This window comes from Natator depressus, chromosome 9 (assembly GCF_965152275.1).
Source record: "Natator depressus isolate rNatDep1 chromosome 9, rNatDep2.hap1, whole genome shotgun sequence".
Taxonomy (NCBI): domain Eukaryota; kingdom Metazoa; phylum Chordata; order Testudines; family Cheloniidae; genus Natator; species Natator depressus.
Window position 1 is genome coordinate 41175402 of NC_134242.1, and position 144179 is coordinate 41319580.

General features: G+C 40.2%; 1 protein-coding gene across 1 annotated transcript; it reads left to right on the plus strand.

Annotated features, from left to right (window-relative positions):
- The first annotated feature begins 134655 nt into the window (after positions 1 to 134655).
- On the plus strand, positions 134656 to 136140 carry FOXL2 (forkhead box L2). Its single transcript, XM_074962981.1, has one exon. It carries the CDS (start codon positions 134887 to 134889, stop codon positions 135790 to 135792), a length of 906 nt encoding a protein of 301 aa, XP_074819082.1. The 5' UTR covers positions 134656 to 134886; the 3' UTR covers positions 135793 to 136140.
- The last annotated feature ends 8039 nt before the right edge of the window (positions 136141 to 144179 follow it).

The following is a 144179-nucleotide window of genomic DNA, read 5'->3' on the forward strand; positions in this document are numbered from 1 at the left end:
ATGAGATGATAAAATAGAAAGCTAAACTTTAAAGAAATACACACTTTTTTTTCCGTTGCATGCTTACTGTCAATTTAAAGTCATAGAGATTTGCTTTAATTTAAGCCAACAGACCAGAAAAAAAGCAGTTAGTTAAGTGTCCAAATGAAATCTACCTTATATTTCTGCATTCAGTCACTGGGCTTACTTTCCCCTCACACCAATAAAAATCAAGAATTTTCTATAAAATTAATGGAGTTATACCTTTGTGAACACAATATAAGTGAGAGTAGAATCAGGCTCATTATATCTTTTTCACTAAGTGCTAAATGCTTTTTGTTTCTAACAACATGTGCAGAAATATCACTAAATGCATGATCAACTAGTATAGTATTAATGTATAGCATTAATTTTTCATCTGCGTGTTTGCTTACATGCCTAGTGTTGTATGTGCACATAGTTTATCCAGAAATAAAATTCTGATATCTTCACATAGATAAGTGGTGTAGCTATGTACATATCCAAAAGTCAATGGCCTGATCCCCGGAAGTGTTGAGTGCCCTGCAGGACAGGCGCGTAGCAGGATCAACTCCATATTTCAAAGGAAAAGTTAAACCCACTGAATAACACTGCAAAACAACAAGGGGAGAAAAGTGAGATGACTTGGAAAACATGATACTTAAAAAAAACGTTATCTAGATCTTTCAAACAAATATTTCTAGCTGAAAAAGTGTTAGTCTGTTTTGACACTGAAATAATCCTACGTTTCAATGACAGAGGGAAATTGATTTTAAATTCATGATGGATGGTATGTCTGCTTATGAGTATCATATGAACTGCTTTTCAACTTGTTCAAAGCTTAAAAACAAGCTATTACTGTTTAATTTATCAGTGGTGAAACAATTTCTGCTATGTTTATAAATAGCACTATGCAATTTATCACAACTACATAATCTACGTTTTCCTCTCATACTTAGCAACATATTTAAAAAGGTTTAGCTTCAGCTATAACCTGCCGGCTCTGGGTCTGTAATTTATTATTTGCAGTAAGAGATCACGTCCAGAGTTTAAATGTCCCTAGCTGAAAGTTTATACCAGTCAGGATAGAAAATTATTCTTTATGCCTAGGTTGAAGTACATTACTTCTTTATTGAATTAATTATGATAAGGATCATAACTTTAAACTAGGGGTGAGGTGCTGGCTTTCTACTAGGATTGCTTGAAGCAATTTTCATCTGAACATTTTTGTAGAGTTATTGAGTCTGGCAGGTCTGAACTTTACGAGAGAGTGACTTTCTCAATAACTTAAAAGAGGTTGGACATTGATCCAGGCAAAGGTTTACCATATCCCATGTCTCTAGCCAGGAAAATTTGCACTGCATACTGAACAAATAACTACAGAACCAAATTAAACACATCTTATGACCCTTTTAAAATAAAAGCAATGCTTGTCCTTTCCCAGTTGGATCGATCAGGGAACTGTGTGAACATGACAGTTCCATCTCTCCTTTTTTTTAATTAGGATCATGCGTCACCAAAAAATAAGATTTTTGGTCAAGTAGGGATTTGTCTATAAACACCCCACCATTATCACACTGACACACAAAATGTCAGACTAGTGAAAATTGGGCTCTCAGTGCAGGTAGGTAGAAACTTTAATGCGACCAAGTGATTCTGCCCTCCTATTGAAATAGACATGAAAGGGGCTGTAAGCAATGCAGAGGACTCATTAACCTTTTGAAAATTAAAAGAGGTGCTAAGAAAGAAACAGGAGGAGGAAAAAAAAGGTGTGTTCCAGAAGATTATATGTCCCTGAGAAATCAGCTTTCTTATCCATCCAGCCCCCAATTTTCTTTTGAAATGGTAATTCAGTGGCCCCATGTAAGAGTCTGTGGACTAAAAGCTGGGTCCAGCAGAGTCTAGATTGGCTGATGTTCCTACAGTGCCAACAGGATGCTATGCAGAGCTACACCCAGAAAGCACTGTGGAGAGTAGGTGCCGCATGTAGTACTTCCCAAGAGATTGAGAGTAAATGTACCCTGTGGCCCTCTGATTGTCTAGGTGCCCTATTTAACGCTAGGGGTTGCACCCGGAAGATGTCTGGGCAACCACACAGACTTTGGCCTGCTGTGACTCCAGACTTTGCCTTGTCTCCTGATCTCTGATCTAAGCCTGACTCTGGCCTGGTGCTATCTCTAGTCTCTGACCCTGGCTTGACTCTGACCCTGACTCTTGCTTACTGAACCTGGCTCTTGAAATCCCTCTGACTCCTGCTCAGTGACTACTGTCCCTGACATGCAGATCCCAGCCAAGCTGTCACTGCTAGGCCAGCCCACCTATGCCCCAGTCTCTTACATCCAGGTGAAAACCATGGTTTGAGACTTGCCCAGAATCTCAAAGGAGCAGAGGCAAGGTAGAAGCCAGTTCTGGGTGGCATTTAGCTGCCTTAATAACAAGACCATACTTTCTCTTCCTGTAGGCCCCTGCTTCATTCACTATCCTCTTTCCAGCTTTTAGAGCAAATTAAGCAGTAGTCCTATATCCAGCAGCCTCAGTAATAGAACTGTTTAAAAAAAAGGAAAAAAAATTATGGAAAATTTTGAAAATGTCAAAGTTTGTTTCAGAGTATTTGAAATTGAACCATCTGTTTGGGGGTTTTTCAAATTTTTTGTGATTTTTTTTGTTTTTGTTTTTGTTGAATCTTCAGAATTTTGAACTTTCAAATGTTGTTCTCCCAAGCCTTTCCACCACTGAGTACAATAAAATAAATTATGTCTACGGGTGGGTTTTTTTTTAAAAAAAATTTCCCCATTTTTCTTTTGCTACTCTAACTTTTTGAAACTTCTCCAATTTAGGAGAATTTGAGTGATGAAAGGGAAAATTAAAATCAGTAGCTCTGCCACTGTGAATTTGCAAAACTAACTGTTGACAGTTTGATTTTGCAACCACAATAGCATTCTTTTAACATAGATTTGCTTTGGTTCTGTTTTATAATTGTCTAGTTTTATTAAAAAAGGAAAAAGCATTGTATTTATGTGCAACTGTAAGAAATCTATGTCAATTTATTGGGGGAATGCATCGTACAAGGGAGAACTTTGCTAGTTGGGACATTTAAGTAGCAAGGAAAATGACCTTTTTTGGGATTTACAAAAAATATTTACAGGTTTTGATTTACAATTGTCATATAGAGTATGTGACAGGATATGAGGATTAACTGTGGAGAGTGATAAGACATTAATTATTAGTTAATGGAGCTGGTATTCATGTATGCACACCACCATTTGTAAAATGTTTCCTCTTTTCTTTGGAACAGTGAAGACAATGGGAAAACTCCCATCGTCATATGTGGGATCATAGATGCACTGAGCCTCTCTGCTGAGCATAAGTTAAGTCTCCTTGGGGTGTTAGCCTTCTCCAAGGAAAGAGACTGACACTAACTTAGTACCTTATTAGATGCTTCCTTTTCCTCCATTACAGGCTTCCTGTAAATGCTATCATAGACTTGCAGGTCATACAGGGTACAGAGGTCCCTGACAAATGGTCTGCTCTCCTTCAATAGGCAAACTGAGAATAGCATGTGCTTGCTAAGCATAAAAGACAAATGAGAGTTGAGAGAAAGCATAGAGGTGGGCCTCTAATTCATATTTATCTGGGACTCTTTGGCCAATAGCTGGTGAGAAATGTGGTCATTTTTTAGGCTACTTGAGTGAAGAAATATTCAGGGCAGTGGTTTCAAATGGTTTTGTTCATTCATTGAAAAATGATTTTGCTTTATTAAGCTGAAATGTAGAAATCATTAGCCTATAATGAAACTCCTTGGTTACTGAACCATGGCTGTTGCTATCAGAACTGCCTCCCTGAATTCATGCTGTGGAGTGTCTACCTCCCTACCCAACATGCATTGTTTACCTGTCGCTGTCTTCAAAAAAATAAAAGTCCTGTGCTCTTGGACCACTGGGTGAAGCTTTATTTTAACTTTCTGAAAACTATTGCGGCTTCTCAGGTGCCTTTTGATGATGAAACCACTCAATCAATAAAAACAGTATGTTAAATAAAAAATATCAGTAAAAATAATAGTTCCTGTGAAGCATTTCTACAGTATCAAGTAGATACTATATTAACATGTGGGGCCAGCTTTTCTAAAGTGTTCCATACCCAGCTGCCCGCTTTGTGACACTTATGGCCAGATTTTCAATGCTGAGCACCCAATATGCTGCTGAGCCATTTAAAATCTCTTAACCATTTATTCCGGAGCCTAAATAGGAGCTGTGCTCTGCCAAAAATCTTGCTCCATTTGTAGGTGCTGAGCATGTCTGAAAATGGGGCCTGTAGTTATTTTAATTCCCCCTACTATAGAAAGCCTTCGTAAAGTTCCCCACAGTGAGTTTTCTCCAAAACCATTCTTTTGTAGAATTGAGGGGTAAGGGGGTTATCCCTCCACCAGCAAAATAAGCAAGGGATTCCAAACCCAGAAGATCCACCACAGGGCCCGGCTCAGATTCCTTGTACCTCCGCTTTGGCTCTGGGATTCCCTGACCATACGCCAGCTCCCCAGGGACTCTTGTGCTTGCTCCTTTCTTCACAAGGCAGAGAGGGCTCTACATTCAGAATAATTTAATGTAGCTTTAAACTGCATTTAACATTTTGCCAAATTTTCTTTGAGATTGGTAAAATGATGACTCATGTCCCAACTCACCCAGTGTACAGAGCCTGGAGGCTGTTGAGACAAGTGTCCAAGGCCAGTGGGATAGTACTGCATGTGGCTCACTCCAGCCCTCCCCTTCTCCCTCTTACAACCATAGCCCCACACACACACACACTGTAGGATCCGGAGGAGAGCCATGCATTGAGCATCCGCTTTCTTGCACACACACAGGTTGAGAGAAGTTCACCGTGGCCCATGATATGCAGAAACCTCATGGTTCCCATGTTAAAAATGTAATTCATTTACATCCTTTCCTTCCTTGTAACATAAAACTCCAATCAATAGACACTAATTCTAATGGAAATTACAGTGGCTGTGTGCTTCAAGAGGAGAATTGGTTGTGTCAACAAGATGGAATTTGACTCATTATAGGCTCTAGCACCCATTTGAAGGCAGTGTGTAATTATTATAGAGAACATGTGGATGGTGAGGGAATATTACTACCGTCTCAACAGTGGATGATGGAAAACATCTGCCTCTTTCAGCATCCCTTTAGAGACAACCTCTGAGATGTGTCCTCTGAGACAGATTACTCTCATTTCTCTCATCAGGCAATTTAAGGACAACCTAAACTGGCAGAGAAATAATGCTGGAGCTTGTGGGCACAAGAGTAATTATGCAGCACCTTTTAAAACCTAAAGTTAGAGACTGGATACTTTAATATTTTCCTGTTTGTACACTCATGCTGTGGCCTCTCAAAATTCCTGATCTACCTGTGAATACTTCAGATGGTTAGTGGCTGCCATGTTTTTACATTACTACTGGAAATGCACATTCCATTGGACTCATAACGGTAGGGGTAGTCAGTTATTGTTTGTTAGGGTCCAAATTTCTTGTCCAAGGTATAGTCAAGGTCCAGACTCCAGAGAAAATAATAAAAAATAACACTACTGATAATAAGTAAATAAAAGATTTTGGAATCTGTTCAAAAATGTCTGGCGGTCTGGATTTGGGTCATGGTCCGCCTATTGACTATCCTGGCATTATGGGATAGTCACTGGAACTATTCATACTAGTAAGCACAAGGCCTGGTAGTGAGTGTTTGTAAGATGTGACCCTAAATTCCTGCAAATGTGTGATTAAAAAAAACACTTTTAGAAAAACCATCCAAGAAGGAAAGCTGTGGCGTCTTCAGTAACGCAAGATCTATGAAATTCCTTTCAGTGGATATTTAGTTCTTAGTAGAATGCTGACTTTGGTGCTGACATTTACCAAGCCACAGGATCTGTAACTTTTCTCAAGTATGCTGTGGAAGCTGCCTCCATGTACTGTCACCTTCCAGCATCTTCACTAGTCACCCTTATGGTGTGACCTGACTTCTTGCTTTGACAGACTACATCTTCCTGTATCCCTCAGTGCTTTGTGGTTCTTAATCCCAAAGCGGGCAGCAATATTGATGCCATATATTAGGAGATTATCCATTATTTCAACTGCCTAGTTGCAGTTTGTTTCGGTCCTAATCAATTAAAATCTTAAAAGTACTGTTGGGGAAGAGGGAGTTTGCAAGAGCAAAGTGCTGGTTGTAGACACGTTTGATTTTCACTGGTCACTCAGGACCCAGTCCTGCAAATTTACTACCCTGCATAGTCCCACAGAGATCAACAGGGCACCTCTTAGCAGTAAGTACTATGGCCCTGATTCAGGAAAGAACTTAAGCATGTACCTAACTTTAAGAACATAAGTAGTCATTGACTTAATTGTAGTCCCGTTGGGCTAGGTGCTGTACATTATTATAGTAACAGATATTTTTGCCCTTAAGTGCTTAGAAACTACATACAAAAGACAAAGTAATAAGATCCCCATTTTGCAGAAGGGAATTGAGGCACAGACAGATCAAGGGTACAATTTTCAAACAAATCTAGGTCCCACTTTCAAAAATGATTAGGTACTTTGGAACCTAAATCCAACTGACTCTCAATGAGGCTCCTAACTGCCTCTCACTTCTGAAAATAGGACATTGGCTCCTAAGTTATTGAGAAGCAGATTTTTTAAGCTATTTAGTTGCCTAAAGATGCAGATAGGCTCTTAGTAGAATTTTCAAAGGCACCTAGGTAACCATGGGAGTTAGGTGCCATGGTGCTTTTAAAAATCCCATTAGGTGCCCTATCTGTATCTTTAGGTACCTCAATACCTTTAAAATTCTAGCTATTAGGTACTTTTGAAAAAAGCACTCTAAATGCCTTGGCCCAGGCTACAAAGAAAGTCTGTGGCAATGTCAACATTTGATCCCAAATCTCCTGAGCCCCAATCTACAGCCTTACTCATAAACAATCCTTCAGTTATAGGTTCTCTGTACTAATTTCAGTACTAATATCTTGGTAAGTTTACTTTTAATTTAAAGTGATGGACAGTCAGCTTTTTTCAAGTTTGTACTATAAAAGTTATCATTCAAATATTGTTATTGCCTGATTTTCTATAATGGGATAAGAGTGAGATTAAATGGCGGTGACCTTAAAGCCCAATTTAAATCAGTCTTTCATAATCCATGATAGTCCTCGTTCAAAATGAGACGTGGTGGTGTGAGAAAATACTTTTGATCTACCAACTATGTAAATCCCTGACTGCTGTATCATTATTAATGGAAGGCCCTGTTCCAGGACACTGCAAAACGATCCAGCTCGTTTACATTTCTTATTAAAAACAATTGATATAAAGAATTTGAAATTTATCTTGCATTCTAAGGCCAAACCTCAACAATGTCAGCTTGTTCTCACCATTAAATTCTTCTTCTTGTGGAAGAATATACAGAAAATATGATGGACTTTTTAATAAATAAAGCATTCTCATGTGCACAGAAAGGTCAAAATTCATTTTGATCCTCGTGAATTTCCAAGGCGTATTCTACACTGGTTACTTATTCACAATTTACACTGGATGTCAGTGGAACAAGGCTCCAATCCAGGAAAGTGTTGAAGCATGCATTTAACTTCAAGCATGTACACAGTCCTATTGAATTTCATGAAGAGTACGCACATGCTTAAAGGTGTACATGTGCTTAAATGCTTTGCTGGATCAGGATCTATGTACAGAACAAGTGCAGTAGCAAACTGGACTGTAATAAGACATAGTAAGGAATAGAGAGTTGTCTTTTAAGTTACTAAGGAAACAATCTATTGCTACATGATCACAGCTAGTGCAATTTTTGCAAATGCCTTTGCAATTAACTATAATATTACCAAGTATAGGGAATCCTGTAAAAGTTTTGTTAGCATTAGCTGTTCCCAAAGACAGAATCTTAATATTTTAATGGTGAATACTGTCAAGAAACAGAAGCATATGCTGGAAGGAGAGAGAGATAGATGGTGGATGAGTAGTGAGAAAAGTTGACCTCATGAGATTTTTACCATTCTCCTCCAGAATCTCATGAAAACAGTGTAAGAATAAGTTTTATCAAGTTTCTAGTATGGGAATGCTTAGGCAAGGGATTTTAATATGGGAGTATCTATACTAATGTATAAACAATGCCAATTCTGCGCTAGCTCCATCCAGAAGATTGAGTGGAGTCAAACTGAACAAGGTGCTCATTCAGTTAATAAAGTTGTGATGCCTTTTCTCTTGACTCCTGAGTGTTTAAGGCCTGATCCAGTCTTACTAAAATCCATGGAAAGATTCCCATAGACTTCAATGGAACTTGGAACATTAGAAACAGGTCATGAATTTCAGTGCCATTAAATCCTTTGCTTGCTTCCATTCCAAATCCTAATCTCAGTCTAATCTAGATTCAAACACCTTGGGCCAAATTCTCTGCTGGTGTAAATTGGCGAAGACCAGCCCATCTCTAGCTGAAAATTTGCTTTAGCATGATTGTTACCCTTGCCTGTCTTGCCAGAGTTAAAGGGGACCCAAGGAAAGGATTTGCAAATCTGTGGAAAATCAAATCTAGTCAGGCTTTCACTTCCTTTCCATATAAAAAGCCCTTTGGGAGCAATGAGGATGTAAGGGTAGAATAATAGAACAGTCGGCTGAATAAAACTAAAACTCCCCTTCCTGCTTGTATGGAACCATTTGAACTGCTCCAGTGGCTGTTGCAAAGCACCTATAAGGTACTGTCCCATTGTGTGAGGATACCTGAGACAGCAATAGTCATAGGTTTTTCCACAGAAGTGTTACAAGTGAATGACAGGTTCGCGTGGCAGTAACACTAAACATTATTGTGAAGGCCTTTATCCAGAAGCCAAGTTTACAGATTTTGCAAAGACATTAAACAAACACTGTAACTTTTTAACATAAACACAATTAACTAACATAAATATTTACCCAATTTCCTTTTCATTTCACTCAGTGTATATACCTCAGTGTATGACTCAGAGTTTGTTGTTACAAACCTGCTTCAGAAGATTACTATCAATGTGTGAGTTTATCAATAATTACATTTTTCTGGAGCCAACAACTACCTTACTTAGATAGCAGAGGTGTTCCTGGCATGATCCCAAGCCCATGGAAAGCAGTGGAGGGTTCCACTGATTTCAATGGGCTTTCAATCAGGTCTTTAGGATCTTTGCTGATATGGTGGGTGCTGACAGCTATCTTCAGCGTTCAAGAGCACAGGATCTTTCTTCTGACCATACTGAAGAATGAAGCAGTCCATTAGAACAACTGAAACCTTTGCAACATGAAGGAAAAATGTGGAGCGAGTTGTGTATACAACACTTTCTCTGGAGGCTTCAAAGCACTTTACAATTACTCCTGTTATTTGTGCTAGAGTGGTCCACAGAGACCTCATCTGAGATTGGGGCCTCAGTGTGCTAAACATTGTATATGCACATAGTGAGAGGCAGCTCCTGCCCCAAAGAGCTTACAATCCAAATAGACAAAACAGACAAGAGAAGTACTGTTGTCCCTATATTAGAGATAAGGAACTGAGGCACAAAGAGATGAAGTGAAATTCTTGTCCCATTAAAGTCAGTGGCAAAATTCCCATTGACTTTAGTGGGGCCAGGATTTTACCTTAAGTCACTTGCCCAACATCCCACAGAAAGTAGCAGGGTGAACTGCAAAGTCCTGAGTCCCAGTTGAGTATCTTGACCACAAGAACATCTTTCTTCTTGTGCAAGCACTATTGAATGTAGCCTTACAACACCCCAGTGAGGCAGATCCCCATTTTGAAGATGTGGAAACTGAGGCATAGAATTCAAATGACTCATTCTGTGTCACAATAACAAGACAGTTCTCCCTGCTCTCTTTCCATTGATGTATGTCTTCTCTGCTTTCTATCTCATCTTTAAAGGTGCTTTATTCATGGAGGCAAGTTCTGGGTAAGTAGAAGTTAAATTCTTTCCATCAACAGATTATCAACCCTTTCTTCACATTTCTTAGCACTTTGTGGCATCTGTAACAATCATAACATTACTTAAGCGTGGCTTTTGTTGTTGTTTTTTATTCAGATCAGTGCTCTAAAACAACAGTAATTGTGTGATAGCCCCAGTGGTTCTTGATGATGCCAGCATGATGTGGAAACATCTAAAATTCAAGCTTAGTTAGATATCCTCTCTTCTTCCCACGCTTATCAGTAACTTCATCTCCTTGTCGTTCCTGTTTTCCTTATCCTGTCAGGCAAGTAGTGAAACATAATGAAAGAGACATCTTACAGTTAATGATCATGGTATGTATAATAGTCCATTGATAACACATTTGGTGTATTATTGTTTCACATTCACAAGAAGGAGCCTCCGTGCTGAGGAATGATTGACTGAGAGAACTTCAGTCATGGATGAAACTTGAAAGATAAACTAGCATCTAAATCTCTGTATTTTCAAATGGTGCCAATAAATAATCATGCTTTGTGCTTAACGAGCCCCATTGATAAAAGGAGCTTCAAAATTTTGCAACCATTAATTTATTAACCCTTGCCATACAGCATGCAGGATCACTATGCAAGAGCTGAATATAACTATTTCAGACATGAGTGAAGCTGGTTAACTTGATTTACAGGTTACATGATTTAACCAAGGTCATTCAGGAAGACTGTGCCAACCTGGCAATAGAAATAGCGAATACTGGTTCCCTGCTCTAACCAATAGAAGCAGTTGTCTCTTTTGATATCTCCATTGGCAGTGTCAAAGAATAATAAACTATTAATAATAAAGAAATTGTTTAGCTGGATGACAGTTTGTGTGAGGTGATTATTTGCCTATTAGCAACTGGACTGAAATGATCAACACATTTAATATTGGCAACCAAACACTCATCAGGTATGAACAACATTCAGCCACTTCCCAGCTGAGCTGGAGCTGAGCCAGTGACCCAGAAGTGAAAGATTCCAAATTTAATTACTGAATAGGAACCTGTTTTTGCTGCTTATGCAACTAATTCTCTGTACAACCTGCTCATCAGAGAGATCAGAGCAGTAGATCATTTGCTGCCAGCATCTCTCCCATCTTTGGCTGACAAGAAGGGGCAACAAACCTCTTTTGCAGCAGTTTCACACATGCACACTCAGCGCTTGAGAGGGGGAAGTATTATCTAGTAAGGGGTACCCAGAGAAAGCATCTAGTGATCCCAGAAATTCTAGATGGAGGCTGTTGCCAGTGATCGCACTGTGTTAGTTTTAAGAGGGACCCCTAGCTAATTGAACTTAGCCCTCGTTGCTGCCAATAACACCTGGCAGAAGAATTACACTTATTTACCTACCTCACATGAGTGCTGTGGGGCCTAATTAGAAAATAGGCTTGCCTCACATTGCTGGCGGAGGAGAGTGCATCCCTCTGTGCCCACAAGGGAAGCAGTGCCAGAGGAGGAATTTAACTCCTAGCTAGAGGGAAGGTGGTAGCACCCTTTCCCACCTTGGAAGACCTTCAGGCAGTGGCTACCTCTGAGAAATACTGTCAGCCCATTTCCTGGCTGCCCCAGTCATTCCTCCTTCTTGCCTGACCCCAGCAACTCTGAGCTGAGCTGAGCTGGTTCTAGAACCCTCAGTTCAAACCTAGTACTGCAAGTAGTAATGGACCACAGGACACTGCTGCACAGAAACATTAGTCTAATTTGCACAATTTGTCTGGGAAAGAAATTTTTGTAAGAGATTGACCTGAAATAGTGGGAAACTTGCAAGACCACTTGAACTTGTGAGAATTTAAGCATCTTACTTAGCTGCACTTTTGAGAGATCAGCTGTATTTACTAGATTTTGGCCACACCCAAATCTGAATCAGGAAATAAACCTTTCTGGTGTGCATGTGCTTGGGAACCAAAGCAGTAGGCATAGGTCTCGATCTGGTGATTTGACTCCAAACTACCTTCTCCACACCTCTCCATATTTGAAGGAGTTTGGTTTTGAGCTCCTGATATTGACTTATTCAGATAGTTAATTCAATCGTAAAGTAGCTATAGCGCTTTTGTACCTCACAAGCCTGCTCTGGGAATTGTATTTACAGTAATTAATCCTGGAAAAGTGCTTTGAAATCACTGAAAGAAAACTGCTTAATAAGTCAGAGAATTATTAAGCTAATGCCCATTTTATGTAGATCAAACATACTGTGAATATGTTTCTGGATCCACTACTATGATTACTTTTTGCTTTCACATGCCATCTGATTTTGCAGGAAGAAAATTAGTGTGTGTGGTTGTAGAATCTCCAATATCAGTGTGATGCTGGGAAGTTGCAAACTCATCTAAGCCAAAAATGTAAATCTGCCAGACCTCCCAAGAATACCAGAAAGCTTCTCTTGCTCTCCTATAAAGGGTGGAAGAGATAAGATCACCTCTTCTCTTATATGGGAGATCAATCCTCCTGCTTTTGTCCTAAAGAAATATCCCTAATTCAGTTGTATCTTCAAAGGGAGAATTGGCTCTCTGGATTCTGTTGGCTCCTTTTGTGTTTTATTCTCTTGTATCTAAATAAAAATAAGTGTATAAACTGAGCCTTGAAACTGTGGATGGCCCCATGCATTTTTTCTGTACTCCTTGAAAAAATGTTTTAGCTTTGTGACATTTTAAATTAGTTTCACTAGTGAGGAAATCAAAATGTGTCATCTCTGTAAGAGCCAAGAGAGAGCTTTCTTAGAAAAAGGATCATCCCAAACAATTACACAATTTATAGGAATCCTCAGTCATTCCTTACAGTTCTTTATGTGGAAATGCTCTTTCGGAAATAGAAGCTTACATATGGACAAACACATGTTTAAGGTATCTGCTTCAGCTTTTCAGGAAGATTTCCCATACGATACTGCTAAGAATAAAGGACTAAACTGCACCACTATTCCCAAGAGCCAGAACCAATGTAGGAAGTAGCATTTGCCAAATATGCTATGATGCAAGAGAAGAAAGGTCACTCCAACTCTGTGCATTCTGTGACTCTTTAGTGTTTCCATCTGCAAGAGCAGGCTGCTCACTATTGTTGCCTATCTGGGTTTATTATGGTTGGTCATATTTAGTGTCAGTAATTCCTCTTTGAACCAAACCTAGTGGCCAAATTAGTCTATTACATGATAATATAATTAAAGACTCTATTGTAATTCTGATAATACTGCCCTCTGTCATTTAAGAGTTGGGAACCTTGACTCTGAACTCATTGACTTCTGGCTTTTGTTCAGCCCTAATATTACGTTAATGTGGACATTTACATTTACTTTCCATTGGTTTTTTTTTTAATGACAATAGGTTTATATTTTTAAAACGTTAAGGAGTTTGGACCCAGGAGTGATCAATGAAGGACTCATCTTTGGGGATTTACATCCCCATCATCTCCATGTATTTTGAGAGGAAATGTGAAGACATCATGCTATCTGGAGGAGAAGTAGGAAGACTTTCCAGGATTTCTTTCCATGCATCCTGTCTTGTACAACTATTTAACATGATACCAGTACTTGGAGCTGAAAGATCAACTGAGTGAATACCAAACATAAAACTTCAGTGGTCATGCCAAACCAAATAACAACCCGAGAAACATACAACAGTCTTAAGTTAGAAGAACATCTCCTACAATTTGGCATTTGAATAGGATAGTTCATTATCTGCAGAATGTGGAAAATTTACTTGATTCCGTTAATATTATAGTTGTTTTATGTGCAATGCTCTTCCAGCCTCCAGGCATGCATACATGAACTATTCTTTGCTGCATCTGGCTCTGATTAAAAAGATGGTCCCAATGAGTTTCTCACGTTACCTCTATCCCTATTTCTTTCTTCTGGGCCACCAGTACTTTTCTGGTATTGACCTTGTCCCACAACACATAGGCAGCTACAAATGTAACTCCCCAATTCTGACTGCAGGGAGTAAGGTGAATGATAACCATGAGCCGTCTCCACATACCATATCTTGCAGTACAGTTTGGTGAATCATCTGGCAGGGAGGTTACACAGGGAGGTGCAACATACTCATCCTCTACTGTGAGGTGTTATGCACCTTTAACTCCCTCCTTAGGACAGAATCCAAAGGCCATGCTTCAGAGTAGAGTCCTTACTGCAGCACCTCAGTGCCCTGTCACCAACCCACTAGCCCAGAAACGTTTTTAGTTTTTTGTCCATATTAAATTAGGTTAACTTCATATTAATTTAATCAGAATCCCTTGTGTACAATCTAATCATAGAAATGTCGGGCTGGAAGGGACGTTTGAAAGGTCCTGCTCCCTGTGCTGAGGCAGGACCGAGTAAACCTAGACCATCCCTGACAGGTGATTATCCAACTTGTTCTTAAAAACCTACAGGGATGGAGATTCCAGTGTCCCTTGGAATCCCATGGCACAGCTTAATTACCCTTCTGGTTGAAAATAATATCTAACTTTAATCTGCCTTGCTGCAGATTGTACCCAATACTTCTTGACCTACCTTCTGTGGACATGGAGAACAAATGATCTCTGACATCTTTATAACAACCCTTAACATATTTAAAGACTATAAAGATCCACTATAGCCCCCAGAGCCTTTTCAGCAGTATGACCACCTAGCCAGTTATTCCCCATTTTATAGTTGTGCATTTGATTTTTCCTTCCTAAGTGAAGTACCCTGTAGTTGTCTTCACTGAATTTCATCTTGTTGATTTCAGACCAATACTCTCATATATATTAAGGTCCTTTTGAATTCTAATTCTGTCCTCCAAGGTGCTTGCAACCCCTCCCAGCGTGGTGTCATCTGCAAATTTTATAAGCATACTCTGCACTCATCTGAGTCATTCATGAAAATATTGAATCATACTGGACCCAAGACTGACCCTTGAAAGACCCCACTAGATACACCTTCCCAGTTTGACAGCAAAACATTGGTAACTGCTCTTTGAGTAGTTCCTGCCTTAGCTAATACTTGAGAGGAAGATTAACTCCTCCTCCTTCCCGCAAAAAAACCAAAACCAAAACAAAAAAAAAACCCCCCACACACACACATACACACCTTGCAAAGTATACATATCTACTGGCAAATATCCTTCCCAAGTTATGCCCTGAACTATCACAGTTGGTAGCCCTTGTACTTTCTATAATCACTAGAGTATTTACTGATGTTATTCTTAGTCATATACTCAGAGGGATACATACTTACCTGACAAACTTTGTGCAGTCCCACTGCCTTTATTTGAGTTGCACCAGATACAAATTGGGCCTTGAGTTTCCAAAGCTTCTGTTGGCTTAGAAGAATCATCATGAGGGCATGTGTAAGCAAACTCATATTTATACACAAAAACTAGCACCACTTCATGAAATGACTACTTATACTAGAATGTAACAATATTTCAGTTCTGATGTTATCTTGGCCATTCAATTATTTCAAATGAGATGGTGTTTCAAGGTTCATCTTACATTACTCAGGACCAAATTATGCACAGATGTTTTGGGTTTGTTATTTCTGACAGGGCTAACCCACTGCCTTTACAAAGTATAAGTGAGTGCAGAATTTGTCCTACTAAAGGCCCAGTCCACAGCCACTGAAATCAATGGAAAAAGCACTTATTGACTTTGGGGCACATTAGATCAGTTCCTAAATGAGCACATGCCTTGTTTTAACGCTACCTAAATTAGGATATGTCTAATAACAGCATCATCTCTTAAAATGTATTGTATTACTAATGTATTTTGAAAGGTGCTTTCTTCTATATTAAAGAATGTGGATAGATATAGTAACCCTTTCAATAATAATAATAATAATAATAATAATTAATAATTAATAGTAAATATTCATTGCCTGGGCACTAGGATGATAGGTATTGTCTAAATAAAAAGATAAAGAGAGAACAACATTTTAAATAGAACTTTAATTAAAATGTTACTCCAACATCAAACTATTGAATAACATGTAATCCACCAGATTATTGGATATAAAACACTTATTTTCTCTCACCTGGATTATTTTTAATTATTTATTTTGTTTTATTTTAAAGACGTAAAGGAAAAACTTACCTGTTTGTTATTTAGTCTGAAGCAGAACCATTACTGGAACATTATTTGTAACTCTAAAATTAAGTCAGTATTATATTTTTTGTATTATATCCCCTCCTCTCACAACTAAAAGTTTGCAAAAATTCATGGAAGACACTGTGATGTATATTCCGCTGTCTCTTCTGCCCTCTTATGGAACTGCTCATATACATTGAGGACCTGATTTCAATGGGAGCTGGGTCAGCCACTGTATTTTCAGGCAATGGGTGACAACTGTGTCTTGTAAAAAATAAAATTAAAAAAAATCTCACCTGTTTTGAGCATCGTGTAGAAGATAATGTAAGTACTATAGGAAGTAATAGTTGTTCTTATGCATGCTGGCTAGGGCTAAATAACCAATGCCAAATACATTTGCATCATCATTAGTATTTGTGTTATGCTGCTTGAGGGCTGTGGTTATTTCCACATCTTTTTCTGACGAATGCTGTATGTGTTTGGTACTGTCTAGAACTGCTACCATCTTCCTAGCCAAATGCTGTCTAGATTTATAAAAGTAGACCACAGTTTGTCAGGTTTGTAAATTGACAGGTCCTACATAACTTTCAAGTTCCTAAGTTCCAAGTGTATCATCATCAGAATCACACTCCTTTGCTTATTGTTGTATGAAACTTATTTCACAGCCTACCCCTCCCCAAATTTATCCCACAGCACAAATAGAAAAACACTATGAGCACCCTCTTTAGTTATGATGAATCTGCAGATTAGAATATATAGCTTCCTAAATGTCATCACTTTTTTTAAATGCATGTTACATGAATCTTGCACTATCTTTAATCACTTGGCATATGCATTGACTGCTCCTTTTTCCAGCTGACTTCTAACCCCTGCTGGAGCTGCATATCTGTGGTAAATTCAGATGGGAGAACATTAAGCAGGTGGATCAAGAGGGGTTGAGCAACTTTAGACAAGTGCAGTATTGTTGGAAAGCAGCAGAATTTATGGGGGATTCAGTGAAGAAACCCCCCCCCCCGAGGCTTTTTCCTCCAATAATCATACACAAATCATGTAAAAACTGTTCTTGCAAATGGGGCATTAAATCTCTCTTGTGCAAATGTTCTGTTTTTTTCCTTAAAGGGACGGCATCAAATTAATTTGGTTTTAACTTTGAAAAGTTTTTATAAAATGTTAACCCAAAAGGCTTCTATCCTCATATTCTTTTGTTTATTTGCAGGCTCACTGAATCTTTGCATGTCTGTCTTAAACAAAAAATGCTTTAGTAGTTTGTTAAAAACAACAGAGTAAATTGCAACTTCCCAGCATGCAAGAACAACCTGACAAAAATAAAATCTAGCAGAGCTTGATTTCAGTGTCAGACTTCCAACAGGAGAAGAGTTCCAAACAACCGTTTGGGGGGAAATGGGTTAAAAACGTAAGAAAAATGTAGTACCTTGATTTTCACCCAATCCTGAAAGGGGTTCCATCTGGGTGGAGCACTGTACCTATTCAGAACCACACTGAAGTCAAAGGGGCTCTGTATGAGGGCAGGGACCTGCTTGTGTGGACTTTGTTAGAGGATCAGGGCTTTAATCAGCAATTGTAAACAATAGCATATCATTTGGCTGATGCTTTCAGCAGATTCCCTAAAATCTCTTAAGTGGAATTAGGGGCCTCTTGTATGAAGGGGTAAAGCCCATGCCCCATAACAGAAGGAGAAGGAGAAAGCAAAGAATTGGTCCAGTGTATTCCTATGAGGCAAATCCTGTAGAACTTGATAGGGAACTAAACTATAAAATGTGATAGGAATCTATAGAAACTATATTAAAAAGCAATAAAATGTAATAGAGATTGATTCCTTTCTAAAGGTTTATGAACTATCCTATGTAATTCTATTGCAGGGATGCTATTTCCATTGAATTCTATAGGATGGCTCAAAGATGATCATTTTCCATTATATTCTACATGATCCTTCCATAACAGTAAACATGCTGGTTAGTATTAGTAAAGAAATTACCTTGGGTAGAAGTTAACATTATACTGAGGGACGGTGCAGAGTATAGTCTTTTTTGGATGGAAATTATGGCCTGGATGCTAAAGATAATGATGTAAGTCCTTAATAATATGCATGTGAGTGGTCTCATTGAGTTCAGCAGAGCTACTCATAATAAACATAAAGTTAAGCACATGCCTATGTGTTTTCAGGATCGGGGCCTACACTTTTAATAATGCCATATGGAGCCAAATAATCTTGTAACAATGTGGTTGTGAATTAATGGTCTATGTTCAGCCATAAATCTATTGTAGTTTTATGTATATTGTATCATTTTGCTCATTGTATTGTATATGATTTACCAGAAACCCTTGCAATGGGATCATTCTCCCCCCATGTGTGCACACATGGAAACAGTGTATTGTACTGTGAAAATTCCTGAATTAACTCAGTTTCTCTCTCCCTCTAACCCCTTTCATTTCCCTGCTCTGGTGCAGGTTAGGGTCCAAAGCTCATTGGAGTGGCGATTTCTGCTGCTGTTTGTTTCTACTGCATTCAGGGAGACAGGACTTTGTGTACATTTCTGTAAATAATCAAGATGACACCAAGAATATTCCTGACTCCTAGAACCAATTTCTCATCCTAATTGAAACACTCCTGCAAGGCCCTGAACTTGGGCCAAATAGTGGTAACAGTTTAAAAACAAACAAAATAACCGCAGCAACAAAAGGCACTTGTTTCTCTAGCATGGTAAATGGTTGACGTTTTTAGTACATTTTCAATTGTTCTCTATGCAAATGCGTACATATAAAAAGAAAGTAATGGAAATCTTCGGTTTGGAAATGTTGAGGGTTCTGTTTGATAAACAGGAATAAAACACAAGAGCTGAAAATTTCCTTTTTGGGTCAACTCCTTGCATTTTTTCCTCCAGGCTACTGTCTCTTGTGTTCTGTTGTGTCCAAGCTACGGACTGAGATCAAGTCAGTGAAATGAGAGGATAAGTTTGATACAGTCATCCCATCCATCCCCACCCCATCTACCTGCTTCATTATGAAATAATTCTTTGTCCTTTGATCCCATAGGGAGGTTGTTCCAGCTTAGAGAAGTTGAAACTCCATATGTTTCAACTCTTAGTCTTCTTCCTTCCTTCTCATATGGGGGCTGGGGCTCAGTCCCTAACTCTACTCTAGGGATTTTAGGCAATCTGCTGAAAGCAAAATGCATCTGCACAGAGGCTGCTTGCCTCCACACTTCCACCCTATATTCTTCTTTAGTTCCCTGAGCCTCTCCACTATACTACTCCCTCAAGGGCTTTTGGCACTGCCCCCCAACAAGCGTGGGAGGTCCACAAAATGGAGATGGTAAGTAACGCTAGCTATTGCAGGCATTGCTTTCTCCCATGAAATTGCAGCTAGCCTCCAAGCCCTCCCAAATCTTGGATCAGGATTCCTTCTGTACAGCTAAGGGGAAATGGAGAGCATACCACAGAGCCACCTCTCTTTAGTCTGTGCTTCCGCTGGCACAAATCTGTGGGCCCTAGCTCCCTTCTGCTTGGGGAAATAGAGTCCCAATTTGGTTGTGTCTGCTCAAGAGAGATTCAGGAGTGCAGTAGAAGGGTTGTTTCAGATCAGGGCAGAGCTGGCAGTGCTGTTCATTATTCCCTTATTTTCATGAGACCCACATTCACACAAAGGAAGTTTAAAGTCTCTTCTTCCGTAAAACTAACTGGCTCTAGTAGATATTACTTTGTGTACACAAGATATCTAACAGACCAATCTAGGACCCATGGAAGTAACAGAAAGAATGGATCAGGCTCTAACTTAGGTCCAAATTCTGATACCCTGGTTCCACAGTGAATACTAGCTTACCCAGGGAAGAGTCCCATTGTCTTCCATGGGGCCACTAGTGGAGTAAAGTCTAGGTCAACATGAGGAAAGGCATCAGCATTTAGCTCTTTGGTGCAGGGTGGGGGAGTTCAGAACTTTCTGAGATCATCCAATGTAACTATTCAGCGCAACATTCCTCTCTCTGAAATCAGTCTGCAGCATAAAAACGAGTTGCCATCTCTTCAGCAGGTAAACATCAGTGTAGTTCCATTTCAATCTCTTTGCAGAGCTCTGCTGATTTACACCAGCTCAATGTAAAGCAGTGATGTGATGCTGGAGCTTGTGAGGTGAATACTAAGCAGGATTCATTAGAACAATTTGATTACATTAATTTTATCTAAATGAAATTATATTGGTATTTACTGAATTTAAAACAAATGCATAATTTGAACAGGATATAATTTGTATGATCATCTTAAAGACTTAACTATGCTATTTTTAGTGGATGTTTGGTGGTATTCAATTATATTTTACTTTAAATTAAACAGTGAATTGACACAGTCAAACAAAAGGATTTGGAGCAAAAATGCTATTATCATTTATAAATATTAAATTGTGCAAATGGAATTATCATCTAAATAGATTTCCCTTAAAGCAGTGGAAACACAGCTTTCTTTTCTTTGTCCACAGACCAAGGTCAGAAACTATTTTTTAAAATTATATCATGCAGCAGGTTAAGCGTTCATCAGTGCTGCATGCTTTTAAAGCAGTCTGTCAATTGTGATCAGACATGCTGTACGCTGCAAAGCACAAAACTCGACCTGATGCCTTCTAACTAGGAAAGCAGTCGGCAGGAAGTTCCAGCTGAGGTTCACAGTTCCAAAGTCTGCAACCTTCTAATATTTTCAAGGTTTCATGTGTTTAACACAGGTCAACACATGGTCTGCTTCTTCTAAAAGTTCACCAGCAGTTTAGTAACATCATGTGCTCTAGATGGGGTGGGGGGAGGAAGACATTTCTATAGGATACCTATTGCTATAGAACTTGCAATTTTTATAAAATACACATTTAATACTATCCCACGAAGGGTCAGATGCTCAGCTGTTATAAATAGACAAAGTTCCATTCAAGTCAATGAAACTATGTTAATTTACACAAGCTGAGATCTGGCCTAAATTTGTAAAACTCTACTCTTTTATTGTGCATAAACTGCATTACTCTCACACATGGAGCTATATCAGTCTGCATAAAAGATGTAATTAAAAACCTGCCATAACAAATGTGCACTGTGCCCTACCAAGTTCTGGGTCTGACAAACTGCCAGAAGGAATGAATTTGATCTTTTACTCAAAATAATCTGCCTCCACTCCTAAAGGTTTTATCAAAGGAAGTTATGGCAGAAGCAACCTGTGATGGGGTATGGGGGAGAGGCATCTTCAAGTAATCAGCTGCCAGGCTATTCAGCCTTTATAGAGTGCAACCTGCACACTGATTGGCATCAAACAAAAGGCTAGGCAGAGCAGAACATTGAGCACAGTTGTTATATGGTGATAGTGGCTTCTCTCCACTTAAAATGTTGGCAGCAGAATTTTGCACCGGCTGATGCTTCTGGGTGGTCTTCAAGGATAACCTCAAATAGAGTACATTGTAATCAGACAGCATGGAGGTGACAAAGACATAAGTATCTGGGTCATGGTCCATATCATCCTCAGCCTTTTGAGCAACCAAACATTGGGGAAGAGCACAACAAGCCCTTATTGCTCCCTGAGAATCCTGGGGCAAGGGTAGATCTAGTAAGGACATAAGAACAGAACATAAGAATGGCCATACTGGGTCAGACCAAAGTTCCATCCAGCCCAGCATCCTGTCTGCCAACAGTGGCCAATGCCTGGTGCCCCAGAGGGAGTGAACCTAACAGGTAATGATCAAGTGATCTCTCTTCTGCCATCCATATCCACCCTCTGACAAACAGAGGTTAGGGACACAATTCCTTACCCAACCTGGCTAATAGCCATTAATGGACTTAACCTCCATGAATTTATCCAGTTCTCTTTTAAACCCTGTTATAGTCCTAGCCTTCACAACCTCCTCAGGCAAGGAGTTCCAAAGGTTGACTGTGCGCTGTGTGAAGAAGAACTTCCTTTTATTTGTTTTAAACCTGCTGTCCATTAAATGCTCCCATATTCCCATACCTACTGCACTCAACACCCATCCCTCTGCAGTTTGGCCCTGCTGAAGTACAGTACTCCCTGCACTGTACTCCAAAGGAGAAGGTTGGATATGATCCCTGGACATACACAAATCTTTAGCTGTCCAGGGTCCCCACCTCCTCCTGGGACCTGCGACCTTTCCTTCCTCCGTCCCCCTCAGAGCTGATGTGTTTTTGTGCTTGACTCTCTCCTCACGGCTACCACTCTGAAACCTCTCCTCTGGTAGTTGTGTTTTAATAAAAGAATTGTGTGGGTTTGAAAGCAATCTTTATTCTATTAATTGAAAGCAAACAGAGTCCTGCAAAGCAACAGACAATTATCTTAAACCTTCATATTGCATCATCCGCACCAATCACAATCACCTCCTAGCATTACAAGCACTACACTCCGAAGCATAGCAATGAGTATTAGTGGCTTTAAACCTGCTGCCCATTAATTTCATTTGGTGGCCCCTAGTTCTTATATTATGGGAACAAGTAAATAACTTTTCCTTATTCACTTTCTCCACACCACTCATGATTTTGTATACCTCTATCATATCCCCCCTTAGTCTCCTCTTTTTCGAGACGAAAATCTCTCCTCATATGGGACCCGTTCCAAACCCCTAATCATTTAGTTACCCTTTTTTGAACCTTTTCTAATGCCAGTATATCTTTTTTGAGATAAGGAGACCACATCTCTATGCAGTATTTAAGATGTGGGCGTACCATGGATTTATATAAGGGCAATAAGATATTCTCCGTCTTATTTGCTATCCCTTTTTTAATGATTCCTAACATCCCATTTGCTTTTTTGACTGCTGCTGCACACTGTGTGGACGTCTTCAGAGAACTATCCACAATGACTCCAAAATCTCTTTCCTGATTAGTTGTAGCTAAATTAGCCCCCATCATATTGTATGTATAGTTGGGGTTATTTTTTCCAATGTGCATTACTTTACATTTATCCACATTACATTTCATTTGCCATTTTGTTGCCCAAACACTTAGTTTTGTGAGATCTTTTTAAAGTTCTTCACAGTCTGCTTTGGTCTTAACTATCTTGAGCAGTTTAGTATCATCTGCAAACTTTGCCACTTCACTGTTTACCCCTTTCTCCAGATCATTTATGAATAAGTTGAATAGGATTGGTCCTAGGACTGACCCTTGAGGAACACCACTAGTTACCCCTCTCCAAGTTCTCAAGCAGTATTTTTCTTACTTTGCCTAGCTGTAAATTTTGATTATTATTGATGAAAATATTTTGTCCTTGTGTGTGTATGGTATAATTGATGTTTTCCAACATTTAGTGATAAAAATCTAAAATTTCCATTCGTAAATATATTTAACATGATGAGGAAGTAGAAAGAAAATAGACATAGGACCTGTGAAGTCAATATGTTGGGCTATATTATGGCTTTTAAGAATGAAGGAAGCATAAGGAGAGGGCAGTATGACCTCCAGTGCCCAAGTGCTAGGGAGGGAGATGTTATGCTTGTTTAAGTATGCTGTGGAAAGGCACACTGAGCTGGGATTTTCAAAGGAGGCAAAGGAGCTAGTGCCCAGAACCTTTAAGAAGTTGTAACTAGCACACACCCACTACACCATCCAAAGCAAAGGCCCTATAAGATTGCTTATTGGTACACAGGGATGAAATGCTACAACAGCGAAAGCAAGCCTCTTACCTTGTGCTCCCTTATAGCCAGTGTACGATTACTTCCTAAGTGGGCAAACTGTGGGGATCCCTAGTGCCTCAGAGCCAGTTACTGATCTGCTAGATTTCCTTGAGATAGCTGTAAGTGTCCCTAGTAGTATTGCAGATAGGAAATACTGGTTTTATTTGGTTTGAGCATTAATTGTGCAAACCACTTCTCTGAGGGCTTGTCTTCACTACCGGGGTTCACGACGTAAGTTATGCTACTTCAGCTACATGAATAATGTAGCTGGAGTCGATGTAGCTTAGGCTGACTTACCCCCAGTGTCTTCATTGCACTGCATCAATGGGAGATGTTCTCTGGTTGACTTACCTTAGTCTTCTCGCGGAGCTGGAGTACTGGAGTTGACTGGAGAGCGCTCTGTCGTCAATATAGCAGGTCTTCACTAGACCTGCTAAATCGACACCCACTGCATCAATTGTAGTAGCGTTGATCTCCTCAGTAGTGAAGACAAGCCCTGAATAGATATGTTAATTCTGCAATTTTCTATAGAGTACAAAAATACATGTATTTTACCTGAGAAATGACCATGGGGTCAAGTCCCCAAATCTGTCTGCAGACACAGCTACAACACCATATCAGTTTAGATGGTCATCGTTCAGATTCTCTTGAATTCAGTAAAAATGCATGAGAAGAACCTAACTCCTTGCACGTGATCATCTTCAGCCACCAAAATCTAGTACGTTGAAAAACCCTAGATGATAAGATACTCATACATAAGTACTGAAGTGTTTTTTCCCCACAGAGAGGGTGGGATTTATTTTCCCCAGGAATAAAAAGGTGTTTTGTTGTTCATCTATACATAGGGAAAATCCCCAAAAAATTATGGGGTGAAAAATTCCCACTGACTTCAATGGGACCAGGATTTCACCTATGATCTTTGAAAGAGAGCATACCTAGGAGAACATAAAGTGAGACACCCAAGAGTAAGAAAGTGATTGTGACTCATGAGAAATCTTTAAATTAAAACCATAGATATAAAATTTTATTTTAAAATCATTCAGAGTGATAACATGAGAACCTTCTCTGGCAGTGGTCAGAGACTGGAATGAATTCCCCCAGGAAATAAGGACTTGCATAACCTCTTCACTTTCTGCTCCAAGTTCAAGGCAAATTTTTAACCTTGCCTTCTGTACTGTAAACACATAGCAACAGGTTTATTGAAAAAAAAAAAGAGAGAGACACCGTAGTCCATATCCTTCTCCTGCTGAAAAGAGGATGAGAGAACAACACGCGATAAATGTGTAGTCACGTTGCTTAATGCACTATTGGAAGGTACTCAGATCATACAGTTAGCGCGGTATAGAAACCTATATAAAATAGCATAGCTCAGCAATGAGATTTCTCAATGGTGGCCTCAAGGAATTAGGTAGTACTTTGTAAAAGCCCCCTCAATTTACCTGCTTTTTGAGTGTGGGGTATGTGGGGGAATATACACTTTCCCAGCTCTTACTCTTTTAATCTTCCAGAGGCATTAGTGCGACCTTGTATAATAAGGAGGAATGCTGGACAGATGTAGGGCTTTTCTGCACTTACCGGGGGATTGATAAGCAGCGATCGATGCATCAGTGGTCAATTTAGTGGGTCTACTGAAGACCCACTAAATCAACTGCAGATTGCTCTCCTGTCAACTCGTGTACTCCACCTGAATGATGCTGTAAAAATTTAATATATGCTTACTTTTAAACACTTGTGTACTATTTATGTGCTTACAGTTAAGCATGCACTTAAAATCTCTGCAGAATTCGGGGCTTACCCTCAGATTCTGATGTCCTTATGGATGTTGAGTAGTTATCTATTTGATAGGTAGTCCCATTGTCTTCAATTGGTCTTTCAGAGACTTGGGGTGTTACTGAATATCAGTAAGGATATAAGAAGCTTTTAGACACTTAAATTTGTGTTGGAGATCAAATTTCAGCAAAAGTAAATATTAACGCAATACCTTATGTTTGCAATCAACTTTTAAACATGCTTTATAATGTAACTGATAGCATATTAATAGTATTTTGAGTAATAAGGAAATCTTTGAAACTCATCGAACAGCAAATAAAAGATTAATCAATGCTTAAACTGCCAAGAGATTTTTAATGCGTTAACATTTCTGAATCAACATTGGAGATTTATCAGTATTCATGGATTATGTGTACAATAAATCTATACCTTCAAGTTTTGATTACCATAAGAATGCAGCACTGGTCTACTTAGCTCTGACTTGATCTCAGCTTTTGGGGGAACTGGCATTGTTTGTGGTAGATTATTGTACATAGGCTGTTTCATCCATTAATGAGACATTGACTGAGGAAATTGCATTTTACCTCAGGTACTTTGTTCGCTGTGTGTAAGAGATTGTTGTATGAAACTGAAGTAATTTACAAATTGTATTTTGCCAAGATGATATTTGTAAGTGACATGAGTATAGAATAACAATTAGCACTGAATGGAGAAGTGTTGACACACATTCCTGCACTTTGTGATTTATCCTTAGTGCTGACCTGTCAGTAAACAATACCAAATTTTGCCAAGAAGTTACAACAACTTTGTAATGTTCAAGTGCCTTTGTTGATGATTGTTGCTGAATTTTACTTTCCATCTGGCCCAGGTCCTGGGGGCTTTATGGTTTTGCCTATTGATAAAGGCCAGGTGGTCAAGTTTTGGGAGCTGTCTGTCATTTGTTCAGAAATGGGACATGGCTGTAGTTGAGAGAAAATAGGATACAGGGGAACAAAAGGCAGTGGCAGCTGGGGTGGGTAGTGGAGTAGAATTCCACTCATTCCAGGACTGTTCTTCTGTTAAAGCTCAGCAACACCTGGATGTTCCTTTGGTAATGGCTACTCTAGGGATACAGACAAAACCATTCTGAAAAGCAGCAGTCTCTTTTATTAAGCAAAAACATGGGAGTGTTTGGTGAATGTATTATACACTTTCCATTGCTGATCTTGTGTAATGAGATGTTTCTGATAACTATTAAGGCACTCTGACAACAAGAGTGTTAGATGTTTTCCTGTGTTCATTGAGTACAGTATTGATAAAGTAAATCCATTCAATAGGAAGACTATTTCAACCTACATATTAGTATATTAGAATTAGTATATACTGTGTCACAAAAGGATACACATTATGAGCCAATTCAGAGCCATTGACGTCTATAGCAATCTTTCCATTGGTTTCAATGGGTGTTGAATCTTCAGGCCCTGTATCTCAGGAATGTCAAGTGAAAGTAACTCTTCAAAGGTCCTCTTGGTTACAAGTTGCATATCCCAGTGTACGCGAAGATGATGTCAGCTGATCCCTGCTCTGTTGTGGTAAGTATAGACACACTCTTGTTCACAAAGAAAAGTTAATATTAGTCTGCTATGTATCATACCAAATTAAACACTGTCCATGAACCCAGATTGCTTCTTGAGTGAAACACAGATACTGTTTCATGGGCAATGGATTTTTTCCATTGATAAAGAATAAATATTTGCTTCAAATTAAAGTGCAATAGTGCTATGAACATCTATTGGCCAAGATTTTTGAAAAACAGGGAGCCTAAGTCCTGATTTAGGATTCTGAATAAGTGGGCTGATTTTCAAAAGTACTGAGCTCATCCAGCTGACTTAAATGGGAGCTACTGGATGTGCTCTGCACTTTTGAGAACCAGCCAACATATTTAGGAACCTAAATCACAACTTCGGCTCCTATATTTTGAAAACATGTGTTTTCCTAAAATTGTTTACCTTCTTCTTGATGAAAGGATGTGTGTGTTGTATATATAAATACTGGGTATTTATAGTCTAGTCTTGCACATCTGTCAAAGTTCAAGATATGCGCATGACATAGCTAAGCTAGTATAGTACTTAATTTTTGTACCTTTTGTATTCCAATCCTCCATTCATTCCCCACTGCTTGTTGCTCTCACTCAGTTCTTGTCCAAATCTGAGAGATTGTTTAAGGCAGGGGCACCTCTTTCTAGGCAGTTCACAACACAGAGAACACTTGTGGATGCTGTAATGAACAATAATAGAAGCAGCGCATGGGCCTTTAAGCTTCTAATAACTCTTTTATTGTCACCATTGTCAGTGGACTTTTATAGGATGTGAAATTTGATTATCAAAAAAGTCATAAAATTACACAGACAATTTAGCAAAAATGTATGGAACCAACTTCAACCTCTTCAGAGAGATTCACGTAAATTTGTCAAACTATTTGCAGTCACTGTCGGGTGTTGCTAACAAACTTTTTGAGAAGAACAAGAGCAACATAGCATTAACCTCTGTTACTAGCATCAACAAAAATGTGATGCAATTGAACTAAGTCAATGGCTACTTAACTTTTTCAGTGTCACTCCAGCAGTAGGAAGTTCAAAGAGGTACTTAGGGTAGTATTTACTAACTAAGAGACTAGAAGAAAGGGAAAGCAATGAACAATGTTTTGGCCACCTCCAGAATTCATCACCTTGTCACAAAGTGAGAGTAATGATCTTGGATGAAGCACTGAGACTACCTGTTGTTTTTGTTATTAGTAACAGCCTTCTCCCTTTATCTTCTCCCACACAGTGGAACTACTCAGGTGAATACGGTGAGCAGGATTTGGCCTGTAAGAAGCATTCTCTTCTTGCTACTGTCCCAGTCTTCTCTTCATCTCCATATCTCTTTCATTAGCTGACTCATGATAGTGCTGCATAGTAATAGATGTTGATCAGAATAACTTCAACCCAGTACAATCCCATGCCGCCACTGAGGACTACACACACATCCTCACAACCCAATAGCGTTTGGAAAAAGTTTGGGGTGGGTATTTTTTACTCCAATTCTAATGGCCAGATTATCTTTATCTTTAGATGAAAATAAAGTGCCTGATGGTAATGCACATTAAAGTGACTGGCAAGACTCCTATTGGGTTCACAGGGCTTCGGCTCAGACCCAAACATAGTAAATATATATTGGTTATTACAGTGACTGTTTGTAAACTAATAGCAATATTTTTTTCATTTATGTAACAATATTCATCCAAAGAAGCTAAAGTGATGGTCATGTATTACAAAGTAAGGCTGTGATTCTGCAATGAGCTCTGTACAAATATCTACCAACAAAGGGTTTGTTGCAGATCGGATGCCTAATTTATAAACTCTACGTAGAGATCACTTTTGCCACTACTGATGTGCGGTCATAGATTATAAAGCAGAGGGACCACTGTGATCTTTTAGTCTGACCTCATGCATAACACGGGCCACAGGACTTCCTTGAATTAACTCCTGTAGTTCCATGCCTGCTAACATCATGCTGAGGCATTGTTTCATGCTAATTCACAGGGAAGAGTGGCAACTACTGATTTACATAACTTTCGGTAGTACCTGAATCTCTCAACCAGGTACTGACCTTAGACCCAGACCTGCTTGGTTTTTTAATATCCAATGAGATCACAATCTTACATGGCTTATGTGCTTTAATATTTTCATTATTTTTCTGTCTTCATGTTTAGCATTGCCCTTGTTTAAATATTGAATATTTTAAAGATATTCACTTCTATCAAGACATTTTATTAGCTCTTCATTATTTCATAATTATTAGAAACTCAAAAAGATAACCCCAGATTGTTTGCCAAACATTGATTATTTTGCCCTGCATTTCATGTGTTGCAGAGAAATGATCACAACTTTCCTGTTTATTTATTTCCCTTTTAAAAATAGAAATCATACACAATATTCTATGGTAATAATCCAATACATCACAACTTTCATCATTGTTTCTGTAGTATTTTGGATCATTACCTTAGCACCCTTATTGAAATAGGATTTATTAGTTAACTTGGACTACTCTGAATCAACTGATCAAACACATAGTATGGTACATTAGAACCTACATGCCTTGTGGATGTGTTTTTTCCCCCTTTCATTTTTCATCAGAGTGGTGATTTATTTTCCCTATCACATATTGGATTTGAAACATACTGCTAGCACTGAGGGAGCAACACTAGTGGTACCAATGGTGGGAGCAAAAAAATTATAGTGTAGACAAGACTGTTGTAAAATCACTTACTTTGAACAGAGAAAGTTGGGAGCCTTTCCAATGCCTTCAGCGGGCATTGAATTAGGTCTTTAGGGCAGATTTTAGCTTCCTGTGAAATCAAGGGCCAGATTTGAAATCTGGCCCAAATTGCAGGTGCTGAACTCTCTTACAAAAGACTTGAGCTTCTCTTTGAGCACCAACATTATTGGCCAGAATTTCAAAACTTCTCAGTGCAATGTGTCACAATGGGACCTGCTGGATGGTGAGCACTTTTGAAAAATCTCCCATTTATAGGTGCTGAGCACTTGAAAATCTGGCCCTTAGAGTGTTAAAGAGATGAGAATCCTGATGTAGTGATTCTGTTAACAACCAGCTTTGCTACATTGAATCTATGATAACCGTGAAAGTTTGCATTCACAGAAAGTTTTAATATTATTTGTTGAATAAATTATTCAACAAACTTCATAATATTTTAGAAATTTCATTAACTATTGTTTTCATTAATTGCCCACTTTATAAAGATGGATGAATAATTTTGTGATTAAAAGACCTTTGCAAAATTCAAGAAGAATTTTTCCCTTTACTTGCTCAGCCGTAGATACACTCTATAGTGTACTAAGAATGGTAAGGACAAAAATAGCGCAATAATTCTAGATGGGCTTGTTGTTCTGTAGGATTATGAATTATCTTTTAAATACTTGCAGTGCATGCAATTGGCTTTATTTCCCTGATGAAAAACTATGCAAACCAGTTAAATTTTTATATATAATCAGGATCTACAGTATGCAATATATAACTGTGACCAATTAAAAAGGGAGATGTTTTGATTAAAGCCCATGGTTTGGGGTATTTTATACACATTCCTAGAATGGAACTCTGGAATCAATTGAAATGTTGGATAGCACAGGAGCAGTTTAGAAATAGTTTAATCTCAATTAGTTCATATAACTGGCAATTGATAGAATGATTGCAAAATAGATTTGTAACATACTACCTATGAAGCTGGAGAACTAACTTCAATCTTAGGTATTGATTAATGGTGAATAATGCAACTGAAAGGCTCATTTCTGAGCCAATAAGAGATGTAAATAACATCTTATAGTTAATATTTTGCCATTGTAGTATTATTGTAATACAAGAATAACTAGTCATTGGCTAGATTTCAATTTCAGTTGAGAAGTAGGACAAATTATAGCTGGGGGAGGAGGGCTGGAGCGGGCGAAGGCAAATTATTGTGTATGTTTGGTAAATAATGTCAAAATGCAATTTAGGTTTGTTTTACAAAAATTGGCCTGGATATTGTTAGTTCCACAATCACTTTTGGCATGAGCCCGAGTTTGGTTTGAATTTATCAAAAACAAGAAGGAATGCACAACATAGTATGGTATGAAGATGTCTGGAGCAGGTATGAGATGACTTGGGCTGGTCAGAAAACAGTAATTTGGTTTCATGAGAACTTTTGAGGTTCAAAATTTATTTTCATTCCAATACAGAAAAAAAAATGAGACCCTTTTCTCACTTTTTTTTGGCAAAAAAAAAAAAAGAGAGAGCAAGAAAGATTTCACCACCACCACCCCCTATCCCCCACCCCCTCCCCGCCCAGCCTCTGAATAATCAATAGCCTGGTGGTTGGGGTTCTGAGCTGGGATGTAAAACACCCCTGCTCAAGTCCCTGTTCTGCCTGATGCAGAGCTGGGGCTTGAACTGGGTCTTCCTCATCCTAGGTGAGTGCCCTAAACACAGACTAGTGACTATTCTGCGGTGTGTTTCTTTCTTTCTCTTTCCCGCCCCAGATTGGAAATTTAGGAAAAAATATTTCTGTGCACAATTTCAGTTCTGATTAGGAAATTTAGGATAAGTGAAACCAAAAGTAAACCAAAAATGATTTACTATAATGGTGTAGTGTACAGCAGCAAGGCCTTTGATTATTCATGTTAGCTTCTATAGTACTATAAATCCCCACAATGCTTTACAAGGGATTTGGGACTCAATTCGGCTCATGTTGGAGTCTATGGCAAAAGTACCATTGACTTCAGTGGGGCAGGATTAGGCCCTTGGTTTGGAAGCAGAATCTTTGCAAGACTCTAGCATGAAAATCCCATGCGAGCATATTGGCACATAGGAAAACCCTATTAGATTTTGGACCTTGCAAAGAGTCCCTTTAGATAAATGTCAGATTAAAGCTTGTGTTTGATCTTTGAAGGATATGAAGTGACGTACACTGGAGCAATGCTTTACTGATAATGGCAGAAGGAAAAAGAATTGCATTGTTTATAATGGGTATATAACTATAGGCTCAACTAAAGGTCAAAACCAATGTAAGGAAAACAAATCTCATTATTCAGTTTACCTATTGATATCTGGCCTTGAGAGTAAATTTTAACTCATCAGTTTTGGAAGCGGTAGTGTGAACAAATGAATGGTAGGCTCAGGCTTCAGTGGATGAACATATCACTATAGGAAAATCCTTTGGAGCCAGTCTAAAGTCCATTGTAGTCATTGTAAGAACTCCCATTGACTTCATTGGGCTCTGAATCAGGTCCTTATAGTCTTGAAAGGTAAATGAAAATGTGATTTTTTTTTGGATGAGCAATATTCCGATTAATCATCCAACATAAATTGTTGGATTATATGGAGCAGCAAATTGCTATTTTCTGTCTGACAGGATACAATGTGAGTTTAAGCGTATCAGATATGTTTGGATTTAGTGAATGGGGAATATCAAGATGTTTGGGTTTAATCTGGGTATACATCCAAAACTTGCTTGCCTATCTGAAGCTCTTGAGTCTGCAGGAAACAGGCTTTCTGGCTATATTTTTCAGTTCCTCGTAGCTAGAAATGCTATAATAACCAGCTTCATGGAGCTTGGCAGGAGGAATGAGAAGTTGGTGGGTGAGGAAGGCAGTGTCTTTGAACACATGAGAGTCTTAGAAAGCACTGCTGCTTCAAAAATTGACGGGAAAGCTGGCACTTTGACATGTAGCTCCCCACCTCTTCATGGAGGAGAGGTGTCCCCAGTGCCCACAAGAGTGCTTGCCTCCAATAGGTGTCCTGAGATCAACATAGATCTTGGGAACTCTCAAGTTTTGAAGGCAACCCCATTGCTAGTTTATTAGGGGCAGAGAGGAGTACTTGCCCCTTAGAGAATGATCGAAGAAAACTTTCACAAATTTCCTCCCCACAACCTCTCTCCCTCCCTCATTTGTCTCTCTTGGAGGGAGCAATCTGGCTTCCTCTTAGCCTAAACCTGACTCTCATGGGGCTAGATTAAGGGATGAAGTCTAGCTAGTTTGTCCCAGGAGCAGCCCAGATAATGAGTTGCAACTCCTCCTATGCTCCCCCCTTCTTATGAGTAGGGAGGAAGTCACTGCACACCATTTCATGGAGTAGCTTACTTCCCTCATGTGGCTGGCTGATGAGTGGCCAGGCAGGGTGTCAGAACTGCCCTTCTCTGCCCTCTTGCTCACAGAGGAGTCTATGGCAAGTAGCCCTTTCTCTCCCCAAATGGAGTTTCCATCTGAATGTGCCTGGGTTGCGGGGGCTCTGACAATCTTGCCCATTTCATGTAACTTTCCATATTACATCTGCACTTTGTTCCTTTAGAAAGAAAATCACTGCACTCTTGTTTGTATTTGTGCTGCTACTCCTGTTTTCAGTGTCAAAAGCAGGTTATGGAATAAGGAAAGTGTTCATTTCTTTCTAGGCATTTTCCCTCCAGATCTCACAATGGAACAATGCCCATTATCCTTCATTTACACACCATGTAGCTAAAATGTTTACAGAATATTACATACTTTGTGTGTACAAAATACTGGTGTGGTTTCTGTCCAGGAGATGGTGTGTGTCTCAGGAGATCTCAACTGATAAACAAGCTGTGGTGGGGAAATGCCTGAAAGATTTTCTTAGGGGTGAAGCTGCCCAAATGGAGCAATTTACACACATTCACTTCTAAAAAGTAGGCACACTGAAAGGATTCTACTGCGTAAAGGCCAGATTGTGTGCCATATGCCCATTGGTGAGCAGTCACTTGTACAAGTATAGTCTCAGTCACATTCTGCCCCTAAATTACTGTGAAATCTGGGAACTTTGCAACAAAAGGGAATGACAGTCCATAAGAGCCAATTCTTACCGAACTTGTGCTGAGCATTAGGGTTAGACCTCACTCAGACATTGTGCATTTGAATAATCAGAGTTGAACGGGAATGATCAGGTTTAGAACAGTCATGTTTTAACAGGCTGTGATGCAATGTGCCTGGCTCCCTAATGTCCTAATAATGGAAAATCACAAAACTTCCACTAAGGACCCTCAACAATGGGCATCAGGTTATAGTAGAATTTCACTTTTGAGTTTGTTGATTGTAGTGTATCTGTAAATGAAAGGCCCGGGTGATGATAATACCTATGCCTGATATTGTACCGTTCATCAATAGATCTCAAAGTGCTTTACAAAAGAGGTCACTATCATAGCCCCATTTTACTGATGGGGAAACTGAGACCGATGAAATGATTTACTCAAGGTCACACAGCAGGCCATTGGCTGAGCTGGGACTATAACCCAGGTCTTCTGAGTCCCAGTTGTGTACACTATCCATTAGGCAGCTATCAGCACAGAGTTCAGCCAATACACCTCACTCCTGACTCTCAATTATTTTGCTGTTCCAGATTGTACTCCTCTTAAATAGAGGCCACCAAATTCACTTCACTTTTTAGCTAATCAAGATTTAATAGCTCTTTGGGTAAGGTAGTGCATTGGCTCACTATGCCCTATGTATGCTTTAATTGTTCACTATGTCAAGTCAAGAGTTAAAATACAAGTTGAAATCCTTCCTTTTTAATTTTTGAAAAGTAACATAAAAATTACCAGTTCAAAGACAAACTGTCATCCTCTCTTGGCCTGTGACTTAAAAAAAAGTCATCTTTGGCAATGTTTCCATTTTTAGGAATCTCTGGTTATGCATGTTGTGTTTGAGCTATTCTGTGTTGCTGGCTCTGTGCCGTCATTTATTGGGATGGAAGATGTTCTCAGTGGTGGTGCATTTTTTGTCACTAGCAATGGTTTTCCCTAATAGGGCAAATTTAAAAGACTCATTACCAAGAAGGGATGTAAAATAATGGGAAAGGGAAGTTCCATAGCACTCTTTTTAAAAAAAAATAAAGACAGGCAAAGGATGGAGTTAATATAAAATCCTGCTTTCTAGTTAGTTAAAAGATGACCTGCAGTTTTTGGAATTACGGTATGTTCAAAGATATGTCACTGAAATAATGTAATGCCACAGACATTAGGCCATAATGACCTAAAAAAGTATGTGTTTAGCAGTTTGCAGCTGGAGTCAAGGAAGGAGCAAAACCGCTTGAAGTGAGCCAGACCCACACATTCTAAAAACCATTATTACATCTAGAGCACTGGCTAGGAAAATATATTCATAGCTAAACAGTTTGCCTTTGGTTTAGATTAAGTATCATGTGATTAGTGGTTGGGGGGGAGGATTTCAGAATTTTTATGTAACTATCAGCTGTGATCTGAAAGATGCGCCTGTCTGAAATTTTCGGGTATAAATACCGATAGGTGCTATTTAAAACTGTTAGTGATAAGAATGGTGAGAAAAATACAACTTAGCATGGACCACACAGGGCAGATCTCTTTAGATCTGTCCTTACATTTTTGCAATAAGACTCCAATTCAACAAGGTATCTGGCAAATGCTCAGGTGCTTTGCTGAACAGAGATGGCTTGCTGAATCAGGGCCTAGTAATAAGATAACTTGCAGGAGGCTCTGAGTGCTTTAGTGGATGTTGTTTAAATCCCTGTGCACACACAAGGTACAGTAGGTAAATGTTACCATAGAATCTCCATTTTTCAGATGGCAATGCAAAGGGTCAAGTGACTTACTCAGACTCATGTGCTGATTCAATGGTAAAGATGGGAGTAGAATGTAAATCTGGTGACTGGTAATCCTGTGCTTTAACCACTAACTTACTCTCCTGACAGAGAAGAAACATTGTCTTTGTCATCTAAATCCCCAAAGCATAATGGGACATAGCCATGATTTAAAAATAAAACAACAACTAGTATCTATCCAACTTATCTACTTTTTAGCTAAGCTTTCTCCAATAACCTTATGTTTTAATCATGAACACAGTTATTTAGTAATGGCTATTTTGAACTGAGTCCTTAATTCCCAAAGTCACCGCCTAGGAAATCAAACAAGCATGTTTAGGTTAATTAGTGCCTAAATGCCTGTGCGCTAGCAATGTCACATCTGAAAATCACTTTTTAACTAATTTCTCTCGCATCTCCTAAAAAACCAAGAAGACACAGTCATCAATAACTTATCGTTACATTGTGTCCTTCACAACAGTACCACAGGGCACTGTACAAACTAAGCAATAACATTATCAGCCTGGGGAAGGAGTTAAAATCCACAGCCTTGCCTTAAATAAAGTGTTTGACTGGGCATCACAAACTTTATTTGGCAGAGAATTCCATAGACAGGTTTCACAGATACAAAATGGCCTGGCTCCCATTTACACAAGATGAAATGATACAGGAAGTGAAATATCACATTTTCCAGTAGTTATTCATTGGAATGTAAAAATTAATTTGCAAGTCATGCCAGTTCCTCTTCTGCACTGGCTTTCCATAAACATTCAGACACTCAAGCTTTACTAGCGCTACAGCACATATAAAGCTAAGTATGAGTATTCATAGTGAAACTGAAACTGATGTCCAAGTAGTTGCACTAGACCTGGTATGTTTTATATGGGTTGGGATACTGCTTAATACTGCAAGGGGACAGGGTTATCCAACCACCTTCCCAGAATCCATACAACAGGGTAACTACAGAGAGTGGACAAGGATCTGACAGGAATACACACACTGTCACTAGAAAAGTTTAACCCTTCTCCTTTCTGGGTCTTAACATTCTCTTAAATTTCTCTAATGCTGCTCACTTGTCATCTTTCCCTGAGAGAATAAGAGCCTGATCCCAAACCCATTGATGTCAATGGAACGGTTCTGAATGAGAGCAGAATTTATCCTAAAACTAGCCTGGCTCACAGTCATTCAGCTGCTGAAATGTAGCTCTTCAGGTACCCCTTGGTTGTTAAAATCTTTAATCCTCCAAGTGCAATGGAGGAACTGACGTGAAATGAATTCCCATAATACTACTTTGTGGTAATAATTGTACTTAGCTCTTATGGAGTGCTTGTCTTCTATAGATCTTAGTGTTTACAAAGGATGGTAAGTAACAATCTTCATATCTTATAAAAAGGGAAACTGAGTCATAGATATGTTATTTTACAACATGAAGCCTTGTAGCATCCTGAAGAGTTGAATACAGTAATAATTACTGTCCCCCTTTAACCCCTCCAGTTTGTTCGATCTGTGTATTTTGTTGTCTAAATGTTCTGAAATATTTATAATACATGGATCAAGAGCAAATAACTTCCACTTAGAAACAGTCCCATTATGTCTTATATTGCATCAGGCATAGGACAATTAAGTACAGCTGAACCATGATAATTGATATGTTAGTTTACATACCCACCAAAAAGTGATGGCTCCCCCTCCTTCTGAGCAAAGATTTGATACCAAAGTACAATTTAATACAATTACTGAGACTTTGCTACACAAACTATTCTACTGAAAATGTACTAGTATACAATGGAGTATTACAAAATCTGAAACCTTAAAGCACCCTTGTCTAATAAATGAACAAAGCACATTGTGATGCCTCAGCCTTTATTTTATTGTGTGTTCCCCTAATATATCAAGGCAACATTAAACTTTGATGGTGGGATTTTCAAAAGCATTCCATGTTGGCCTAACTCTGCCCCCACGGAAGTCAATTTCTGTTGACTGTGACCGACTTCAGTGGGAGCAGAGTTAGGCCAACACTGAGTGCTCATGTAAATCTTAAAAACCTGCAGTATAGGCCCAATCCTGGAGACCTCGTTCAGGCAAATTTTTCATTGACTTTAAAGAAAGAGATGAACTGAGAGCAGGCTGCAAGATCTGGTCCTAGTGAGCACTTAACCCTCTTCATTGCAATGGGAAGCACTATAATAATCCAACACAGGGAATTTCAGACAAAATTGAGTATATTTTCAGTTTCTTCAGCTATGAATGGCAATCTCAGGAAAGAAAAGACTGAAATATTCTAAGTGTCCAGCCTTTAGAGTGGCTTGTGTCTGAAAATGTTCCACATTCACATGCCAGATCTGTAAACTATAAATATTTCTTAACGACCTTAGTACAGTATTTCTTTAATCTCTATCAATGATTTACTGTGTGAAGTCCGGTTCAATTACCAGTGCTCTGAGAAGTAGAAGGAACTGATTAAAGAGCTAATTAACTATAGGGAAATAAGCAGTGTTGGAGGGTGGGATTTGGCCTGAAAATACATTTTAATATTCCAGACAAAAGGGGATAAAACTATGGTACGTGGTCTGTTAACAAGAAAGAACTTGTTTTTCCCCAGTAGTAGTCTGGTCTCCTTATGTTAAACCAGTAATGATATTTCACTCCAGACCACCTTTGATTAATAAGAAATGTAAAAATAAGCCATGTGATAATTAATAAATCACTAGCAGTACTACAATTCATCGGATAAGAGAATTAATATATTATTGGGCTGCATCACTGTGAAACATTCCATGAGAAATTCTACTCTGACATGGAAGGAGCTCAAACACAGCATGGTTTAACATCCACATATATGATTTTGTTTCATGAAACATACTTTACAATAGAACAATTTTGATTCACTTTGTATTTCCCTCATTGGCATCAAGTTGTTTTTGAAAAATTATTGAGAGAGCCTGGAAATAAGAAGACTGATTACAATATATTTTTCATGAAGATGAAACTTATTATATAAAAGAGCTAGCTTCTTTTCTAATCCCAGTATATATTCCCCATTTTCTCTTCTTTATGCATGCTAATTCAATTTTCTCTTCTTTATGCATTCTAATTGTCAATGAGCAGATATTGCACCTTTTAACAATTAGGTCTATGACTCGGCCTCCTATGTGTTAAGATAACAGAAACAATAAATAATAATGTGTTAATGGTTTGATGTTACTGACTAGTGAGTGCATCTACCCAATACAAATGCTCTAGGTTAGTGAATATATTTTAGATAATGGACTCAATTCTCCTCTTCATTACTTGAGTGCGGCACCCTGGATGTCAATTGGGATTAAAGCTGTACCCACTGAGGGCAGAATTGGGCCCATTATACTGATGATAAACCTTGATATGTACCGATAAATTTCTGCTACTGCAGAATGAAGCACTCCACTTCCTGGTTAGGAATAGGTAATATAACCACTTAACAACTATGTGATCTATGTTGCATTAGATACATATTCCCTTCCTAGTGCAATTAAATCCATTAGCTATGATTTTATAAAGCACTAAGTGGGCTACTCCCCAATTCTCCAAGAGATTGCTTCTCTTCTGTCCTGTTTCAGGAGTTACAATCTATTGGGTCACTACCTGTGAGTACCTGAGGTTAAACTCTACAGAGCCAGTGACCTTTTTTTAACTTTCTCCCTTTTTTTCAAAATTCTAATATTTGACATTTTAAAGTTAGAAAAATTTAATGACCCTCTATAGCTGGATAAAAAACTGAGGGGACATTTTCACATAGCTTACACCGAAAATGTTCATGTTTTTTCAATTGTTGAAAGTCAAAAATGTCAACCAGTTGTAAACATAAACATAATCATGCTTGTCATTTGTAATCTCATACAGGGTAATAATGTTCAAGACCTAGTGAATCAGGTAACATTACTTATGTATTTCAAATCATATGGCTGCTCGTGTCAATAAAACATAACTTCTATCCTGTTTCAAACAACAGTAGGCTGAAGAACAAATTGCTAAATCTTGGAGTGAAACTTTGATAAAGAAATTGGGCCTTAGGCCTCTTATTCCAAAGCACTTTTGGTATGATACAGGGCCAACGGGATATCACCAAAAGAACAGATTCCGATAAATTGTGAAAAGTCAGCTTTCTAAGGCAGAAAGGACAGTTTTTTGCTGTGAGCTTTCAAGGTGTAAAAATGATTTACATCTGGGGGCAGCTTGAAATAAAGAATTCTGAGACAAAACCAGGATTGAAATCCTGGATTCAGTGAAGTCAATTGTGTCTTGCCATTGACTTCATCCTGGAGGGTGAAATTCTATAGATTTGTAGAATATGCATTTAATTATATTAGTTTAATAAGGATCAGAATGTTATGTCTGTAAATATATATAGCTGATGACCTATTCTTATTAAACTAATAAAAGTGTACTTGGGATACAGAAAACATATACATGGCTTAATTATTGCAACTACTTTAACTATGCTTTTCTGTGTCTGAATGACAAATTACACATCAGGTGTGTAGGAACTGAGGACGTGTTGAGACATTGAAACTCATTACATGCTATGAGAAACCTGGGGTATTCTGTCTGCTACCCAAGATCCATAAACCTGGAAATCCTGGACGCCCCATCATCTCAGGCATTGGCACCCTGACAGCAGGATTGTCTGGCTATGTAGACTCCCTCCTCAGACCCTACACTACCAGAACTCCCAACTATCTTCAAGACACCACTGACTTCCTGAGGAAACTACAATCCATCAGTGATCTTCCTGAAAACACCATCCTAGCCACTATGGATGTAGAAGCCCCTACACCAACATTCCACACAAATATGGACTACAAGCTATCAGGAACAGTATCCCTGATAATGTCACGGCAAACCTGATGGCTGAACTTTGACTTTGTCCTCACCCATAACTATTTCACATTTGGGGACAATGTATACCTTCAAATCAGCAGCACTGCTATGGGTACCCGTATGGCCCCACAGTATGCCAACATTTTTATGGCTGACTTAGAACAACGCTTCCTCCGCTCTTGTCCCCTAATGCGCCTACTCTACTTGCGCTACATTGATGACATCTTCATCATCTGGACCCATGGAAAAGAAGCCCTTGAGGAATTCCACCATGATTTCAACAATTTCCATCCCACCATCAACCTCAGCCTGGACCAGTCCACATAAGAGATCCACTTCCTGGACACTATGGTGCTAATAAGCGATGGTCACATAAACACCACCCTATACCGGAAACCTTCTGACCACTATTCCTACCTACAGGCCTCCAGCTTTCATCCAAACCACACCACATGATCCATTGTCTACAGCCAAGCTTTACAATACAACCGCATTTGCTCCAACCCCTCAGACAGAGACAAACACCTACAAGATCTCTATCAAGTGTTCTTACAACTACAATACCCACCTGCTGAAGTGAAGAAACAGATTGATAGAGACAGAAGAGTACCCAGAAGTCACCTACTACAGGACAGGCCCAACAAAGAAAATAACAGAACGCCACTAGCCATCACCTTCAGCCCCCAACTAAAACCTCTCCAATGCATCATCAAGGATCTTCAACCTATCCTGAAGGACGACCCATCACTCTCGCAGATCTTGGGAGACAGGCCAGTCCTTGCTTACAGACAGCCCCCCAACCTGAAGCAAATACTCACCAGCAACCACACACCACACAACAGAACCACTAACCCAGGAACCTATCCTTGCAACAAAGCCCATTGCCCACTCTGTTCACATATCTATTCAGGGGACACCATCATAGGACCTAATCACATCAGCCACACTATCAGAGGCTCGTTCACCTGCACATCTACCAATGTGATATATGTCATCATGTGCCAGCAATGCCCCACTGCCATGTACATTGGTCAAACTGGACAGTCTCTACGTAAAAGAATAAATGGACACAAATCAGACGTCAAGAATTATAACATTCAAAAACCAGTTGGAGAACACTTCAATCTCTTTGGTCACTCGATTACAGATCTAAAAGTTGCAATTCTTCAACAAAAAAACTTCAAAAACAGACTCCAAGGAGAGACTGCTGAATTGGAATTAATTTGCAAACTGGATACAATTAACTTAGGCTTGAATAGAGACTGGGAGTGGATGGGTCATTACACAAAGTAAAACTATTTCCCCATGTTTATTCCCACCCCCACGCCCCCACTGTTCCTCAGACGTTCTTGTCAACTGCTGGAAATGGCCCACCTTGATTATCACTACAAAAGGTTACCTTCCCCCCCCACCCCCCGCTCTCCTGCTGATAATAGCTCACCTTAACCGATCACTCTCCTTACAGTGTGTATGGTAACACCCATTGTTTCATGTTCTCTATGTATATAAATCTCCCCACTGTATTTTCCACCAAATGCGTCCGATGAAGTGAGCTGTAGCTCACGAAAGCTTATGCTCAAATAAATTTGTTAGTCTCTAAGGTGCCACAAGTACTCCTTTTCTTTTTGCGAATACAGACTAACACGGCTGCTACTCTGAAACCAGTGCTAACTTAGCACCTCCTTACAGCTTAATCAGGATCTAGATGAAAGATAAGGAATGTGTCCAAGTTATCATGTAGCTTAGAGTTAAATGCAGTACTTAAATGATTTGATGCCACCTGAAACTGCAGTATCAGAAGCTCAGAGAAAGAATAGCATTGTCTTGACTTAATGATTTAAAGATTAGGGGGCAGATCCTAAACTGGTGTAAACTGGTTTAGCTCAGTTGATTTCAGTGGAGCTATGCCAATTTACACCAGTGGAAAATCTGGCCCTAGAATCCTAAGGAGAATGTAAATCGGTAAATACCAGTGTTTATGTCACTAGGGAGAGAAACTTCTGAAGATATTAGAAAGTGCTATTCAAAGCCATTCCGATCTATAATACATCAAGGTGTGTGTGGCAAAGCTTCACTTCTTTTTGTTAATACCTTACTCCACAAGTAGTTCGTTTAAATTAATGGGACTATTTACAGAGTAAGGTACTACTTAAAGTGAATAAAGCTGGCAGAATCTAGCCCATAGTTACTAAGTTTGAAATGCAGGTTCAAAAGGTAAAATTATTTTTTATCATTTAATCTTGAAACTGTATGATGTGGAATGTAATATAATCTAGTTTCATTCATCTTAAATGATGCATATGGAGTCATTTGTGTGTGCTCTGTTGATGGGACTGAGTTTCTTAGCAGGGTTGGGGAAAGAGTTAGGTGTTGACATTACTAAATATATCTAAAGAACCATCAGGTCCAGGCAGGTCACTGGGAAACTGGAAGACAACACTATAGTTTGTGACTAGTGTTAAATCAGATGATGGTCACAGGTGCAAACACTGGCTCTTGAAACTTTATAGAGTTATGGCATAGCCACTGTACGCTTCAGTGGAGAGAATAAGAAAATGGAGAGATCAATGTACTTCACTCTTTAAAATGCACTCATTGCATCCGATGAAGTGAGCTGTAGCTCACGAAAGCTCATGCTCAAATAAATTGGTTAGTCTCTAAGGTGCCACAAGTACTCCTTTTTTCTTTAAAATAGTAATTTACAACAGCCACTTTTGGGGAACCTCAGCCTGATGTCCTCGCATTGCATTTTGGTGTTTTCATTGTCCTGATGAATCAAAACATGGAGACATGTAGAAAGGGGCTGCTGTGTCTTGCTTATTCCTGGGAGTAGGGGCTGAGTCGCAACACTTTCCAAAGGCTAATCCTTGGATGATGCAGCTGCATACCACCTCGTACACAGGACTGCGCCTAAAAATTCAAGCTAGCCCTAAGGCAAAGAGCCATAGCTTTGAATCTTTCCACTCCCAGTCAAGTTAACCCCTTCCTTTTTAATCAGTTATTTTACAAGTCTTTTGTTTAGCCTGATCTTCATGCAAAAATTAACAAAGCCCTCCAAGGTTCACATATTTCTAATAAACAGAATAATCCATTTCATTTTCTGTTTTTTCCTTTCACAAACAGAGGATGCTGAAAATTTCATCTTTATTACTCAATGCTTAAGGCAATGATTATTCACAGCTTTCTTTCCACCCTCTCCACCCCCACGCCACCAATCCCATAGATACAGATCATTTGTGTGAGCAATGGTGTCACCATTTAATCCATGGTATATAGTTGCAGGAAGGCACAAAAGTTAACTTCAAAAGACTATCACTTGAAGAAAAATCTCCACAATCTGTGTAGCAATTAGTTACAATAGAAGAGTGCACCTGTGGCAAGGAACTTTGGTGACTTGAAGAAGCTGATCTCAAAACCTTTAAGCACTGAGGATTCCCAGATTTAGATTTGAAGAACTGACAGAATTGACCTGTTCACCTTTGAACCAGTGACCTACAGGTGGGAAGAGGTATTGTTAGTGGCATGTAAGCATAATGTAAGGCTGAGTTGTTTTGATGTTTAAGATATCCATTTCATCTTGGTGTAAAAAATAACAAAGAGATGGGCTGGCTGATGAAAGGTAAAACTTCACTTGATTTAACTCAGATAGAAAGTTAACTTTTGCAAATATTTTTACAATTTATGCAGTGCAGACATGTTAATTCATTTGTGTTTAAAAAGTAAAATGTTTGCATACTCTGACCATCCTAAACTATATTATGTTCTTACTAGTGTTCTTAGTTTTTTTCCCTTGTTAAATAATGCAATTCTGTTTAAAAATTAATGCTTGAGGGCCCAATCGTGCTTCCATTGAAATCACTGGGCATTTTGCTGTGGATTTCAATGCCAGAAAGATTAAGACCCAATATTTCCTAACATTTTACCTGATCATCTCTTCTGCCTCATTAGGGGGAGGAGATGGAAGTGGGAGAGTTGGGTAGGGTAGAATTCTGAGAGATGGCAGGAAAGCTCCTTTTCTTGACACTGTGAGTTCTCCAGGGCCCACATTGCTTGCTAGGGAGCCAGTGTTGAGGCCCAGAGCATCTACTGTGTTTGGAAGGGGGTCAGTCTCCTACTTCTTATATATCCTCCCCTGATGAAAGAATGAGAAAGAGAGCCCATAACACAGAATGTTAAGAAGCTAAACAAATAGGGCAGTGCTGATCAACTGCTTTGGATGTGAGGGGAACTCAGCTTTTACTCACAGCTACCGCTACCCAATCTTTGAAGGTCTGCCTCCATCTAATTGCTACAGTAGGGGGCTCTCTTCTGAAACAGGTGCTTTCCCTCTTCTGCTCTACCCACTCCTTGGTTCTCAGCAGATACAAAAGTCTTTCATGTTGAACGTTCTGAGAGTTAAAAGCAGAGTCAGCTTCCGCAGAAGGGTGTTTTCACACTGCAGTGACTGACAGCAACCACCAGACCCCACCAGATAGGAGAGGAGGTGGAAAGGGAAGGATAGAAGGGAGCAGTTACCCAAGGAGGATGTTAAGGAGCCACTGTTGGTCTCCCCAACTGCCTGAGATTGGCAGAAGTCTCCCCAGAAAAGTCTCATAGCACACAAGTGCTTAGGTTTTCTTGACCTGGAAACAAAAGTAGGATCAAAAGAAATGGAGTGAGAAACTGAGTGGGGCACTTGGACTGTGCTGAGGAATCCACATAAGTCATGGATGAGGGGAAGCAAAATCAAGAAGGGCCGAGAAGTAAGGGATGCTTTTAAATTTTGTCAGGGTAGAGAAGCAGACATGATGTGGGAAAGAAAGTTAGGGGAGTATTTAATTTTAGAACCCCACAAAAAATTGTCAGGCCCACACATGCAAGCCTGTGAAGAGTCTCTACATCCATGCATAATATGTAGCAGTTGCTATTAAAAATGTTCCAGGTTTCCTTTGGGTAACTAGAGGATGTTAATCCAGTATTTGCAGCATTTCCTTATGCAAAATAATATATATAGGGAATACAGCAGACACGGAGGTAACATTTTCTAGTTATCTGAAGTAAAATTGGAATGCTTTAAATGCAATCAAGCATTGCTTCATCCATAGTGCACTTTCCCAGAGCTACTGTAAGCATCACAAAGAGTATGTCTCTGGTAATACTAAAGAATAAGGGTCCAGTCCTTCAATATGCCCTCAGCATCCATTATCTTCTAGAATAGAAGGTGTTGAGCACCTTTCAGAAAGTGTGCAATACTTTACAGTGTAGAACCCTGTCTGTTACAGGCAGTGGTTCACCATACAATGGGTTCTGCTGCACAAACAAACATGTCTTGAGCAGTAAGTGAAGTTAAATTAAATATAAGTAGTAGTGATCAGCCACCGTTTAGAAATCAAATCCCAAACTGAATTATAATGGCAAAAGTCTACATCACCTGCCTACCAAAAGATTTACCAAGTATTTTGTGTTATAGGATACATACAAATAAGTCATATGAAACTAGAGCACCCCATTTCAAAATCATTTTAATAATCATTTACCCATTTGAATGTAAGCAGATGAAGGATAAGCTGAGAGAGGGATAAACAGAAAAGGCCATGTGCTGGATCCCTTCATTATCTACATGACTGGAACTACTATTGTACTTTATCATCTGCTGTCTCTCCTTGCTATCTCCCTCTTTAATTTTCCTAAATGGCTGGTACACTGCCACTGAGATAAGGTATTTAATATGGGAAAGGATTTAGAGGTTCCTACAAGACCAGTCTCAGCTACACTTTTTAAAATGTCATCTTGATTTGTGCTTTTTTCCCTCTCTAAGTAATAGACATGGGGATTATGAAATGAATCTAGAAACTAAATTCCACTAATGAAATTATTGCATACACTGATAACATAAATAGCAATTGGGTTATAGTACAATAATCCCAGTTAGTAGTCCGTATGAACAGACATAGAATGAGCCTCAATTTTTAGATGGATTATCTTTAAAATAAAATAAACCCCCTCAAGGCTGTATATATTATGTTCAAACCTAAAGTTCTCTTATGTATCTTGTTAGCTAGCATAAAATCAACCAAGTTAAAAATGTTTTTTTTTCTTTATTACCAACAGTCACTTAAAGTGGTTAAAAATGCATGCATGTTATTGTCAAGTCTTCATAAAAATCCATACTATATTTGTAATATTGGGTAATTCCATCAGATAGTAGAAGGTGAGAAACTTCTAAACTAGAAAAAAAAGTTTTCTTTAAAATACACTTGAAGTCAAGGAAAATACTTGTAAATTCACTTATATTAAGATAGGGCCAGATTCTGCCATCCTTACTCATATTAAGTAGCTTCTTACTCTACAAATATTCCTATTTATTTCTGTAGCACTCAATGTGACTAAAGGTGGCAGAATCTGGCCCATATAGTTCTGTAAAATAACACTGCATTTCAAATACCTATCTGAAAATATCAAGGTTGCAAAGTGAAGCACTCAAATTAGGAAATGCCAAAATTTAGATTGCCATGGTAACCTTAGCTCTGCCTCCTTATGCATATGCATCACAATCAGTCATGAATTTCATGATCAATGCTGTTATTTCTGCAGGACGCCTTGCCTCATTCAGCATGCTGGTTTAACAGCGTTCAGTGAGAGAGACAATCAGTCAGTACAGTACCTACTTCAGGAGATTCTTTTTAGTTCATGTTCTCTCGCCTGCTGTACTGTATGTTCCATAGTTGTTTCTTTGAGTCACAATGGGAAAAATCCTACCACTGCCAGTTCCTAGTGCACGTTCCCACAGATGGACCCAGACATAATACAGTGAATGCACGCAGGCTATTGAGAGCCCATTCAAGAGGACTCTCAATCTTCTCCCTCCCTAGCCTGAACCCCATCAGTATTTACCAGAGCACAATTTCATGGTGGATCTCTGCTGGAATGCACAATGCACTGACACCAGTGCTGACCTCAGAGGTCAACAATAAAATAGATATGCGCAGTCTACTCATTTAGGAACTAAAGTATTCAAAGTAAGAGTGTTTAATGTGTCATATACACTGTTCACATATCCAGAACTTTCCTATAATAGATATCTGAACCCACTTATCTAAAGGTAGCATCCTGAAAGTACATGAGAAGCATTTCTTATGTGTATATATACTGTAAATTATATCTGAAATTAAAGATCTGATTATTAAGGATTGGATGACTCAGGGGACTGGTAATGGGATATAGAGCCTTTTATCTAGGTCACTGGTACTGATGTAAGCCAAAGTTATACTAAACAATAATAGTTACCATCTGATGGCAGTTCAGCTTTCCTGAGTGAAATGAGATGCTGGTTTCAGTCCAGTTTATAATATTCACGTCAGAAAAGCCAGTATCACATTTGACAACCTAGCTGTGGACTAAACGAGCACAGAGATGAATTTATCATTTTACCACAGAAGAAGCCCCTCTGGAATATGGCAGAAGCATTCTTATGGGAAAGGCTGGCCCTGCCACTGCCTATGTTGCACAGAGTCATTGGATAGAGAGAGGAATTAAGTATGTAGTGTGGCTAACTCAGCACCTTTCACTGGGCACTTAGTTTTTGAAAAGTGTATTCAGCAATTATAAACCTCCTGCCTGTGACTGGCATTTGCTGGACAAATAAAAGTTGTTAGTGATATTGTGGGGGAGGGAGGCTAATTTCAGCAGCCTCCTGCTGAATAGCCATTGATTGCTCAAGTGTGTTACCTGAATAAAACTCTGAAATGTTAACTTTTGATTGTTAAAGCCAGTACTGGAGCAGGAGTCAAAAATCTGAAATTATAGACTGTTGCCAGCATCACAAGCAAAGTCATAAAAGGGCCACCATGCAGTTTCAGAAAAGTCCATTTCTGTCTGGCACGTTACCTGCTTTACTCTTCCTGAGTGCCTCTGAGGGGTGTTTGAGGCCTTGTCTACACTAAAGGGAAAAGTCTATCTAAGCTATGCAATTTGAGTTAAGTGGATAGCGTAACTCAAATCGACGTACCTTAGATCTATTTACCGAGGGTCCACACTACCTGCACTCCCGTCAACTCCCTTTACTCTTCTTGATCAAGTGGAGTACAGGAGTTGACAGGAGAGGGATTGGCAGTTGATTTAGTGGGTCTTCACTAGACCCGCTAAATCAACCGCCGAAGCATCGATCGCAACAGTGTCAATCCTCTGCTAAGTGTAGACAAGACCCAACACTCTCCAGTCCAAATGACACCTATGGGAGTCAAGAACACTCTGCATCTTGCAGAATAAGGCCCCCAAGTCAGTCATCTGCCGTACAATTCTGCTTCAAAATTCTGGACACAGCTGCTATTTTAAACCTAGGAATAGAGGACTTTGCAATGTTCAGCTCTATTTTCTCTTTTTGTAAGATGAGGCTAAAGGCATGCCTACGCTGCCCTGAAATTCAGACTATGGGGATGTGAATAACAGTGCGCACCAATGTGCTGTGCTGTAACTCCTGTGTGGATACTGCAGGTGCAAACTGAAAGGTTCATACTTTGCATTAACATAACCTATTCCTGTTTGAAGAGGACTAATGTGAAGTAGGAACCTTTTAGTTTGTGCCCGTACCATCCACGCAGTTCTTTGGTGCACACTATTATTTGTACCCCAGTAGTGCAAACTCCAGGACGGTGTAGACACGCCCTCTGTCTGAGTAGCATCTTAACAAACCCTTCTATTGTTTGTTTGTATTACAGTAGTGCCTCAGGCCCCAATAGAGCTTGGGCCCCATTGTGGTATGCTTTGTCCACTCACATTGTTAGGGAGAGTCCCTGCCCCAATTTAATTAGACAAACAGATAGAGGGTGAAAGAAATGACATATTATCCCCATTTTGGACTGAGATACAGAGAAATTAAGTGGCTTGCCCAAGATCATACAGGAAATCTGTGGCAGAGCCAGGAACTACACTCATCTCCTGAGCTCCAATTTTGTGTTTTTACCACAAAACCAGCCTTCCTTCCACATCTTGATTTAGTTCTTTCCCCACCCAAATGTTATTGTACACCCTTAGCATGCCCGTTACATGAAGAAAAGATTGTGCACAGAAGAGAAGGTGTAGGATCATTTTATTACCCAACTGAACATTTAATTTATTTCCCTGCATAGAAATGCAGTTCCAAATTGAACAAAAACATATAATGTTCCTTGTCCAGAAAATGGTGCATAACAATTTTGGAGCTATATTAGAGCATTTATATCTAGAGTTACAAAAGGAAAAAGAGCATTTCAAATATTTACAAAACCACATTTTTTGTACAATGCTAAAAATTTAATGAGGGAAATCTTGGTGCTGTCTAATGAAGCTGCCATACGTATGCAAATAGGGGTACTGAACTGCTGAGCTTCTTGGGGTGATTTTCTGTCTGCCTCAAACATTGATATAATCTTTTATGCTAAATACCAAACTTTATTTCAGCAACATGCAGACTTAGATTTTGTGAATGTTGCTGCCAATATCTGTTTTGGTTGAATGAAAGAAAAATGGAAAAAGAAAAGCAGGCTCAGGCATAAAGATTTCCTGTGTGAGCCAAACACCTTCCCCATCCCTTTCCATTTGCTCACAGCTCCTGTGTACAGCTCCAGGGTCTGCTGCACGTGTGGGATGATGCCCGATTTTGAGCATCTGCAACCCCAGCATATTATTGAGCACAATTCTTCAAAAGCTTGATCTGCAAGGAGGACTTTGAAGGTGAGTAATGGACATTGCCAGCAGATCCATGATTGAGAAATCAGCTCCACTGGCCAGTCCCCTCCTAACTGGAGGTATGGTGGCTACAGAGGTTTTGCCCAGGCCTTCCTCAGATGGAAGTAAGGCTTAAGGATCGCATAATTTTTGTATTATGGCAGGACATACAGACCCCAACTGAGATCAGAGTCCCATTGTGCTCAGCTCTGCGCATACCCATAGTTTCCTTTGTTTCTAGCCTCTTGGGAAGCAGAAACTGTACAATCTAACTAGACAACCCAGACAGTGGTTGAGAACCAGAGGGGAAATAGAGGAACCAAGGTGTCACAGCAAGTTACTGACAGAGCTAGGGAGTTAGACCCTGGTCTCTTACCACCAGTTCAGTGCCCTAGCCACTACACCACACTGCCTCTCTCCTGTGTACTTGCACTTTATGCAAAGTGAGAGGATTTAGCCTTCTACAGTTTTAACAATTTCTTCATCCAGGATTACTCTGTGAGTTGATTTGGCCTGTATAATAGAATACTGCTTAAAAAGCACTCATGTTTTATGGAGCAGAGGCCTCTGAATGAAGCTTTTGTGGCCCATACGAGACTCCAGGGCAACAGAAAACAGCAATTCCTAGAAATGTTTACAAACATAATCCTTGAAGGATTTTTTATGTATTAAAAATTTTTAAACTAGGCTCATCTTGTTTGTGTTGACACCAATAGAATATATGCAAATTGTTAGTTTAATCTATTATACAAGAAAAAAAATCTACTGAGATACATTCAACAGAGGTAAAGCAAGAAAATCACATATTGACTGGGACTGATTCTTACTGTTTTTGTTTGCAAGAATTTATTATTATAGGCTATCATCCACCTCCTAGGCTTTATGATTACAGTAGTGCGTTTTAGAGCATGTCTCCAGTATTATCTCTTTTGGGTCAACCACTGACACAGATCTCAGCTGTACCTGCCTTACAGATGTAAAATGCATGCAGTTTAAGAAAGAAAACAAAAATGAGAGCAGAAGACAGCTGAAAAACAGTAGAATGTAAAAGTAAGGTTTTTCGGTAAGTAGAAACCCTAACGAGGATTACAACAGAATCACAGGATTCTAATATGGCATAATAAGCTTTGAAAATTACGCCGCATCAAGCAGTGTAATTCTATACCCTATGCTGAATTTTAATTTCTCTAGCTGAGAGCCATTGGAGTCAGCACACCTTGATATCTTTCTCTTTTATTCCTTCAGGATGCTATGCACCCTTTTTTCTTTTTTTCTGCTGTGATGCAAATTATAACGTGAATATATTTTGTTGATACAAATTCATGTGCACTAAAATAAGACGTGGAAATTCCAGTTGTTTTTACCTTTGCTGAAAATTGGGACTAATAGTGGAATCATTCAAAAACTAACAGAGGGCAGAATAGCTTTTGAACTGCTTCACCTGTGGAATTAATATGTAAAGAAAGTAAGTACGTGTTCAATTATTTTTCTATTTGCTGTTATTTTAAGTAAGCAAGTACAATGTTATATTGATGTAAACACACAGAATAAAAATATTCAGAATACCTAAGGATTGTAATGCTCATTATTTTTTCTCTGAACTTGTGAACATATGTTATTTGTAACAAACTAGAGTACAGTATTAATTGTGTTTTCAGATTTGATTTCTGTGTCAGGTTCTCTTCTAGTGTAACTTATCAGAACTGTTGAAGTCAACGGAGCTCAGATAATTTTATACCTCTATCCTGCTCCTTTGAGTTCACCATTTGAATATTTCTCCCCTAAATACTATGAAAGAGAAAGTTAAATTTTGTAATGGAGTTTTTGCTGCCATTGAAAAGTTATTCCATGCCAGATCATTTGAAAAGATGCATTCCTGAAAAAGGTAGGAACTAATTTTTATGAGGTAGCTGAAGAATCTTGCAAAATGACAACTGTACTTTACTGGCTTTGTTGAACTGTAATAAAGTAGTAAATCAACAGTGACTGTGACCCTTTTCTGGTTATATCATTGATTTATCCATGTGGGGTCCTACTGAAAGATAAGAATGGGGGACTTCACCAGCCTAGGTTACTGAAACGATCTCGTCTGACATAAGATTACATGTTCAAAGCTTCTGCTACTGAGTGCTCAATCTTAATTAGGCAAAAGGTGCTTTTTTAAAAGATTTTATTTTGAAGGCTGGTTCTGAAAGTAGTACAGAACAACTTTTGCTGTTTTTGTTTTAATGCATTATTGCAGTCTGGCTAGACAGAGCAGTAATGGAGGATTGTGGTAGAATTGTTCTAGAGCACTGAAGAGACACGAGTTCTAGATATTTAAATTTTTGTTTCATTTGTTAAGCCTCTGTCTTGACATGGCTCTTTCCAAATGGAATACAACATCCCTCCTTAATGCAAGCAAGTAGGAGAAGCAGTGAAGTGTGAAGGAATAATATAGGCTGTTCAGCTCTCTAGATATCACATGTTCATCTCTGTCTCTAGCTACTGTATGAGATGGAATTAGGAAGAAATATGGATATTTGAGATGTGTTCCATAATCCAAGATGTTTGTGACCATTTCTTCAGACTCAGCCAAATCCACACCCACTGGTGAAAGAGAATTTCTTTAAATCTCTCCTATGACAGGACAATGATAATACAATGTTACGTGCACATTGCTTATTACAACTCTGATACCTAAATGAGGGGTGAACTTTTTTAAAATCTGGTCCTTAATATCTCTATACTCAGTTGCCCAACTGTAAAGTTGGACTAATACATCAAAGGGCTGTTCTGAAGATAGATTAATGTTTGAACTACTCAGATATGATGGTGATGGAGGCTATGTGATAGAAATACCTGAATAAAAAGAAGAGCAAGTAAACCCTAATCAAATAGAGTAATTTCATGCAGAAACCAGATGCTGAACACAATGGACTTGGCCAGAGTAAGAGCACAGATCCTAGAAATTATTTATGATGCAAGACCCTGTCTATACACATTGGCACCAGTTTAACTAAAGGTGTGGTTTTAAAAGCAATTTAGTGAAACTGGAGCAAATCCATGTGTAGACACTCTTATTTCAATTTAGCTTAACCTGGTAATATAGATTAAGCTAAACTGAAATGTGTCTACACACAGACTTGCACCAGTTTCAATGTCACTTTAAAAACACACCCTTAGTTAAGCTGCTCTGTGTGTGTGTGTGTGTGCACGCATGCGCCCAGCCAGAGCCTTAAAGATGGCTTCAGACAGGATGAGTTATAAACTCAAAGAAAGCTACACCTGTTTTGCTGCTCAGCTGTGTTCTGAAAGCTCATATGGTGCGAAGCTCTTCTCAGCATGTATAAACTATTAAATGTTTTTCAAAATAAAGTCTTTAATTGCAAATGGTATCCCTGAGACTACTGTTCCCAGGGGACATCTTGCTGAAAACCGACATCATTTGTGGCCCTAGCATTGTGGGAACCTCATGTAAGAGATTGTAAATTAATGTGTATCCAAAAAGAAAATGTGAATGTTTAATCCTCTTGTTTTTTTTTTTAAAAAAAAGATGTTTTCTGTCGCACAGCAGTTACTTTCCCACTGGCTCCCTATACTACCAGTGTCACCAGTGATGTCACATTTCCAAAAGCTGTTCCCATTAGGAATTGGCTCCACTTGTAATGAGAACTTTATTTTGAATTAAATTTTGCTAAGCACCTCTAATGTGACCTTTCAGAACATTGCTCTGAGCCCACTGATTGCAACTTTTCTTTAACTGTTGCTAGTTATCTTACATGGGTCCTCTGTCCAAAGTATTTTTAAATCAATATCCTGTATTGGTATTAATTATTAAAATCTCTCCCAAAGAATCAAATTAGTAGGCTTTCTTTCAAATATCATCTACCATTATATGACAAATGTTGAATTAACAATGAATACTTGTAGTACTAAAAGTTAATATGACACAATAAATTATTACTCAGAAAGCACTGCATTATGTAATTGGATTTTTCAATTGAGTTTATTACTCAGACAATTACTGATGGGGTACAAATGAAAAAGATTTACTATATGATGTCATATGCTGCATCAGTCCCATAAGAATTTATATTAATTGTCACTCAGTCCTGCCAAAATCACTTGCAGTGTGCAGTAATGAAATCCTAATAGCAGACATCTGGTTTTAAAGGGACATATTCAAAGGTTTTAAACACATACCCAAAAATGTACCTTAAAATTGTTATTACATTATGGAGAAAAGCCTCCTAATTCTAACCAGATGCCCAATCCTGACAACTTTACTCACACGAGAGTAGCTCCTTTTAGTTCACTGAGATTACTCATGTGAGTGAGGGCTGTGGAATTAATCCAAACACCCCTTCAGTGTTCCATTCTCTGTGCTGGCTTCATGGAAGCAGTAAACAGAACTGATGATATTGGTGTAGAAATATTTGGTCATCAAATCTTTAGGTGTGTCATGGGAACAGTTACCTGCCTAAGAGCACTTTGTAAGGGAGCTGTCAATTCTCTGCTGTGGCTATTGGCCTGTCGCTGTCAATAGGAACTTGGAGCTCTCATAAACTTCTGTAATAACTCAAAGGAGTGCTGACACTGTTAGCACAAGGAGCTCTCAAAACTCCTGGAGGTTCAGTGTGCTGGAGAAGCAGAGGAACCTTGACCCTTTGGTAGTGGTCGGTGTTCTTTGTGTCACAAGTTCATAGGAGAGAGAGCAAAAAATGGCTCATTAGGCCTGGTTACAAACTAGCTCTGTTATCTAGGAATTTTAAGTTTCAGCTAGCCGCCTACGTGGTTACGCACAGAGTAGCAGAGAGAACGCGCTAATGTTGACAGTGATATAAAGCAACAAAGATGGGAAAGGATGAGATCGTGAACTAAAGGTATGACCCTCTGAAGAACCACAGCATGACAGAGGAATTGATCTAGAGTTTCAGTGCCCCCATTGCAAACAGAGATCAGAGGGCAGCAAGAGAAATTGGACTGGCAACCTTCAGCTGCAGTCAGTGGGCTTGCAATGTTAGATACTGTGGAATCTCTCTCTAGAAATCAATCATTCTCAATGGATCTGATTTTTCAACATACTTAAATATTTGAGTGATTTAAATATACACATATGGGCAGCAAGAGATTTTTCAAATTTCCAGAAGTAGGCACCTACATCACACTGCCTATTTGTGAAGCCGAATGCTGTTCTGCGCCCACACATTATGCAAGTTTTCATTAATCTTGTATGCTTTCATTATACATAGTGCCTATTTCAATTAGACCTGCAGTAAGTTTACAACATAGGAAGCAGAAGTGTACCAAATCTGAGTGATATGGGGCTATCCCTGAGACCTGGGGTTAGATGAGAAAAGGTTTGGGATTTATATTGATTGTAGCCCATATCATCCTTAGAATCTTATGCTATATAGCAAGAGCAATTGTATCTGCTATATTTCTCACACCTGCAAACACCCCAAGCTAAGCAGAGAATTGCACTGGTAAATTAGTGTACTATGTTTTTTGTTACTGCTGATTTCTCATCACATCTTCATGCTGTAATCTTTATCACCTTGACAGAATTAGATTGTTCCTTGAAAAAGGAAAATAAATATAACTATGTCCTGGTGTGCTGGGTAAGTTCTCATTGTGAACACACTCCTATTTCAGACCACTTGTCCTTGTGATAGACATGAAACACTGTTAGAGTAAGGATGGCAGAAGCACCCATACCAGAGATCAAAAAAATAAAAAATAAAAAGTAGCATTCAGTTTCCACAGGCTTTAGCTATGTAAACAGGATTTAATATTGGATACAGTATATTTGTAATTCTATGGGGCAGAGGGGAGACCATACCGATCATTTTACACAAAGAGAGATGTAGTCTGCTGCTTAAGGACCCTATTCTGAAAGACTGAGCAATGCCTCACTTCCAGGAACATTTCAGTGTTAGAGTCCTAGATGTGAAAACATCAACAGTAGTGAAGAGCCAGTCTTAGCTCCCTGACAAACCTTGGAGCTCCATGTTCTGCTACCCCTGTCCACCCAAAATGAGTGGTATAACATGCAGGAGCCCAGTTCCTGACCAGTATCAACTTGTGTGGACGCATCATACCAGTGCTCCATGCACTGGATTGCCTGACAATCAAATTTATGGTCTTGTTTAAGGTCCATCTTCATCGTCAAGATCATGAATGAACTGGATCCTGGTTACCTCAAGAACAATCTCTCTACATTCCCCACCCTGTTTGCTAGATGCTCAGTTTAGACTGAGAGGCCAAGTTTCATCCTGTGATTGTATGGGAAGATTCTTCTCAATGAAATGTCTAAAGTTATGGAACAAGCTCCACAAGAGTTCATGTTCAGGCTGAATCTCACCTCTACTGTTGGCCACAGGGCATCTGTTTAAACTTGTATTTCTTTAAACAACCATCAAATAACACCTAATGTGGGAGGAATCAACCAGCAGTCTCCCTCAAATTGCAAGGAGCCAGATTAAAGGGAGAAGGGAAGAGACTGATATTTTCTAGAGGTAATTCTCATTAGAACTGAGAGACATTTTTCAACCAAAACTTTTTTCAGTGAAAAATGCAGATTCTGCAACAATGAAACATTTTTCAAATTCATGTCTAGTTCATGAATTGTTTAGGCTGGATTTAAAAAAACCCATTCAATTCAGAAAAATCAAAACATTTTGTTTTGACACTTTTGAAATTAAATGTTTTGATTTTTCGACTTGAAACTACTTTTAATTTGGAAACTTCCTTGAATTTTAAAAAAATAGCTTGTTTAGCCTGAACTGAAATTTTGAACTTTTTGTTTTGCTGAAAAATTTGGCTTTGGTTGGACCCTGAAATATGTTTTGTTTTGGTTTTCTGGGTTTTTTTGTTTTGTTTTTTGTTTTGTTTTGTTCAGAATTGCCAGTGAACCGAAAAAAGCTATTTTTTGCACAGCTCTAGTTATAATGCAGCTTTAATTTTTGTCAGGCACCTGAATACTCCTACATCCACAAAGATAACTATAAATATTCCATGATACTGAAAAGGATTTGGAGAGCAAAGGTCATTGACGTGCCAGTTGAAATGTTTCAGAAATAAGATAGTTTGCATCCTTGCACTCCTCTTCACTTGCTCTCACATGGTGGCACAGAGCACTGCAGCTGCCTTACATAGTAAGGTCCTGATCCTGCAAATAAATCCAGGTGAACACACCACTGTTTCTACATGTAGGCCCATTGACATCAGTGGGGCTCTGCACACACACAGATATGCATCCATTCAGAGAAACTTGCAGAATCAGCACCTAATTCAGCACCATCTCTCCTCTACCATCAGCCATCCCTGCCCTCTTCTCTTCTCTTCCCTTCCCAGTTAAGAGCAGTGATATGTACTGGCTTTCAGGAGTGAATTATTTCACTTGCTGAAATGGTGTCAAAGAAACAGTGCATTACTAATCAAAGCATCCCAATCATTTTTTTTATTGTAACCTTAGTGCTTTCTTTCTTCCCTTCCTTGATCAGTAACCTGAAGTAGAGCCTTGTGTAAGCTTGAAAGCTTGTGTCTTTCACCAACAGAAGTTGGTCCAATAAAAGACTTACCTCACCCACCTTTTGTTTATAATGTTTATCATTGTTCATTTTCTCTTACAGTAAGGCTCAATCCTTCAAACTCTCAGTCCTCAATAGTGGTACTATGAATAAATAGGTTTCAGAGTAACAGCCGTGTTAGTCTGTATTCGTAAAAAGAAAAAAGAAAAGGAGTACTTGTGGCACCTTAGAGACTAACCAGTTTATTTGAGCATGAGCTTTCGTGAGCTACAGCTCACTTCATCGGATGCATATGCATCCGATGAAGTGAGCTGTAGCTCACGAAAGCTCATGCTCAAATAAACTGGTTAGTCTCTAAGGTGCCACAAGTACTCCTTTTCTTTTTTCTTTTTATGAATAAATAGTCAGTCTGGTGAATTTAAGCAACAAAATTAGATTTCTCATTAGCTGTTTTCAGGAAGCTTCACGATACTGCCAACCCCAAATGTTCAAAAATTGGGAGTCAGGCCCCAAAAATCATGAGATTGACTTAAATAATGAATTCTAAAAAAAGAAACTCTAGGTTCTTTATTTGACTTCTGGTTTCTGAGCCATTATATTCAGATCACATTTTTAGACTCTATTCTTCAGCCATGAGGGTCAGAAACTTAATTTGTTAACAAATGAAAGTTGAGACTGTCATGTAATGAGCTGACTCCAGAAGCTGAGGCTTTAAGAAAAACAGGAAATATTGTAAGACTTGTGATAAAATGTCAAGAGTTGGCCACACGGCTTCAAAACATCCACTGGTACAGCTTGTTCACGGTGATACTGCCTCAAAATCAAAAGCAAGTGGTGATTGTTTGTCTCTAGACTGACACAATGATAGTGCTTTGAATACAATTCTGGGGGTGTATATATTCCGAGCAGAGCAACGATTATCTTGTGTGGACCAGACTGCTGACTATATAGTACTGTTTAAAAAGGTTTAAGCTGTGTAAGATAGAGTATAAGATCTGAGGTATCTTTTGCTGTATCCTTTTCTAATAAAGAGCACTGAAAATAATGTATATTATTGTTTTTGAGAGCTCTCAAGTTTAGCCCCTCTTAGTTTCTCTTTAGCACTCATTCCTTTTTTTGAAAGGTAGAGTTTTCTTATCCTCAGGCTACGAAGCTTGATTTCCCCAAATCAAAACTCTGGCGGTCTTTAGCTCCTTGTGCCCTGGTGTAATCAACTGAAGGACATGACTGTATGTAGTACATTGTGGAAGATTTAGGATTGATGCCATATTAACTGTAGTACTGATATAGCTCATAAAGAAATCAATTTACACTATCCTAAATGGAACTACTGGCGGATGAGTATCCTGGGAAGGTGGAGGAATTTGCAGATGTGCGATGGGATGGGATGGAGGAATAGGAATATATAGTATTCTACAATCAGGGTCCAATCTTCTATGGTAACACTATTGTAAGTGATATGTTGTGATTTTCAAAGCAGTCTAGAAGATTGTCACATCTCCCCTTAACTTCACTGAAAGAAGTGTCTAAATACCTGAGGCTGTTTTTGAAAATGTCAGCATAAATGTTTTGGACCATTACTGTAGTGTTCAAATGGGAGTTGGGGGGAGAGAAGACAGGTGAATAAAAGAAGACTGCCTGGGTAGGCAAGCTTCCAATATCATTTACATTATTTATTTTTAAAGGATGAATCAAGTCTTCAAAATCACTATGGACTTGGCAGGTAGAAATTGCTAAGCTTTAACTTGCCTCTTGGCCAAAAAGCTCCGTGAGTATGGGCTCGCCAGATACGGCAGTCTTTCCCACTACCTGAATTTAATTCAAACCATTCTGCACAGTCCTAATTTTAATCCTTTCATTTTGGTTTTAAGTTACTGCATATATGGCACAATGGAAATATTTTTTCAAACTTAAATTAGAAACATACTTTGGGAGCCTAAAAAGAACAACCTCTCTCTTCAGTGCACAGTGAAACATCTTTAACTCCTAGCTGAAGTGCAACCATGGTAACATTTTTGCTTGAAAAGTTTGATAGCAGTGGAGGAAAACACTTTTTGGAATATGCTTTTTGTGTGCCCCCCCCCCACGTTCACAAGCTACCTGAAATATCCTACCAATCTGCCCAGATTATTTAATTGTTCTAAATAAATATGGTATTAGAGCAAGCTGGAAATGAAATATCATGTGTCAGAAGGAAAACCTGAGTTTTCTACTTTACCATGACTGCTAGTTAAAGACATCAGAATACAACTGGCATGGACAAACTATGTTCCAGGAGAAAATCATGATTTTAATAAGACCCAAAGTTTGCATTCCGTACCCTTACCATTTTAATTTTGAAATGCTAATGAAAAACATTATAGCTTTTGTGACAAAGTTCCTCCTCTGCCTTGGTGGGTCCTATGCTTATTGGAGGATTTGCTCACCTCAGAGGTTCACGGCAGCCCTCAGTTTGGCCACTTTCGTGGCTCAAATCTGCCATTCACTCAGTTAGCCTCATCACTGGCCAGTATGGGGAAAAGGAAGAAGAACAATCCCCACAGTCTCTGCTGATCCACCTTGTGGATTGGGGAACAGGCCAGAGACCTTCCCCTCTGGTTGGAACCTACAGTCCAGGTCAACTCCTCCAGTATCAAGTAGGGAGTTGGGGGGATGGAGGGATGGGGGGAACCCGGGCCCGCCCTCTACTCCGGGTTCCAGCCCAGGGCCCTGTGGATGGCAGCTGTCTACCATGGCTCCTGTAACAGCTGTGTGACAGCAACAACTCCCTGGGCTACTTCCCCATGGCCTCCTCCCAACACCTTCTTTATTCTCACCACAGGACCTTCCTCCTGATGTCTGATAAATGCTTGTACTTCTCAGTCTCAGCTTCTTGCGCCTCTTGCTCCCAGTTCCTCGCATGCACACCACAAACTGAAGTGAGCTCCTTTTTAAACCCTGGTGCCCTGATTAGCCTCCCTTAATTGATTTTAGCAGCTTCTTGATTGGCTGCAGATGTTCTAATCAGCCTGTCTGCCTTAATTGTTTCCAGAAAGTTCCTGATTGTTCTGGAACCTTCCCTGTTACCTTACCCAGGGAAAAGGGACCTACTTAACCTGGGGCTAATATATCTGCCTTCTGTCACTCTCCTACAGCCATCTGGCCTGACCCTGTCACACTTTGTAAACATTGGCAACAATGTCAGCTCCTCAGACAACCCCAGAATGTGTGCGTGCAAGTTGCACCATCTGTCTAGTCTCCCTATCTGTTTGCTACAAAAGAGAGTAGAATGGCCTTTTTATGGTATATGGGACATGTGAATGAACCAAAAACCTTGCATCCAAACACTCCTGAACTTTGAGGGAAGTGGAGTGCTTGGTTCACAGTTTCAGGCCCAAATTTGGCTGCTGAGGCCCATTTCTAGTGTACATGCACTTGTTAACCTCTAACACTCTTCTTTTTTTCAGAACTGAGGAGCTGGGAATTTGTGTTGTAGCTCATGCTCTGGAGAACTGTTACTTGTAAGAAAACAACGGAAAAGGAAATTCATTTTTAATTTAATTTGGGAGGGGACGGAATTAAATTACGAGTCAGTCGAAAGTGTCTGAAATTCAGAGGGCTTTTATAGGGCTCAATTATGCCTTTCCTGACATTGAGCTGTTCTGAGAAAGGGGAAGCAGGTGGCCTGCTCTTTACTTTTGTAATATTTTTGGAGCGGTTTAGATTCTGGAGTGGAACTTCATAGAAATATAAATAGAAAAAATCATTTTAAGTGATGCTTGTATTCCCTTTCATCATCAGAAATGGTACCAAATCTGCTTTAATTGTGTTTAATAATAGTCAGGAGAACCATGTTAGTACAATATCTATAAAGGCTGCCTACTACCATTATATCAGGTCGTCCCTAATATCATTTTCACCTTTTCAGTTGTTAAAGAAGCTATTACATAGTCTTCTGCTGACTCTCACTAATTGGGGCTCATCACTCTCTGCTCTCTTTGATTTTAGGCAGAGCAGTGTACCTCAAACACAGAAACCTGATGGCTGACTGAGCTGGTAGCCTTCTGGAGGAGGAGTTACGCTGAGATTCCACAGCAGGCAAGGGAGAACTTTACCAGTTAAGGCTGAATGAAGGTCCAGAAATCTGGAGCTTTTATGTTAATAGATTAGTGACCTAATATGAACATTTGAATATGCATTACCTCCCTTGCAGCTTCTTGGTAGCTGTGGGGTCTCTGACTGCCACTGTCTTGAAGCTGCTTTGAGATCCGTGGAACGAGCCTCTATTCTCTGGTTACTACTCCCAGGCCCCTCTTGCCATGGAGAGATCACAGCTCGGTGTTACGCTAGCTGAAACATTGAGACCATGGCCATAGGTAGATGGGGAGGGATTACGCTCTAGGCTGTATCTGTGTGGTGAGTCATGCCAGCAGGTAGTTTATGATTGGCATCCTGGAAGACACCCTAGCCTTCAAGATATTGCCCAGAGCAATTGTACCCTTAAAAGTGAAGACTAGAGCATTTCTGCAAGTCTGTGTCTCAGGAATTTGAAATTGTTGTTGTGAGCAGCCAACAATGGTGGTCTCCCAGCCAACTGGGGAGACTTGACAGGTCTGGAATAAGGGATCAGCTGTAAATTTTACCTCCCCACAGACAGACAGGAAAGTGACAACTCCACTACCCCATCTGTTCATCCCGGGGACATGAGGGAGGCAACAGAGGATGCCTGCCACAGCCAGGGGCATGAGCGGAAGATGTGGTTTAAGGCAGCAAAATTTCAGAGCATCACCCACCCTGGCTGCCAACACTTCCTCTCAGCTGGTCCTCCTTCCAGCAGTCTCCTGTGTCAAGTTTGCTGTGTGCAGGAGGGCTGAGGGGGAGCTAGTTTATGGCCCCTTAGTTCTCAAACTACCCCAACATGAATTTAAGCAAAGTAGATGCTGCTCTAATTTATAACATCTGGTTATGGTCCTTAAGTGACACACAGAAGCTGTGAATAGTGAGAGTTGAACTGAGCCCTGCTTACTCTGACATGCCCTCTGGGCTGGGGTGGTTGGCAGAAGAGACTGCTCCACTACCCTTATGTCATCTGTGGGCTTCCTTCTCCTCACCCTTCCTGGGGGCATTCTGGATTGGCCAGCTGAAGTCAGGTTCTGGCTCCTTTATGCTGCTCAGGGGTTGCTAAGAGGCCAGATTCAGGGCACAGTATGTGGTCTTTACTATTTCTAAAAGGTAAAACACCACCGTAATTTCTTGATCAGTGGTTGAACTTGGTTTCTTTCATTCTACCAGTTTTAGACAGATTCCCTGTGCTCAAAATGGGGAATACTGCTGGAACCGGCGGAATTTCTTAAACCAATATACATTTTTACGCGCAACCACTGTAGCAGGTAGTGAACACTCTAGTCAAGGTTACAGACAAATTTTCTATAAACTGGTGGAATGACTCGGCATACAATAGTTAGCCATGATATTTCATCAAAGATTAGTATTGTAACAAAGTAAGATAACATAATTGTGCAGAGTAAGTAGAATAAATTCCCAGCCTGGTAGCCAACCTGATCCAATATTTCATGTGTATACAGCTGTACTTTTCCCAAGGCATTAATTCAGTGAGACATAACTCTTTGGCTTGTTACAGGTGATACTCTAGACTTCAATAAGAGCCTGATTTTGAAAAGTGGTTTTAATCTGGCCTTTAAGTGTGCACATACAAGTTTGCATACTCAGTGTGCAAAAACCTGACCTAGCATGTGCTAATCAGTCATCATCTACCCAGTTTGTGCACATAAAAATTGTTTGCACTTGCACGTTGGCAGTGGAGCACACAAACTGGGGAGTGTATGCATAATCCTAGTGTGCCTGGGCTGTTACTAGACGGGTACAAATGCATGTTTGTTTCTATAATGGGTGGGAGCACAAACTGTGTCCCCAAACTTAGTGCCCACACCTGAAAATTTAGTCTGTAAAGTGTGAATATGCCATGGGTGTATATGTATGATCTGTATAGTGCATAGACAGTACAATAGTCATCACCGACACAGCCACATATGATCTTCCTACAGGGCTACTGCATGGAATTTATCTTGCCTTTAAGAAGGATATAATAACTAAATTTGGTGTGGTTTTAAAAAGATACAGTGCTTTATATAACATGTCACTTTCCTTGAATTATGAATATGAAAAATTTACCAAGGGAATGGTGACCAATAAATAAGTGACATTGTTGAAGATCCACTTAGCATTTGATCTTCCAAATGATTATTTTTTTAAAAAATTATGAAAGACAGCAATGGAAAATGACTTCTTTCTATCACTGCAAATGGGAAGTGATGAGGATATAAGGGAACATATAAATATAGCGTTCCTGAGTGGTTGTGGCGGGGTGGAGGAGGAGGTTGAAAAAAGGTCATTCTGTTATCCCTGGGCGTTGGTCAGGAATCACATCTGACATGATCACATTCAGAAAATAAAGCAAAATGAAAGAGAGGAAGGGGCAGACAGGGTATCTGTAGTAAAGCAATCTTATCTATGGCATGCTGACCACAATGGCAAAGTGTAAAAAGCCTAATTAGCTTTCTGCTTATCCTCCCCTTCCTGTTATTCCCTCTCCACACACCAGCCACCCAAAGTTCTTTCTTCAAGCTCTGAGAGATGAGTTGCTTTTTCTAAGGACTGACAGGAAATAATTTAAGGTGGGGGGGGAAGGTTTCCTGTTCTAGTTACGCTGCGTTTCTAAACTCTAAAAAACAGAAAAGGAATGGCAATTCACACACTGAATGCCATGGACCAATCTGATCCAATATGCCACATTAATAAAGGCATCAGTATATGGATGTAATTTAATTAGGACTCTGAATACACTGTAAATATAGTTACAAATTGCATGTTTTTAAGTGCTCAAATGTATTTAAACTTAAATATAATGGAGCCCCTTTTAAGGCCCTACTCCTGAAATTGGATTTGCCCAGGTGGGGTCCAACTGTAGGATCAGGGTCAGTTATAAACTTATTTCATAAAGCAAAATAAAATATGTAACAGGGGTTTTACATCAGTGGCAGCTTATATATTTCTTACCTCATCCTGAAAAAAGTGTTAATGTTTAATGTTACTATTTCAAACTACTGTAAATCTTTTTTAAAGAGTCTAGTACTTGACCTAGATCTAATGACATTTTTATTTAGACAGTGAATTTATTGTCATGGATACATCATAGGATTGGCTTGCTCTAGGCTTAGTGCAGCCAGGAGCTGTGTAACCTTTCCTGCAAAGTTCAGTCAATGTACTTCAGTCCAAACCTGCAACGCTGTATCTTGCCAGTTCTGGACCTCACTTCTATGATGATTGGCAATCATGCTAAAAGTAACAGTTTTGTATTGTGGACTAGTGTCTACTAGGAATTAGTATAAATCTGTTTGTGTGAGATCCCTTTGAATACCAGATACTGTCTGTCACATTTATTTTAAATACACTGACAATGATGCAATAAAGTAATTTTGTGGGAAGCCAGTGGTACACTTCTTAATTCAGAGCCTTTAAAACAACACTTGCTTTGAAGAGAATCACTACATTTAAAGTGTATTACAATGGGTTAAGTTTTAAAACTATACAACTTTCTAAAACACTTTTGGTAAATACTTTAGAAAAAATTCCTCCTTATAGAACACTAGATATCTATCATAGTAAACATATTTAATGCTTTTATCCATGCTATTATAGAAAAATTTAAAATCATGGCAGTGTTCATAGATATCAGTGCTGGAATGCGACTAGACTATTTAATACCTGAAGGCAAATTATTTATTTAAAACATTAGTGTCTCTGTTTTCTAGGAGAAATGTGCACCTCTTGTTCAAGCAGACATCCTCAGCACAGTTAAACAGCCCTCTGAGAAAGCACATCAGTTCTGAGGAAGGACATCACAAGTGCTGGAAGATGTGGAAATCTGGTAGAATTCTACTTCCCCTGATCTCAAGTCTGTCAGGTACAGTGCCAGCTGAGTTTCATCAGTATTTTGTAGTGACTGTGGTGTGAATTAATTAGAATCTTTATCCAGCAGCTTTACACATACCTGAAGAATTCAAGCCATTTTCTCATACTCTGATTTCTGGTTTGATTTTGCTATCTCTGCCATGCAGTAATGGTAAAGAATTACAAGGAAAATTTGCTTTCTTCAAACAGTGAACAAGGAGTATTTTCTCTTCAATTATACCTCTTCGACTTCATTGCAAAGCTTTCGCCCAGCAATTTCTCCAGTTCTGTGCTGCCTAGCTTCCTGCTATGGAAGAAACAGTCCACATATACTCAGTCTTAAATATCAGAATTTCTATTCTGCAATATTGTAATCACAAGTTTTTTTTTTTAAAAAAAGACCATGAATCAGGGCCCCCCAAAATCCTGAGAAATAATTTTTAAACCAGATTTTTTTAAAAAAAATTCTTTGCCTTCTACTTTTTCAGCCTTGAGGGGTTCCATTTTCAAACTTTTCTGTCCAGACACAAGAACTAGAAACTTTTTTAAAAAATGAAATATGTGATCTCATGTAATCCCATTACTCCAGGAGCTGGGCTTTAACAAAAATACTGAAATTCATGAGAGTCGCAATAAAATCACGAACAGTGGCAACATTGAATTTGGCATTCTTCAGTGAGATTATGTATATCTGAGGCAACTTTTACATTATTGCAGTTTGACTTGGCACTTAAAGGTTACAGCTTGAAGTGTGGGTGTAGGATGCAAACCACAGCATGGGGCTATGAGGCCGGGTACAGAAACACTCCTTGGTCATCTGTACACACAGGGATAACTCCATCTTCACTTTCCTGACCTCTGCCATGTGCTCAGGGGAAGAAACATAGGGAGGGTTCCTGATTTGAGCAGGTGTGGGAGAGAGAAGTGAGAGAATGCCCTGTGCAAAGTCAGGGCTCTGCATTCAGATTCTGTGAACTGGGTTGATTTCAAGGCTAGGGATATCTTGGTTTTGTTTTGATACATGATTATGAAGGTTCTCTTCTGCTGGATAGGCCTTTGGACCGGTGCTGCGTTTCTCCTGAGTCATCCCAGAGCATGCTCCCTGTTCCCACTCATCATGGCTGAACTGCTCCGACAGAGGTTTAAGTTTTCCCTTTTCATGACTTGGATATCTTGTCTGAAATTTCAGAACAGAGAAGAAACTGTCCACGAGTCTGTGTGATGTTCTAGACTCTAGGGATTTAGGGGAAATTCTAAATATTCAGGGCTTCCTGGTAGCCTCATCCCCAAAGCCAGTAGTGCATTGCAGAACTTGGGTTGCGTTCTGGGGCGTTGGTTCCACCTGACAAATAACCAGGGCAGGAGGACACCCCCATGTAAGCTAGCACTGACCCAGTCGGCATTACTTTATATGGTTTTCTCAACACTGTGAGGGGATTTAGGAACAACCACTTGCACTATGTGGGAGGGGCTAGAGCGGCTATCCAGGTGAAACTGCCTGGCTCCTGAATAAGCCATGATTCAATAACAGCTATGTGCAGGCTCTGGACCTCTGCCCAAAATGGCCAAAATTCTATGCAGAACTTGAGATGTGTAGTGGGGAATGCTTTCCCGATTTTGTGGCTAGACTGAGGCTTTCATACAGAACTGTCCAGAGCTGGGGTAGGTAGAAATAAGACATGTACTCGGAAAAGATCTATATTTTAAAATGAATATAGAGTTAATGAAAGGGGCCAAGCTGGGAGCTAGAGTCACTGGAATGCCTCAGGCTACTTTGTCTAACTCTGAAAACCTCTCCCCCCCATATTCTTGAGAAATTTTGAGAAACTTTGCTGGAAGTTTGTAAGCAAACATTCCCAACACTGACTTGGAAACATTATTAAATTGTTTAGTAAATAATTTATATTTTTAATTAAACATATTTACTTCAACTAAAAATATTTTTCCCCTTCAGCTTCCCCCAACAAAACCAAAACTAATATATGGATTGACGTTTTAGGGGTAGGTTTGGCATAATCCAATTTTAATTTCAGTAATTTTGACAGATAATATCAATATTTATTTTTAAGCATTTTTTAAAAAATTGTCGTTGATTTTAAACTTTCACAGTTGCGGGAAATGATGGGAAGGGGCATCAGACCATTTTTGACAGTAGACCTTGAGATTCAAAAAGTTAAAGTTTCGTAACCGTTAAAGCACAAATTGTCAACATCACATGTCAAAATATACAAAGTAAATACCCTTAAATCAAACATCAACAGATGCTCAGGCAGCATTATTCTTTCTATGCCTATCTGTACATTTCAATTATCGATGGAAATAGTATCAGTTTGTGTGTGTTCAATGAAATGGACATATACCACCACTGATCAATAAACTGTATCTTTCAAATCTCCTTACAAAAATAGTTTCTTACACTTTCCAAATTTCCCTGCTCACTTGTGTTACTATCTTATTATTATTATATTTATTTATATTTATTATTATATTATATATATAATTATTTATCTTAAAATAATTCCTATTTTCCTTTAGACCGCCTATTTTTTTTTCTGACTCCTAGGATGAGGGGGGCATAAAATAGCGAGTATTAAATTCATCCCTCAGCATTGCCCATATTCTTATAGAACTATGCAAAACCCTGCCTCTCAGCATTACCAAAATAGTATTGCCTCTTTAGCCATGCGGTAGCAGATTTTCAGGTCAGTTTCCTGTTTGAAGAAGAAATCAGTGATATGGAATCTAGTATTTTCTTAATGGTATTTGTTTATTTACAAACTGTACACAAGTCCTATTCGCTTGAACACAAGACAAAGAGCACAGACAACACCCTCTTACAGAAACCTCAGAGCAGGCACTGCTGCCTCTTTCTCTTTTCAGGGCTTCACCCCACTTGCACTGCTTCACAGTTGCCTCTTCCTACCCTAATCCCTGAGTTTTACACTTGAGAAACTCCTAGTCCAAGGCTGCTCACAGACTGCTTGGTCTAAAAAGTTGAGCCTGGGCATCTATCCTCCTTTTGTACAGTTGTTCTGCAACGCAAAGACATTTAGGGTATGTCTACACTGCAATTAAAAACCCATGGCTGGCCTGTGCCAGCTGACTCAGGCTGAAGGGCTGCTTAATTGTAGTGTGGATCAGGCTAGAGCCTTGGTCCTAGAACCCTGCGAGGTGGGAGGGTCCCAGAGCTCTGGCTGCAGCTGGAGCCTGAATGTCTAGACCACAATTAAACTGCCCTACAGCCCAAACCCCGTGACCCCGAGTCAGCTGGCATGGACCAGCTGCGGGTGTGTAATTGCCATGTGGACATCCCTTAGATCTTTAGCTGCCAAAGGAGAGTGCTTAATCCACCCAATACTCCTAATGACTCTCTGGGTGCAAATACTGCCTGGCATTTTTAGTCATTTCTATGGGAGTCTTATGCTGGGTGCGTATACCTAAGTGACCCCTAATGTGCAAACAATCAGCACCTTTTGCCATAATATTTATAGGCACACACAAAAATATCTCCTAGTATATAAAAAAAAATACTGGTGCTGTAAACACATGAGCAACCAGCCCCAACAAGAACACTTTTGCTCCATTGTCTCATTTACTGTGTATTCACCTGTGAGCTCTTTATCATAAGAGCAGCCTTAACTTACATTAAAGAAAGAAAGAAAGAAAGAAAGAAAGAAAGAAAGAAAGAAAGAAAGAAATGGGATGGGATGGGCACCTCATGAGATCTGGAATTCAGTTCAGAAAAACCTCCAAAGTTCAGACCTCAAAGCTCTGGGCCAGTCCCTATGGCTCTCTTTTCCTATGCAGTCCCATTCCTACAACAAGACCTATGACAGAGCACACCCCCTTTCCAATCTGCATGCTCATGTTTCCTTAAGTGGAGCCTGATCAGCCTTTCTATTCAGAGGGGATGTGACATAGCCACTGGTAGCGAGAGCTTCCTAACTTTGTCCCATCGATACTGCTCTCACTTGAAAGATCCATCTCCAGGGATGAGGCAAGGTCATTTGTTCTCAGTGCTTCTTCAGTTTTTATCTCTGCTGAGACTGCCATCAAGGGTGCCGGTTGTAATGGTGGGGTTTATGTGGACAGCTCTCGACCGGGAACTAGAGTGAAACCACCAATTCATGTCACACAGATCACCAGCTTTCAGTTGGTGATGAAACATTGCTCTGTCACTAAATCACTTTAACTATTAGGGTTTGTTTACACTTTGAAATTTACCAAAACAACTATTCCAAGATATTTATTCCAGAATAGCTTTTTGGTAAACTTCCAAGTGGAGACAAGTACCCCCTGCCTTTGAAGTCTATCATCCTATGTGGAATTTCCAGAAAGCTAGCTAATCCCATATATAGAACCAAAGTAAAAATAACTACTAGAGTTGACCTGAAGAATTGATACTACTATAACTATAAAGGCGACATCTAGCTCAAGGGATATTAGAAACTTTTTGCTTCTTACTTTCTCTCCAGTCCCACAAAACAGCCAACACTTAATGCACCCATTGTGCAAAACAAACAGCATAAAATGAACTGAGATGGAGCTTCCCACCACGGTCTGCTCAAGATATGTTGACATATAGGAGTGGCAAAGAGGAAGGTGAAAACAGATGAAAATCCCAGCTGAATGGCCCTTCTGGAGGGTTTTTAATCTTCTTACACCTGTTTCCAGGCACTGACGTGTGATAGTGACAGGGTGTAGAAAGGAATGTAACAACCTGGGCAACAGGATGTGGGGTGGAGGCAGAAGTCCCATGGGAGAAACTTTGCATCATGTTTCATATCAAGCATGCAGAAGTTGCCGTAATGCTGCAGTAGGTAAATGTAAAGTTATTTAAAGTAAGTGCTCAGGAGCGGGGTGTGTTGGGAAAAGGCACAGCATTTAATTGTGTTAAGAAGTATTCAGCTCAGTCTAACTCTGCTCAGGCTTCTGAAAACATCTAGTTTCCAGGCATTACTCTGAGGTTAAACACAGGCATTAGCATAGTCACTTCACTCTACATAATCTTATCTGCATAGTCACTCCCATATTCATAAAAGAACTGGCCTTGCAGAAAGCTGAGTTCTAAACATTCGAAAGCAATAGGCCAAAAATAAAAGTTAGCTCACAAGCCTGCAAGTGATTGTCCAGTCAGCACTACGGTATCTTTGTCTGAGAATAAAGGACAAAATATCAAATATCTGAGAGCTGTACAACACTGGCATGAATAAAAGGAAGAAAAAAATAAATATAATCTCTGTCACAAAAGGCCTCAGAATTACCCTGTTCAAAAAAGGAAGAGGCATGGGTAGAAACCACATGTTAGAAGTAGGATTTCTATGCAGTCATGTTTTTTTAATTACTTTTAATTTGGAACACCCAAACTACCTAATATGGATTTAAACCTACCTCTGAGCTCGGGGTCAGCTATAGTTTCTATTCTGATTACTATTCTCAGCCACATGGCCAGATTCCAAGATGAACAGAATTGGTGAAAAATGAGATGGTGGGGTTTGTTTGTTGTTTGTTTGTGTATGTGTGTGTGTTTGTTTGTTTTTTCAGTAGCTGTAGCAAGGGACACGTGAACACCTTTATTCAGTATTTAGGTTCTTAGGTGTCAGGTGCCTTAGATACTGACACAGCAGACTAATTTCACAAAAGAAAGGAGAAACCTACATCTTGTGACGTTTACCTCTCCATTGTCTCTTACACAATATGACTGAGAATGGAATAAGGGAGGATACTTTTTGATTTTGTTGTCCAGCTGTTCATTGTACTTTCCTGCAATGGTTCAGATAATTGCTAGGCTTGAGCCTCTATCGGTGACACTTCTCTACACTTAACGTGCCAGCTACCAATTTGTCTTATTAGGTACCTGTTAAGTGGGTGGAGAGATTGAGCTCTAAAATTTTGTTATTGATATAGGGCCAGTTTATTCCCTTCATGGGTGGGGGTGGGGTAATCAACATGGAGTCAAGAAGTACCATGCATTAGATGGAATCCATCAGGATCTGGTAGAAAGAAATCAGGCTTTATTGTCTTGTAGAACAGAACAGATGTGCAACCCCATAGACCCCCTTGGATAACTAGGATACCTCCCAGAAGCCATCCGTGTGGAGATGATTGCACACTAGTTCCCAAGCTACCTGGAAAGAAGACCCACACTGGCATGGCTGCTTGCAGTGGCAGTTCCCTGCAGGGAGTGATAGGAGGGGTAATACCATAATATGATGATAGCCTAGTGAGCATTATTTTAAATTGGTATTTCCCATGAGATTACAAGGGGACCATGCAGGAAGGCACTGCTCCTCCCACTTCTGCATGTCAGGGGGCTTTTTCTCCCTATTTTCCTCTCCACCCTGTGGTCATAGTTACTGGGTCTGATCCTGAAGTCCTGACATAGATAAAACTCCCATCAAACCCTCTCTTTAATAACTTGGAATTCTGACTATCCACCTGTTTTTCAGAATTATTTGTGAATGCCCAGGAGTATTGTGAAACTGTGTAAAACAAGCTGTCTTGCAAAGTTTCTGGAAATTTGCAAAACTGTCCTTTTTTGCCCTACTGTAGCTTGCAGTGATGACACTACAGCAGCAGAATGACTGCTTAGTGTTATACTAAGTTTAAAATAGGATTAAGCAAACCAGAAAACATTGTTTTCAAATGTTTTTAAATCCATTTTTATTGGTATATAAATGTCCTGGTTTTGCCCAACCCCCTCTCAAAAAAACCAATGTAATTATTATTCCATCAGTTCATTTTCTTTTTTCCGTGTTCCTAAAAAGATATATTGGCATGCAAGACTTCTACAGATGTGGCATTAGATCCATACTTTCTCCTCGCATGGAAAAACCACACAGAAGCTTGTTTTTAAAGAGAGAGAAAATAAGATTAAACAGGACAGGGAATGTCGTTATGAAAGAATGAAAATATTTTCATTACTAGGGTATTTGTATGTCAACAGCTGATACAGAGTGATGTGAGCCATTCCTACAAGGACTCCCAAAGTCTCTTCCTTGTACCATACACCAATTAGCAGAACCCAGATTAAATGAGTAACATACAACACTCAGAAAGTTACTGAATTTCACATTTTCTTGTCATTTTATTAGATTGTTGATTGTTTTCCCCCATTGCGACTTTTGTCATGCAGTCTTTTAGAGATGCAGATTCCTAAGTAATATAGTCAAAAAATGTGAACTTGACCGATATGACTAAATAGATATTATTAGGTTGCTATTGTGTAGTGTATAAAAGAATTGCAGTGTTGCTTGGTCACTTATTGAAAAGAAGGTCTGCATTTGAGGCGGGTGGAGGATGGGTAGGGAGAGAGTAACCATAGGGATAGATAAGAACATAGAAAATATCACCATGCCACTGTATAAATCCATGGGACTCCCACAGGTTGAATACTGCATGCAGTTCTGGTCACCCCGTCTCAAAAATAGATACACTGGAATTGAAAAAAGTACAGAGAAGGGGAACAAAAATGATTAGGGGTATGAAACAGCTTCCATATGAGAAGAGATTTTAAAAGACTGGGGCTGTTCAGCTTAGAAATGAGACTAAGGGGGGATAGGATAGAGATCTATAAACTCACAAATGGTAATTTAGGTGAATAAGGAAGTGTTAGTCACCCCTTCATATAACACAAGAACCAGGAGCCACCCAATGAAATTAATAGGCAGCAGTTTTAACACAAAAGGAAGTATTTCTTCACACAACATACAATCAATCTGTGGCACTTGCTGTTAGGGGATGTAGTGAAGGCCAAAACTATAACTGGATTCAAAAAAAGAGCTAGATGGACCATTGGTCTGACACAGTAATAGCCATTTTTATGTTCTTTGTGTGGAGATAGCAAAGGGAGACTGTAAATAAAACTTGCTAACACAGGACTGTAAGAGGTGAAGAAGAATTCATGCATGAATCAAGCAGAAATGATCAAATATAGTGCCCAATTCCGCTGCTCTTACTCTCACTGAGTAGTACTTGTATGAGTAGTCATTTATTTCAGTGAGACTACTCGTTTAGAATGTGAGTTAAGGTTTTACTGATCATTATTTAGTCATTTTTCAGTCCTAACTAATTCCCTATAAAATGATTAAGATATCACTGGAAAACAATTGAATGTATTAGAATATGATGTCAGTGGATACAGAGTTTTGTGGGTTTTTTTTTAATTTTTCGAAATTATTTTGTGGTATTTCTTTGCTTTCCTACACAGCTGCTGTGTTCCACTGGGGAAGTGGCTGCATTTTGGAGCCTGATCTCTCTCCATCCCATACCTACCTCAGCTTTTATGAATTAATTTTTGTGAATGCTTTGGAGGAAAATTGCTATAGAATTATAGATTATTGTTGTTTCACTGGAATTTCGTTTTAGTGTTTCATTTCATCTCCATGTGATTGAAGACTGGCACAACTAAAATATTGCTCAATATCTTTGATCTTTGCCAGATAGCCTGTTGTAATTGGCTCCTTGCAGATCTACCCAATACTTTATTGAAGCTGTTCAGAGTTATGTGGCTTGTTTAAGATTTTTGAGCTGTTCATGTGAATTCATTAGTTAAATGTCTTTATTAGAATACATAGAAAAAATGGAATCCATTTAAATTTGATATCTTTTAAAGCTCTTCACTCTGCAAGACCATCTTATTAGAAACACAATCTATTGGTATCATTTTTGGTAGACTCAATTTCTGGGCTTGTGTCTTAAAGCCATGTCACTAGTTATAGTTCTAAATATAGAACTTTTGATCCACTTTCCTCCAGGTTGAAGGAATTCTACCTCATGAAGATATGCACTTAGTGATTGTTCTGGTTTGTATCACAGCAGTGCCTATAGACCTCAGTCAGGGATCAGAGCCTATCATGTTAAGTGCTGTATAAACACATATACATATGCACAATATAACAGATTGATCCTGTCCTAGTTTGCTTAGAATAAAGTTTAAGAGATGGGCTTTTCAAAAGTGTTTAAACGAGGTGCCCTATTTTCATTGAAAGTCAATGGCACTTCTGCATCACCCAAGTGCTTTTGCAAATCGCACCCTAACACTTTCTATCAGAAACAGCTATCACTAACACTTTCTACCAGATGAAAAAACCTTTTTTACCAGATGTTTTCTTCAGTGTCCTACTAAGCCACTTGGGGATCTTCTTTTGGAAGAAATTGAAGGATAGTTGACACAGGAGTCAATGTAATTCTTCTCAGAATACTTGTTCAGGTATTTTCCCCTCACAAATCATCCCAAGTCTTCATTCCTTGTCTCCTCTTTACTCGTAAATATCAAGAATTAAGTTGATGAGAATACATGAACCCACCCAGCCGCTTTCCTTGTCAGACGTTTTCCCTGATAAGTGGTCTTTCAAAGGATTTTTCCAGAGGCAAGGTAACTATTAAACAATCAAGAAGACACTAGCCATCCTTCCACTAATGCCATCTCCTATGTTATGCAAGTCCTAAGGTTTGTGGATCCTACCCTACACCTTTCCTAAATCGTCTTGAGCTGGGGTTCTTTAGTGCTGACAATAGCAAAACTAATTATATTATGACCTGAAGAATAGCTCTGTATAAGCTCAAAAGCTTCTTTCACCAATGAAAGTTGGTCCAATAAAATATATTATCCCATCCACCTTGGCTATATATTAAGAAAATGGAAGAACATTATGCCACAAACAAAAACTCAACGAGGGAAATAACATACCACTGGATTAATGGAGAAACCCCCATAATATGAAAGGAGTAACAGAAAACACTGATGAAATTGGGAGAGTTTGGATGCAATCAGCAAACACTGACTCATGCCAGTCAGTGACTTCACTGGGACTACTTGCACATGTAAGGGTTTGAGGGATCAGTCAATTTATCGCTAGTTTCTGATGTCTCTTCTTTGGAGCCTTGCTCAGCCTTTTTAGGCCAGTGGGCTCTTTAATTAGTAATGTGGGCCCAATCCTGCACATCCCTACTCATGAGTGCATCCATTGACTTGAGACTACTTCCATGAGTTAGAATTTGCAGCATCTTTGTCTTCTTTACCTGTTTGTACTGGTAGGGCAGATAACAGTATACCTGTTTAGATTTTTGGGGTGTGGAGTTTTGGTTTTTGCTGCTTTCTGTTTGTTTGCTTCATGTGAGTTTATTCTAATTGAAATATTTGTATACACAATCTTTTTTTTTCTAATTACTATTCTTGATTTAATTTTATTTTTCCATCTTCTATTTATGGATAATGATTCTCTAAATGTGAAATAAAATAGATTTATTTAACATTTACAAGTTAGTAGATAGGGATTAGGAATATCATTTATCCAGTAAGGATCTCAATATATGGGAACTATCCTGGTTATGAATTAAGCTTCCAGTTTCATGTCTCAGGTGGGTGGATTGTTAAATTCCTATGCTGAGGAGGTATCAGAGGAAGAACAGAGGTATAGAAAGCAAATCCATGTCTGGCATTAACAGTGCCCTTCTAGGCAAGTGTGAAATAGCCAACCCCCACCTATAAGCATTTCTGGGATCACTGGGCAGAGGATAGGATACAAGGATAACATCAAGTGTGGGGACAGGATATCAAGAATGTGATTAAAAACCTGACAAAATTGCACAATGCTATATCCAGTGAGAAGAAACCTTCACCTCTTGTGTAGTTTTTGGCATCAAGAAGAGCTTATCTTCAAGTAACATGTAAAATGTAAGGTGAATTGCTAAAGAGGAATGCAGACAGATTCTCATATCAGCACATTGTTTTGGTTCAGACTCTACTGGATTTATGTGAAGTACATTTGGCAAAAAAGAAAAATCAGTTTATCCTTTGTTTTTTCCACATGCTGTTAGCCAAACAAGCTGTAGGAGGAAATTAATGCTGGGAAGGTTGGAAAATAATTCACACACTATTTTAGTTTTCATACAACTTCAAAAGTTGTAGCAGGTTTGCTTTTTTTTAAAAAACAAAACAAAACACACACCATGCTCACAGACTTGCTCTTTTGGCTCCTTACTGCAGCCATAAGTACAAAGTTGGAGAACAGTGCTGCTACTTCGAAATCCACTGTATAGAGATATTGTTTAGAGACTTTCCAGGACGAATGGTAAGGATGAATTCAGAGGACCAGCACTAGGCCTCAGCACCAGTAAAGTCCTACCTGAACCCTGTTTTGAGGGCATTGTGCTCGGCGAACAACTGATTTTTGAGTTTAGCGGCAATTCCTAAATTAATAAATATTCGGTTCAGAGCAAACCAAATCTGAAATTTTTCAGAATTTTTGGTGGATTGAGGAATAAAAAAAATGTTAGATTTGTTTTGAGTGGGAATTTGAACCTCAGCCTCCTACTTCCCAGGTGAGTACCTTAACAAGTGGGCTAAAAGTGATAAGAGGTGGGAGTGAGAAGCGCCTCAACACCATGATCATAATCACCACCACTTCCTCCTTTGGCCATTTAGTGAACGGCCAAAATTGTTTGTGTCAAATTCAGGACTGGTTTCAGGTTGAATGAAACTGCATTTTTGTCAGACTCTTTGCCCAAACAGTTTCACCCAATTCTAAACTGAAGTGAATTTCATCTGAAATGAACATTTCAGAAAATTATTCCTGATCCTGAATGGATTTTATGACATATTGACCTTCTGAGGGACTATACACATTACCTATGAGTTGCATACCTCTTTATTGACAAGAGCTGGGCAAATAATTCTCAGCAAATAATTTATTCAATGAATTTTATCACTTTGTTTTCAGATTGTCCAAGCAGTTGATGATTTCTTTGTTTTTCCAGGTTTACCATTACATAATTTCAGCAAATAATAATTCTTAATGCCTGGCTTGTGTGAGCAGTTCATTGCAAGTATGCAATAATCAAAATTTGAGCATTGTTGTGTATAGGATGTATCTGTCCCGTGGCTGGATGAGTGTAACTGTTAGTATCAGAAACAGATGCAAACACGCTCATTGGCAAATTCAAAAGTCACTTTCTGCTAATATTTTCCACTATTCTCATTAAAATTCACTGGTGCTATAAACATAACTTCTGGCACATGTCTTCTTGAATATTTGTGGAAAATGAACAAAAGAGAACACAACAATAGTAAGTGATTTTTTAAAAAATGTCTAATTATGATCTATTGTATGAACTATTTGCCCTGTTCGTATAGTGAGAAACACCAGGGGGCTTGATATATCCCTGCAGGCATGAGGGTGTAATTTGCACTACCTTCTACCGTAGGCAGAGCTGTACCTTGTGGATATTCATTCTCAGCGCAATGGCAGGTGTGATAACGCCATCCTCTAGCAGTATGTCTCTTGGGTACCCTTGTATTGCTCCCTTTTTGGCCAGGTGTGTTGTGCCCCTCTCCCCCCCTCCCCCCCCACACACACCCTGTTCGTGGGCTGCCTGGGCCAGCTTTTGGCCCACAAGAGCATCAGTAGCTGCTGGTGCCTTATACAGTTTTGCTCCCATTCCAAGTGGACTTTCCATTACTGTGGACAATTTAGAGTCCCAGGCACTGGAATTTGCCTTGAAGTACATTTGTTTAAAGTGTACAAATTAAACACATAATTTCATAACTATCTGAAAAAAGCCAATGAAAATACAGGGATTTTGTTTGTAAATTCCATCCAAACATCAGGATCGTGTTACAAATGGTTTAGATGGAATTTACAACTCTACAATTTTTCTGCTCTCCTCCATTTTCCACACCTGCTTTCAAATATGAAAGATATGCTTGCGTTTTCTTGAAGGACTGAAATTTTAAACATGAGAATCACAAACAGCGAACAAAAAAAATTGCCTTTTTGGGAAGTGGAGATGGGGGAACAACTAGTAAATATTTGAGCTACATTTTGTGAAAAGTTTGGGATTCGTAAAAATGATCATATGTTTGTGAATAATTAATACTGTGATCACAAGGAACATAGCAAACTGACCTCTGCCCTTAATGCATAAAAATAATCACAAGTCAATTGTCTTACTACTGTATTTTCTTACCTCTGGATATAATAGACAGGTTCATACTGAAATAGGATTATGACAAAGATTGGCATTCTCTCCATTGTGGACCCACTCTTTCAGTTAAACTGTTCACGTGAGTAAGAGATACCGAGTCCCTTGTGTGGGAACAAATCAGTCTGGAACGAAATGTTCCACAGTATAGGACAACCTTCATCTGATGGGTGGGGGGAAGGGAGGGGGGCGGGAATGCCTGCAAGGTTACTAGGGAGAAGGTTACTGCAGTGAAAATAAAGAGGAATTTCTATTATTTGATAACTGCAGAACTTAAACAAAAAACCACACCATCACCAACTGTGGAGATCGATATACTAGCAGATTGTGAACTATATTTGGAGAGGTATAGTGATAATATCTACTTAAAGTTAGCTAAGAAATACTGCACACTTTGAAACAATATTTGCAAGGTCCTTGTCAGCAAATGCCTCTAGGAAGGATATAGCAGGAAGTGAGGAAAGAAGACCCTGTCTCTCAACCCAAGGCCATTTTCATACAGTCTGAAGATCTTCCCTTTACCCCTTTTGCAGTTGAAAGATGCTTCCGGACAGCAAGTGCCACTTGTTGAGAAATGCATTTATTTCATTCAATAATAGCCAGCAGGGAAATGAACTTTGCCATCGATGGTTATACAAAATTTTCCCACAAATAGTGTCTTTTTCAGTAACACATTTTTGTATCTTTAATTGCGAAGTTTCAAAAGAGGCTGATAAGCATGAAATAGATGGAATAATCAGAGTTGCTTATTTGCTCTACCATTCCAGTCCTAACCCACAGAACACAAAATACCATAGATTGTGATTAACACAAAAAAAAACCTTGTCTGACTTTATTCATAGTGGCTGATTTCAAGGGCAGGAGGTACATGCAAGCACAGTGGGTAGCACATGATTATGGAGTATCTAATGAAAATAAAAATCATGGTTTTTCCATGGAAATAGCATTGCTTTTACTGGATTATTTACTGGTTTGTATAGATTTACATGGCCTATAAAAACACATTTTATCACCAGGATATATGACTGCAAACACCTAATATAAGGCACCTGAGGTTGAGGCAAAGACTAGTTAATCTCTGTAGAAAATAATTTATCTTTCAGATATGCTTATTTAAAGTACTGTAATACTCTTTAAATCATAAAGGCCAATTGATGTAAGGAACTGTAACTCCATTGAAGTTAATGATGTTGCATCCACTTACATCAGAGTTGAATTTGGCCCTTAGCTTGTTGTAGGGGGTTTTAATCTTAAAGTTGAATTCTTACTGTGTGTAGGGGAGAACCTTATTTTACTAAGAAGCAAATTGCTCTCTAGGCCTTCATATGTTAAGGGGGTGTTTACAAGACTTTCAGCTATGGATCATTCTCTCCACTGATAGAGTACAGGAGTTATACATACATGGCAAGTTTAGTGATGTAGCCACTATTTAGCCAGCAGTAGACTCTCTGGGTTGACATGTTCAGTTACCCAAAAGGAACATGTCCTCAGTGTTTAATTTTGAAAAATATGTATTTATTCTAGCCTATGTTAGCTCCTCATGGGTTAGTCTATCATTTGCCATGCATCAGCTGTGGGATCTCTTGATGAATTTCAGTCATCAAGACAAGAACAAAGAATAGCTTTTGTCTTAACTATGCCAAAAAGGCCTGGGATTGCCATCCCTTTTCTTGAACCCATTCTTTCCGGACTCTAGTTTCATCCTCTTTCAGCATAGTAATTCTAGGAAAGTGAATTAGTTTAATTTGCATGTGCTGTTTTCATCATGTTGATATTGTATATATGAAACTTCCTTTCTTAATGAGAGTTCACTATATGCATGAAGAAGTGTATATACTGTAGACTCCCTTCATTTCTTGGCAATAAAGTCTCTTATAACTCACACCAGTCAGACCTCTAACACCTCTTACTATAAAACTGTGCACTCACATGGCCCGTATCACCCACTGAAATAAATGCTTAACACATATTAAATTTCACAAGACAACTGCGAGGTGTTATACCCATTCTACAAGTAGTTAAACTGAGACACATGCTAAATCCAACATTTCTAAACTTAGGCTAAAATTTTGGTTGATGTAGTTCAAGGCTGTGCAATGAGTCAGTGGTAGAGGCAGGTGTAGAATCTAGGAGTCCTGATTTCCTGTCCTTGCTCCAACTGCTGGGCTGTACTTTTTTTTTTCCTAGAAACTCAAATTATGTTCAGGATGAGACAGTGCTGAGATTCAGACTGTTCTCTCTTTTCAGCAGTTCCTCTGGGTCTACTGCTTAGCATGGTAGCATGACTGATAGTGGAAAAATTTGGCCCACCCTAGCGCATTCCAGTTGAGAAGCATCAAATTTACCAGACGAACAATGGTAAATCTTGAGCTTTATGGAGATTATTTATAAGTCTGGAAGATACTTTGCTGCAATTTAAGCCCTAAAAGAGCACAGAGAACCAAAAGAAGCATAGACAACATCAGTGAAATATCATAATGGAAAGAAGAGTGTGGACACTGACCATAAAGACAAGTTTAGTCATCACAACAGCAGCAATTGATTCTTAGCGATTCAGCTCCTATGGTGATGGATACCCTAAGATGCACAGAAATGCTACTCTCATTGGACTCACTCAGCAACCCTACAGGAAATTTTTCTCACTCCTCCCCTGAATAACCTGAATTACAACAGCTGGGTATAGAGTAACTCTGGTTTACAGATGCGGCAATTCAGATTATATTTTATTAAGCTGAAACAAGAGATGCAGCAAACTCTCCCAGGGAGTTCAGAAGTTTCCACCCTTCTAGTAATTGCATACTGTACAGGAAATGGAGGTTAAAAAAAAGTTACAAAAAGTCATTCTGGGTATCACCTAATACAATCATCATCTGAAACAAATTCTCATCTTCTCAGAATTTCCATGACCTGAAAAAGTCCTTTCAGTGGATGCTAAGAATTTCTGCAACACTCAGTGTGCATTTGCTGATAAATAATGCATTGGAAAAAGGTGGTTACCTCTGATCTCTTACACTGTTGTTTCTTCTAGCCTCATATCTCTTTGGCATAGTTGCATCATTAGACTTAGAAGTTATTAGTATTGTAAGTCTGACTTTAAAGCTAAATTCCTTCAAAGATGTACACTTGTCCCAAAAGCCCCCTGCTCACTGAACATGCAGAATTTCCTATGCATATGAAGTATCAATCATAAGTTTCATACAGTAAAGTCTGCAAATGTTCAGACAGGAAAATTGCCATTGTACAGCTTTCATCTGACTCAAGAGAGTTCAGATAAAAATACGGCACAGCACTCACATGAAACCAGAGATTCAGGTCACTCTTGAACATACTGAGTCTCTCTAACTCTGGGAGTACAGCTGTGCTAGAAGTTTCTCCCAGGCCACCTGGCTCAAACTAGATCTTAAAGGGAGAGAAAAAAATTAAATATAAATAAATAAAAGACAAATCCTGGTGGCAATAAATTATAAGCCATTGGTCGCTGAGAATTGAGTTATTTTGGCAACTGAAGCTTATTACATTCAAAAAGGCCACTGTCAGTTCATTTTATGCCCAACATTTAGGTTTTGTAAAACAAGATTTTACAAACCTAGGAGTAATGGAAATGTTTCACTGTTAATTACTCCAGAGTGACCAGAACTACTTCCCAAATGGTTCTGGGAAAAGGGAAGCTTGTTCTCCCCACCAAAATACTCCTTTTTCCTCCCTGAGTTGCCAGAAGCAAATGCCACTTTGAGTTAGTGTGCCCTGATCTGTGGGGACCTTGCTTCTGATGAGGTTGGGGAGTTTTTTGAAGGCCAGAAGAGGGGGTTCAGGAAATATTTATTTCAGAATGTAGTCCAAATGTGGGTTGTAATTGTTTGATACCCTGTAGGGGTTCCATTGTGGGATGGTAGGCTTGAAAGCTTATCACTTCCACCTACTTTGTTTCTCTCATAAGCAAAGGTACACAGGGTAATGACCCAGAATGTCATGCATTATAGACTCATAGACTTTAAGGTTAGAAGGGACCATTATGATCATCTAGTCTGACCTCCTGCACAACGCAGGCCACAGAATCTCACCCACCCACTCCTGTAACAAACCCCTGACTTATGTCTGAGCTATTGAAGTACTCAACTCATGGTTTAAAGACTTCAAGGTGCAGAGAATCCTCCTGCGAGTGACCCTGGCCCCACGCTGCACAGGAAGGCAAAAAAAACCCAGGGCCTCTGCCAATCTGCCCTGGAGGAAAATTCCTTCCCAACCCAAAATATGGCAATCAGCTAAACCCTGAGCATGTGGGCAAGACTCACCAGCCAGACACCCAGGAAAGAATTCTCTGTAGTAACTCAGATCCCACCCTATCTAATGTCTCATCCCAGGCCATTGGGCATATTTACCGCTAATAGTCAAAGATCAATTAATTGCCAAAATTAGCATCTGTTGTTCTGTAGAATTTTCTGTAATATCTGGCTGGTGAATCTTGCCCATATGCTCAGGGTTTAGCTGATAGCCATATTTGGGGTCGGGAAGGAATTTTTCTCCAGGGCAGATTGGAAGAGGCCCTGGAGGTTTTTCGCCTTCCTCTGTAGCATGGGACACGGGTCACTTGCTGGAGGATTCTCTGCTCCTTGAAGTCTTTAAACCACGATTTGAGGACTTCAGTAGCTCAGACATAGATGAGAGGTTTTTCGCAGGAGTGGGTGGGTGAGATTCTGTGGCCTGCGTTGTGCAGGAGGTCAGACTAGAAGATCATAATGGTCCCTTCTGACCTTAGTATCTATGTATCTATGAATCTAGGCTATCCCATCACACCATCCCTTCCATAAACTTATCAAGCTTAGTCTTGAAGCCAGATATGTCTTTTGCCTCCACTGTTCCCCAGAACTTCACTCCTCTGATGGTTAGAAACCTTCATCTAATTTCAAGTCTAAGCTTCCTGATGACCAGTTTATATCCATTTGTTCTTGTGTCCTCATTGGTACTGAGCTTAAATAATTCCTCTCCCTCTCTGGTATTTATCCCTCTGATATATTTATAGAGAGCAATCATATCTCCCCTCAGCCTTCTTTTGGTTAGGCTAAACAAGCCAAGCTCTTTGAGTCTTCTTTCATAAAACAGGTTTTCCGTTCCTCGGATCATCCTAGTAGCCCTTCTCTGTACCTGTTCCAGTTTGAATTCATCCTTCTTAAACATGGGAGACCAGAACCAAACACAATATTCCAGATGAGGTCTCACCAGTGCCTTGTATAACGGTACTAACACCTCCTTATCTCTACTGGAAATACCTCACCTGATGCATCCTAAGACCGCATTAGCTTTTTTCACAGCCATATCACATTGGTGGCTCATAGTCATCCTGTGATCAACCAATACTCCGAGGTCCTTCTCCTCCTCTGTTACTTCCAAGTGATGCATCCCCAGTTTATAACAGAAATTCTTGTTATTAATCCCTAAATGCATGACCTTGCACTTTTCACTATTAAATTTCATCCTATTACTATTACTCCAGTTTACAAGGTCATCCAGATTTTTCTGTATGATATCCCGGTTATCCATTGCTTTCCTACCTCTTTCTCTGACTGCCATTAATCCTCTCTACACACATTGAGGAACGCATCATTCCATCCCCACGGAAAGGAGGCAAATACCATTACTCCCATTTTACAGATGGGGCAGCTGAAGCATAGAGAGGTTGAAGTGACTTGTCCAAGTTCACATGAAAAGTTTGTGGTGCAAATGGAATAGTACGTAGAGCTCTGAGGTATCAGACACACATCTTGTCCATTAGATCACAAAGAAATTGCTTCAAAACTCCGTGCACATTTGTGCAGTCTAAAAATGGGGTTTTTTAGGATTTCTTCTCCACATTTGTCAAACACTTCAGGATCTACAGATGAAAATCTACAAAGTTAGCTGACAAAGTATTATTATTTGGCCCATTTTGCACAAAATGCCATTGTACAAGCTAGCTTAACTCAGATCAACTCCTTTTGTTGATGCATTATGAATCTTATACTATGCAATCAATATTTTGCAAATTACAATATTTTATACAATGTTTTTCTACAGTTTTAGATACATGCAGTGTCTTGTATAGTAGTACTGCATATACCAGTCAAAGATAGACTTCCATGGACTATCATATTATTGTTTATTATTTGTATTATCATAGTTCCAAGGATCACTAATAATGGACCAGGACCCCATTATGCTAGGTGCTAAGTGGGCAGAATGCAACACATAAAAACATATTACAGATAACACATAACAGAATAATAATGAGACTATGCAGACATTTATGGGGTTTTAGAATTCAGTTTCATTAACTGTTTGAGTACAGCACTACCATTAATCTATTTTACTGTAAATACATTTATTTCTTTGTCCCTAGAAACACACATGTATTACTTTGAGCCTGTGGAAAACATGTTGTTAATTTACTTGTGCTTGTCCAATTAAATATACTTTCATAACTTTCAAATCCGTGGCATACATCTATAAATTCTGCACACACATTCTCAGTTACCAAAGAAAACCAATTAACAATGTTTTAAAGAAGGGACATTGAATTCTCTGAGAAATATATGAACTCTATTATAACAACTTGAGAAGTCATGAACAAGTTCTGCATAAAACATAGTCCAAAAGCAAATCATAAAAAATAATTCTTAGTATGATTGTCTTTGTACTCCTGTGAAAGAGCTCCTGAGATACATTTCTAAAGAGCAATTTATTATGCTTGTATCTGTCTATAAAGAACAAACAAAACCCTGACTTCTTAGTATGGGGTCTTGATTAAGGCTGGGATTTCCAATGGAGCCTAAGGAAGTTGGGAGCCCAGCTCCCATTAACATTTAGGTGCGTACCTCCGTTCTAGTGCCTTTGAAAATCCCAGACAAAATAATTAAATTGCAGGCTTTAGGCAGAAAAGAATTTATCATATTAAAACAAATCAAAGCCCACCAAACCCTTAGGCCAAATCCTGAGCAGCTACAATTTCCATGGGAACCAATTGAAGTTCCAGGTGTTCAATAGCGCTCAGTATTTGGCCTTAATTCAACATACTGGAATTCATGTAAGTATGTAAAAGTGGAAAAAACATTACAAGGTGCTACACATTTTTAAGGACCCAATTCTGCTGTCTTCACTCATGATGATAGCAACTAGTCTGCATGAGTAATAGTGGCAGAATTTAGCCCTTATTGAATGTTTACACAATGGTTTTTCCAAGTAATACAGTAAGACTATTGTAATACCTATGCAGGAAGGGACAGAACTTAAGTTTTTGGCCCCAATCCAGCAAAGCACCTACACACATCAGCTGTCTCATTGACTTAAATAGGAGCAGAATTCGTCCCAATATGAACAGGGCCCATACATAAAGAGCTACTCTGTAATCATTAACTAAAATGCGAAACAAAAATGACATTAAGAGAACATAAAGGTTGTATGATGAAGCACTCCAAAGTCAGGAAATGCAAATGATAAGATTGCTCACTTGAGAGGGATCTAAGCAAGCTAAATAAATGGGCCACAGAAAAGCAAATGTTGATAAATGCAAAAAAATGCAAGTTGGAGGGAGAAATATAAACTACTCATACACCTTATGGGGTTCTAAATTAACTATTGACTTGGGAAATGGGACATCCCATCTCAGAAAGGATATTGGAGAATTAGCGGAGGTTCAGAGAAGAGTGATGAAAATGATTAGGGGCATGGAGAGACTCACATATGAAGGGGGATTGAAAAGATTGAAATTGTTTGCCTTCAAAACCTTTCTGCTTCCATTTTTCTTTCTCAGCTTTAAAACAATACAAGCATATAAGAGAATATGAAAAAAATAACTTTTCTAATATTCCTGTACATAGTATCTATATTTGAGTGATCTTTATATATTTTTTCTAAATATGTGCGATTTTAAAGTACAGTTAGATAGGTGACTAATCCTCAGAGTTCAGTTTAATTCAGGTTCTCTGCGTTCTTTGAGATTTTTTTCCTCCCTCATTGCTATTTTAGGTTTAAACTCAGCACCAATATTCAGCTGCATAAAACTCTTTGTATGACTTTAATGTAGGCGTTTTGTCATTTGGTCTAAATAAATGCATTAAAGTACTTGAAACACTTCATGCTCACTTGACTCACAGCCAACTACCAAATTCCAGAATCCTAATTCTCTAGCCTTTCTGTCCTCTCAGAGTGCTGCAAGCAGCCAATATAGCCATAAGCTGAAATAGACCCAAGGCATCTCTATATACAGCATATGTGCAGCTATAATATGATACTGCCACATTTACTGTAGTATTCAGTCACACATCTGACAGAAATCCAACTGATCTTCTGAGACTATAATGAAATGCACCTGACAGAGGAAAACAAGCATGCTTAGGAATGGGATTAAGTTCATTTATTGAACTGCTATCTTCATTGTGCTTGGAAGTACGGAAAAAGTGTTAGAAATATAAGATGTAGCTTGTTGGCCCATGACCTCTCAACTCTCATGTCAAACAGACATTTTCTGGCACTGCTCATTTAGTCTCTCAGTCTAGTGTTTGGCATGAGTGGAGATGAGAGACTGAGATAAGTAAATATGTGCCTACCATGGTCCAATCACCATGATATCCAGCCTGAAATCAGAGTTTTTCAGAGAAGACAAACAACCTGTGAGTATGGTCTGCCCTGAGATTGAATCTGGTGGCATTCCAGAATGCTTTGGGAGATATTACCACCCTGACTCCAAACCTGATGGGAGATTACTACAGTCTGTTGACAGTAACCACCCATTCCCTAGCTGCTCTCTCCTTTCACAGTCTTTCCACAGGTGACCATGGTTTGTGGATGATCTTCAAGAACACTACAGGGAGAGGAATAACAATAATTCCAATATTCTGCATTATCGGGGGTCTTTGTGATTCTGTACAGTGGTTTGGTGGAGGCTCAGATAACCAACTTTTCTTCATTTATACCAACTATAAAGTCTTGACCTGAACTGGTTCATATGGTGTGCTCCAGATTAAGTCAGATGACCTTCACCATCTTTCAGAACCAAATGTCTTCGCCAGTAAGAAAGTTTCAGTATACTTCTTGAAGAAGACTGATTGGGTTGTGTGCAAAGCTGCTGGCAACATGGGAGCAGTGTTAACACTGTCCTCTCTGGCCATACTGTATCCATTTTCACTATCTGAGACATTTTCACTACCAGTTGCACTGAGAGAGTTCCGTTCAACTACCTGTGAGATGGATCCTTGCCTCTCATGGTTGATTTCAACCTGTCTCTACTTTTTCTTGTGACAGTCAACACCTCCCTACGGAAAAGCACATTGTGGGTAACTCTGCAGCATGCAGTGGTGTGTGATCCTTGCTCAGAAAAAACATTTGACTTTTATTGTTATTATACATGGAGCTGGGGGCCTGGCTTATTAAGGCTGCCCAGCACTTCCATTATAACTGCCAAACTTTAACCCTTTGGGCTGAATCAAACGTCGGAGGGGATGTGAGACTGGGACTGGCTGGGTAAGGAGACTGGAGACTAGGGGGAGGGAAAGAGGGAGGAACCAAGGTGCAGGGTTAGAACAAGGACTAGTTGGGCAAAGACTGGTACAAGGAGTTGGGGAAGGGAAGAAATACTGAAATGGATGATAAACCTTGGATTGGGAGCCATTTCAGGAGGACAAATGGAGGCTGTTGGAGTGGTGGGACAAACATCGATGATGAGCTGGGAGAGAGTGCGGGGGAGTGGGAACAGGGGGAAAGATTGGGACTCGGACAGGAAGCCCAGATGGGGAGACTAGGAAGGGCTGAGCAAGAACACTGGAAGGAGAAGCCTGAGGAATAGAGACTAAGACTGTTCAGGCAACTTTAATTGTGGCATTTACTAACTGTAGAATGCTCAGCTTTGCAACCTTAACATTCCTTTAACACTTGTTGTGTCTAATCATTTATATATAAGCATTATGGTAGCACCTAGAAGCCCAAATGAGGGATAAGAAACTCTGCAAATAAGTAAAACAAAGATAGTTCCTACCCTAGAGAACGCATAATTTAGAATTATAAGATACAGCAGAGAAACAGACATTTGAAGTCATTTACTTTCCAATATCTGTTCTTCTTGAATCTCATTAAGTATTTTGCATATGTCCTTTTCTTATCTGGAAAATGTAATTGTTTTTCAGATTCAATGCAGATAATATAAATGCTGTTGAATAATTGTCTTCAGATTTTCTTTATTTTTAATCTTATCTGGACACTAGCTTCATTATGGCCTTTAGTGTAAAGCTCAATTTTTAAATAAACAGTTTCAAAAGTCATGTGAGTGCCATTAATATTTTGATTGCAGTCGTAGCAAATTGGTGCAGTAGCTTCTCTCCTCCTCCCTCCCCAATTTGTATAGCCCTGGGCAGTAGCTAAAATGTAGTGCAAGTAGTGTGTTGTGTATCCCAGGCCATGTTGCCTGCTTTGCACACTTCCTTATAAATTGTGAGGAGGAGTTTCTCAGGAACCATGGGAACATGGACAGGTCGCTCAGATAGAATCCGCTGTCATTCATTTAAGCCACTTCTACACAGCATTGCAGCTCCTCAGAGAGCTGCAGGTAAAGAGTAATCTCTCCCTGACAGCTGAAGCAGGAGCTGGTGAACCCCCTCTGCACATGCTGGAGTGGTTGTGTGACCAACATGGAGCAACTGAAAATGTTAACATGTGAGCCAAGATGGAAGCCAAACTACTCTTGACAACTCCAGAACAGTCTTTGATGGGAGGGCGGGTCTGTGGCCATCTTTTGCCTAGTTGAGTATGCAGTCAAGATGATGAGTTGGGAAGGACTGTGGCATCAGCTGCATGGCACCACTTGTCTTCTGCCTGGCAACTTAATGGGCTAGGCTTGAGTATTAATGTCTAGCTCTGCTGTTCTTGCAGGTGCTCATGTGTCTCACTATTGCTGGGACTCACTGGTTGATGTGTGAGTTAACTGTGGGGTTAAATTAAGTGAATTGGCCTGTCTCATACTATTACGCCAAAAACAATTTTGCAACACTATTTGGAAGAGTGGAACTGGCTCCTGCTTCTCTCTCAGAAAGTTCCACTTTACAGGACTGTAAAAGAAAGGCCAGAAGGTTATTCTGCAAAATTACTGGACAAAAAGAGGATCCTGCCATCATACTTCTTTCCAAAATTCTGTGTAATGTTGAACTCTCCCACATGATCTAGGGAAACAAATCATACATGGTATAGATGCTGGGCAGGCACTGCACATATTGGGGGTGGTACAGCTGTGTCAGTTCCCTCACAATCTAAACCAAAATAAACATTTGCCTAAAATTAAGAAATGTTCCCTCTTTAGATGCTTATATAACAAGTGTAAAATAATGGGGTTCCTTTCCCTTCCCCTCTGCTCTTCCATCCTCCTCAAAAAAGTATTACTTAACCATCTGCTACTGCTGCTGTTCTTCATGTTATTATTTGTCTTATGGCCTCTGTCTGTTCTTTTGCTTCTACAGTTGCTGCTGGTGTTTCCTGCTGATGTTTCCTGCCTGCCTGGCTTAAATTCCATTTTACACACCCCACAGCCCTTCTGGCTCAGTGCCAAGATGGTAGAAAAGCTGGCACTCAGTTGACTGCTGTTCTCATTTGTTCAGTACATACATCAATAATATTTTTGTTAAACTTTTATTTCATGCAGCTCCTTGAGGCCCTCTGATTAAGGCAATAGATAATTTTTTTCACATTAGCACTTTTTGGGCCTCTGAGGTACAGAGAAGCCCTGCCTCCTCTCAGATTGTGAGAATCACCAGTGACCATAACGGAGGGTTGAGAAGTCTGTGGAGACATTTTTGCCATTGCAGAAATGGTAGTGGTTTGGGTTAAGCAGGGGAACAGTCGGATCAAACCATATCTTCCTCAGAAGTGGGGTGGTGGAGTCTTCCCAACAATGAAAGTACAACTCTTCCATTATCAGCACCACCACCCTCTCAATCTCTTCTAACAACTGCTCCAGTATGGTGGAAAACAGTTGGAAAAAAGAATTCAGGCCATGCCCATCTGCACAAAAGTTTTCCTGGGTTTATCTCTGCCAATTCTACAGAGACAGCAGCCACCGCTTTTTGACTTCCTGTTGCACAGTGCCCTGTCCTGGTCCTCACTCTAATGTCCTGAGAAGAAGATAGGCAATTGTTCCTTTATAGGAAATTCTGAGTCCATTCATCTCAGCGATGATCTCTCTGAATCAGAGGCAGAAAAGGAGAAGCAGACCACTGAAGCTGTGGCAGACCACCTCATCTTCTCAGTTAGTCTAATCTAAGGCATTTCAGCCGATGTTGATGAGGTTAGCTCACTTCCAGACGTGCTAACTCACCACCCCAAAGTTTTTGATGTCTTGGAGAGAACAGATAAAGAATAATCCATCTTTCTGAGTGATGAGGGACTTTCAGAAATGTAAATTTACGGCGATGGCCTACTCCAGAACCACTGATAGCTAGGAGGCTTGACTAGTGCTGTCAGGTCACCCAGCAGGAAATCACCATCTTCTTGAGCCATATTGCCACAGTATCTTTAGAGTTATTGGCAACCTCCAGCATGTTCTTCATGTTATTATTTGCCAGAGTGGCAAAGACAGGGAGGCAGAGAGGCTAGATTATCTGGGAAGGAAGACATGCTACTCACCTGCCCTGTCCATGCACATAAACAACCAGACTCTGATATTTTATTATGACTTTCATCTGTGAAATAAGAGCTTTCCCATGATTTATCTCCATCTGGAAGCCAACATAAAGCCCAAAACAAGAACTTGTCACACTCAGAATGTTTTGCCAATATATTGTCTTGGGCACAATCTGACTTTATCCCCCTTCACCCTGGGCAGCAGAGCTGGCTAGCTGCGTTGGGAGACATTAACACAGTGGGGCTCTGATCTGAGTTGGGGCCTCTATATGTTACCACTATCATACTATAAATAATAATCCAGTGTTTAAAACTAACCACAAACTTGAAGCTTGACCAACCATCCCCAGTCTGAGATATCAAATCACTGGAAGGTACATGGTTTGTTCCATGCACTTGGCCTTGAATGACAAGTGTTTCTTCAGCAACTTGTATTTACCCCATCTATGCTCTGAGTGTTGCTTCTTCAGAGCTAAAGTTAACAGCACAGTGGTCAGTATTCAGGACTAAAAGATTTAGAAAGACCCAAGGATAACTTTTTCTTGTCCTTTGGATTTAAGGGGCAATAATTCGTCAGAGCTGAGTCACCCCTTGATTCTGTTTGATGCTGATGACTGAGCCAATGAGGCTTGCTCCCGGAGAAATGCTTTCAACCTCCTCTCCACTCTGAATAAAGTTATGGGGTGAACACAGCACAGAAAGCCCAGAGAGGATGGTCTTCCTCCAGACAGGCAAGGCATCAAGAGTAAAGGTTGATGAACAGTGTAGTCACATGACACACATTCCTTAAATCCAGATCTACCATCTTTAGACTTTTGTCAGTATATCAGAAATAGTGTTGTGTGTTGCCATCCTGGGCCTGCTGCTACATACCTGCCATTTGGACTGCTATGTTTTGTTCAAACTGTAGCTGACTTTAACTGGTTCATGGTTATTACATGTTTTGATTGACACCTACCTACATGTCTTACTTCTATTTCCTTGTGTTTGGGGTTGCTGTTCTGGAGTGCATCAGAGTGTAACAGTTAATTAACCACTCATTATAATACACACTGTCCTTGAAATAATACAATGTGAATCTGCAGAAACGTTTCATTGAAGGAGATGAGTTCTCCAACAAGGTGTTTCTTAACCACTTCACTGCATTACTGTGACCTTAGGTATAGAATGTGTGTATCAGGAGTGCCACAGTGTTGGCTGCCCGAGCACGCAGAAAAATTTAGTCCCTATCCCAAAAAGCAAAAGGGAAGGGCAAGAGAGATTAATGTGATCTTCTTGGTTCATTTTTATATTGCATCTTGGGAGCATGCTTGACAGGCCTACTTAGACATGTGCATTTATTTATATATTTTTTTCTTTTTGAAACATGAAATGACATTGATTTTTTTTTAAGTGAAGCATTTTGGTTTGTAAAATTGTCTTACATTCATTTTTCTCTGGTTTGTTTTTCAAAATATTGTTACAGTTAGTTCTTGCATATTTTGATATAGCAGTACAGCTAAAAATATTGTTTTGTGGGAATTAAGTAATTTTGATCCAGTTAATGTCCTTTTGTACAATGTATTAATCTGAATTAGGCTGCTAGTCCCACTGAATTACAGAAACACAGAATTCCTCCCCTACTCTCCCTTTTTAGAGAGATGTTTGCGAATTAATCATGTTTTATGTTTTTCGTGTCAATTGAGGGAGGAAACCATAATTATCTTATCAATCTCTACAATACAAATTAACTCCATTCTAAAATTAGACATGTAGACTACTGGAATCTCTGTACTTGTAAAGATACTTCAAAATCATGTTTTCCTCAAACATCTACTGCAGTTCATAAAATATTTGCCATAGCATCCAACAAGTTGTTTCTGAAATGAGACTGGTACAGTATTCAAACTGAAAAACTGTCGTGTGCATTCGCATCTTCCTGAGAACTTGGGCTTGTACAGTTTTATTAAACATTTCTGCATATAAATTTTTTCTCTTAAAAAAAAAACCAACCCTCTGCTTCATTAGCCACTCTTAAACATTGAGTGCCAGATTTTCAAGAGGGTAGCAGTCCACAGTCTCATATAAAAATGTGTGTATATTTGTTGTAATTATATGTGCAGGTTGGGTATTGTACACAAGTGCCTATTTAGACATTTAAATGTTCATTTGCATGTACATCTGCAGTAACTGCTTTCACAAATTAAGCACACTTCTGGCATCCTGCAGCTCTCACCCTTCTTGTTCATTATATCTCTTTAAGTTGATACTGGGCTGTGGTACCTTGGTTGGCCCTTGCCAAACCACCCACTCTGCCAGCCTTGGCAAAGCTGATCTGCAACTTTCAGCAACTTCTGTTGCCCTCCTGAGCTCAGACCTTCCTTCTGCATCCTCTGTATGTATCGTAGCCGTTATCCTTTACCCTGATCATTGTCTGCAATTCTGCCTATTGCTCATTTTACAACACAGCCCATTATTTCATCTCCTTTAATCTTCAGTATTGCAACTTCCTTCTCTACAGCCTCCTACAGTCCCACATAGGCAGAATTTTGCCACCTAGCTTTTCATAGATAAAGAAGCAAAGACCATGCCCGCTTTTCAAACAACTCCACTGTGTCCCCATTTATTTCAAGATCCAATTCAAAACTGCCCTCCTTGTTTGTTAAACCCCTGTCCACCATTCCCATGGACTAACTCCAGCCTCCCTAGTAAATATACTCCCCACTACCCTCTCTTCCTCAGCACTAGCCTTCTCTCTGACCCTGTTGCTCCTGCCATCTGGAGCAGCCTTCCTGTGTCTTGCTGCCACACTCACTCACCATCTATTTTTCAAATACTATCTGAAAACCTATATTTTCAACCTTGCCTTATAACAGTCTGGAGCAGCTTAAGGAAAACAAGCTCTGGCTGTTACCCAAAGAGGGTTCAATAATTATTTCTCTAACCCTCCCAAAGTAAAAAGGTTGGCCACTAAAAACAAACAGAAAGAGGACCCCACGCATGCAGTCACGCATTGGTTATTTTTAATCCAGTAGGTCAGAAGAATGAAATCAAACCTTAACAAATTACCACTAACCTTCAGCAAATAGTATGATATAAATGTAAATAAAGAAATAGCCAAACAAAGGCACATCAGTTTATTTTTCTGCTGTCCCCACAAATTCCTGGTTCTCAATAAGCAAGTTAGAAATAATGTCTTGAGCTTGTTGTGGATGTCAGGGAAACATTTCCTCACCAGGGTAAATAAAATTAAATACCAGTCAATAATAGAATGGTAGGTAGAATTTACTTAGTGCCAATTCAAAGCTCTTTAGCACTGAAATACCACTCAAGCACTGCGTTAAAGTCATTGTCTCATTAATGAGCTTGTGTATTGGTTAATATTACTACATGCTTTTGTTATGCACCCATCACCATAGTATCTGGGCACACTTTACATTTTAGTTCCTGTAGAAAACATTTCCCTTAAATTAGGAGCACATGCATCAAGACAACCACCTCCCAGCAGCATTCGTAGTAGTACTTAGTGCCTACCAGTCCCAACCAAGATCAAGGCCTCATTAGGCTAGATGCTGGCTGTGTCTTTACCTTATGTTTAGGCCCATGTTAAGATAACCTCTATTAACTAGCCCCTGTTGCAGTCCTAGTGAAGAAAAGGCAATTGTAGTTTTAACCCATGTTAACTGGTCAAGGTAAAGCCCAGCTTGCCCAGCTAACATAGATTAAAATTACAACTGCCTTTGTCTTTACTAGGATGGTAACATGGTTAAGAATGCACCTTCTTCCTAGTGAAGACACAGCTGGCAATCCCAATGCATGTAGACTGACTCACACTACTGGGGCTCAAGCTAGCGTGCTAAAAATAGTAGTGTGGACATTCCAGTTTCTCAAGCCCATCTGACCACCTAAATTTCAGATCCCGAGCTCCAGCCCAAGCCAGAACTTCCACATTGCTGAGCTAGCTCGAGCACTGCTCGCAAAATTCTGTCTACCGGGAGTGGTAGGCTTGCTCCCAACGGCAGTGTAAACATACCCAAAGAATTGACAGTGTATGCGCACAGATTAAGTGGTCTAGCCAAGATCGCACGGGAAGTCTGAAGCAGGAACTGAATTTATGACTCTGGAGACCCAATCTAGTGCCTTAACCACAAGAATGAATGGATTACCAGGCAGTTTATTTTTATTAGTACTTTTCCTGTTAGTTTGCCTGCTTTCAAAGTGAACTAATAATACAGTTACTTAGGTAGGAATGGGAGGCCTGGAAGGTATAGTCTTTAAAATCTTTGCAAGGTTTTGGTGCTCAGATCCTTGTTCTCTTCTTCGCTTCCTTTTTTTTTTTTGGCCATTATGTTAAAAGAGGCCGCTAAGCCACCAGGAGTGCTACAGCAGCATACCTTCCAACATTTCAAGTGGCTAAATTGGGATACAGTGCCACTCAAATCTAGCCCAGCCGCTCCTCTGCAGATAGAGATGGAGGGATGGATTGGCCAGATTTCACTGGCATTGCAACCTAGTGCACGGGGGTCATAATGCTACTCAAGTATGGCCCGTCCACCCCTCCAACTCCGCTTACAGAAGGGCCAAACCTGAGTGCTGCTGTGACCCCATGCGCCTGGTTGCAGTGCCACTCTGTTTGGGATCCCAGGCCCCTCGTTTGAAAGGGCAACCAGGATAGGGAGTTTTGGTGGTCTAAGCAGTACAGTCCCAGTAAACCTGTGACTGTTGGAGGCATGCAGCAGCAGGTCTTCAGGAGATGTGCAGACTTGGCCATTTAAAGCCCACATGAGTGAGGATTTTTTTTAAAAAGCAAAATGTAAGATGACCCTGTGAATGGGAGTGAAGTCAGTGAGCTCTGAATGCCCTGTGAGGGAATGGGGGAGGCCGGCTCCCATGTTGAAGCAGAAGAATTAGGTAAGCTTTCCCAGAAGATGATACCTATCCCCTTTACAGGCTAAATTTACAGTTATGGCACTTGCAGAGTGCAGCACTGCATCTGTAGCTACATGCCACAGTGAAAGGCAAGCTGTGACCACATTTCTCACTGAGGTGTGTAGCTATACTCTGCAGTGAAAGGCTCCAGAAGCTCCTTTCTGCCAGAGCCTTTCCCTGTTGCCAGAGCCTTTCACTGCAGCAAGGAAAGGCTTTGGCAGCCAAGAGGCAGGGGGACACTACACTGCTAAAAATATTAGTGTATATGTGGGAAGCACTGCTTGGGCATGTAGAGAGCTATGTAGGGGGTTCAGGTGTGTAGGGCACTGTACTCACTTAAGCCTTGTCTCCCTGTCTACACTGCTACTTATACCAGTGCTAGCTGGGCATGTGGTGTCTGTACTCTACATGCTGCCATAAGTGTATACATAGTCACAGTGACACACTGCTTCTTGGAGAAGGGGAAACCCATAGCGAGGATTAGTGAACCAGAAGATGGGACACTTACAAAAGCAAACAGTTGAGCTACCATGTGGAAAGAAGTGGTTAGACTGAGTCTTTTAAACATTTTTCCAAAGAGACAGGAATTGTTCAGTGGCTGGGTCAGAAATTCCCAAGTGTTACTTCTGGCTCTGACACTGATCCTGGCGCCTTGGACAGGTCACTTAACCTCTCTGCCTCTGTCTGTAAAAGGGGGTAATGGTACGAACTTGTCTTACAGGACGTCATGGAATAATCAACTAATAATTGTAAAGCACCATATAAACACGGCCCGACCAGCACAGTTCGGCCTACAGTTTTGGGCATGCTCTTTGCAGTCACAGGGCCTGATCCTCTGTGGCCCTGCAATTTGTGTAGTCAATTGCACTAGTGCAAAGTGGCTGTAAAATGCAACCAAATCTAAATGGTAGCATTTTAGACACACTCTGCAGTTTCTTTGCACAGGTGTAAATGACTACTTGAGGTGCAGGGTCCTTGTGCCATTAATGAAGCATCTAGGCAACAACTCCAAAGCTCTGCCTTTCCTCTATCCAACCCTCACCCATCCTCCTCCTCCTGTCCCACCTGACAGAATGTCATTCCTTTACTGTGAATGGTGACCCCATCAAAAAGAGCTGATAAAAGCATGCATGCTGACTGGTCTCTCTTCAGAATCCAACTGCTCATCTTGTTCCCCTTGCGTCTAGTGTTCCCCTGCACACCTCCTTCTCTGAAAGTTCTACAAGACCAGACCAGGGTCATATGGACTTAATCTGTAACAAGCTTTTCAACTAAATCCATATGCCCCACACTCTAAACACTGAAGACGGGTAGAAATCTGGACCTGAACTAGGATCCAAATTTTACAGTCCAGGCCTATCTCTTGTTGTTGTGTTTATTATATGATAATATCATGTTTTTGTTGTTTTTGTACTAAATTGCTCATATAAGCAGGAATGTCATTTGAGTTCTAAAGGGCAGGAGGGAAACTCTTTTTTAAATTGGAGTTTTAAATTGGATGGGGAAGTTGTTGAGCTGGACAAGGAGAGTAAGTGATTATCAAGTAAATCTGAGTGTTACACTTATAATTTAATAAGGTCTATTCTTCCATAATAATCAAGTTCCTTTAAGACAATTTAGGTGGCTTTATCCTGATGATTTATTTAATCTGGGATTTAGTTATTGTTGTATAAAATCTCTCATGTTATCTTTTAATTATTCCACTTATGCAGCCTTTGATGTGAACTGCTGTTATTCTCCTACAGTTATATAGGAAATATTATTCATCATAATACAGGCTAATTCTGTCTTCACCTCTGTACCTTAACACAGACACTAGTCCTTACCATATCTTGAGTGCTTTCTTCTAATACTTCAGTTATTAATTCACTGATTTAGAATTAGGTAACATACAGTGGAATTGTATTTAAACACATCAGCTGTGCCTCAGTGGTTGAGTGGTGATTTGGTTATAATTATTATTTTACATGCCTGAGGCTAGAGTGAAGTTATTGTCTAGATAATATATCAAATGAAGGCGAGCATTTGGCTTCTTTTGTTAAGAATTCTGGAGACGACTTTTATAGCACTATTGATGTCTTATACAAATGACACCTGTATAAGTCCAAAAGGGAACTCCATCCCCCCACAGTTGCAGCTGGAACTCCCAGCATATGAGGGTCATTAGTGAAAGAGAGGAATCATGGAGAGAGACTTTTTTTCTCCTAACTCTTATTGCTAGAGCAGCTAAACACTATCACTCATCACTGCTTCAGAATCTGAGAGGAAGGAGGGGTTTAAAAGGCTCCTGGAAACTGTTGAGCTAGTTGTTTTCATGCTTTAAAGTTTATATTTAACCTTCATTAAATTTTCAAGTAAGCGAATATTTTAGTTTACTTAGTTGGGTTCAGGTTGCAGTACAGACTGCCACTCAGTTCAGCTTTAATCTTTGCACTTGTGAAAAACATTTACTGAGTTTAGGCACAATTAAATCTGTTCCTCCTGAGTCTGTGTCTTAAAGCCATCAGGTTAAAAACAACAAAAAATGGTACTTAATGATTTTAAATAAAACTAAGTCAATGTGACTGAATAGTATTTCAAAATATCTGACATGTAATAGACAAAGATCTTGGTTAATAAGAATCTGTGAAAGTGGACTGGGGTAAAAATTGCATCTTTCTGGACCTAGAAAAAAACTATATTACTGGACACCAGAAACAATTGGCTAATAAACTCCTGCTACCAGCAAGATTTCTAAATATTAAATGAGAAAACATACAGCACAGTGTGAGGAAAATACCTAAGGCCCCAATTCTGCAATTAGATCCACAAGGATGGAGACCCTCTGTAGTCAATGGACTCCAGGCAGAAGGTCCAGTGCAGAGCTCATTGCAAGATAAAGAATTAACCCTTGCCAACCCAAAAAAGTTTTTGAGAGAGACTTACTGAGAACATTTATTTTCCATCTTTCATCAAAATGACAAGTAGAGGGCTATGAAAGAGTCCCATATTTTATTAACATTACTAACACATTTCAAAAATAGTTTATTTTTGTTGAAGTTTTTTGGTAAACTGTCAGAGACATTGTGCTAGACAGCTTACAAACCTATAGCAAATCCCTGCCCCAAAGAGTTTACAGTCTAAGTCTCCAATGCTGCTGCCGTTAGCAGTCCATTCACAGGCTATACCCATCTGGAGCCCTACTGGGGCTCTGTGTTAATGCAGCAGTTCATCTGTATACTAACATTTCCAGATCAGGGCCTAAGGATGTCAACAATTTTTGAAAACCAACCAGATCTCTTAACATGGAAGCAATCTAATAGTGTATGCAACATTTTTCTTCTCTTCTTGAGTCAGACTATGACTGTAGCTCACGAAAGCTTATGCTCAAATAAATTGGTTAGTCTCTAAGGTGCCACTAGTACTCCTTTTCTATTTTCTACATATTGTATTTCCTGGCAATATGGAAGTACCATCTTTTGGTGAAGCTGCTCAGGGTTGTAATATTGAAGGAAATTCTAATACATACATTTTTAAAAAAAATAGTGACCACTTGATGATCTTTAGAAGCAGCAAGTAGAGCAAGAATGTACCATTTGGAACTTCTCGAATTACAATTGTATTAGGAGATAGAAAAATTCAACAACATAAAACATACATTGGGCCAGATCCTTATCTGATGTAAATTGGCATAGCTCCACTGAAACCAGCGAAGATTTATCAGTTTACACCAGATGACGGAGAAAAGATGAGCCATTTCCTAGCTTATATTCCAGGAAAAAATCATAGCGACCCAGGAATGGTCTCAATCTCTGCCCATAATACCTGTTGATATCAATATGTAAAATAGTCCCAGAAAGTCCTACTACCCATTAATTACTTAATTACCCATTAATTGTGCATCTCCTCCTTATCCAACACACATATTAATCACAACTTTTAGAGTTCAGAAAATCTCCAATGGGAATGTACTATGACTATACACAGCATATGAATTCAAAACTCTTGCTCTATAACCTTTATTTGACTTTGAAATTTGTGTACCATTTGAGTTTAATGCAATCTGTTTCCACTGAAGTCAAACAATACTGGAAATATGATTACTGTAATTGTATTATAAACATGTGACTGTCATGATCAAGTGAAGGGCTCCAAAATGTAACTGATAAAATTGTAACTTTGACCTTCGTTTTAGCTTAAACTAGACATAGTTGAATATCTCTAAAAATTAGCTTTGTTGTTACAGAAATAAGACCCTGCAATCCCTACTTCCACGAGTAATGACTTAGTCAATGGGACTACTCACATGAGTGAGAGTTTGCAGGATGGCACCCATCATTTGATGTTGATTTGGAATGTAAAATCTTACGCTATTGTAACTATATTGACCTTACTGGACTTTAATGGCAGCAGAGAATTTAGCCCAAAGCACCCAAATAAACATTCTGGGGAAGATTCCCAGCTGGTGTAAATTGTCTCATTTCCATTTACTTTATCTGGTCCGTTGAAGTCAGTGGAGCTATGACAATGCATTCCAGCTGGGAATCTTCCCCACTAAATACATTGAGGGAATAAATGAGAAATGTGACCATTTGAATTGTTTTATTCTACAATATGCTCTTCCAAGTTTCACAGAACCTGGATATTGCTCCATTTTATTTATTTAATTATACATGGACCTAATGATACTCATAATTTCAGCATCTCAACTAATTATAGATTTATAAATTGTATAACCCCTTTCATTTGGTTTTGTTTGCTCTTGGGCCGCATCATTAATACAAACCCATAAATTTTTGTGTGTAGAAAAATGTCTATTTAAATTGTGAGATCAATCATCAAATTAGATGTGTGACTGCACACTTCATTCCAGTGTTTATTTTCTTTTCTGGCACACTTGTGGCTCTTTGGGTTTGAAGAATGTAACTCAATTGCAATGAGCTTCAGTGATAAGATGGTCATCACATAAGATGTCTTTGTATTGTTTTGAAATGTACCATTACAAGGCATTTTAATAAACTTTGTTTTTATTTTCCTTGATTAATAACACATTTGCTTGTGAATTTTCTGGGATGTTTGATTCAGGGTCTTTCCTTTCTTTTCCTTAGAACTCTTTGGTGGCAGCAGCCTCCAGGAGGCCTTATGGGACTATCCCATGGCGATCTGACCTGTTTCTGGCTTTGTCCAAGTAATTTTAGTCGCACTAACACTTTTGACCCCTGGTGTCATTGATAAGCTCCAGAGCACAAAGTGCAGGGTCAAAAAAGTTTTGAAAGATTTACAGAAAAATAAATGCTTAAAGCCATGTGATTAGAATGTATTTATCTTTTCTATAAATATAGAAAACACGGTCATTTTTGCTATCTCTCCTGTACATTATGTGTATAGAAAATGTACTACAGGCATATCTGATTGATACCAGTATTAAAATTTGCATGAGTTATAAAGGAATAACAACATTTTTGAGATTTTCTGTTCTATACATTTTTTGCCATTTCCCAGGTTACATGATTTAGTTAGAAATGTAATTTGAAAGGGAGTTTTAAGGCATTTACTTCTTAAGCGTTAGATGGCTAGTCATTGCTACTAATATGGTTCCACTATAATCTGTTGTGATTTTTTTGATTGGCATTTTCCTTTCATAGAACCATTTGGCAATTGCAACACTTAACGGTTTCATCTTCTCATTTTTTTAAAGCTGAAACTTTCTTTTATCTCCAAACTGTTTTTATACAGCAGAAAACTAAATTACTTTGAACTCATCCTGTGATATCATAATAGCTGGAAGCTGGGAGCTGATATAAATTACATTGTGCAAATACTGACATTTAAAGCTATGTACTAAAATACAGTAATACATGTTTTGTTTAGGAATAGTTTGTAACACACTCTTATTAGTGGCAGACTCCTTGGTTCCAATGCCTTAGATAAGTGAAATTAGCACACTCTTTTTTTTACATTCTATGTATGGTAAATTCTTTTCTTTTCCAGGGGAGGAGGGTCAAAAATATAAATATTAAAGGCAGCACCAAATGTTGCCATTTGTAAGGCTATAGTGTTTGTTATTAAATCTGTAGAATATGTTCACTCTTTTCAGACAAGCTAGTATGAAGGATCTGTGAAGTGACAGGAAACTGATATATTTGCTGGCAACATGCCTATATTAAACATACTGCTCACAGTGCCATCCCGATGGCACTGCAGGGAAGGACAGTTCAACTATGCGGTGTGAAAACATGCCATCATATCTGTATTTCATAACATAACGTGGTTAAGTAAATGGTGAGATTGTTTTAAATAATTAGATGATGGTCCCTTGCAGGAGATCAATTCTGTGGACAGCTAAGAAAAACAGGACATTCAATGGAATTAGGACCCTAATCTTAATCCCCTCCCAGGAGAAGCAGCAGCCTACAGGAAGCACTTTGCACAATGCTTTACTTTGGGTCCCCTGGAGATGTCCTGCTGAGAAGCCTGGTTTTAATGCTGCATTCCTTAGCACAAATAAAGCACAGCTTTATATCATTACTTGTGTGAGGCCTTGAAAAGAAAGTATTATTGTACCACACAACATAGGCATGACGAGACAGAGGAGGGCCAAGTGTTTCCCTTTACATAGCTTTAAAAGTATATTGGAAGTAAACAGTAGACTAGGTTGAACTGGACTTTTGTGTTTAAATAAAATAACAAATATTCTACTTGAAGATTAATATTACCATAAAAAGACTATTTCCAGACTTATTTCCAGTCTTGCAAACAAGATACCCAATCCTTTAACCCGTACTCATGTGAGTAATCCTGACTCCACCGAGTAATGCCATTGACTAATCATATGAATCGGGATTATTCTTATGAATAATGGTTATAGCATAAAGCCCGTGGTACCTGTGAAATATGTGGAGATACTTTGAAAACAGCTGAATCAACCTCTCTTTTTAAAATCCAAATCAATGGAAGACTGCAGTTGAATTAATGTGCTGATCCGAGGCCATTGCTCTTGGAGCTAAGTAAAACAAGTTAGAAAATAACAAAATTAATTCATGTATAACTCAAATTAAAAATGGTGGATTTGATTTACCCCTGTGTCCTAGGGGGTAGTTGTGCCCAAGCATAAATTCATCTCAGGAGAAGGACAGATGGTAGCACCACTCACCACAAACCTACACGATGGGAGAGCATTTTTAAACTCTGGCCAAGACTCCATATGAAGCCTGCTGCTGGAGGGTCCCTGAAACATAAAATGAATCAGTGTATCTCCTGACTCAGTCCCTTCCTTGAATGGCCCTGCCCCCTTTGCAGGCTGGTTCTGAGCTCTCCAGCAAATCAAGGGGTGTGGGTTGTAGCCATGGGCATACTTTGGGGGAGCAGAGAGGGAGTTGCCCCCCCAAACTATGACCCTCGGGCGGGCTTGGAATTGGCTTCCCATGTGCGGCCCCATTGGCCTAACTGGAGCAGCCCCACCCGCCCATATAGAAGTCAAACTATGCCTATGGCAGAGTTGTCAACCTTTTAGGATTGTCCTGGAGTCTCCAGGAATGAAAGATTAATATTTAATTAAAATTATGTCATATGATGAAATCTCCAGGAATACATCCAACCAAAATTGGCAACCGGAGTGGGTTGTGCCCCCACTCTAGTTAGAATTTATCACCAGGGTTTCCTGGCCTTCCACTGATGAAACCCAAGCAATGAATCTGACCCACTGACAGCATTGCATTAGGAAAAGCAAGAGCAAAGTTGATTTTTTATATGGCATCTCTTTTAAATTACATGGCTTATTCATAAAGATTGGGTTATCACATATGTTATATTTGCAGCAATGAATCATCATAGCATAAAATATTAATGTAGAAATTGTTCTTGTTTAGTCATTTCCTTGATTATCAGCTCAATCCTGCAAGGCACTAATGCCTCTTATTAAATGGTGGACACTTTCACCGATGGGAGTTCATCACCTGGTGGCAGTGTCCAGGATCTTATGAGTCCTAAACCCATCAAATACTCAAGCAGGGTCAACATGGTAAGTCATCTTCTTTGGCTATCCCTCGATGCAAGGATGATGTCTGCCAAGGAGGTACATTGCTGAGTTTTTAAGTGTCTGAGGAGCCCAATTCTTGCCCTGCAGATTTTCCCACAGAAGTGACAGGTATAATCTTGGAGGAGACATAGTTGTTGGCTGGAGTGTTGTGCTCTTTCTTTCCTCCTTTGTCACTTCTCTGTCTCATGAGCACATCTGTTCTCCTCAAAGTGAGCTTTGGCTTGGTGTATGGTGTGGTGCCACTGTGGTCTGTTCTGTGCCAAGTCCTCCCAGTTTGTTGGGTTGATGCCTCCCTTTTTAAGATGTACTTTCAGTACATCTTTGAAGCACTTCCACTGCCCTCCATGAGCCCTTCTTCCTTGACTTAACTGAGAGAAGAGTACTTGCTTTGGGAGGTGAGTGTCAGGCATACGTACACAGTGGCCAGCCCAGCAGAATTGGTATTTCATGATCTGCACTTCTATACTGCTGATGTTGGCTGCAAAGAGAACGCTGATTTTAGTGCATCAATCTTCCTAGCTGATCCTGAGAACCCTCCTGAGGCAGCGCTGCTGGAACCACTCCAGCTGCTTGAGATGTTGTCTGTAGGTTACCCAGATCTCACACCCATAGATAAGAGTGGGGATGACAACTGCCTTGTAAACCAAGATCTTGGTACCTGTTTGTAGATCCCTATCATTGAAGACTCATTTGAGTAGTCTTCCAAAAAATGTGCTGGCACAGCGGATCCTGTATACAATTTCTGTGTCAATGCTGGCTGTTTGGGAGAGGTGACTGCCAAGGTATGGAAAACGGTCCACATTTTCCAGGATTTCTCTGCTGATGGTGATTTGTGGAGTACAAAGAGTAGTTTGTGCAGTTGAGGGCTGGTAGAGTACCTTGGTTTTCCCGATGTTGAGAGAGAGACCCAGGCTGTGATAGGCATCTGCAAAAAAATTTGCAGGTCAGCCTCTGTGTGTGCAAGAATGACACAGTCATCTGCATACTGAAGGTTAGTGATGCCAATTCTAGTGATCTTAGATTTTGTCTGGAGATATCAAAGACTGAGGAGTTGGCCATCCATATGATACTCAATCCCAATTCCATCAGGAAGGTGCTCGCAAATGAGAATCAGACTCACGGCAAGGTAAATGGAGAAGAGTGTTGGAGCAGTGACACAGCCCTGCTTGACACCGGTGTGAATGGTTCGGTCTCTGAGCTGTTGCACAAAATGGTGGCAGTCATCCCATCATACAGTAGTTTGATGATAGAAATGAATTTCTGTGGACAGCCAAACCTACACAGCACCTTCCATAGGGCATCACAGTTGATAGAGTCAAAAGCATTGGTTAGGTCGATGAATGCCATGAACAGTTCCTAGTGTTGCTCTCTGCACTTTTCCTGAATCTGTCATGCCATGAAGATCATGTTGGTTGTGCCTCGGGATGGCCTGAAGCCACACTGTGATTTGGGGAGAAGTTCCTTGGCAAATGGAAGGAGGGGATTCAGTAGGATCCGGGCAAGAATCTTGCCTGTGATGGAGAGGAGAGCAATACCTCTGTAGTTCCAGCACAAAGATTTGTCCCCTTCTTGAATATTGTAATAATGTTGCCTTTCTTAAAGTCAGGTGGAATTTCTTCACAGGTCCAGATTTTGTCGAGGAGTTGGCAAAGTTTGTGTTGGAGCATTGTTCCACCAGTTTTAAAAACCTCAGCTGGGATGCCCTCTGGGCCTGGTGCCTTGTGATTTTTTGTCTGAATGATGGCATGCTGGACTTCCTCAGAAGATGGGGGATCAGCAAGGTGTTCCATTGCTGAGCGTTGTGGAATAAACTCGATGGTGTCTTCAGAGACCGTGGATTCGCAGTTTAGTAGGCTCTCAAAGTGCTCCTTCCAGCATTGTTTAATGGCTGCATTGTTCTTGAGGAGGGTGGAGCCATCCTGAGAACGTAAGGGGGTTGGGCCTTTGGAGCTTGGCCCATATATAGCTTTCATTGCTTGAAAGAAGCTTCTCATGTCATCGTGGTCTATGAAACCCTGGATCTCAGAGACCTTCTCTTGCCACCACTTGGTTTTGATATCACATAGCCGACTTTGGCTTTAAGCAGGTGATAGGCCTCATGTTTTCGTTTGTTAGAGGAATCATTTTACCATTTACAAAATGCATTTCTTTTCTGTTGAATTAATGCTAGGATTTCCTCATTGTTTTCATCAAACCAGTCTTGGTGCTGATGAGTGGAATATCTATGGTTTCAGCACATGCATTGTGAATGGTGTTATTAAGTTGATCCCAGTGCTCTTGAATGTCAATGAATTTGTCAGGCAGGCTAGAGAGTTTCTCCAACAGGTGTTGTTAGAACATCTCGCAGCTGGCTTGGTCTTGAAGTGCTTCGACGTTGTACCACTTTCGCTTAGTATTTGGGTGTTTGCGGTGTGGTGTAGTGAGCTGCAGGTACATGACTGATCTTACTAATTGATGGTCTGTCCAACAGCGATTGGTACCTCTCGTAGCTCATGTTATACGGACGTCAGTATAGTCTCGGGCTCTGTCTATAACATAGTTAAGGAGATGCCAGTGTTTGGACTGAGGATGTTTCCAGGTGGTCTTAAATTTGTTACTCTGCCTAAAGATGGTATTTGTAAGGAGCAGGTCATGCTCCACGCATTTGCTGAGGAGGAGAATACCATTGGGGTTTACATTTCTCACACCTTCTTTGCCTATTGTGCCTCTCCAGAGTTGGGAATCCCGTCCAACTCTGGCATTGAAATCTCCCAGGAGGATGAGCTTGTCTGCCTTAGGTGTGGTTGTGAGGACCACATCAAGAGTTCTATAAAACTGCTCCTTATTGTCTTCCTCATCATTGAGTGTTGGGGGTTATGCACTGATGATCGTGGCATATTGGTTGTTGCTAAGCTTGAGCCAAAGAATCATGAGATGCACGTTGAGCCCCATGGGAAGCTCCAAAAGCTGAGTGGCAATCTTATTTTTGATAGCAAAGCCAATCCCATGAATGCGTCTCTCTTCTGGCGGCTTTCCTTTCCAAAAGAAGATTAGCCACCTCCATCCTCTTTTAATTGGCCCTCATTGTCCCGGTGAGTCTCACTAAGAGCTGCAATGTCAATATTGAGTCTTACCAGTTCTCTGGCAATTATGGCAGTTCTTCTTTCTGGGCATTCACTGTGCTGAGAGTCCATAAGGGTGCAGACATTCCAGGTGGCGAAATTCATTGTTTTATAGCTCTTGTTTTGGCCACGGAGTTGAGTAATCCCACTGGATATGGCCATCCGGTCGGAAGAGTATGAGACAGCCTATGTTTGGGGCATCTTTTCTAGCCCCCTCCCCATTTGGGGTGAGCAGAGGGGATCCTGAAAATGCCTGCTCAGTCACAGCTGCTGCTGCCAAAATGCACTTCTGTCTCAACCAAGCACAAGACAACCATCACACAGCTGTCACCTGTGTGCAGATTTGTGACTAAAGATTCCCAGAGATCACTGCTCCTGTCTTCCCCGCCACGCATCTATCGCCGCAGGATTTTGTGCGGGTGTGAACCCTTTGGCAGTGGCCTGCACATGAAATCTTTTAACGTGGAGAAACTGGTGCGCAGGCAGTAACCACACAAAACTTGACAGAGGAAAACCTTGACCTCGTGGCAAGGAGATCCAAGACAACCAGGAATCTCCTTTCTGCTGCAGTCTGCATCCACCTTCACAGCTGCAGAGTACTAGACGGTCCTCTATATGTGCCCAATCCACCGCTGGGGTCTTTTGAAATTTGGACCATGGTTAGTCAGGAGCCTCGCCTCAGACTTGCTCACCAAGGGGAACCCTACCAAGAGTATAAAAGCTCCAGACAATATAGCTCTGAGGGTCTTTAGCCCAGCATGGTAAGTACTTGGGGGGAGATCTCAAAACAACACCTACAATAGGTGTTGAAAGTTGTTAGTGATTCACAGGGTGGTTCTCTTTGCTGAGTCTTTGTTGAACCAATGTCTGAGCATATTGTCCAAACTTTGCCAGATCTGGATGCCTACTTACACATTTTCGGAGTTTAGGCACCCAGGTTTGAAAATTTTGACCATTGTTAGGGGCCATCAGACTGCTGGAGTTTAAATTGGATATAAAACCCATGCACTGATCACCTGTGGTCATTAAAGATGTCCCAGCATTTTTCATAAGAGCACAAGTGTGAACCCTAGTGTCTAAGCCAAATTCTGTTGTTTGTTTGTATTATGGTAGTGTAACGCCAACAGACACCAGTGGTCAATGGGTGGGATCGAACTTGGGGCCTCTGGGAAATAATCCCAGTCTCTCTCTCTCTCTCTTTTAATCACACTTCCTCCCCCCTCTACCCCCTGTTATAAAAAAGGGGGGAAAGATCTTTAAAAAACTAGAGCAAACAAAAATACTCACTTTTTAAAACTGTTTTCACACTTTTCCATGGTGATGGAGGATATTTGAGGGAAGAGAGCAGGGGTGAAAGTGGGCCGGTATGGGCCAGTACGGTGTACCAGTAAGAAGTGGCTGCCTGTACCGGCCCATATGCAGCCGACATTAAAGCGCTGCCTCTTTTGCCCACCCCCACTGGGCCGCGAATGGCGGGGGGGTGGTTAAAGGGGCAGTTGCCCCAGGGCCCAGCGATTTAAAAGGGCCCGGGGCTCCCAGCTGCTGCTACTGCAGCAGCGGATGGAGCCCTGGGCCCTTTTAAATTGCCGACGGAGCCCCAGGCAGCGCGGGCCAGGCACCGCAGATGGGCTGGCTGGGGGAGACTGACCCCCTAACCCCACCGCTTCCACCCGAGGATGGGCCCCTGTACCGGTAAGTCCTCTGTGCTACTTTCACCCCTGGGAGGGAGTATAGCAGGACAGAAGGAGGAGAGAAGGAGAGATGTGTGGCAGTTCAGGATGAGGGAGGGAATGTTTGAGTAGAAGGAGGTATTTAGAGCACGATTGCTGGTGGAGGTGTAGGATAGATGGAGGGAATTTATACTGGCGCAGAGGGGGGCTTACTCCACTGAGGATCTGTGTGTCTGGCCCACTAACTTTGCTGGGGAGAGGAACAGGAAGCCTTTATCTTCTACAAGGGCAGACAAATGCATAGAGAGAGTGTGATTTCAGAAAAAGGAATGGGTGTAAGACAGCAATGAGGGAAGAGGGAGGTAGGACTAAAAGACAGACTCACTGGTGGTGAAGTTCTTGGAGAGGGGAGGAGAGTTGCAGAACCACTCAGATACTGTGGTGATGGAAGCATTAAAAATACAACAGATGAGCTGAGGGAGACAGGCAGACTTGAGCTGATCAAGAACATAGAGAAGGTCAAAAGGAGAGAGAGACACTAAAGGAAAAGAAGAAAAGAAGAAAAACAGGAACCAGAACATCGTACTAAAACAAATAAAATTAGAAAATGAATAAAAAGTTTTGTTCTAGGTAGCAGAAACTGCCCTCTGGTTCCACCAGCCCTCTATTTCTTTGTGGTTATTCTATGTCAAATTGGAAAAGGGCTGTGTTTACATTCAAAAGCTTTGACAAACCATTTTAAAGCAGAGGAAAAGAAAATTGCTTGTAAACTGCCTGTAAAGAAATCAAACCAATGTGGCATGTCTTTGGAGTTGTTGGGAATACATTAGAAGAAAACCAATTTTCTAGTTTCACCAACTAAACTAGAATCGGGTGCTTTCAGTTTCTCTCTGGAATACATGGTTCACATTCTTCAGACCAGAACACGCATTCTATGTACATCCTAATCAAAAGTCTGTTGAAGTCAATGCCCATTAGGGCCTAGTCGTGTGAGGGGCCAGGCATTCTCAACCCTTACTGGTGGCAAGATCAGATGCTAGTTATTTACATTCATAATTTATCAGTTATTGATAATTCCTAATATGTTACTAATATTTTCAAGTGGATATCAGTAAAAGTATCTTACCTCCGTTCAGCACCACTATTTGTACTGAGAGACGGTTCAAAAGGTACAAATCATATTAGGCTAATGAATTATGGAGGCGTTTTAGTAGAGATACTGGAACTGTGAGGGATGCTTTATAGCTTAAGTGTTAACTCCAAAAGGGGTAAGTAATGAATCCTATCAGTCTGTTATATTGAAGGGCTTATATTGCATTCATACATTATTAATGTGTCGGAGACATTTGTGAAAAAAGTCAAGAACATTGTTTTGAAAGCACTAAATAGATTAGAGCAGAGAAAACTGGTGGCGGGGAGTTTGGCTTGGTTTACGAAAAGGAAAGCTGTAGGGACTGCAAACTTTTACTCTGAAGTACCGTGTGTGATTGTGCTTAATTTTTTTTAAATACCTCCAGATTGTGTGATTATCACTGAGTTTTAAATACACAGCGATTCAATGTTAATACTAAAATTAGCTATACGTTTTGTACTTTACATCTACATATATGGAAAAATACCTGTGCTTCATTATGATTAGGTTCTCTGCTAATACAAACTTATTCTTGATTCAAAAACCCCAGAATATTTTCAGTGATAAATGGTTTTAACCATTTGACACTGTATTTGGCTTTATAAATTCAAAGCTTTCTGATGTGTGAATCAATACATTAAGTTGTAAATATTGTATTCATATCTTTGAGGATCCATTCTGAATTTTTTAAAGACTTCTGACAGGAGATCTTTCTCTCCTCCAGCATTAATTAAATGATGATAATTGGGTCTCTCTAGGAAACACCAGAGCAGGAGAGGGCAGCTGGATCCAGTGTGCAAGGAAACCCAAAACCAACCACAGGTTTAAAATTTTATAAAGCTACACAAATATTCTTTCCCACCCTGATGAGCATGACAGAGAAACTCTCCTTTTTTGGTTTATTTTGACAGCCTCCTTTGCAGAGACTTTTTAAATTTAGAGAGATGATAAACTTTTTGTTTGCAACATGGGGAAATAGTTGCTATCCCTCTGCTTCTTGGAACAATAGACACAAATAAGTGGATCCTGGAGACCTTATTCTCTGTTTGCTATTGTCATATTCTGTCATTTTTCAAGAGAAAAATCAAAGTGAGGGATTTTATAAAACACCTACGTGACTTAGGAGCAGGATTCCCATTGCCTTTCAGGGGAACTTGTGTTTCTAGTGACTTAAGTCTTATTACAACCTCTAAATACTTCTTCCTTGGGTTTTTTGGAGGCTTAATCAGCCCCTTGTGATCATAGTTCCCTGGATGACCTTCTTTAACTGGAGGTGAAATTCTAGTCTTATTTAAGTCAATGGCAAAATTCCCATCGACTTCAGTGGAGCCAGGAATTCACCCCAGGAGTCCACAAGGGATTTGGAATGTGGGACTGTACAAATGTTGCAGTTATCAAGAATCAAGCAGACATGTTTTACACATACAGGTAAATATGGTAAAATAACATCAGGTGAGCTACAGTCCAACTGCAGAGTCTTAATAGTTCTTTGACTTTCAGCAGGGTTTTGTTTGGAAATATTAGGAATCAGCTTTAATTCCATGTTTGGTTTATTTTAATGTGTGTGTTCCCTTTGTCATGCTCAATCTATTCTCTTCATCAGGAATCCCCATGATCTTTTAAACGGATCGGTGAGTTCAGTGTCTCTTTATTGCACACATGAGTTCTTGATGCTGAAAAGCAGTCTCCAATAGACACGTTATGGATGGAATTTTCAGAAGCACTCAGCACTGGCCCAGGTCTGCTTCCACAGGAGTCAGTGGGAGTTAAGCTAGCACTGACTGCTTTTGAAAATCCCATTTTATAGTACAGATTTTAAATTGGTACAAATTCAGCCTTGTACTTAGATTGTAAACTCTTTAGGACAGGAACTGTCCTTTGGTTCTGTGTTTGTAGAGCACCTAGCACAATGGTCCATAACTGGGGCTCTTAGTCACTTCAATACAAATAATAGTTAGCTAGCGACCATTCATACTATTTACCATACGATAAAAACAGCAGGTTTATGATGAAATGTTTGGTTTTGGTAGAGATGATTGTTTTATTTTCCACATTTTGATTGCCATATAAAATGCTTCCTTGCCATGTGATACACAAGCATAGGAGCAACAATGATGCCATTTGTGGGTATGTCTCCATGGCAGTCAAGGTGTGTGATTGCAATATGCGTAGACATACCTGAGCTAGTTTTAATCTAGTTAGCTTGCATACCATTAGCCATGAAGTTGCAGCAGTGTGGGCTTCCATGCGGACTGCACAAGCCTGCCAGGGACCCTCGTTTATTACTAGCCCACGCTGAAGTCCATGCTGCTGCAGATTCACTGCTATCAGTACACAGGCTAGCTAGGTTAAAGCTAGCTTTGGTGTATCTACACATGTTTCAATCATAAGCCCTGATTGCAATGTAGACATATCCTCTGTTATGGTGATTGAATGGCTACTTGATCAAGTTAAAACAATTTAAGTTGACAGAAGTGATATTGCTGCTTTTTACAGAGGATCTGATTTCAGATTGCCCTAGTATTGCTTTCTTTAAAATGTCAGTGAGAGCTTTTTGCTGTGTATTAGGAAACCCCTATGTGATATGCCCTATCCGCTGCTTCCTGATTCCTACTGAATTGATCAGGGGATTTCTCTTGGATTTTGAAAATGTCCAGCCCAAAGAAGTGGGAAGCTAGGGAGAGCTTTCTCTGCATCTTAGAAAGTCTTCCCTACACACACCAGATTGAACTGGGCTGTAATATTGTTTCATCTTGTTGTACATGTGTTGACTTTAGAACAAAGATTTTTTATTGTAATCACTTTTTCCAAAGACATATACAATTTCCAGAGTTATGTTGTACACACACACACACACACACACACACACATTATAGCTTTCTTATCAAAGAGGAAACAGGGTTGCCAGACATATGAGATCTAAGGGCATGTCTATACTTCAGGTGCTACAAAAGCACAGCTGCAGTGCTGATGCTATGCCACTGTAGCGCCGTAGTGGAGATGCTTCCTACCAAATAGATCCTTCCATTGTGTAACTGACCCACCTCCCCAAGTGGGGGTAGTAGTTAGGTCAATGGAAGAATTTCTCTGGTCGACCTAGCCGCTTCTACAACAGGATTAGGTTAGCTTAACTAAAGCACTCATGGGTGTGAATTTTTCTCATCCCTGAGAAATGTAGCTAGGGTGATTTAAATTTTAAGTGTAGACCACAGCTGTGAAACATAGTGTTTGAGCAAAGTGCTGGTGGGTAGTGAATGCCATAATAAAATCAGTAATGTGCAATGGCAGTATAGCACATAGGATAGTAACTCAGGGCATGTCTATACTTACTGCTAAATCAGCACTGTTGCAATCAGTGCAGCAGTGTCAATTTAGCAGGTCTGGTAAAGACCCGCGAAGTCGGTGGCAGAGTGCTCTCTCATTGACTTCCGTACTCCAGCTCCCTGAGAAGCATAAGGTAAGTCAGTGGGAGAGCATCTTCCATTGACACAGATCGAATTACAGCGGTGTCTACACCACACTAAGTTACACTGCCTCAGTTACGTAACTGAAGGAGTGTAACTTAGGTCGAGTTAGAGCTTTAGTGTAGACCACCCCTTAGTGCTGTGTTTCCAACAAGCATTTCAAAATATGTCAAAAAGCTATTTGCTTTTGGATAATTCTACAACTATAATAAGCCAATAAATGTTGTTAGAATATTAAAAAACCAAAAGTTTCTTCTGTATACACATAGGGCTCCCCACTGATGCCCCTGAAATACCTCGTAGTTCGTTGGATGTTAAGCGCTTTTGGAGATCTGTCCCTACATGTCACAATGGGATCTACTGGGTACTCAGCACTTTTAAAACTCTGATCCTAATTGTGAATGCTGAACAAATGTAGATCTGTTTTTGAGCTCTTGAAAATTTCCCTCAAATATTCTGAAATTAGACAGCTGGCATTAGCACGCTCCTCCCATATAGTCTCCATACTTCAGAGTACAGCAAACCCTGGGATCTTCATTAACCTTTATGTCCATTAAAGGAATTTTCCATCTTGGCTTCTCTAACTATTTCTTGTAATTCTTCAGTAAAATGTAGTCACTGGCAATTTAGTGGAACTTACAGAACCACTGTGAGCTTTGTGTCGGTTTTTTTTTTTTCAATGTTGATAAATGCAAAGTAATGCACATTGGAAAACATAATCCCAACTATACATATAAAATGATGGGGTCTAAATTAGCTGTTACCACTCAAGAAAGAGATCTTGGAATCATTGTGGATAGTTCTCTGAAAACATCCACTCAATATGGTGCAGGAGTCAAAAAAGTTAACAGAATGTTGGGAATCATTAGGAAAGGGATAGATAATAAGACAGAAAATATCATATTGCCACTATATAAATCCATGATACACCCACATCTTGACTACTGTGTGCTGATCTGCTCACCCCATCTCAAAAAAGATATACTGGAATTGGAAAAGGTTCAGAAAAGGGCAACAAAAATGATTAGGGGTATGGAACAGCTTCCATATGAGGAGAGATTAATAAGACTGAGACTTTTCATCTTGGAAAAGAGTTGACTTCGGTTGGGATATGATAGAGGTCTCTAAAATTATGACTGGTGTGGAGAAAGTAAATAAGGAAGTGTTATTTACTCCTTCTCATAACACAAGAACTAGGGGTAACCAAATGAAATTAATAGGCAGCAGGTTTAAAACAAACAAAAGGAAGTATTTCTTCACGCAATGCACAGTCAGCCTATGGAACTCTTTGCCAGAGGATGTTGTGAAGACCAAGACTATAACAGGGTTCAGAAAAAGAACTAGATAAGTTCATGGAGGATCAGTCCATCAATGGCTATTAGCCAGGATGGGCAAGGATGTTGTTCCTAGCCTCTGTTTGTGAGAATCTGGGAATGGGCAACATGGGATGGATCATTTGATGATTACCTGTTCTGTTCATTCCTTCTGGAGCACCTGACGTTGGCCACTGTCGGAAGACAGGATACTGGACCATTGGTCTGACCCAGTGTGGCCATTCTTACGTGGGAAACCTTCAAGGGAAAATTCTGTGGCAAAATGTAACATACACACAGATCATCAGTGTTAGCTGTCTCATTGGTATAATGTGTGCTGACCTTGATAATATATAAAATCCACAATTTAGCAGCTGTTAATAATTCCTGTAAAATATCAGAATTTCCATATAGCAAGAAGAGCTGTGTGTTATGTTGGAAAAGTGTTGTATTGCATTTTCTTCCAAAATAACTGCTTGAATTCTTTGAGATTCTAGTGACTTGACTTCCACTCTAGAAATTAATAGCATCAATGCTAAAAATATATATATATTGAATTTATCCCAAGCATTTAATGGGAAAATTACAATCACTTTTTTGGTTTTGTTTTATTTTGTCACTTAAGCAATTTGGCAGTGGGAAAGGCCCTACTGGGTTCTTTCTTTGAAGTCTGAAAAATCTGGCCTGGGTTCCTTACTTGGGGGAAAAGAGATTTTCCTTATGCAACAATTATTCCCCTAATGCCATGGGACACTTAAGGTGCATTGTATTTTCCTAATCCAAACATTTAGCTCATGTATTGTTTACACCAAGGAATACTCAAATGAGGCTTGCAACATTTGGAAAGGAAACCAAAGCACCTTCTACTAAGGGATTGTCCTCTCATTAGACCTACTGATTTTCCAAAAGCTGTCTGCTTTGTGTAATGCATTATAATTATATGACAGGAGACCAGTGGAGAATATGGCATACAGTTTCCCATAGGTTTCCTTTCTGAGATAAGAAGGATAAACATTCTGCTTTGCGTCTCAAAAAAAAAAAAAAATCCCTCTGCAGTTTCCTGAGAGGCAGTTGAATGTTGGATGATTTTTGTAGCTGTGTCTTTTCATTTCCAGACAATGATCTGTGTCATGTGGGGAAACTGGGTGTACAAAGTAAGGAAGCCCCCTGGACTGAGGTGTATGTCTTAGGCTTCCTGAGAATGTGGCTTATCTCAGAAGGGTCCCTGGGCATGCACACTGTTTTATCTGTACAGATCACTGAGGGATAGAGAGGCTGTTTATTTTTGCAGGGCTCTCTGTTCTGGGGAAAATTGGGTCTCTGTTCTCTCCAGGGTCTGGTCCTACTCCACTGAAGTCAATGGCAAAACTTCAGTGGGAGCAGGATCAGGTCCTAGGCAATTTAGGGTATGCATAACTTGACTCTGGATGACCCAGCTGTGGGAAATATTTTCCTTGGATTGGCTTCCCCAGTGTAGAGAGAGAATCTCTAGTTACAGAATAAAGCAAATAGCAGCACTACACTCTGGTTTATTCCACTCAGTGACAAGCTTTTAATTACTGAGTTGTAGCTCTCCCCCCACCCCTTCCTTCAGACTGGGAAGAGTATATTCCAGTCCTTGGGTAAGTGATTTAAATATGTACTGAAGAATGACTCCACAAAGAGAAGTTGTAAAAGCTGCAAAGAGAAATGTAAAATTCCTCATATTAGAAGTTAATAAAATAAGTCAAACACAGTGGGACAAGTTTTCAGAGAGTCTCAGAGTATTGCTCTGTTTATGTGCTTTGTTTAGCTCTCTCGTTTATAATTATTATTTCTTACCAAAGATTTGTAATGCACTGACATCTGCTGTGTGTTTTATGAGTGCACCAGTTAGACAAAGGTGCCCAAATACGCTTTGCTGGCTATACTCTACAGCAGTTTGGAGGTGACAGAGGGCAGGGAAGGAGGAGGATGAGAGGCTGTATGTTACCAGCACACAGTGAATTATTATTTAGACAAAGCAAGTAAGAAACAGACACCCTGCTCCAAGGATATTACCATCTAATTAAGGTTGCGCCACTGGAAGAAATGAACATTCTGTCATTGGAATTCCAGTGACCCAGAAATAGGCTGACCTCATAAATCTGATCAGAATTTCTGTTGGTTGGTGTTAGCTATTACAATGAATCCAAATCTATTTTTGTACAATGTTTTCATTTGTGTTGCCCACTAATCAAGGAAGCAGCCACTGAGGGAAGCAGCCATGTGAGTTTACAATTTGCCTAAAATAACACTCATGATCCTGATAAATAGCTTTATTCCGATTAGCAGAAACACTAAGAGATCAAAATTCAGCAGAAATAAAGCAGTGTAATTGAATAACTTGACTAACTGTGCAGTAAGCACTGTATCGTTTTCAGTTATTCAAGCTTGAGTAGGCCTGTAATTTAGCAATAATCTAGTACTGCACACTATAGCAGGGGCTGTCACCGAACAAATCTTTCTTTTAAAACTATTACAACAGCAGACCAAACTGAACACTTCGCTACTATTGAACTTCGCTACCAATCTGTATTTTCCCCTGAAATATTATATTGATTGATCCCTGTCCATTGTGTTTCACCAATTGGAGGTGCCCAGTAGCAGCGTGAACCAATGCTATGGCTTTACTCCCTGCAATAAATTCATCCTGTGCAGAGGACTACCTAAGGCCTGTGCACTACTTAAACCCTATAGACCTTCTGCCAGTGCTCACCCTAGATGTCAAAAATACTGAACTAAAGAGTGGAGCTGGTGGGGTTTTTTTGTTTTGTTTTTTTAAGTCAAAACATATTTTGGCTAAAATATGGCTTTTCCCATTTCCCAGGTTCTTACTTAAACATTTTCTTTCTTTCTTTCTTTATTTATTTTTATTTGCTACAAATGTTTGTGTTTTGATTAATGCACACATGCACACAAACACATACACACCACAAACCCCAGAAAAATGTACTAGCTCTACTGAAATTTGTTCTATGGCAAAAATGTTCAGAATTTCAAATCTTACCTCTTTCTCTCTGGTAGGGGTATAAACATCCGGTGGAAAGGTGTTTCCCTCTGTAGACGTAAAGCTAAACAAATGCAGTCGTGCCAGTAAACAAATTCCAGATCTAGTGAGGAGTGGGTGTCTGCCAATTAGCCCACCAGTCTATACATTTGTCTTTGCAGCGGTTACATCAGGGTAGCACGGGACCTGGCATACAAGTGATCCTGTGTATATTTACTTAAGCAGTAAAGATGGCAGCTTCTGAATTCTTCCCTTCAAAACTGGCTCTAAAGTCTTACGTTGTAAATATACCATTTAAGAAATTAAACTGTAAACTTTTTATAATGGATTGTTTCTTCATTTGTTTATTCCCAGACAAATGAGTGGTTGTTACAGAAAAGTGCTCTAGTTGCTTAGATGAATGCCCATGCCAATGTGCTGTGATCCAATCCCCACGCAACCTCTGGCAGATGATGAAAATTCTGGGTCATGTACCTGGGCAAAAGGAAACAGAGTCAAAACAGGAAAGCAGTTTTAAATTGTAGAGGGCAGTAACTGTAGAAAAAATCCTAGTCCTCTTGAAGCCAAAGGGAGTTTTCTCATTGACCTCAGTGGAACCAAACTTTTACCTTAAATAATTCTGTAACATTAGGTGAAAGGGACCTTATAGAATTATGTAAAGTCTGCCCTGACATACAAATGCTACAAACCCAGAGGAGTTATGGGGACCAGACTGAAGTGCCATGCTCACTGAATATAATACCCATTTTACAGATAAATAAAGTGAGGCACAGAGGGTCCAATTCTGCAAGGCACTCAGACCAAGATCCTCGAAGGTATTTAGGTGCCTGACTTTGGGTCTGGGTGCCTTTGACTCTGGGCACTCAACACATCACAGGATTAGGCCCTAAGGGTCACATTTTCAAACTTGGTTGTCTGAAGTCAGGCACTGAAGTCCATATTTGGATACCTAAATAAACACATCGGTGTCTTTAAAAAATACTATGTAGGTGCCTCACTTTAAGAACCCACCTTTTAAAATGTAGCTCTAAGTGTCTTGTGGCGTGTGTGTGTGTGTGTGTGTTAATTAACTAATATTTGTAAAATGCTTTGAGCCCCCAGAATGAGAGGTGTTATGTAAGTGCAAAATATTATTATTAATGCATGTAACATTGGCTGGTAGGAACTTAATAAGAATTAACCAAAGCATTTACAAAAAAGCCATGCCTGATATTGTTAATAGTAAAATACCTTGGCATTTAGGGTTGATCTTGCTTACATTCAGCGTTGTGAGCTTTTCCATTGACTTCAGTGGGGCCATGTTCCTGCCTTTGTATAGCACTCTATATCTTCAGAGCATTCTGCATCTAAGAACTTATTACATTTCATAACACTTCTGAGAGGTAGCTAGGTAACTCCTTTTAACTCACTTGAACAGATGCAGAAACTAGAAGCTAAATCATGCCTCCTACTGGAAAACCCATGAGAAGACCAAAGTCTAGTCTGTGGGGCCACACAGTTGCCTTTCAATAATCCTATCCAGGAAGGGAGGAAGTGTTTGCTCCTGCAAAGTGAGTGGAAGGGATGGCCTTCCTCATGGATATCCTCAGATCTACAAGGAGATATTGCAAATGCCAGGGCATCTGAAGAGGTCCAGTGCATTGGCACTGCATCAGTCTGGCTCTCTCCGTGGGGTGCTCCCATTGGCTCTCTCCCCTCGTCTGTCCCCTTCACTTCACACACAGTGGCTTTCCCATAAGATAATGGTGACAGTCTGCACTGTCCATGCAGGGAAATCCCTATCAATTTGGCACCCTTCCCCCAAATCCAGAATTTAAAATACAAAAAGTGATTGCCTAGGGGCTTCTGTGGAGACTGTGTATTTGGCACACAAAGGCCCATCCTTTTGCCCCACAACAGAATTTTTGCCAAAGGAGCAGGCTTTCCACTTCTTTCATCCTCTCTAGAGCAAGAACAGTGGGATGACTTGGCCCTGATACGCTGAGAAATTTAAAGCCACAATGTTTCAGATGTGGGTGTCAAACTTCAGGCAACCACGTTTTTAAAAGTTGACCTAGCTGACTTGCCCAGGCTACCCGAGTCAGGAGCAGGACTCCAGATTTTTGGTTACCAGTAGCATTCTCAATCTACTAGATCACACAGCTTCTCAAAATCCATTTGGTGTTTTTGTGAACATTTATGTGTATGATCTTCCTAGCATTAAAAGTTAACAAAGAGCTCAATAAACAAAAAACAAAAAAACCTTTCATTTCCTTAGCTGTTTTTCTGAGTCAGATAACATCAAAGTTTAAAAGCCCCCAGCCCTTTATCCTGCTCATTAAAATAAGAATGACAAAGCAAGATACAGTTGTTTTAATTCTTCTAAACTTGAAAAATGTTCCCAAATGTCAACTGAGTGCGCTAGCATGGATAGTACTGAACAGAACCGGCTCTAACATTCAGTAGTGCAGCCCATGGCAGAGGCTTGCGTTGTTAAGCATTCTTATGAATAATTCAGTTACTTTATTGCATTTAGGCACTTATGGGGCTGAGCAGATGAGGATAGATTGAATTAATATCCCCAGCATGTAGGCCTAATCCTGCATCATTCTACACTTAGTAAGTTATATATAGTATTCTAAATACCAGTAATATCTGAATAACTACCAGAAGTGAATAAATTCACACTTAAGGCTGCATCCTTGTTTGTAGCTTGTCTAATACAAATAAGGCCAAATAATGTTATCAGGCCACAAAAGGATTCCCATTGATACTAAAGGCTATTCTTCTAGCCATGTGTAACTCTCACTGAAATCAATAGGCGCTCTGCAAACCGGAGTCCTATACATAGAAGGGAAGCAGGATATGGCCCTACATAAAGGTCATGAAACAGCATGTGATGTTTATATACTGGTCCCTACTATGGGCCAGTTTTACTCCTATGGTCACTGGAATACAAATTGCACTCCAAAGGAATTCACTCTCAGTGAAGGGAAGCTGTCAACTCTGGCCAAGGCTCCACAGGAAAGCAACTGACAGAGGGTCCTGTTGAATCTTTACATCTCCTAGCTATCTTAGCCTCTCCCCTCCACAGCCAGCATCACTTAATGCTAACTGTGGATCTTCAGCCTAGCAGCAGTTGCAGAAGAAATGCTTTACTATGCCCCCACCACCAGAGGGATTTGTCACTGCTTGATGCCCACAGACCAGGTCCCGCTGGGTGGCACCCACAGAATCCCAGGGTTAAATCCAGCCCTATGTAGGCTGCAGAATTAAGTCACCTAAGCTTATTACTGAATTTATTTGCATTTGGAGTTTAATTCACTCTCATAGTTGTTTTTATAATTTGTATATTTCATGGACTTTTAAGGATAGTTTCAGCATAGATGAAAAAAGGAAACTAAGCTCAGAAAAAATAGGAGTGGACCTGAATTTTCAGGTGAATTCAAATTTGCCCTGAACCAAACTCTTTCTAAGGGTCCAAAACAGTTTGGTTAATTAATTTTTCATGTACAGTCTGGTTTGCATTTCCTATGTCTGGTCAGGGCCAGGAGTGGAAATGCTAGAGAACTGTGAGTGAGACTGTTATCCTGACATTTCAGACTTGGTCAAAAGTAGAATAGTCTGGAAATCTCACATAAAATCCTGCTTCTTGTAGATTTCCAGCTCAGTTTACATACTGAAGAGGCTGAAATAAGGTTCAGATATACAAATATAGTTGGAGGTGCTTATATGCACAGGACTGAACCTCTGGAACTTAGAGGTGGCTGCACTCTAATTAGGGCCGGTTCTAGGTTTTTGCGGCCCCAAGCTAAAAAAAAAAAAGGACGGCCAGAATGCCACCCCTGGAATTGTGCCGCCCCAAGCTCATGCTTGCTTTGCTGGTGCCTAGAGCTAGTCCTGGCTCTTGATTGAAACCTACAGATCCTTCTTGTTAGAAGGATAATTGTAATGTTTGGGGATTTTTTGCACTAACTCATAAGTCAACTGATTGTTTAGGACACAGCGCAAAATTTATGGGTGTCTAAGAGCCTGATCTGGCTCCCACTGAAGTCAGAATCTAAAACTATGTCTACACTTAAACCACTACAGTGGCACAGCTGCCGTGCTTCAGTGTAGACACTCACTACAGCAACAGGAGGGGTTCATAGAATCATAGAATATCAGGATTGGAAGGGACCTCAGGAGGCCATCTAGTCCAACCCCCTGCTCAAAGCAGGACTAATCCCCCACTAAATCATCCCAGCCAGGGCTTTGTCAAGTCTGACCTTAAAAACTTCTAAGGAAGGAGATTCCACCACCTCCCTAGGTAACGCATTCCAGTGCTTCACCACCCCCCTACTGAAAAAGTTTTTCCTAATATCCAACCTAAACCTCCCCCACTGCAACTTGAGACCATTACTCCTTGTTCTGTCATCTGCTACCCCTGAGAACAGTCTAGAGCCATCCTCTTTGGAACCCCCTCTCAGGTAGTTGAAAGCAGCTATCAAATCCCCCCTCATTCTTCTCTTCTGCAGACTAAACAATCCCAGTTCCCTCAGCCTCTCCTCATAAGTCATGTGTTCCAGTCCCCTAATCATTTTTGTTGCCCTCCGCTGGACGCTTTCCAATTTTTCCACATCCTTCTTGTAGTGTGGGGCCCAAAACTGGACACACTACTCCAGATGAGGCCTCACCAATGTCTAATAGAGGGGAACGATCATGTCCCTCGATCTGCTGGCAATGCCCCTACTAATACAGCACAAAATGCTGTTAGCCTTCTTGGCAACAAGGGCACACTGTTGACTCATATCCAGTTTCTCATCCACTGTAACCCGTACGTCCTTTTCTGCAGAACTGCTGTCTAGCCATTCGGTCCCTAGTCTGTAGCGGTGCATGGGATTCTTCCATCCTAAGTGCAGGACTCTGCACTTGTCCTTGTTGAATTCCATCAGATTTCTTTTGGCCCAATCCTCTAATTTGTCTAGGTCCCTCTGTATCCTATTCCTACCCTCCAGCGTATCTACCTCTCCTCCCAGTTTAGTGTCATCCGCAAACTTGCTGAGGGTGCAATCCACACCATCCTCCAGATCATTTATGAAGATATTGAACAAAACCAGCCCGAGGACTGGCCCTTGGGGCACTCCACTTGATACCGGCTGCCAACTAGACATGGAGCCATTGATCACTACCCGTTGAGCCCAACAATCTAGCCAGCTTTCTGTCCACCTTATAGTCCATTCATCCAGCCCATACTTCTTTAACTTGCTGGAAAGAATGTTGTGGGAGACGTATCAAAAGCTTTGCTAAAGTCAAGGAATAACACGTCCACTGCTTTCCCCTCATCCACAGAACCAGTTATCTTGTCATTGTCAAGGTTCCTCCCCCACTCTGAACTCTAGGGTACAGATGTGGGGACCTGCATGAAAAACCTCCTAAGCTTATCTTTACCAGCTTAGGTCAAAACTTCCCCAAGGGACAAAATATTCCACCCTTTGTCCTTGGATTGGCCGCTACCACCACCAAACAAATACTGGTTACTGGGGAAGAGCTGTTTGGACACGTCTTTCCCCCCAAAATACTTCCCAAAACCTTGCACCCCACTTCCTGGACAAGGTTTGGTAAAAAGCCTCACCAATTTGCCTAGGTGACTACAGACCCAGACCCTTGGATCTTAAGAACAATGAACAATCCTCCCAACACTTGCACCCCCCCTTTCCTGGGAAATGTTGGATAAAAAGCCTCACCAATTTGCATAGGTGACCACAGACCCAAACCCTTGGATCTGAGAACAATGAAAAAGCATTCAGTTTTCTTACAAGAAGACTTTTAATAAAAATAGAAGTAATTAGAAATAAGAAATCCCCCCTGTAAAATCAGGATGGTAAATACCTTACAGGGTAATTAGATTCAAAACATAGAAAACCCCTCTAGGCAAAACCTTAAGTTACAAAAAAGATACACAGACAGAAATAGTTATTCTATTCAGCACAATTCTTTTCTCAGCCATTTAAAGAAATCATAATCTAACACATACCTAGCTAGATTACTTACTAAAAGTTCTAAGACTCCATTCCTGGTCTATCCCCGGCAAAGACAGAATATAGACAGAGCCACAGACCCTTTGTTTCTCTCCCTCCTCCCAGCTTTTGAAAGTATCTTGTCTCCTCATTGGTCATTTTGGTCAGGTGCCAGCGAGGTTACCTTTAGCTTCTTAACCCTTTACAGGTGAGAGGAGCTTTCCCCTGGCCAGGAGGGATTTCAAAGGGGTTTACCCTTCCCTTTATTTTTATGACAGTCATAGAAGGTAATTAGATTAGTCAGGCATGACTTGCCCTTGGTGAATCCATGCTGACGGTTCCTGATCACTTTCCTCTCCTCGAAGTGCTTCAGAATTGATTCCTTGAGGACCTGCTCCTTGATTTTTCCAGGGACTGAGGTGAGGCTGACTGGTTCTCCTGTCACTGTATTAATCCACCCGTCTGAGAGGAACTAACTAGGTCTGTGCATTTGAAATTATTGGGAGTTGTGCATAATCTGAGGTTTGACCAAAATTTGGCTTGTTGCACAAGGAATTACTTAATTCCTCCAGAGAAGTTGAGGTCTTACTCCTGAGTAGAAGACAGTGCAATACAGAATCACTTCCAATCCCCTTTTGCTTCTCCAGAGACTGATACACACAGTAAGATGTGATCCCCGACTGACAGCTGTGCTGACAAAATCCCCTAGAGTAGACGTAGCTATACCAGCAAAACTGTGGTTTTGCCGGTATAGCTTGTTGTGCACAGGGGAGGGTGGAATAAGCTACGCCAGTAAAGTGCAGTTTTGCCAGTACAAGTGCATCCACGGTAGGAGTGCTTTGCCAGTATACCTATATCAGTAAAGTGCTTCTTGTGTAGATATATAGTCTTAGGGCTTGCCTACATTTGAAATGCTACAGCAGCACAGCTGCAGCTGTGTAAAGGGCCTCAGTGTAGACCAGGGGTCTCAAACACGCGGCGCGCAGGGTTATTTTCTTCGGCCCGCCAGCTCCCCGCGGCACCCTCGCCCCCAGCATTTACCTAGAGCGGCCAATGGGAGCTTTGGGGGAGGTACCTGGAGGAGTGGCCAGGGCAACACACAGATGCCCGCTCCCCCCCCCCCATCCCCCAGGTCCCGGCCACTTCCCAGAGCAGCGCGGGGGCAGGGCAGGCAGGCAGGGAGCCTGCCTTGCCCCCCGGTGTGTGCCGGGCTGGAACCACCCCCCAAACCTTTCCTGCAGCCGAACCCCCTGCTCTGAGCCCCCTGCTGCACCCCACACCCCTCCTGCACCCTGACCCCCTGCCCTAAGCCCCCTGCCACACCCCACACACCTCCTGCACCCCAACCCCCTGCCCTGAGCCCCCTGCTGCACCCCGCACCCCTCCTGCACCCCAACCCTCTGCCCTGAGCCGCCTGCCAACCCTGCACCCCGACCCTCTGCCCTGAGCTCCCACCACACCCTGCACCCCCTGGGGGCAGGGGTGGGCCTCACGGAAGGGGTGGAGTGGGGGCAGGGGTGGGGCAGCGGGGGGTAGTGGTGTGATCCTTGGGCCAATGTACTAGTCCTCATGTGGCCCTCGTGGTCATTTGAGTTTGAGACCCCTGGTGTAGACACTACCTACACTGATGGGAGGGGTTCTTCCATTGGCTTAAGTAATCCACCTCCCAAAGAGGCAGTAGCTAGGTCAATGGAAGAATTCTTCTGTCAGCCTAGCGCTGTCTACACCAGGGATTAGATTGGCATCACTACATCACTCAGAGGTGTGGATTTTTCACATCCCAAGCAATGTAGCTGGGTCAACCTAACATTTTAGTGTAAGCAAAGCCATAGGGCAATAGTTCCCAAACTGTGGGTCATGACCCCATTCAGTGGAGGGGCTTGTGGCGATCCCTACTGTGCAGAAGACACCGCTGTGTTCTACAAAATGGTATCCTCCGCACAGCATGACCTCGCACACACCATACGTACAAGGTCACACTGTGCAGAGGATGGCATTTTGTAGAGCAAAATGGCTTCCTCCATGAAGCCGGGCCTCCCATGTATTGTGTGTGCGAGGTCACGCTGTGTGGAGGATGCCATTTTGCTCTTCCGAATGGCATCCTCCATGCTGTTTGGGGTCCCAGCGGGAAGGACTTCATTAAAATGGGGTTGTGCCAGCAAAAAGTTTGGGACTCCCTGCCTTAGGGACAGCTGTGTAGACTAGTGCAGGGGGAAGGGGCTCCGAACAACCCTCTTCATCAGAGAAGTTTCCCTGGAATGTTCTCAGTGAATCAGAAAGCCCATGAAGGTGAATGCAGCCTGACACAAGAGCTCTGAGAGGTGGGAAATGACTTATTCAACTCAATGGGTGTTCTCCTCCCTCCACCAAAGTCTACCTTAGCCCCGATTGTGGAATATTAATTTTCAATTAAATCTCACTCTGCTTGTGGGTATTATAGCAATATTTCTTTTAAAAAATCAGAATGAGTATGGATTTTGGAGCCCATTGAAATATTGGCTCTTAAATAAGAATTTCTGCTCTCAGGGCAAAATTTCTCAAGGAGTGTCCCTGCAAAATGCAAGCAGAGAGCAGCTAATCTGCACAATAAACATTCTCAGAAAGCTGCTAGGGGCAGGACACAAGCTCACAGGACATGGGTAGTGCTCAGATTGGATGGCCACAGCATCTCACTTGGAGCCACCCGTTTACCCTGACAACAGGCTGTCAGCAAACACTCTGGCTTGCAATAGAGTCCCCATCCTGATCTACATATGTAAATTACTTTTCCTAGCTCATCAGATTGGCTTAAGCCACACTGGAGATCCAAATTTTATCCTGATGAACTTTTTAACTATTGCTTCCCCAAGTGCTGGACACTAGCTGAAATCAATACAGAGCAGGTGATAGGAGTTTGGGTGGGATCAGACCTATAGTTGAAGAGTCAGGTGTTTGCAAAAAAAAAAAAAAGTAATAAAAACCATACATTTTGGACATCAGTTTTGTTAGTGGGGCTGCATCACAGGAATCCCTTGCTCCAACAACCTTAAATGTATACCACTTCTCCAAGGGTCCCCATGGGGCACAGAAATTTTCAAGACAATTCACATAAGCATGTGGATTTTAGAGCATTTTGAAATATTGACTGGTCTCAGTCATAACAATAGTGGAGCTACCACCCCAGTAGAATCTCATTCTGTAGTCAAACATTATTAATTAGTAGATTTAAGATGATCCCCACACCAGAGAGCTGTTATGATTATTTTATTTGGACCAAGTACTTGATAAACTCTTTGTAGAAAAATGTCTGAGCATGATATCTGGGCAGTAGAAAGATTAGCTTGCCTTTCAAGTTGTCACACTCTGATACATGCAACCTTTACAACTTCCTAAACAGACATAATTTCTACTTTGTCTAAAAGGAGAGGCTAACTTGTTTGTTTTTATTTGCAACATTCCTGTAGGCCAGTGACTGCAGGATGGCAGTAACCTAGGATTATCCTGCAGTGCTGGAACTAGTGAATCCATAACAGCCAACCTGAACTCTGCTGTGGGCTGCTATTTAATACCACAAGAAACTATTTGCATTTCATCATGTAACTGATGGTGTGAGTTCAAGAGCTTTCCTTGGGTCAGGCTGTGATTGCAGATGAAAGAAATAAACTACCAAATGGTGAAGGGAAACATGCAATTTTTTATAGACCAGTGCTCTAAACGTGAATATGCTGTGGTGAAGAATTCAGCCCAAACTAGGGGATAAGAAGCAGAAATAAAGAAGAGTGGGAATGTATAAAGGAAAAAGGTGTGATCCTGTTCCCATTGACATCAGTGACAAAACACCTATTGTTTTCAGTGGGAGTAGTAACATGCACGAAATGAAATGGGACCGTGCAAAGCATCTTTATGTTGGAGTTTAGACTTTATTCAAGGGGAAATCAGTGATCTTTAGAATCTGCCTGACCCTGCATTCCTTGCACCAAAAACTCCCTTTGGGATCAATACAGAATCAAGCCCATTTGCGATTTCCCCATAGGTCCTCTTGAATTACCCTTCATTCTATATGATTTCAGTCCATTTCATAATAAAATGATTCTGTTCCCTGTGAAGCCTGTGTTATGGATGCATGGCCATCATGTTCCTGTGGAGTGCTTGTTTTTTTCCTGTAAATGCAGAAATCCTTGTACATTTGGGAGCTTGTGAAAACAAGTTTGAAGCTGCTAGACTTTTCAGCTTCACAGTATAGAGGGAAAACTAAATCCCTGGCTGTGGAATACTCCCACTTTTGCTCAAGTTTTTGACAATGAAACTCATTCACGCAGGAGAGGACACTTTCCATGTGAATGTGTCTCTGTGCTATTGTCACACATCAAGTAAGATAATTCCAGAGAGGAGGTTTATTAAATGCTAGAAAATGAGTCAGGGGAGGTCAGTGGGAATTCTGGGTGTACAAGGAATACAGGATTGTTGTTTATGCATGGCCCCCAAGTGTGTGAGGTGACTTACAGAACAAATAAAAAGACACTAAATAAAGCTCTTAGCCACAGAGTTTACAGGTGAAAGGCCTGATCCTGAAAATGCATATGCATGCAACTGTCCTTACATGACTAGTTCCATTTAAAGCTGTGGGACTGTTATTCCTGGTAGCTAGCCTGCAGCTGGTAATAAGTATTTCCAAACTCAGGCCCTTATTTTAGATGTGATACAAGGGGAGAGAATAACAAACAATAGGGGAAAGTGGGTGAGGATGGGAAATGGTTATAGCAATAGAATCACATGGTTACTCAGTTTTGTTGCATGCATATCTTGATGTGCACAGGAAGTTTGTATGTATTATGTAAGCTCATGTATGTATATATGTGAGTGTTTATGCATGTGTGTGTCTCTATGTATATGTGTGTGTGTATATGAGTCTGTGTGTGTATGATTACATATATGGGACAACTTCTTATATGTGACAAGAGAAAATAGCTTTTTAGAATGGGTTTCAAACGTATCTAAAACTGATGAACTTCTATTAATGCCAGAAATACTTTCATTTATTTCCCACATTATATTTCTTTGATTCTCATTACTTTTAGGGTAGAGTACAGCCCACAAAATGTCATGTTTACATGCATATATTATTTTTTCTACAATTGTTTTTGGAACAAATAATCCAGGGATTTAAAATAATGCATTACATCTTTATTGGGGGGAAGGACTAGAAATACTTACAATTGTAACAAGATAGTTCTCATTGCCTTGGTGCTTTAGTATTTATGCTGAAAATAAGAAATAAGTTTCTAAGGCTCTGAAACATCAGGGCAGTTCCATTTGGAGGGGACGTGAATCACATTCCCTTTCTTTTCATCTTTCTAGGGGTCAGTGTTTGAAAGCAATCTCATTTTTAGCTGAATGAAGGCAGGAAGCAGAAAGCTTTGAGGGTCTGATCTTGAAGTCAGTGAGAGTTTTACCACTGTCTTCAGGAAGTACAGGATCAGGCCCTGCTCTGTCAACGAAAAGGACCTGAACAGCAAAGACTACATCGATTTAATATTAAAACAGATTCATGGCTTTTCTGCTAACTGTTAGACCTTGTATAGTAACCCCCTATTTCTCCTCAGAGTAGAGCAAACCCAAAAGGTGTGTTTACTTAATGCTGTGCCTGGTAAAAGTTAAAACTCCACATGCTAACCATGCATATATACCTTTGAGCTGGGACACTGAAAGACAACATAAACGGATTAGGGTCTAGAAAATAAACAAACAGGCTTTTTAACCTGTCCCAGTTCCGGTAGCAATAAGAGAGTTTTCCAGATCTTAGGGAGTCATTCTCTTTGCTTACATGCATCTCATTTCGTTCTGTCTTGATGGGGCAGAATAATTCTAACGTGGTCTATTGAGAGGGATTCCTTAAAAAGAACGTCCAAAAAGTGAAATTATAGTTTTTCACTGGATGCTTTAAAAACAATCCATATAGACATCCGTTCTGCTCTGTATACAGTGGTGAGTATATAAAAAAGAGCATAGCTTGGTTTAGCTGATTGTTATTACTATCCAATTTATTCTGCATTGGTTTAATATTAAATTCTGTGCTGGTATCTTGTGTTATATGTTTACCAGTAGTTGCAAGGCGCCAAGAATATGTCAGTCATCATATACGTACATTGTATGTACACATCTGTGTGTGATCATTAGAATACATTCTGTTGGTATTTAAGCTCTGATTCCGTAACATCAGAAGTAATGTAATTCATCAGATCGATAAAGTATCCAGGTTGAAATCTTAGTATTAAAGTGACCTCTTCGCTCTTAGCTTACATTCACCGCTGTGTTCATTACAATCAATGGCAATGTTGTGTTGCCTTTTTACCCTTGTGTTAGTGAACTGCAGGAACTGTTCTGCAAGACTTCAGCAAAAATCGCTTTGATATAGTCCATTGTCTATTAAAAACTGCGGTACCCGATTTTAATGTAATATACATCCCATCTGCCTTTTTGCAAGCCGCTTTTCAGCGCTGGTTTCCAAGTTAAATACAGTGCATTTTATTTAGAGACTAAATCCGTTGCTGTCCATCAAAAGCGGGGTTGGCGTTAATTTCAGCAGTTTGTAGCCTCCTGTTCGGCGTTCCAAGTGCCTTGTGGTTTGTATTCCAGATTAGGAGAAAAGAAAATAGATATTTAGAACCAATTCAGGGCACAATTATTAATTGCGCTGCATTTGTCTGTATTTAAGAATTTCCTTGTAATGCAGAGACACAGCCTGTGCAAATTTCCACGATACAAGAAAGCGTTTTTATTTAAAATGGACGCATTGTGATTGGCTACATTGCCTGTCAGCGGATTGTAATTCCCCAGGCTGAAGGGTTTAAAGTCTTGTGTTTAGCATAAACCATCAAATAAATCGATTCCTTGCTTGCGACTTCTTAGCATCTCTGAGCAGTTAGAATATTTTAAAAACTCTAAAGGAAAACCAGAAAGTCTTTTTAAAAAACGATTATTGCGAATTGCTTTGATTGTCATCGTGTGTCAGATTCTTTTTAAATTTACACCAGATTTTATCTTAATATCCTGATCCAGGTCAAATATGATATAACACATTTTCTCACCAGAATAAATCAGTCTCTGTCAATCCTTATGACTGAGAGTAAGTAATATTTCCTTGAGACAGGGTTATTTAAATAAAAGTGATTTTCCTTTTCACCGTTTTCTGAATTGTGGCTTCATTCTAGGAGGGAATTTATCAATATCGTTCCAGTGCTCTACACCTTACAATGAAGATCTGATCGTCAGTAATATAATTTAAAGATACACGGAACTGAGGCCAGATCCTTCCATTGAAGTCTATGGAAGTTTTGCCACTCGCTCTAAAGGAGCGGAATCAGGTCCTTGCAAATATTTCAGTATATAAATTGCCTTCAATCTCTCCTCTCCTTCCCCCCCCCCCCGCCCCCCAGGACATTTACACCCTGTAGACCTTGAACTTTGCCCAGGGAAATTGCTCTGTGTATTTCTTCATTTGTTTTGTCTGAGTTTATTACAATTGCACAGGGCTTGGAAAGTGACAATGTAAAGAAACTGGCTCTCTGTGATCATCGTTAATTCAGTTGACACTGAAACAAACATACGAATGTTCAAACTGAAGTTCTGTGCTCTCTGAGACATGACATTGATCGCTTAGGCAGAACTCCATACTGAACCTCCCTGTTTAAATGTCAATGGTGTAGCAAGCCTCTGTGTTACTTACATTTATCTTGTGTTGTCAGAATGGACCCATTCCTAGCAATCACCGAAAAGCCTCTAATATTTTAGATCTCGGTTAATTATAGCTTTAAAATGTCCAGGAAAAAAGCTGGACGACTCACTTATTACCATGGTTTTGTCTCCGAGTAGGCTCTACTTGACATTGGTGAGATTTGAGTGAACAGCACCAAACAAATAATTTCTGTTCTGTCCTCATGCCTTAGTTTAATAGCAACATTTAATTGCCAGGGTGCAGGCAAATATTCTGGGCAGACCACAATATATTCACCTTCTCTGCTACTGAAACCTGCTCTACATTTCCTACCTCTGTGCTAGGAGTCTACCGCTCGGTTTGATCTTAAATCCCACTCGGTGAGGCTGTCACAAAAGAAATACCTAGGATAGCAGAGTTTCCTCTTTCACAGAGTGAACCCTTTAACAGAGCCGTGCGCCCAGTTTAAGAGCAGAAAGGGGAGGAATCTGCAATGTGGAGGAGGTGATGACACACAGAACAATGCTGTTACACCTGCACCAGCTCTGGCTGCGGGAATGCCTGCGAGGAAGAACAAGCAGGCCTGCATGGGTGGTCAGAAGAAACAGATAGCCCAAACACCACAGAAATGAAGAGACCTCTACGAGTGAACACAGAATCCCCATGCAGCAAACCTAAGTGCTCCGAATGCACAGCTGTCTCCCAGCTTCGTTTTCCCTTGGATACAAAGAATGTTCGTGTTTTAACCTAATGGAAAATCTTGGCTTGTTTACTGGGACGATGCACGTGGGCGATTAATTAGGAAATGAATCGCTGATGTTATTTCTCTATATTTACTACATATCGGCGTTCGAGAAAAGCCGAGTGCGTGTAATGTAGATATAAAATATACACATGTAAGATATACATTCTCCATATATGTATATATATTTATATTTATGTAAATAGATTATGTCATTATTTTTCGTAACCGAATATATACCCAGCAGGATTACAGTTCTTAAAGATCATATGTTTTCCTGAAAATGTGTAATATCATTTGGGTATATATACTGAATGTTTTATACTTGTATTGAAATGTTGCTCTGAGCTTTTTAAATGTATCTGTACATAGCCTGGCATTCGTGTGTCTATATTATGAATGGCAGCATACACAAGGGTGTGTGTACATGTACGACGGTCTACGTAGGTGAGTCCAGAGAAATCTAAAGATGCAGATAAACATTTCTATGGATGTAATGATGAAATATATCAGGAGCTAGACATTAGACGCTTGCTAGAATATATGCTCTTGAAGAACTGCAATCCTCCTGGGTACAAATGTGATTACGAAAAATGATGTGCCAAGCCCGCGGGGGCTGGAGGGAAGCGGAGCTTTGCAGTGACTCCGCTTCGTGTCTGCAGTCCAAGAAAGGGAACGCTGCGGGTATACAGAAAGATGCTCCGTAGCATCCTGAGCCTGCCTGAACTGGGGGAAGCTACGAGATAGTTAAGTGTAGGGCTCACTAATCCTGCACTCCGGGGAAACTCCCACTAGAGACCGAGAGTTTTTCCCGAGTAAATTCTGCAAGGGAACTGTTTTCTAAGTTAAAAGGAAGCTCATAGCCGGGATTAAATATGTGCATAAAAATGCTAGCAGACTTATTTTTAACCAGTTCTTCGCATTCTGATGCGCACACTCTTTGGACAACCTAGTTTTGAGGGATTGGTTCCGGAGAGCCGAAGTTTGTAAACACAGGTAGCTGTAGCTATACATGACGGCTCGATCTTTAAAATGGCAGCGAAGGAGCAACAAGGAGCCTCGAATTTAGAAAACAAGCAGGCGAGTCCTCGTGCGTTGTTCCTTAGAGCCGAGTAATTCCTTGCAAGTCATCACAAAATAACGTTTTAAGTAATCCACCTCCATTCGTGCGACTGCAAATGGAGCAGCCACCGTGACTATTTTTTGTACGATACCTTTGAGACGCTTCTGCAGGGTGACCAGTACACGCTTCCTTCTTGCTGCTCACAGTCGCTTTACCTGAAGATAAAAAGGGAAATAAAAATGTCACAGGCACATAGAAAATTCCAATCAACCGGGGGAAAACAGTTCAACTCTGTAGTCTGGATATCTCCCAGAAAAGATTCCACCCTATAATCTCCCCTCAATCCCTTCCTAGCCTCCTTTTGTTCGCTCATCTGCGTGTCCCTTTAAGTTTGTAGGTAAACAAGCGCGGTCTGTTTTCGATCACATTTGTATGCTCTGGGTGGAGAAAGCCCTGCTCCTGGACCTGATTCTTCAGCCTTTACTCTTTGAATTCAGTGTTTTTTTACTCTTGTGTGGAAGGGCTGCGAGAACCGAGCCCCGTTTTATTGTGTAACAGTTTTAACAGGTGTGGGTTGGGTTTTTTGTTTGTTTTTACTTTTTTTTTCGACTGTAATCAGTTATCTGGGCACTGTGCCAAGACTCTAGTGAGTATAAATGCAAATGTACAGATAGACATAGACATCTGAGAATGGGGAAAGAGTACCCTGTATCACAATCAGTTCCCACTTACAGCTATTGATTTCAGTGTAGGGCGGTGGATTCGGTTTCTAGGCTGGGAATGGAAGGAAGTTTGCAGCTTACTGCACAGTAGGCATGTTTGAGCTCATTTCCCTGGTGCTAAAATGAATGCCTATGCCAGCCAAACCCAAATAACATAGTAGGTTTGCAATGAAATTTGGACGCTTCCTTTTACTGCTGATAGAACCTCAAGTTACTGTAACATTTCCCCCTCACTTAACTGGACATCCGGGTAATAATTTATCCACCTTTCACTGAGAGATCATCTCTATCAGGACTTCCTCAAAATCTCCAGCTGAGACAATTATTCAAAACTGTGGCGAAGAAAGTTTCGAGAAGACTTCTTAAAAATCGAATGTGAAACATGTTAATAGATCGAGAACGTTTAATTTAAATATACATGGCCATTTGATTTTTTTTTTCAGTTTAATACCCACTCTTTCTCTCCTTTTGCTAAGTAAGGCTAATCACTGGGGTTTAATTATGAATTAGAAATGAACTCGACCATGCCTCGCTGGCTCCCCCGCTATAGGAGAAAGGGTTCCTGACGAAAGCGGAACTTACAAATCAGAAAAGAGCAAGTCCTTGAGTGCATTGGAAATCTGAGCCTCCGGAGCCAGAGACGCTTTGCTGCCTCTTGAAAAACAGGCAGGGCTAAGAGAGAAACTTTACCAGCTCCTAAGGGAAAGGGGCTTTGAGTATCAGCTGGCTCTGGGCGCAAGTTTCATCCAAATCAACACCAAGAAGGGACTGACTCTGAGCCTCTGCCCGTGGGATTGGGCTTCAAGCAGCTCAGCAAGCAGGAAAGCTGGTTCTTTTCCCCCTGGGAAGAAGAGCGGACTTGGGTGCCATGATGGCCAGCTACCAGGACCCCGAGGAGGACCCCGTAGCCCTGATGGCTCATGACACCAACGCCAGCAAGGAGGCCGAGCGAGCCAAGGACGAGCTGAGTCCGGAGAAGGGGGCCGAGAAGCCGGACCCCTCTCAGAAGCCCCCCTACTCCTACGTGGCTCTGATCGCCATGGCCATCCGGGAGAGCGCGGAGAAGCGGCTCACGCTGTCCGGCATCTACCAGTACATCATCAGCAAGTTCCCCTTCTACGAGAAGAACAAGAAGGGCTGGCAGAACAGCATCCGCCACAACCTGAGCCTCAACGAGTGCTTCATCAAGGTGCCCCGCGAGGGGGGCGGCGAGCGCAAGGGCAACTACTGGACGCTGGACCCGGCCTGCGAGGACATGTTCGAGAAGGGCAACTACCGGCGGCGGCGGAGGATGAAGAGGCCCTTCAGGCCGCCCCCGACCCACTTCCAGCCGGGCAAGACCCTCTTCAGCAGCGACAGCTACGGCTACCTCTCCCCGCCCAAGTACCTGCAGTCCGGCTTCATGAACAACTCGTGGCCGCTGGCCCAGCCGCCCGCGCCCATGCCCTACGCCTCCTGCCAGCTGGCCGGCGGCAACGTCAGCCCGGTCAACGTGAAAGGACTGTCGGCCCCGGCCTCCTACGGCCCCTACTCCCGGGTGCAGGGCATGGCCCTGCCCGGCATGGTGAACTCCTACAACGGCATGAGCCACCACCACCACCACCCGCAGCAGCTCAGCCCCGCCAGCCCCGCGCCGCCTGCCGCCCCGGCCCCCAACGGAGCCGGCCTCCAGTTCGCCTGCGCCCGCCAGCCCGCCGAGCTCTCCATGATGCACTGTTCCTATTGGGACCACGACAGCAAACACAGCGCCTTGCACTCCCGGATAGACATCTAGAGACCCCCGCCCTCCTGTCTGTCTGTCTCTTGTTTCTCCTCTGTAGTGGCGGATTTGTCTAAAGTGCTCTCTGTGCCAAAAATGGGCACAGCGGGAAAATGTAAGCCCTGCTCCGCGTTTGGTTGAAGTCAGTGTAAGTGTTGAACTTTAAAAACCCTCTAGCTGCAGCGAGAGATCTGTGTGATCCTGTTTGAGTGTAAGGTTATCAAGCGATGGCCGGTTTGTCTGATTTATAACAAGGGGGGTGGGGGAGAGACTGACTTTTAAAAAAAAAAAAAAGCATGCCATTAAAAATATACAGTTTTGTCCTCAAACGTATGCTCCACTTTGTAAATTGGCACTATTTTGGGGGGCGTTCAGGAAAGTAAACTGAGGGGGGAAATAGAAAGACCACCGATTGGATCTCCGCTAATTGTAGATTTGTTGCTGGGACAGGCCTATCCGCTGTGTATCACAGGACTTGTATAGTCTGGAAAGAATTGCACTTCTTCAAAGTTCTGTCCTTCTGTCAAAATAGTACTTACTTGGGGACTGTTTTTAAAGCAGAACACATGCCTACATTTCATAGCAATGCTGTTGATATTTGAAACAAGCAAAAAATAACAAGAGTAACTTGTGAAATATGCCGGCAGTGATATAGATATATGTATATTAAAGTACAAAATGTCCTGTGAGGTCTTAAGAGTAATTTTATGCAGGTCTAAAATAATATTTTGAAATTATAAGAAAAAGGACGGTTTCCTATAATAATTGGGATTTTTTTCCATGCGCATTATTATTATTATTAAATAAAAGTTAAATTTTATCTTCATATTTTTGACCAAAAACCTCCTGGCCCCAAATGGAATCTTTGGTAGGTTCTGCGTTTAACTGCTCAGCATCTTTCTTACAAAGTTTTGGTCCTCCGACTTTAAATAGATTAATGTGAAAAACATAGATGTTTATAAATATTGGGGCCAGTTCATAGCGATTTTATAAATGTTTATGTAAGCTGATAGATACTATGGCATAGTACCATTTTTGGGACCAACTTTTCTAGAGTAAACTAGCACTTTTATTGTATTTTCTAGCATTGTAAAGACTCCAATAAAATTTTTTTCTTTCTTTTAATATTGTTTTATTTTCCTTCAGTCCTGCGTGCTCCACTGCTGATATGCAAATTCATTGAGAGATTCAGTGCAAAATATTTAATTGGCTTGAATAGTTGCAGAGATTCCTAACATTCTAATATAAAATGCAAAAATTGGGATGTGATCAGATATAGCATAGTGTATAAAAATACCCGTCTAGATAGACGTGTGTGTTGAGTAGATACAGTTTATATGCAGATTACCCACGCTTGATATTTTTATTCCAAGTCCAAGTAATTGAAATGTTCTCAGCAGCCAAAACTTAATAATTCTGTTTTTAAAATATACTGAAGGCAGTCTTTCTTTTCGTTGTTGTCATACAGAAATATTAAACTTTAGTCTCTTTCCTATATCCAGAGTCCGATCCTGCACTCCTAACGCAGACAAAACTCCACCTAAAGTTCTTTAGCTTCATTTGGAGTTATGTCTGAGTAATGACTGCCAGATCCGGCCTTAAAGGGTAATATGTTTTCACAAAGCCAGTCATTTTGAGCCACTCCAAATTATCTACCAGAACAGAGTAACAATTGCTTTGATTTCACTGCTTTTCTGCGATCATATTTGCAGAGGTAGATAATACGGATTTCGTGTTCTCTTTTGCAGCTGTGTTAATGTAGGGAATAAACAGCTGTGCTATTTGGATTAAACCAATAACAAGTTCGAACCCCAGTTTGACTCCTTCCTCTTCTGCTAAAGGTACCAATTCCATAAAGGAAAACTACAATGCTTGCATAACTGATAAACATAACAATTCAAAAAGCTATTAAATTATTCTGGAGACGTGTCAGAATTGTTTTGTTATTGGAAGGTACTTGGAAAGCATATCCTCTTTAAAATACTGTGCATTCTTTACATGCCCGCTGTTTGTTGTGACTTAGAAAGCATCTAAACAGCAATTCAGTAATGCAAATAATATTATCTACTGTGGCAGCTGCATTACTCAAAATGTTATAAGGTGGCAGTGCATCCTTTTTTGTAACCCCAGGCATCCGAATGTTATTTGTCCTCGCAACCTGACTCTATAGTATTTACTCTACGATGTTGGTGGTTATGTTAGCAGCTGTTTCTGGGCCTTGACTTTGCTTTAAAATCTGTCTGTACTTGCTGGTGACAGACACCTTCCTTGGTTATACAATATATTCTTGAGAGTTAAATGGAGACTGAGCAAAGAAATTCTTGAGCAGGATAAAGTTACTTCCCATCGATTTCTAATTAATGAAGGACCATGAATGCATAGTGCAGTGAAGATATAGGAAGTTAGTTTTGTCATTGTTTTATTAGACCTGTTATTCCTACCGGTAGTAATGGGGTCCCTCCCTCTCTCCCCGTTCCAATTTAATGGGATCTCCTTAGCACGAAAGGAATAATGTAGATAGGTAAATCAGGGCGACTGAAAAGTGTCCTTAACCTGGCTTGTTTGTGTTAGTGACTATCCTCATTTTAAAACCTACAGTTTGTTTTTAAAAGCTAGGTGTTTTCAAAATCCTCTCCTTTCTTGATCGGGGAAAAAAAAAAAAAACAACCCAACCCCGACTGAAAGTTTGACTGCACGCAGAAATGCTGTAATAATCCTTATACTAAACAAGCAGGGTTAAATTATAAGAGATTCCTATAATTAGATACAATTTCACAACAGAACATACGTATAAATTATTATTTTATTATATGTGTGCAATTTTAAACTAGTGAGGGTTGGAGTGTGACAAATTATGCAGGTATGTCCCAAAACTACATTATTGGGGACCGAGCTGGAAGAAAGCCTAGCACCGACTGAAATTTCAGCAACACAATAAGAGGGCTGACATATGCCGAAGTTCCCAATTCCTGAGTTCTGTTTAGCCTACTCCTGGCTTGCTAACACGTAGCATTGCTTTGAATGGCATTTCTGACTCCTGCAACGGTGTCCAAAAGAGACACTCTGATTACAAGGGCTTCCTAATCTTCCTTAAAATCAGTCCTGTGATGCAGTTTCCTCTCTGTGTAATGCCCTTCCATTTTGTCCATGGGCCTTTGCAGACTCTGTGGGGGGATAAATATTCAGCTCTTAATACAGAAACAGAGCTTTTCCTTTATTTTCAGAAAACTTTGCTTCCACCTAAAATAAACCCCTTGATAACATTCCCTGTCAGCAAAGACTGGCAGTCTACCATTATTAACAATGTCTCTTACAAAATAACGCTCGCCCCTGCATCCGAGATCTGTTATCAGATGCACAGGAAGAGGCCAGCCCTACATTCTTGACGCATCCAAACCTCAATGCCCAAAGAAGCCTCGATATAGACGGCACACGCACAGCGTATGTGCAACTGTAAATTCCTGTGGTTTTGGTGCTCCTCGTGTGTGTGGAGAAATCAAGATGAATAAAATCAGCAGAGGCCTGAGTATCTGAATAGTATCTCGTTGAATGCTTCATTTGATAGATTACTGCTTATATCCAAGCCTACCCTTTTCTTGTTTGTGGCAGAGTAATGGCTGCGAAGCCTTGCCAATGAAATGTTTTTAGGATTAAGCAACCACCTGCACGGTTTTAGTCCCAAATTAGGCCAAAGGATGCCTCAAGCTAGGAAAGTCCTTGCAGTCATCTTGAATATAGCATATTATGTGGTGGGATAACACACACATACACACACGAAGAAAAAAGGTGGTGGGGGGGAATATCCTTTGGTGTAACTTCACTGATGTCAATGGGCCCAGGAACAATGAAGGGGGTATTAGGGAATACTTGTAAGGGTTGGAACAAATTGTAGCCAATATTCTATGCTTCCGATCTCTTTAAAATGACACTGACCTTGATCTAAAAATGAGATTTAAATCCTTCAGTCATCAGCTTTTTCTCTTTCAAAGTGGCCTTCACTAAAATGCCTTTTCACCTTGTAAAATGCACACAAGTCACCTTCGTTGGGGACTAAAAATTCCGCTATAACCAAATTTTATTTGGCAGTATATTCCGGACACACTCTTATTAGGGTGAAATTTCTAACCCAGATGTTCTGCCTATCGCTGCTGGGGCTGGGATTGGATTAGTAGATTAGGTGCTTGATCCTGCTCTTCTCACTCAAACTAAACTCCCTTTGCCGCCAATGGGAGCTCAGCCTGGCGAGCGACTGCAGAATCAGGCCCACGTTTCATAATACATTGTGAAACCATCTGCGTTCATCCCATTTATTTTTGTTCGAGCCTTTTCACTTTTGACAGAGGGGGAAAAGGGACCATTAAAAACTAATCGCCGTAGAGGAAATATTATTTAGTGCATAAGCACGTCTGAATGTTTTCATTACACTCTGTGCAGCCTTTACCATAGTGTCTTCATTTGCCATAGTGTGTTCAATTTACCTTTAGTGGGCCCGATCCAACGTCTATTGAAGTCAGTAGGAGACTTTTCTTTTGAGCTCCATGGGCTTTAGATCGTGCCGTCGATTTTTAAGTTGCAGAGGCGATATTTGGTTCTTTTTGTTTTGACCTAATGTAAGTTTTCACTCCAGTGGTTGCAGATAGCAGCCCCCAGTAGTTTATCACAGCTGAGGACAAAATATTATAACAAATACGGATGAGAGGAGAGTTTGAAAAAGCTCCATTTCTTTACGGGTAGGAGCGTAGATTTATTGAGTCGGTAGTGAAATATTGTAAGTGGCCGGCCTAGGTACTCAGGAAACTATTGTAAGTACATAGATGGGTGAAGTCTCATGGGCTCTTCCTAGGACTGGACTGTAGGAAAATCAGGATGCAAATCTGGAGGGAAAAAAGGAAACGAAGCAAAGTGTTGTCTGTGTCTCTTACAGGTCCCCGGGGGTTAACGTGGACGCTATAGGTCCGGACAGTAGCGCTGGCTGTCACTGTGTTTGTGTCTCTCTCTGTCACACACACAGATATGTGCATTTGCAACATACCTAAGATGTATTAACTGTCCCTTTCCTTCTCGAGGCTGCATTTGTTTAGAGCTTAATCTGAAGGTGAAGTGAGTGTTCGCCGTAGTTTCCTCTGTGGATTTAAAGGACCTGATCCAAAGCCCATTGAAGCCAATGGAAAGTCTCGCCTTTGACTTGGATGGGTTTTGGATCAGTCTCCTAACGCGGGAGAGTTTATTACTCCCAGCAAAACACGAGGTATCTCTGATTTCCGCCTATTTATTGTTTGTTTGAGCTCTACGTTTTGTAAGCAGATTTCTACAAATTAATCAGAATAACGATGGCACATTATTAAATTATAAATTATTAAAACTGTAGTTGGGTGATGTGTAAAAGACCTAGACATTGCATTTTAATATTTTGTTCTTCTTTTTTAATGTCTTAGTTTTTCCCCATACAATTTGAAGTATTTTTGTGGGGACGGATCTAGATTTTATGGACAAAATGAAGTAGTAAACCGTTACAAAAATATCGAAATAAAGGGGAATATCATAATTTGATTACTTCTTCTAGAAGAAGAAAAACTGGCTAGGAATAGATGAATTATTACTGGCTGAAGCAGCAGCTGAACGGCATTGTCATGCCAGATACGGATAAAATCTGGGTCAGGTGATTTCATGATTATTCATGCTGTTTTTCATGTATCATTATTATAGAATATTAATGTGTCAGTATCTTCTTTTTGCCCCACGCTAGTGGCCAGATTCTGGCTTGGATTTGGACCCAGATCCTCCGCATCTCTTTTGAAGAGTTCTGCTTTTAAAGCTGCTGATAGGGTATGGCTAGGTATTATGGTGGTGAGATCGTTTTAACTAACCAGTGCAGTGGCTTTGCATAGATTTCATTTACTGTTGTGAGCGGGAGACGCTAGATGGATAAGGAGCTGTTAGTTATAATTAGTCTTTCGTAAGCCAAATAACGGATAGCCAGGAGGTATTCCACCAAAATACCCTCATGAGAATCTGTTGGATTATCACGTGAGGTTTTTTGTTTTACTTACTCACGCTAGTCCTAACCTAACGTGTTAATACTGTAGAGCAGGTTAGGATCGGATAACTGCAAAACTAGCTTCAGTAATCGCAAGACAAAACAGTCCAAGGCATAGACAGCTTAGTACAGTACATTAATGTTAGGTTTCAGAGTAGCAGCCGTGTTAGTCTGTATCTGCAAAAGAAATAAATTTGTTAGTCTCTAAGGTGCCACAAGGACTCCTTTTCTTTTTACATTAATGTTGTGCGTGTTGTTTTAAAATACCCAGCTTCTGCTGAGCCCTGAAATCAAGCATTGGATTGAAAATCCGAAAATCCATCAATCCTGTTTGTTTGCTTGCTTGTTCATTGAACTATGAGAGATGCAATAAAAATGCTTGGTATTACACCAACTGCTCTTTGGCCCATTCAGCTGGCCCTAATCAGTCCTTGATCGATATTTTAAATATTGAATGATTGTTTCCTTTGAAATGTCGATACGATTTTCAATTTTAACGTAAACCCGAAATGTGTATTCTAATAAGAACAGGTCTGAGTTCTTATATTAAACCCTGGAACAGGTCTGAGTTCTTATATTAAACCCTGGAAATATTAGAAACCAGAGTTTTACACGAGAGAATCTTTTGTGGTAGTTTTCTTCCAAGATTACCTATCGAAAATGACGACAGATGATTAAAAATATCACTGTACAAGATATAACATATGCTGGCGTTTTTCTCATTAAATACAGAACGGTGAATACTACTAACGTTGTGATCTAGCACAGCCGCGCATAGCAGAGAGGTGTTCACGCTTGCTTCTGTAAAGGTGGTTTGTGCCCTTCTTTAAAAACAATGTATTCAAAGTCTGGCTTTAAATGTGACTGTATTGAGTCCCTCCTCTCTCTAGCTGGTCAAAGGCTCAGCGTCAGAATTGTTATTATTTTAAGATTTGCAAGAACTTTTTTTTTTTTCCATTTCAGAAGTGAGCAAAGCGTTCGATTCTGCAGTCCTTACTCCGGCAGGTTTCCCATTAACACGGAGATTTTGCCTCGGTAAAAACCTGCAGAGTCGGTTCCCAGAAAAGGGAATATTCCGTGATAGGGAGGGGAGGCGTTTTGTGACTCTCAAAACAAGGGGGCTTTCCTTTTGTGTGCTTGTTTTTGTTTCCCTGAAAATGGAAGCACAACATGCAGCCTGGGTGCTTCTGGTATTTATAAAGAAATACCTGAAGCTGCCCAAAAGTTGAAAACCTATCTTGCATGGCCTTTGTCATAGTCAGATAGGGTTAAGCACGTGCGCATTCCTACATAAAGCTCTTAATGAAGAATACAAGCCTTGCTGTGTGTATCGGAGTCAGTGTCACAAAGGACCGGAAGGGAATGCATATCTGGTCCCCAAATATGGACCAGAAAAGCAGCTATTTTGCTTTGTAGTGTGTGGGTATTCAATTGACTTAGCTTGGTTCTGATCTACTGGGTTCATGTTCTATATGAGACACCTTTCAAAAATATATCCTCTGGTTCAGCCAGAATTCACGCTCATGATGCAGGAATCACTGTGTGCATTTCTTTGGCCCGTGTTCTGCAGTAGGTCAGGCTAGAAAGCTAGATGATCATACTGGTTCCTTCGGGCCCTAAAATCTATTAACGTTTCCCCAAATGTGTAATTACCTGAGACAGCTGGAGCTATCCTGGCTTCGGGGAAGTCTATTTTTGTTTGTTTGTTTCTCTTTTTAAACTACTGTAAAAAAGGGAATTAAATACAAAAAAAAAAAAAAAAAAAAACCCTACATGTAAGTGGCTGAGACATGAAGAAAAAAACAAAAAGCCAGGAAATTCTAAGTTAAGCCTGACACGATGTCCTTTTGTCCTTTTGCTCCCCCCACCGCCAAGGGGGTTAAATAAGGATGGAGTGTCAGCCTTAACTGTGAATTTCCTGATTTGTGTGTGGTTTGTAGTACATCATCATCCTCACTCCAGCGTCTTTGTGTTTAATGTATATGCAGTTCTGGCCAAGAATCCTTCAGATGCCAGTGAATGTCCCATCTGTAACGTATTTAGATACTTGATAGCTGATACAGTATCTGGAGGAGATGTTACACTTTAGACTTAAAACAATCTTTCCTGCTATTTTTAAATTACTGAGCTAATTATTCCCACCTTTGGAAGCTATTTATGCAGAAGTTTGTTTTTACACTTAATTACATCTCTCTCCGCCGCCCTCAGTAGAATCTGATCAGTTGCAGTTTCTCAGTCCCCATACTCGATTCTAACAAAAATAGGTTCCGATCGGCTTATGGCTAAAGGATGGAGTCTGCCTCCTAATACCGCTTTCGCTCTGAGTCACTTCGAATTTACAGTAAACCCATTTCCACTCCCAGCG

What these genes read in the sequence shown, in the direction of transcription:
- FOXL2 (XM_074962981.1), top strand. Translation starts at nt 134,887, where the DNA reads ATGATGGCCAGCTACCAGGACCCCGAGGAGGACCCCGTAGCCCTGATG.